The 144,179-nt window shown below is 41.8% G+C and overlaps 1 protein-coding gene across 1 annotated transcript; it reads left to right on the top strand.

Annotated features, from left to right (window-relative positions):
* The first annotated feature begins 30,231 nt into the window (after nucleotides 1–30,231).
* Nucleotides 30,232–140,941, top strand: LOC126268101 (proton-coupled amino acid transporter-like protein pathetic). The gene is made up of 11 exons (XM_049973613.1): nucleotides 30,232–30,357; nucleotides 94,807–94,815; nucleotides 126,645–126,730; nucleotides 127,836–127,970; nucleotides 128,659–128,809; nucleotides 129,157–129,278; nucleotides 129,556–129,640; nucleotides 132,273–132,554; nucleotides 133,643–133,821; nucleotides 134,269–134,435; nucleotides 137,947–140,941. Exons 1-11 carry the CDS (start codon nucleotides 30,301–30,303, stop codon nucleotides 138,186–138,188), a joined length of 1,515 nt encoding a protein of 504 aa, XP_049829570.1. The 5' UTR covers nucleotides 30,232–30,300; the 3' UTR covers nucleotides 138,189–140,941.
* Nucleotides 140,942–144,179: the final 3,238 nt, after the last annotated feature.

Raw genomic sequence — 144,179 nt, 5'->3', positions numbered from 1 at the left:
ACAAGATGAATTAACAAATCCTCTACCTGGAGAAAACGTTTATGAAGAAGGGTGGAAGTTCTACAGAAGCAGTACTGTAACTTACATCTAATGCGTTTGTCTTTCAGAAAACAAGATAGAAACTGTAGGCTATTGACATTGACCACATAGAATTGTTGGAATTACATTGATCCTCAAAACATGCTTATGCCTCGACTTCAGACTTGAATATTCTACAAAATGTTGGGTGGTTCAAAAACAGATCGATAAGTAATGACTTAAGTGTATGCATTCCACTCAAAATGTTTGTGGGGTCCTTAGGAGATTACAGACAAATCAACATGAATGCTAAAGAACTGATTCTCGTTCAAAGTGTTGTAGATAACAACCAATAAAAATGAGGAGTGCAAGAAGAGAATAAAACTGTGTTCAAGGAAATGGTGTGGGAAATACCACATACTTCCCTTCCATAACAGACAGGGAGCATTTAAAATTTCTACATGTTTTGAGTGATGCAGGTATTCAGCTGTCATTAACTTTTCATTCATGGTAGTTGTTTGAATATCCATTTCTACCATCAACATGCAGACACACATGGGCCATTGAAACAGCATTTCAACACAAAATGCCTTGATTCATTATTCTTTTGCTACAGACAGGAGGGGAAATGAAAATGGATTCCAGTATATTCAACGATTATTTACTTGAATTAGATATTTTACCTATATGATAATCTACCGCTTGACAGGGATAATAACGTTTTGCACTTCCTACCTTAAGGGTAATGAGTTTCGATCCTTGTTAAACCCACTGCATTTAAATGAATTAATGCCAAACATTGTGTCTGATCACTCAAAGCAAAATGCAAGTGTAAAGTTAGGATCAATAGACACCCTTATTGAAGTTGAGTCATCAAAGAATTTCGCTTCAAACACCATTGCATACACAATACATTCCTGTATCATCAATTATTGCCCATTGAGACTCTACAGCAACTTTTATAAATATAGAATAGATGATGCATTGTGTCTGAAGAATTTGACAATGACACCTCAAACATCATTGTGGACACTCAGTACTTTTAAGACATGTGCAAAAAGCTGCCTTTATAACATTCACCAACACTGGCCTGTAATAAAGTCCTTGATCACAGTCATCACTTTACCTAATAGGTACTAACAAGATTTAAAAAACCACAGCATGGTGAACATGTTTCCATCATTGAAAACACTGAGAGAATATTAGAATGGTGTCTGAAGATATGACAACATCGATGCAAAACCTTGATCACATTGACAGCATAGTCTTTGTCAAAGGTCTTGACAAGATAGGGTGGAGTCGTGAGTTCTACAAGAATGTGTCCATTAAGACTCTTGAATTGTACAAATGTTCACGTATTTGACAACTCAAGGAAATTTATGGTGAATTCAAAAAATGGTTTTATGTGTGCTTCCGATAATGTGCAAATACTTTTAAGTTTGGTTACCAATAAACAATATTTTCTTTCAAACACTGTATGTATTCTTATAGTCTATTACTTACAGGCTGCAACAACACTGCTTATGTAGTTTTTTGAGGTGTGGATATACAATTTTAGATTCCTCTTCTATATGATGTTAGAAAATTGTTGTTGCCTCTTGCCTGAACCACTCTGTATATGGGAAAATCCCAATCGTTTAATATGTCAACTGTTGTAAAAACCTCATCTGGAAAGTGCACATTGTTCATGTTCTAAATAAATTACCTCTGTATATGCTGGAAGAGGATTGCTGCTGAAGTGACTCCTTTCGTATAAATTGATTAATTTTCCAGATAATAGGTATTATAAAGTCTCAAACAAAAGGATACTTTTGTATAAACTGACTAATTTTCCAGGTAATAAGTCTTAAGCAAAAGAATCCACTCAGAAGCTGACATACAATTTATTGACGGCTTCTGTCATTTGTAACTGAAACTGTTGTGGATGCTGATTACTTTTACTTTGAATGAAACTATATTCATTGTCTTTAATAGACTGAATAAAAATGTGCTTGAGGTCAAAAACGCATTGTTGGTTAACAGCAAACTTGTTGAAGAATGACTTTGTACATAGTTCACATTCGATGAAAGAAATCATTTTGTAAAAAATTAATCAAACTTCGAATTAAGGTAATTAAGATGCAGGATCGACTTTGAAGATTAATTAAATAACTTATAGTAGATATCATCAATCACCAGAAAGTCCAATTCCAAGTTAATTTAAATGGCCAGAAATTAGCTGCATATCTCAGTTAAAACACAAGAATAGAAAGATTTATAGTTTTACAAAATGAAAATAAGTTTGAGATGGAATGGTCCAGTTATTACTGGCAAAAGATCCATCAAATATATTTATATCTATATCATGCTGATACCAGAAGAAGAAGAAGGAGACAATTTTGTGAGGTGTTTTTCAGAGCTAAAACAACTACATTTATAGAAGCACGAAGACTGGTAGTGATTTTCCAGGACCTTGCTTTTCCACAAGTAGAACCAAGGAAAATAATTTTTTACCATTCATTCAGTATAAATGATGTAATTTCATAAACTTTTCAACTTAAATGACATTAGGAATTGTTAGATGGCAGTCTGTAAGCACAAATATTATTTGATATTTGTATTATTATCATCTCTGTTCTGCTTTACTTAAACAGGCACCAATGTTTACCTTTGTGTCTTTATCAATAGGTAGGTTATGTAACGCCCTCAAATGGTGAGGGCATCGTTGTGCAGTGCAACCCAGCTTCCACCATTTAACTACTTGTTATTCACTTCAGTTGTTAGCAAAACTTCGGAAAGGTACCATAAATATTAATCATTTAGTTATTATAGTTGATTTATAGTGTTGATCATGAGAGAATTATTTGGCTGAACAATGCTGTTTGTCATTTGAATGTGGTTTTTGCAAAACAAATATTATTATTAGATTCTTTCCATGGCCTGATATTCCCTACATTAGTTACAGATTTGCTCAAGTCCACACTGGGTAATTAGAGATCATATGGTATTGTTAAAGACTGGATTACTATATCAGTGCTCGTGATCATATATAATATATTTGCCTCCGATTCAGGTGAAGTCAATGGGAAACTTGAACTAAAAGTTGGGTCACGGCTTCAGGCTTAACATCAGTCACAACAAGAAGTAGTATGGGTCAGGAGGTGTATGACAAATAAAGTTTGGAATTTATTTTATATAGAATTGATGATTAATTTCATGCTCTTGAGAACCACACTAAAAAGAATTGATGAATAATGTCATGTTCTTGAGAACCACACTAAGTATTTTGCTTTAAAATAAAATTCATATGTGTGAACTAAGATTAGTTAAAGTACAGAGAATTCGCCAAAGATGACATCCAACAAAGTATAAATTTTATCTGGGAGTAGCAAACATAAGGTTATGTTAAGCATGTTGTTTCCAAGCAAAAATAACTAAATTCTGTTAAGTTAATTATTTTGGAATAGTTTTTACAGAAACAACATACATACATGTAATGTAAAACGAAAAATGTATTGTTGTTTTTGGAAGAGATGAGTTCAGGTTCTACAAGAATCATGTATTTTAGATTGTTTCTTATTTCATAACTTTTTGTTAAGATACAGGAAGGAGAGACACATGTGTGTTAAGACAACTGCTTTCAGAAGTTTCAACATTTTGAATGGTAGTTGTTAATAAATTGTCTTCCATGTTGAGATCTGATAAAATGGATCACATACAAGAAGGAAGTGTCAATTGTCAGCGAAAGCATTCGTTGTCCAAGGGGGGAGAGCCGGACAGCCAGGCCAAACTACATTGGGCTGATGGTAGGTGGTCACAGGCTTTAGGATAAGTTAGTATCATTTCAGGGAGACGTCACACTCCTCGTCAGATATAGATTAAATAAAATGGTTGTACATTTGTATTAATAACAAATAACATAACACTTCATTAGGTTGTTCTAAAAGCAAAATTTCATTAACACATACATAAAATTTATGTATGTACATAAACTAGTTGTTTATCATTTGAATACGTTGATTAGATTCGTGGTTTATTTGGGTCTCTTTTTACCTTTTAAGCTTATAGGTCTTTTTATCTGTCGACTTATACATTTTTCGATATTGATTCAAATTAACATTTATTATTCACGACCAGTAATACACTTCATAGACAAGTCTTTTACATGTCAATGTCCACTGCATACACTGAGCGAATGTCTGTGTAGGGATAGGTTTAAACAGTGCCACTACACATTTTATGTCATTAATGCTTACATGCCCAGTGTTTCACTTCAACAACCAGGAGAAGCACAGAGAGTACTGCCGCTTATGGTGAGCATGGGTGCAATGGCCATTCACACTGTTTGCACTTGATTATCAAATCAGTTCATGAATCTCATCTGAAGTTGAGGTCCCCTACTGGACCATGGACGTGAATCGATCTTACTACAGTATTGAATAAGGTGAGTGAGAAACAGCAGTTTGTCCATTTATGCACTAGACTTTCTGTTCATGTCAACACTTGATAGTATCATTCAGAGAAGCGTTTGCGGAACTTCAGTACAAGAACTTCCACATAGAGTTCATAGCATAACTGTCTTAAATTTCTAATTTTTTGTGAGCAGGAGTTTTAATATTGCCCCCACAGGTCATAGTTTCTCGAGATACGATGTACAACCAATGATATTTATATTGTATTTACACATTTCATTGGAAAGAAGAACGTTAATTCACAACGATAAGATACATTAATAAGAGTGTGACATTTTGGCCTGAACGTTACAGACATGTGCACCATCACAACCTTATTATATTTACTGAACAATTAGGATATCGCAGTTCATTTTCAAAAGTATACGTATCTGCATAATTATACTGTATCTGCATCAGTATACATGAAGTGAACTTCATTTAACATGAAAAGAAAATCAACCATAAACTCATGAATTAGCGTAATAATCATTTCATGGCTAAAAACTATTATCAGTTCCACAGTAGTCAGTTCAGAGTCTGTATGGGTCTAATACTCCTAGACCTATGAACATCCACAATGTGAGCTTGGAAACCGTTTACACACTACAGTCCTGGAAATGGGCAGTCTGCATGGAATGCTGTACAGAGCTGCTTTGCATCCACACCACAATAAGTATTCCAAGAGGCCTCGATTGTATGCAGTGCACATATCGTATTGTGGATTATTGCATTCTTTCGCACATTTCAGCCTCTCTCTGAACAGCATCACAGGTGTCGTGAATACAGTGTCGAAGGGTCTATGCATCAGGAACTGGTTCAGCATACACAGTGCTTTTCAGATGCCCTCGGAGGTAAAAATCCAGAGGGTTTAAATCTGGTGCTCTGGCAGGTCATGTTACAGGGCCTCTGCATCCTATTCAACTTCTGGAGAAGATGTTGAGGTGTCAGGGAACTATATTACAGAAGGGAATTGGTGCTCCATCATGCAGAAATCACATGACCTGTCGTATTTCCAAAGGCACATTCGCAACCACACCCAGCGGAGCATTTCACAGGAAGTCCAGGTGTTGCGGAATAATAACAAGTCCAAGTATGTTGTCGCCAAGACTCCCTGCCCACACATCAATGCTGGTGAGACACTTCAACCATTCCCTGATAATTGTCTGTAGCCCACAGACGATGATTCTGCAGACTGATTATGCTAGTTCTAGTAAAAGTAAAAAAGACTGATGACGGAAATCTCATAACTGTAATTGGGGCAAATACCATCTACAAAGTTCTTCTCATAGAAAGAAATAAGCCGCTGACAATCCTTGCACTCGTTGCAGGTGATAGGGATAATCTTACTTTGGCTCACACCATGCTGACTGGCCACTTGTCCTTTTTCCGAAATTCATCTCAAAATCCTGTAGAGCCTGGTACTCCAAATATGTTGTATGGACAGTCCACTGCCTCATTGCATATTCATCTGTCTGAAAGGACCCGTGATAACACAAAAGCCCAAAAAGGACACGAAATGCTTGATGTGGTTGATGTCTGTGAGGGTACTTGTTTTGGTATAGATGTGCTGCCTCTGGACTGTTTCTATCTGCTTGGCTGTACAATAACACCATCTCGGCTTGTTCCTGACATAAATATCGGATCATTCTGCTGTTCACAGTACTCTGTGTCACACAGCCTGCAACACACAAGGAACACACAGCTCGTGCTGAGAGAAAATTTCACTCATCTGCACCACCCACCGAGGCGACGATGCTTTCTGGAAACATTTTCATAAGACCTTTTCTCCTTCATTTTCAGTCAGGAATCCGTCACTGCAGTGTGTAAGTTTTATTAATATTCACCCTATAATGAGGAATCTTCTAGTGTTTATTTATTCTACGTTAGCATTGTACATTATCTTCTCACAATTTATATTCATCATTATAGCAGAAATATTCCTTCTACTGTGTACCAACTACTACTACTCATGGTGCACATCCGTTATACTATGTACCCTATATACAATTAGTTTCTTGTCTTCAGTGCACTGACACCCGAGTAGTTGTCAACTATTAGCATATCACCCATACGTTCCAAAAAGCCACGAGCGAAAATGCGATTTTTCGAGGGTCATATCTGGGATTCTATTGACCACAGAGATAAGAGGTCAAGTGTTTTGGATAGCTCCAGGTCTAGCGACCATTTCTATACCTATCGGGAAAACAAGAGTACTGTAGCTATCCTGCAGCATAGGATCAAAATTCAAACGTCACACACGCCCTGAGGCAAATTTAGTGAATCATTTGGTTCCCTTGTATTAGGTGTGGTCTATGGTGGACTTTAGGCAGCTTGTAAAAGCATCATTCCTTACAAAATTTAGGAACTACTTGATTGAAAAACCGAGTCTTTGGTCAGGAACACTGACAACGGTCAGGAAAGTGGCGTGCTAACCACATGCCCCTCCATATCTACTTCCAGTGATGCCTCACGACAGTGGATGACATGGTGGTTGGTCAGTACCATTATGCAGATATGTATACTTTTTAAAATGAACTATGATGTCCTACTTGTTCAGTACATATAATAAGGGTTGTGATGGTGCACATGTCTGTAACGTTCAGGCCAAAATGTCACACTCTTATTAATGTATGTTATCGTTGTGAATTAACGTTGCCTCCACCCCGTATGACGTGCAGTTAGGTGACAGGCTACTATGATCGGCATCACCTTTATGTATAGTTTCAAATTGACTTGGTTTGTTATAAGCATCACTTGCCCTATAACAGGGAATTTGTGTCATGCACAAATCCTTTAACAATAGACAACTACCTCTTTATATCATTAATTTATGCAGCAACATTATTACACAACTTAGGGAGGTCCCTGATTGGTGCAGTTTTAATTTGACATAGACTGAATTACTTACCCTGAAGTATTTCCTTCTGCTAATGCCCAAAAACTAGACTGTTGTAATGTTGTATAGTATCTTTTAATTCAAAATCTAGCTTTTCATTAATCTCTGCACCTTCCTTAGATATCTATTTCATAAATGCATAAGAAATATTCCAACTCTGTTAATCAAATTGTTATTTTAATTTTCTCTCTTTTTCGGCAGCTAAGCTACTTTCACTTTCCGTTAGCTGTTGAAGAGTTCTTCCTAGTCAGGAGTGTTCCGATTGTATTGCACCCACTTCACCTGTTAAACTTTTATAGCTCCATGGTAAGCAATATTTAATTGCGAAATTCCTGAACTTAGAGCATACTGTGTGAACTGGAAAGCGTTGTGTTTAGAATGAATGACCTCCAGTTTAGACATGAAGGATTCCTAAGTGGACTGAAAGGCAATCTTAATGATAAGCTATCGTTATTTGTATTCATCATTGCTTCTGTTAGTTTATACAGCTTGATAAATGGGTCTAGAGTGTGACTAGTTTGCAGAACAAATTCCTCATATTTAGCTTGTAATTGATTCTGTCTACAATAGCCAGGTCTGCAAATTCGCTGCCATCTGCATGTGATTCATCATCACTGATTTATACAGGTTCTGTATTTACAATTTTACGCATTTTTACCACGCCACAGATGACTGAAATAGTTTTGACGAATTTCGTATATCTGTTTTAAAGACCAGTATACAAGTAATATTGTGTCAAAGCACGAATTATCAACAAGAAACTAGCGATCTGCAGAAATAAGATACTAGCACTATACCATATTGTTCATAATGTGCACATAGTCAACCATCTTGTTGAGATTAATTTCATGAATAACATAATTGACTAGTAAATTTCTGGAAATTGGCTCTGAACTGTCTACCTAATGGACAAAGTTTTATGAGATACAGAGCAAGAAGAGGAAACAGTTATATCTTTACTTTACATTTAGCAAGATATTTTAGATCATTTGTGAAAATACCCACATTAGGAAATATTATTTAGACTATTTTAGGATCTTTAAACTTCTTTCTTTATATTTATTGCTTATTTTCTTCATTCCTCTTAATAATGTAGTCTCACTCCCAAGTCTGAGAACATGAAGAAGAGAAATACAATTTTAGTTGCATTACATCAAAATTTGCATGCACAGGAAGCTCAACAACATTACATTTAAATCCTGATAAATGGTGACAACTTGAAGTAGTTCCTTTTGTATAAATTGATTAGTTTTCCAGGTCTTACACAAAAGGATTCACTCAAAAGATCGTATAAAAGGGGAATTATAACTACCTTCATTAACTTTAATAGAGTGGGTAAAAATGAGCTTGTAGCCTAAAAGTCATTATTGGTTAATGGTGCATTTTGTGGCAAATGACCATGTACATAGGTAATGTTCATACAAAAGAAATCATTTTGTAAAAAGTTAAATGGACTTCAGATTAAGGTGCTCAATCATTGTGTCACCAGATTAACTAGTTCCTACTTAATTTAAAAGGCCATAAATTAGTTGCATATTTCAGTCTAACAGGAGAACTGAGAGATTTACCGTTTTACAAATTGAAAACACTTTTGAAATATAACCGTGCAGTTACTATTGACAAAAAGATACATTGGGTACACTTACATCAGTGTCATGCTGATGCCAGAATAAGAAAAACAAAATAATATTGTTTAGTATCTTTTGCAGATAAAACACTTACAATCATTCTAGAACAAAGGTTCTTATAACACCAGTAGGTTACAGACATCAATTTCCCAAGTCTTTGTTTTTGCACAAATCCAACAAAAAGAATAGCTTCAATGGTGGCATATAACAGCCAACCAGTTGCAAAATCCAGGTTAACCGACTCTTCACCATGGTTTCTACAGTTTCCAGACTGTGTAATTCAAAAGGTACTGTATGTAGACACACATATTGTCAGTGTCCTCTGTTGGAGTTAGTTGTCTCTATCTAGAACTGTGTTTATTATCCACCTTATCACCATTCAAAATACATGATTTAAAAGCAGTAGCTCTCTATTCATAGCTATATCATAAAACTTCTTAAAATACCAAATATTTGACTATAGATCAAACAATTAATAGTGTGCCACATGAAATATACTGCATATACACATACACACACACACTCTCTCTCTCTCACACACACACATATACATATATACATATACATATATATATATATATATATATATATATATATATATATATATATTTCAAATGGAACACTATTAATTATTTGATGTATTGAAAAAGAAAATGAAGATGTATTGCATAAAATAAGGAGATCATAGATAATTTACTTTTGCAAAGTAACCAGGCATCATCCCAAACACATAGATTTGTTGCTGTTCTCTGTGTGTGAGACACAACACTATGTTTGGATCAAAACCATGTCCCACCTACTCTCCATCCAACTGTGAAAAAATAAAGAAGCATGGCCTTTTTGCCATTTTACTACAAGTGGACATCTAAACGACTGCTATAGCCATGAATAAATGCATGCAGAATTGCCTACTGAGGTAAACAAGTTCTTAAAGATTAAGAATATTGGCGACCTAGATCACAGTGTCTTTGTCCCACACAAGGATTTTCAGTACCTCTTAGCTTTCACTGCATGTTTCAAGGTGACACCACTGCATATAATAGTACCTTCAAAGAAAGACACGCATCACATATGACTGCGTACCCAGGGAGCATCCTGTGAGATGGTTGCTCGCTGAGCTCGACAAACTGCATGGCATGTTGTTGCCACAAGAACGTTTCCACTACTGAATCACAGGAGAATGATGACTTATACAAGTAGGCAGCTGATTCTCATATTTGTGAGTTGCCACTGAATTGAAAAGCTTCAAACTCTACAGAGAGACCACTGTCATCTGACAGGAAAGTTCCACAGTGTAGCACAATATGCATGCAACCTCAAATACCAACTGCCATGACATATACTCTTTTTCCTTCATAATTTGGGTGGGTATAATGCTCACTTCCTTGTTTAGACTACTTGGGTTATTTCCGATTCAGGGGTAATAAGTTTAGTGTCCTGCCTGATAATGTCAAAGCATACATCTTGTTCTCCAAACAATTCACCAAAAACATTACATTCCATTTCCTGGGGTCACTATGTGTTATGGATACACCTCTTCAGAAAGTTCCTGAGACAATGTGTGAGGAGGACATGTCTAGCATTATAACTACATATCCCAATGATGTAAAGTTTCGGCTTGTGATGAAGAAAGAGGTCTTTCGTTCAAACAACTGGATTCAAAGTAGGGACTCAATAGCATCACATGAATAGCTGCATTCACCAGTAGACTTACAGGTGTTGCCATACTGGATGCAGAGGATGGGCGTGTTCGGCAAGAATTGGCATCCCTAATTTTGGGGAAATGGTCGGCTATCTGCTCACAGGCATTTTGAGAAATTCTGGAGTGTTTGCATGGACACATATTCTCGATCCTCCCTTTTACTACACCACACCAGGGCTTTCACAGAATATGATGTTAAAAATAACTTTTGTTAGCATCAAATTACTGATTAATGTTGACATGCTGCTATATTTCGAATGCAGAATCCGCAGATGACTTTGTCAGCTTGTGCATACACCTTGGGGTGAATAGCCCAAGAATTAGTGAGGAGCAGTACATGTCGTCGCATGATTTGAGTTGCATTCTATGCTAGGATGCCAACAACACGTATAGGCATGCCATGCAGCAATCTCTGACAACTGGGGAGTTCTGAGGGCTGTCCTATTAGGAATTTGCCTAAATGCTGTGGATACTGGTGAATGATATGTCATTGAGGCAGAACTGGCATATCCCACCAATCTGCATGATAAACACAGTGACTTGTTGCTGTGCCCAGAGCGACTGGTCCCACTCAATGGTTCTGTATCCAGGTGGATGATAATGCTGGGGGATAAGAGGAGATACATGAAGCACTACCGAAACCTTCATTAATGCCTCAGTTTGGGTGCTATATCCCTCAATCAGTAATGCTGGCTGGAGGAGTATAAGGACCTCAGTACCGCAAAAGCAGGTCTCGTGAATGTGACATTGAAAAATATTGTTTTAAATTAATGAATAATTTCGTATTCAGGTAAAGCATAGAAAATTTGATAAAGTGTCACGAACTTCATTTAGTTTACACTGGGATGGACGTTCCAAGATGCTACACCAGGCGGGTGTAAAATGAATGTGCGCAACGGAAATTAATAAACGCTAAAATGTTGATTTGCCCCTGTCTGACTACCCCCTGAAGCAGATCTTAGGATCTCTTAATTACATAAATTACAATCTAAATATAAATGAATGAGGAAAGCAACTAAAACTACTAAATGACAAACTTTGTTTCTTAATATATGTTTATTGCACATTAGAAAAAAAAACACCCTTTCAGACAAATGTCTATATTTCCTAAGTAAAATTATTGCCCGACTCTGCCCCCTTTTATGGCCACGCGATCTAACATAAATAACGCGAAATGGCTGACATTATCTACGTAGCAGACACTAGAAGACAGTACTTTCGAAGATGATCTACAGTTTTGTGGAACCTCAGTGGAAATAAATTAACGGGATCACAGTTGTTTAGCTTTATAGCTCTAATAAGCCGAAGGAACTTGCAATATCACCGTATGTACTGCGTCTGGTGCGTCGGTGCGCTGGTTCTCGTGCTCGTCTGCATCGATGGAAGAACTCCAGCCACAAAATAAAACTCTTCCAAGCACTAGGACGGCAGAAGGCCATCCTCTAACTACTACACTCTAATACTGTCTTCTCCTCTCTGTGTTCTACAGACCTGAAACGCGAAAGCCCAGCCACAAGGGCGGAGTTCTAATAACGTGTCAACATAAGTATAGGCAGAGGAAGTGCTCTCAATTACTGCGTACTCAACGACGACTTCCAAAGCGGAGGCAAAGTCCAGAATCATATAAGATCGCAACAGTACAGTGCCTAACCATTTCTAACTATAAAATATTGCGAGAAGAAAGACAGCAAGTCTGTCCGTAGCAACAAGAAGCTGATTCTGAGCGACTGTCACACACGGGAGCTCAAAACGGAAAACTTCTTCTCTCCACCGCTGGCCTCCCAGCAAGGCTCGGCTCCCCACCATCGTAATTCCGAAAACGAATCATATTGCCGAAACCACGGAACATTCTCCATCTCTATAGATTCTATAGATTCTTTCAAACGCCGACCAACCATATTTTAGTCTTTTGTCGTCCAGCACGGAAATTTCACGAGGAAAAACCTATACTCGTACAATGGTACGCTTCTGAGTAAAATCCTTGGAAATAACCCAGACTGCATGGTTTCCGAAGTGCCACTTCTTCGTTCCTGTCACCAGCGTCCAAGGTTTTCGTAGTTTCCCGAAGTATAATCCATTCCGGTTTGGTTGCGACTCTATTGTGCTATTTTCTGTGTTTAAGCACGACCAACACACCTGTGTTGGCCTTTCACCCAGGGCTTGAGTTCCGCCTGCCGTTTTATTTCCACTGTCGTTCCAGACTCTGCTAGTATGATAATAAAGACACTCTGTCACTTTTTATGCAATAAGTGTTAACAATTATTTACAAGGTGTATGTGACAATGTCAGCCTCCTTTAAATATTCGTATTCATACCCAGCGTGGTTGTAGATCACGGCAAAGCATGTGGATGGGTGCTTGTAAGGTGCGAAATTATAGCCACCTTACAACGTTTTGGTGTAAAAGATTGCATTTCCTTGGCAAATTTTAAGCAGGCCACTATCTTCTATTGAGAATTAGTTACTTTGGCAATGGCTAAGATTTCAGTAGAGTTTACAGAACCTGTCTGTGATACTCTGGACCTTTCCAAACTCTACATGTACCAGCTCTACTATGAGTTTGTGGCTCTGTACTTTGCTGTTTCGAAGTTACTTTATGTGGGTACAAACAGTTTCATCTAATGGGTGAAAGGCTGCTGTCCATATGAAATAATAAGGTGGTGCCCTGATGCATCGAAAATGTACACGTACTGTACAGATATGGGTGCCATCCAAGGATGGCCTAAACGTGTGCTCCGTGCAGCCTCAATGCTTGCAATGATCAAACATTACAAGGAGTGTCTGCTCAGAGGTTTGGTGGCGCCTTGACACACCCTCAATACTTGGTGCACCAAGTAGTCTTTCGACCATGAGACCACATAGTATATACTTCGTCACAGCTGAAAGTTCATCTGTTGCAATATGACAATAAACAGTTCATCTATGAGGATAGGATCAAGAGTCTCCCATTCCTACACTGTACACATGGGTGATAATGAGAGCATGCATGTGCAAGTCAGTATTGAATTTTCTAATTTTGAGAAGACCCAAGGAGAAATCTGTTTCACTTACTAAAAACATTCAACAGCCTAGCTCGAATAAATATTACTTTGTTTCAGACAACCAGTTTTGAGAGAGTTTCCTGTCATCTTCAGCTCTCAAAAAAATCTTTTTACTGTGAAACATGCTTATTCTACGTTGGACTCACGTGAAATTGTCATCAGCGCCTTTTGTAATGTGCTGATTATTATACACATGACAGCTTGGCATGAGGTCCACGTAACATAAACAGATTTCATAACAAAATAATTTTTAAGATGTGAAGACAACAGCAAAGTCAGTTGAAACAAGCTGTCTTAAGGAATTTTTTGTGTGATGTAGGTTGCTGAATGTTTTTAGTAAGTAAAACAGATTGCTCCTTCTGTCTTCTCAGAAATGTTTCACAACAAAATCATTTTTAAGAGGTGGTTCATGGTGTGGGCTCCTGTAGTCATGTCCTAGTTCATGAACCACGGGCAACATATGAGTGGCCAAGTAAGTGGTCCCGACAGTCGGGATAGCAGTTACTTTGGAATAAGGTTGGGCATCTTAGACATATTCTGAGTAGTGGTCACCTTTGTGCTCATATGGCAAAGACTACCAAATCCACCGGTTAGTCCCTCAAGCGTTAGGGGTAAAACCCAATGGGACTCGGGGCAAGTAAGGCTAGCAACCTGCTTCCCTGGTACTTTAAATATGATGCTGGCAACAATCAGAGCAAAATGCCTCGGACCTTTGAAGGTGACGAGTCCCACCTCTAACTGACAAACCAGGGACTCCAAAGATACGACTTGACAAACAAATGGTAATGAGATGGGGAGCTATTAATATCGATGGGGGCTACTCAGGGAAGAAGGTAGAGCTGGCAGAGGCTGCAAGTAAGATGGGGCTGGACGTTTTAGCTTTTAGTAACATTTGGGTAAGGGGTGAGAAAGAAGAGGAAGTGGGAGAATACAAGGTCTACCTGTCAGGAGTCAAAGCAGGAATAGCACAATGGGGTGTAGGGCTTTACATCAGGAAATAAATGGAACCCAGCGTAGTTGCAATAAGGTATGTAAACGAACGACTGATGTGGATAGATTTGACAGTGTCTGGCAAGAAAATCAGGATTGTGTCAGTATATTCGCATTGTGAAGGGACAGATTAAGATAAGATGGATAGTTTTTATGAGGCACTCAGTGATGTAGTTGTTAGAGTAAAGGACAAGGACCGTGTTCTGCTCATGGGGGATTTTAATGCCAGGATTGGAAATCGAACAGAAGGGTATGAAAAGGTTATGGGTAAATTGGGAGAGGATATGGAGGCCAACAGGAACGGGAAACAACTCCTGGGTTTCTGTGCCAGTATGGGCTTAGCAATCACAAACTCCTTTTTTAAACATAAGAACATTCACCCGTATACTTGGGAAGGCAGGGGAACCAGATCTGTCATTGACTATATAATAACAGATCAGGAATTCAGGAAGGCTGTGAGGGACACACGTGTATTCAGGGGATTCTTTGATGACACTGATCATTATTTAATCTACAGTGAAATTGGGATTGTGAGACAGAAAGTGCAGGAGGTCAGGTCCATATGTAGGAGGATAAGAGTGGAGAAACTTCAAGATAAGGAAATCAGGCACAAGTACATGACAGTTATCTCAGAAATGTACCAATTAGTTGAATGTAGTCAATTAAAGTCATTGGAAAAGGAATGGACAAGTTACAGGGACACAGTACTAGAAGTGACTAAAGAATGTCTTGGAACAGTAGTGTGTAAAAGTAGGATGAAGCAAGCAGCATGGTGGAATGACACAGTCAAGGAAGCCTGTAAAAGGAAAAAGAAGGCATATCAAAAATGGCTACATACTAGAACTCAGGTAGAAAGAGAAAGTTATGTTGAAGAAAGAAACAAAGCCAAATAGATAATTGCAGCATCCAAGAAGAAATCTTGGGAAGACTTTGGAAACAGGCTGCAGAGTTTGGGTCAAGCTGCTGGAAAACCATTCTGGAGTGTAATTAGCAGTCTTCGAAAGGGAGGTAAGAAGGAAATGACAAGTATTTTGGACAGGTCAGGAAAACTGCTGGTGAATCCTATGGATGCCTTGGGCAGATGGAGGGAATATTTTGAAGAGTTGCTCAATGTAGGTGAAAATACGATCAGTAATGTTTCAGATTTCGAGGTAGAATGGGATAGGAATGATGATGGAAATAGGATCACATTTGAGGAAGTGGAGAAAATTATCAATAGATTGCAGTGCAATAAGGCACCTGGGGTGGGTGAAATTAAGTCAGAACTCATCAAATACAGTGGAATGGCAGGTCTTAAATGGCTACACAGGATAACTGAAATGGTCTGGGAGTCGGGACAGGTTCCATCAGACTGGACAAAAGCAGTAATCACACCAATCTTTAAACATGGAAACAGAAAAGGTTGTAACAACTACAGAGGTTTTTCTTTAATCAGCGTTGTGGGCAAAATCTTCTCAGGTATTGTTGAATGGAAAGTGCGAGTATTAGTTGAGGACCAATTGGATGAACATCAGAGTGGGTTTAGGCCTCTTAGAGGTTGTCAGGACCAGATCTTTAGCTTACAGCAAATAATGGAGAAGTGTAAGGAGTGGAACAGGGAATTGTATCTATGCTTTATAGATCTGGAAAAGGCATATGACTGGGTTCCTAGGAGGAAGTTATTGTCTGTTCTACGAGATTATGGAATAGGAGGCAAACTTTTGCAAGCAATTAACGGTCTTTACATGGATAGTCAGACAGCAGTTAGAGTTGATGGTAAATTTAGTTCATGGTTCAGAGTAGTTTCAGGGGTAAGACAAGGCTGCAACCTGTCTCCAGTATTGTTCATATTATTTATGGATCATGTGTTGAAAACAATAGGCTGGCTGGGTGAGATTAAGATATGTGAACACAAAATAAGCAGTCTTTCATATGTGGATGACTTAGTTGTGATGGCAGATTCGATTGAAAGTTTGCAAAGTAATATTTCAGAGCTAGATCAGAAATGTAAGGACTGTGGTATGAAGATTAGCATCTCCAAAACGAAAGTAATGTCAGTGGGAAAGAAATATAAACGGATTGAGTGCCAAATAGGAGGAACAAAGTTGAACAGGTGGACAGTTTCAAGTACTTAGGATGCATATTCTCACAGGATGGCAACATAGTGAAAGAACTGGAAGCAAGGTGAAGCAAAGCCAATGCAGTGAGCGCTCAGCTACGATCTCAGTACCAAGACTAAGTTATCTGTGCACCGTTCAATCTTTCGACGAACTTTGTTGTATGGGAGCGAAAGCTGGGTTGATTCAGGTTATCTTATCAACAAGGTTGAGGTTACGGATATGAAAGTAGCTAGGATGATTGCAGGTACTAGTAGATGGGAACAATGGCAGGAAGGTGTCCACAATGAGGAAATCAAAGAAAAACTGGGAGTGAACTTTATAGATGTAGCAGTCAGGGCGAACAGGCTTAGATGGTGGGGTCATGTTACACGCATGGGAGAAGCAAGGTTACCCAAGAGACTCATGGGTTCAGCAGTAGAGGGTAGGAGGAGTCTGGGCAGACCAAGGAGAAGGTACCTGGATTCGGTTAAGAATGATTTTGAAGTAATAGGTTTAACATCAGAAGAGGCACCAATGTTAGCACTGAACAGGGGAGCATGGAGGAATTTTATAAGGGGGCTATGCTCCAAACTGAACGCTGAAAGGCATAATCAGTCTTAAATGATGATGATGATGATGAAGAAGACAAAAGCAAAATCAGTTGAATCAAGCTGTCTTAAAGAATTATTTATGTGATCTAGGTTGTTGAATGTTTTTGGTAAGTAAAACAGATATCTTCTTTGCTCTTCCCAAAATGAGAAAATTCAAAGATACCTTTTAAAATGAGCTAATTTTTATTCCATAACAAAAATTTAATATTCAAGTAAGTAAAAAATACTGATTAAATAGAAAATGTAGTAGTATATATAAATTCTTTACTAGTAGTCTCTCTCTCTCTCTGTATATAGGATATATCTCTATTTGTACATAAGTGTATAATTTTTCTATTAAAGTACAAAAAATAATGTATTGTAAAATAAGTTTGGAAAATGTATTGCAAAAAATATTGTTAATGAAACAAAATTTTGTTGTATATCTGTTAGTATTTACAAAGAAGGGCCTGGATCCTTTCACTATGGAGTACAGAGTGCAAATTATAAGAAGGCTCATGAAGAGTTGCTCTAGAGAGAATTGAAAAGGAGAAGGGCATGTTTCCAGCCATTTTTTTGTGGCCCAGGGAGCAAAGTGGGGGAGGGTTCATGCCATCCTATGTCCTTGGCACATGTTATTCTAATTTTCCCACAAAGTTTAGGTGTGAACGTGACCTTGACGCTTGGAGCTTTGCTCTTCGCCTGAAGTCTTATCTGTGAGATTTATTTTTGGCTCATGACCCACACTGGTACCCTACTCTCATGCCACATTCGTTTCATCATCTGATAAAACAAAGAACAGATCAACTGGTAACCTACACTTCTCGTCTGAATATCAAATAAATTCATTTAAAATGTGTTGTACAGAAATCTGTGCCTTGCAAGCGCCACTTATTGGAGGGTACTTCCGTCAGCGTAGGGAGCGACACGTCACTGGGAAATACACTACTACACTTTCGAAAGTGAGTGGGACGTAGTTACCCTAGTGTCAGCGGCCAGATGGAGGTACCGTACGGTCGAGTAGCTTGTTTTACCAATCGCTACTTGTGGTCCGTCATTTCCAGTCGTATTTCTTTCCACGGACGCATGGCTTTGCACCCCAAGAGCGTTGGGCTTGGTGGGGGGGGGGGGGGGGGGCAACGCAGCACAGTAGGCCATATCACACACAGTACATATATTCTTGGCTGGAAGCACATCTTCTCACTGCAAGAAAGATATTTCAAAGGAAGAATGCAAAAAATTAAAAATTAGAGATTATTGACATGCAACAAGCATGAGTCGAGGTCGTTTGATTACAAACTGAATTGTCAAGACTAGGGAAGGAAATCGACTTGGTTGAAGGCATCACACTCGTATTCACATCGAGTAAGTTACAGAAACCAAAGAAAAGCTAAAACAGAATTTAGAAACTGAAATTTAACGTTTAACGCATCGTCGACGAAGGAGTCATTAGGCGGAAGGCGAGTTTGTATTAGGGAAAGAAGGGGAAAAAAAAGAGTCGGTCAGGTGCTCTTCAAAGGAACCATCCCGGTATTTTTCTCTGCACATTTAGAGATATCACGGCGAAACCCAAATCTGAATGTCTGGTCGGGGATATGATCAACTGTATTCCCAAATGCGAATCCGGCGTCTTAAAAAGCGACACATCGCTCCGTGGAATATGAACCCGCTCGCCCGAATGCAGAGCAGAGGTAAAAATACTGGTTCGTGTCCAGAAGGAGTCTAGACCAAACCTCCTCCTAGCCATAATGATTCAGATTATGAGTTCCTTTCTCTACATCACCTCAGTCGAATGCTGGCCCTATTCAGCATGGCCGTGGTGGATTCATTCCCAGACATTTTCTTGCATGAACTAGTTCTCCACTTACAACAGTCGATCTTTCCTCATTTATGTCTGTTTCGTTCAACGAATTACTAACAAAACTAGTATCGAAGGACTCTTTTGCTTTTGAATGACAACCGGAAATTAATGTTCACATACTGAAGAAATCAGTTTGCTGCTTCGTCGCTAACACTACGAAGTACCGTTTGCATATCGACCGATTCTACGAGTTAACTTCCCATTGCCGGTGGCGAGGATGGTGTAAATAAAAGTTGTAATGCGTTACACACAAACTCTAGCTAGTCATTTGTAGAAGCTACTTATGTAAGTTCTTTGACTTGGAGACATTACCAGAAAGCTGATTTCCTCAAGTTTAGTCCACTTACAGAACTGTCTTCCGAAAGTTAGTGAAAACAGTTAGCTGTAATTACTTGCCGAACTTGCCAGTTTCCGTAAATTTTTCCCAAACTTGCAACAGTTACGTGTGTTCAATTCGAATGCGAAAATTTCATTATCGAAAAAGAGAATGGCGCAAAGACAAATAACCTGAACGAGTTTTATCACTGGACGCGCGAAGTGCAAAATGAATTGACAGTTTGCTTTGTTTCACTAGAAAGGAAAGCAGTATGGCAATGTAAACGACTTTAAATATTAGTTGATATTTGGTGTCAACAGCCACATAAGAGAATTTATATTGTAATAAAAGTAATAAATACAGATTGTAGAAACCGAAGAATAGTTAAAAGTCGGTCTCTTGGTGCTATACCTTGCCACATATCTGATTCCTGCTTTCGAATACTTGATTATACAATAGACAATGAAATTTTCAGAACTTTTATACGACATTCTGAGAAAGATTTTAGTCAGGTCGGAGTCTTCTGGGTTTAGTTCGATCTGCAGTGTTTCTTAGAAATTTAAACACGTGCGCCTCTTTATCTGTTTCTTCCATCATAACACTTCTTTTTTTCTTAGCTCTCTGTGTTCGTCGAGGTTTTCCTTTGATAATAATAATGCAACAGCGATAGTACCTTATAACACTAGCGTCTGCTACTGCTGTACCATAACCTTAAAGCTTGAAGCATGTTATGAAATAAAACTATCTTGTCAAAGCATTATCGTATGAAGCAACACAGCAGTGTTACCCTCTGAGAGGAATTTTGTTATGTTGACTGTGTTGTACCTAACGGAGGTGGCTTATCGGAAATGAAAGTCAGAATTACGTAAATATTTGAACAGTAACAAACAAAATTTTGCCTATCTGCACTGTTCAACGGTTAAAGAAAACGGTCGCCAGCCTAACTAGGCAAGAGAATGATTAACATTCTCGTTCCAGAAAATAGTTATTAAGAACGTTAATGGATAAACACAACCTATACTTTGTCACACGTGAGTGCAGTGAACTCTTGACACATACATATCTTTACTATAAGATTGAAACTAACAGTTAGAGCAGCACAAACTATTTGCAAAATTAAAACAGATACCGAAACACACTATTATTTTCAGGGCTTACACAAACTGAATGGTCTTTATAACGTTATTATTAGTATTCACTGCAGAATCATTAACTGGATATAGGTTAAGTCTCTCTCAGTTAATTACTTTAATATTTAAAATGAAAGTTAATTGGGATCCACTAACAGGTTGCTTCTCACTATCATTTGAATAAAGAAATAATGTTTTTCATAATTAGTGGTCTTCCCATTACTTGTTACCTAGCATTAACACAATCGGCAAACTGTGGATCCTGTTATATTATTAATATGCACTTCCAATACACAAGAGAGACAAACACTTAGCAAACATGAGTATATAACGTTACACACTGCAGTTTTCCACTTTTACTACACTGAGAGACAAAATTAACATATATGTAAGATACTGACTCACCTTCTGCGATTTACTACAGGCAGTAATGTCATCATTTACTAAGCAAAACTTTATAAGCCTCAGTCTTAAGAACTCTTAATTTGAAGTTGGCAACAACACATTAATAAGCAGTTTTACTAGGAAAATTATTTTTAGCAAGCATCATTATCATTAACTTTAACTTTCTTTTTACTATGTTCAAGAGGCATAAATTAGCAAAAACACTGGTCTTTAATGTTATTTCAGTAGGAACATTCGGTAAACACTTTAGTTCAAACGGAGAGGAACCTGAGAGGTGTTATGATAAGGAGAAAAATCAAGGTAGGTACATAAATTCAGTTGTAAATTACCTTATATATGACCACACTAACACATCCATTTAGCTGATCCTTCACTGAACATTATTATAGTAATCCTTTACAATGATTGCGCAATGTGGTGGCAACTGCAAATCAGTAGGCGGATTTGCAGACAGAATTACTGGACTCTGGCCTTTCGTGGTGGCGATGATGAATACCAATTCCACAGTCGTTCCAGCTATTTATCCATCCATCCGAGGCATTGGAAAGTAGCAGAAAATATCCTCTCTCGGAACCAGCACAATGTGCATCTTTTACATGGCAGTGCACAGTTTGGTAGCTCGTCCCCAACTGGTGGCTCGTCCCCGACTGACTCTCAGTTCCACCTTTTCTACTTAGGCCAACCACAAATTGCGCGCTCTACCCAGTTTCGTTCCCGAGGGGAATCACAACAACTTTTACATACAGAATAACTAAGAATCCTAAGTGAGGATCAGCAGTTTACATAACAGCAAACAAATACGATAAATAAAACAGAACATTTGCACATATTGACATTTCTACCAAAAATTATTCACAGAAATTAAATTATATACAGTAAGTTTTGTTCCCTCCAAACGGGACAAAGAATTTAAATGACAGATACACTACTTTGCATAGAACCAAACCATGACATCAAAGTTTGTACAAAGAATGGAGTATACAATTCTGTGTTATCTATTCAATCAAACACATTTACAGAAGCTGAACAATGTAATATTAAATGAAACAAAAGCCAAAATAAATCAGTAAAGCACTAGAGTTATGGTGTTACAACCTGTTCTGATTTTTAAGCATGTCTTAGTAAACTTCCACTTCCTTATCTCACGATGCGACTTTGCTGCTCTAGTGCAAGCCGTTTTGCAAATACTCGTAACAAGCACCTCGAATGAACCTGACCAAGCGACTTGCAGAGGTAAAATTGCGCAAGTTTTTGTTATAATGTAAACTTCTCAGTAAATAATATAGGTGACATATGCCATTTGCAGCTATTGTAAAAGCCTTATTTAGACCGTAAGCGTTTCGAATTATTTCAAATATCTTCTGTAGTCTCTGTAAAGATGTGGTTTTCGTACAAATCTTTGTGGCAAGATCGTAAACAGTTTTAAAGTGCCACTATTAAATAGCATTAACTTGCCATTATTAAACAGTATTACACTGAAATTACTACTCTGGACATTCCGCTTCCTGCTTCGTTCCTAACGTTCTTATACACACAAGTGTTCGACTTCAGTACACTGCACTGTCGGTGACACTGAATATGAAGTGTTTTCCGAAACTGTTCTTTCTCATGAGGTAGAGAACGCCAAAAAAATATTTTTTATTACTGTACATATGGTGCCTGGCGGCAGTTTTTGCTGCTAGGGACGATCCACACAGAATATAGTTTAGCATACTAATTACTGCAGCTGTATTCACATGACCTCGGACGAGGTCTTCATCTGTTTTCACAACGATTTCATACACTAGCTGCTTCATATGGGCGCAGAGGTGGAAATCCAGACACGTGAGGCCACGTGACTTGAGTGGCCAGGCTACAGGGCCACCTGCAACCTCCGTCGATCCATAGATTCTCGAAGACGAAAGTGTCTCTCAGATGATCCCTCACAGGAATGCTGAAACGGGCTGGCGCCGCATTGTACTGTATGTCCATCTTTTGTCTAGCATTCAGAGGTTCATTGTCCAGCGGTTCTGTCAACACATGTTCCGTCCACAGAGCAGTTTTGAATGCCAGTACAGATTTCCCATCAGTGACGACACAACAGCTTATATCAGCGTCTTGCCCGGTTCGCGTGGCTCCACCTGTCGGAGGTTCGAGTCCTGCCTTGGGCATGGGCATATGTCATTTCCTTAGCGTAAGTTAGATTAAGTAGTGCGAAAGCCTAGGAACCGATGACCTCAGCAGTTTGGTCTCGTAGGAACCTACTACAGCTTTCCAACTTACGTCAGCACCACTAACAAAGTGTTCCCTACCATTACAAACTGACTTCAGAGACAATATGTTCCTCATCAAAATACATTTGTTTTCATGTTCGCTACCTCCTGTATTAATAGGAAGAAGTACTTTCCCTTTGATGTTGCGAGATGTGATCGTCTTTTGTTTTATTTTTGTCGTTGCGGAAGCCTTTGCTATTCCTGCGCACGTGCCTCTGTGAAGAACGGTAGGAATGAAGTTGGAAACTACGTATCATGAGTAATATGAGATTTTGGATCCGCCTTGGTGCAAAACACTTTTGTTTTTATTTATTTTATTTCTTTCCAAACTAGTTTAAGTGACAATATCGCCATTAACTATGCGTACTTTCTTTATTCTGAAACAATCAGAAATGGCAGCGTTACAAACATTATAATACATTATTATATGTGTACTGTTTGGTTCCGAATATCGTATTATGTGAATAGTTTCATAAGACCTTACTTAAGTCAGTGCTTTTACGTTTGTTGTCCTTATTATCGGCATATCTTATGCTTTTTTTTTCAGCATACAGCATGTCATCTGCAACTGTATGAGTGGCTGTTATTACCAAATACAAAAAAGTGAACTTATATGCGTCAGCGTTACGTACTGGGAATTGCTTAGTGTTCTGAATACAGTTGTAGTGTGCACTTGTTTGTTACGTAATTTGCCTCGTACTAACGTTCGTTGGTCAGCATGCAATTGCTTTTAAACACAGACAAACATTACATTTGCTCTTTGGCCGTACTTCAAAACATTATATCATCTTGCTGTTCGCGTGTGTCTCGAGAATGTATCTAATATTTCCAAGGTTTTGAAAATTGTAGCGAAAGTTCTAACGACTTCTGCTCCTTCTTTACGTTTTTGTTTGTGACTGGGAAATATGCCGGAAACAACTACAACAGACGTTAAAAACCATGCTGTTACTTGAAGCAAATAAGGTATTATGAAAAATCACAGAATACAACACTCTGAACCAAACAGTAACAGAATACAATACACTGAACCAAACAGTAACAGAACACAATACACTGAACCAAACTAATTTTTTTAATCGTGATTACAACGATGGTATCTTTGCATGTTTTAGAATAAAGGAAAAACCCACAGACGATGGCGATGCTGTCGTTGAAAATAGTACGCGAAAGAAAAGAAAATCAATAAAAACAGAAGTTTTCCTCATCAAGGCAGACCAACAATCCTATATTCTTATTTTAGTGCAGTCCGCCCCCGGTAGCTGAATAGTGCCGGCACGGTAGCTCAGCGTGTTCGGTCAGAGAGTTACGTGCCCTCTTTAATAAATAATAATAAAAACTGAGTTAACAGATCAACAACGAACTTCAACGGATGTCTTACTACGTCCGCCCCGAGCAGATGCAAAGAACAAAAGTGAACAAAAATGAGATTTATAAAAAATAAGATTTATTAAAAAAATGGTTAGCGCGACAGAATGTCAGTCCTAAGGGCCCGGGTTCGATTCCCGGCTGGGTCGGAGATTTTCTGCGCCCAGGAACTGGGTGTTGTACTGTCCTAATCATTATCATTTCATCCCCATCGACAGGCAAGTTACCGAAGTGGCGTCAAATCGAAAGATTTGCATCCGGCAAACGTCTACCCGACGGGAGGCGCTAGTCGCACGACATTTACATTTTATTTTTATGTAAACACGGACCAGTGGAAGAATTTCAAGATAAAATATTGGTGAGTAGTAATTGTTATTTAATGCCGTTTGACAGTAGTCATTTAAAACATGAGAACTGTTTACGATTTTAGCAAACAGTAAGAAAAATCACGTTGATATAGTGAGCGCTGAAAATGCTTTGTAATAAATCTAAACGCTTATAATCTGAAGAAGACTTTTATTTCAGTCCCAAAAGACGGTATATACCCTCGTGAGTCTCCGCCACGGAAAGGAGACCGAAAGTACACGAGTTCGCAAGTATAACAGCAGACTTGCGGCATCTCCATTTTGAAAGACATTTCCGCCATTAAGCTGTAAACTACTATTCACTTACTTCACATAGTCATGATTTCGTCTATTCAGCAATTCTCATCTCCAAGTTCAAGTGTCACAAAATATCCGACCTGCCTAAATGGCAGGAGTAAGTTATATACGGACATAATGTCTGGAATGTTAGCAGTTAATACTGTACCGTTTGTACATACATTTCCATAAATAAATCTATTTTGACGTTTAATATCTATTCAGAGCATCCCTAATAATTACGTTGACATATACACACTTTCGAGGCATTACTGAGTCTATAACGTCAGTACCAGTAAGCACGACGTGATAATGACGTGCAATAACTAAATGAAGATTAATTATTAAATTGAGCAACAGAAATGAAGAATAAGCTACTCAATTCGCTGTTTTTTCATAAACGCCATTTTCCATGACCAAATGAATACAGAAACTGTGCCCAGTTTCCATTTGAAACAACATATTTGTTTTGTCATGGTGGACGTAGAATAAACAAGAATACGACCATTTAGTTTGCATTGGAAAACAAAAAAGGGTTCAAATGGCTCTGAGTACTATGCGACTTAACTTCTGAGGTCATTAGTCGCCTAGAACTTGGAACTAATTAAACCTAACTTACCTAAGGACATCACACACATCCATGCCCGAGGCAGGATTCGAACCTGCGACCGGAGCGGTCGCTCGGCTCCAGACTGTAGCGCCTAGAACCGCACGGCCACTACGGCCGGCTGCATTGGAAGAACTTTGCCTGTTTATGGTCTAAAGCTTGGACTATAGCGTGAAAGTTAGTCCACATATCTCTCCTATATCTCTCCTCGTCTAATGTAACACAAACACAGTTGAGTACTTTACATCAATTAATTTTCCCCTGACGCCATCCACAGTCTCATAAAACATAGCTTCGGAAAAGCCATCTGATGCCGACGATCAGTCATTTCACCTTGTCAGTGCGACTCCACAGAAAAAAAAAAAAAAAAAAAAAACGTGAATTCTTTTTCCGTACTAACAATAAGTCACGACTAAGCTAACACTTCTGCGTGCTTCAGTAAAAGTGCATCCACACGATGCCTTTTTTCCGTTCAAAGTTGCCCATGCGCCAACATTTCCGGAAGCGCACCAACGCATGCGCATTTGTGCATGCGTCATTTCTTCGAAATGGAGACCGTGCGTAAGGGCGCATTGCTTCCCCGGTTCGGTGAGCTTCTCTTGCGCTGTTTTGCAGACGACAGGCAGCTTGGACTCCCTTGTGTTTGTCGTAGTGTGGTGTGTTGACGTTATGTTTTAATGTGATTTATTTGCAATAATGTCTGTTGACTCGAAAGAAAGAACACTGAAAATTATGAATGCATACATAAAAATACAAGTCATATGGAGCTCTGCTTTAAAGATTATGTGAATAAAAATTTTAGGTATGACGCCATGAACTTCAAATGAGAAGGGTATAACTTATGTGGTGTGTTGGGGCTTATGGGCGCTCAACATCGAGGTCATCAGCGCCCTATAACTTATGAATACTTTGGACGAATACCGATTTTATGGAGACTTAACAGCACAGCTTTTGAAGACGCTGAAATCTGAGCGAAAGAAAACGTGGAAAAAGTGGATCTCCTCAACAATTTACTCTCCCAGTACTATAGATAGATATGAAGGGCACTGATGAAGTAAGAAATACACAACTTTCGTCCTAGTGAATTCTGGTGTCTACAGCGTTATCGATTTTTAATGAGCACGAGAATGTTAACCCATCTACAATCTCTCTTGAATGAAGAAGTTGTAAAAATAACTTTTAATAAAATCAAATTACATACTAATAGTTAATTATCATTTACAGAATGACGAAGTAGGTGTGGTATTGCACCTCTCAGTTTCAGGAATAATGTGGAACCGCGCTCCTGCTGCGGTTGCAGGTTCGAATCCTGTCTAGGGGATGGATGTGTGTGATGTCCTTAGGTTAGTTAGGTTTAAGTAGTTCTAAGTCTAGGGGTCTAATGACCTCAGATGTTACGTCCCATAGTGCTCAGAGCCATTTGAACCACTTTCAGGAACAATGGCTGAAACGAGTAGCTCTGAAATGGTAAATAAGTTGTTCAAACTGGTATAAAGGTCGCCAGTTGCCAGCTAACGAAATTTTATTGCTAGCCCTATAGCTATATTTTCCTATGCAGGAATTCTTATATCTTGGTATGTCCAACTTTCATGGAAATATGGAAACAAAGCGTCAGAGTCACTTTGTATTTCTCGTGCCTCTGCTGTTGAGATATTATTTTACCCACAGTCGTCTTGTGTTCACGTTTTCTGTTGCCTTTCATCGTAAAAAGCGCTGCACAAATTGCAGAGCAAAGCAGTAGGTGCATAGCAGACAACTTGCACAATGAGACAACGCCTGGACACGAGTACGTCCATGCCGTCCTGCGTTCTTTCTACTAGTTTTTGTGTATGTCTTTTTCTTCCCGTACGTCACCGATTGCGCCTGAGGAAAGGCGCAGCGTGTGGACATACCTTACTCTTCGAGCGGGCAGGCTGGGGTATTAAGTACCCCACTGCGGAATTTCGTATTGCTGCAGCATAACTCAATGCCATGCGACGTGGCAGTTCTAGTTATTTGTTTACCTTAGCCACCTTCTCCCCTCCTTTCTTCTACCCCATTCCCATCCATCCCCACCCTCGGTCCACAACTCAGAGCCCTTGGTACTGTGTTTTTTCTCAAGGAAAACGGCAGTGGGGCACTCCGTACCCCGCACGTTACTCGTATTTCTTTCTGGTAGTTTTGAACGTATGCGCCATTTTCACTTTATCCAAGCAAGGGATTGAACTGTGAAAGTACCTTCCCAAGGCAGTATTGAATACAAGGGTCGAAAATTATGTGACTTTCTTCTATTTATTTGTAGGGGCAAAGATTTTATAAAGTTTGAGGACATACCTGCGTACCTTCAAGAACCCGACGAAACCGAGAGACTTGGAATAAGTCTTTCTGAGTTAACAGAAAGGGAAGGTGATCTGAGTGACGAAGAAGTCCATTTCAGAGAGCGAGACCATGAAACTAACTCCCAACAGGAAGAAGTCCGGAAACTGGAATTTACTTAGGAAATAACAGACTATGAAAATGGAGTAAGAAACCTGCCCCTAAAACGAAACTAGGCCAAAAAAGAAGTATTACAAACGTTTGAGCCGGTCTCACAAGCTCTTCAAACAAATTTCTAATGAAATTGATGAGTTTTTCAAGTTTTTTCGCAACTGTTACAATACATGTGGTAGTATCCCATACTAATAAATATATTAAAACCTTAAAACGAACTAAAAATGTACAAGAGCTTATAAAACTACGAATAGATATGAAATTATGACAATAGTCGGCGTTTTATTTTTGACAGGTGTAAAGGTGAACATCTAAATGTAAACAAGTTTGGGAGTCAGGCGGTACAGGAATGGATATCCTGTGGGCCGCAATGGGCTATAAGAAATCTCTGTTTGTAATGCGTTGTATTCTCTGTCGTACATAAATTAAGTAGTGTATTTCTCCCCTTTGCTGCGTATCTGTATCCTTAATTCCTTCTGTCACGTGCTGACTGGAACTTTTCAAACAAGTATATAACAATATTACTGCAAAACGTAAATATTTAACTGATTCCTAAATAAATTATAAGTTATCATAGAAGGTGGGTACTGAATATCCCACGCGGCTACGCATGCAAAAAAAAAAAAAAAAAAAAAAAATAGAAGATGCGGGCCCACTGGAAGGGTAAGAGAGAGCGAGTCGACGAGTGTGAAGCGACGGCATCGCCACACTTCTCAGACTCGTCATAGTCGTTGATATACCGGGTGATCAAAACATTTGAAAACTGAATAAATCACGGAATAATGTAGATACAGAGGTACAAATTGACACATGTGCTTGGAATGACATGGGGTCTTATTAGAAACAAAAGTTCGAAAAATGTCCGACACTTGGCGCTTCATCTGATTAGAATTGTAATAATTAGCATAACAAAGTAAGACAAATCAAAGATGACGTTCTTGACAGGAAATGCTTAATATGTCCACCATCATTCCTCAACAATAGCTGTAGTCGAGGAATAATGTTGTGAACAGCACTGTGAAGTATGTCCGAAGTTATGATGAGGCACTGGCGTCGGATGTTGTCTTTCAGCATCCCTAGAGATGTCTGTCGATCACGATACACTTGCGACTTCAGGTAACCCCAAAGCCAATAATCGCGCGGACTAATGCCTGGGGACCTGGGAGGCCAAACACGACGATCGTCATGGGCAGTCACTGACGTTTTGCTGTCCAGCGCCATCTGTCGGACATTTTGTGAACTTTTTTTTGTTCTACTAAAACCCCATGTCATTCCAAGCACGTGTCAATTTTTATCTCCCTACCTACATTATTCCGTGATTTATTCAGTTTTCTAATGTATACTGACTTTTTGATCACCCAGTACAGTGGGGAATGAAGGAAGCCCGTTATCACTCAAGTGACAGCGGCACGTTGATTTGTGGGTAGGCAACCTGAACATCAGACTCGTCCTCTCTCCGTTCATGATCTCTAGCGGACACACACGCTTTTTCGAGGAAGCACTGGCGAGCTCAGAGAAGGTGCGGACCAGTCAGGCAGCGCCCGACTGGAGTGCCAGAGGCACGGTGGCCACGGCGGCGGCGCTCCGCCGACCAGCTCCAGAGGACGCAGCGGCGCCAGGTCGGGGAGCTGTGACGTAGCGCGTCGGCGTCGCGTGGCTGGCGCAAGGCGGCGGCGTGCGAAGTGGGGGCGGTGTAAACCAGAGCGACGGCCCAGGGGTGGGGGCGGCGGCTGTGGTGGCGGTAGGGAGGGGAGGGGAGGGAGGCACGTGACGTAGCCCGCCGCCGCTGGAGAGAGAGTACGGCGCGCACACGCGTCGCCGGTTCATTCGCGGGCCAGCAGTCATCAAGAGCAGAGGACACCCAGAAGCTAACGGACACCATGCCGGGACACCAAGTGCCACAGCGCGTCGCGGCCAACTCCACCAAGGCTCCAGAGGTGAGTGGTTCCCAGCACTTCTTCACTAAACTACTACATCTTCACGACTTTTGCCTATTTTTCTTTCCTTCAAAATAGCACCCGCTTATTCCGGACGCGCGCTTTTTTTTACGAAGCACAGCAGTAGCGCAAATAATACGCACATTTGGTACCCTAAATAAGTAGACAGTATGCAGTTGTAACAGCGAACCCGAGGACATTTTCGTAGTGCTGTGCTTCGCAGGTCCTCGACCTCGTTCGGTATCTGGTGCCGTTCGTTGGGCGCTGTCTCGGCTTTTGGCAACTGTTGTCAGCCTCCAGGTACGGCCGTCTGGCACCGCAAGGTAGTTTGTGGGTCGATGCGATGCGGTCACTGACCACGGCAGACTCTCCCTGAGCGGGAAAAGAGAAGCGTTCACTCCACGTTCAGTCGAATATTTTCTACACTATGTAGTGAATAATCTTTTGTATTACAGTGTGAATCTGCCGAGACTGTGCTGGGGTTAGTGCGGTTATCTGCCCGCAAGGATCACGCCATAAAAATAGTGGAAACGTCCACTTGAAGTCTCGTAAAAAGACGTCGAACTGGTGCTAAGGTCGGCAAGTAGCTTTCAAGGAAGACAAAAGTTAAATTTTCCTGTGTAAATATCTGGTAGCCTTTCATTGTGCCAACTGTACTGCACCTCGAAAAACGAGGCAGAACTGCCTAAGGTGAGACAGCGAGCTTATACAAAGAAGAGAACCGCGATTTGTCACAGGCTTGTTTGTTGCGCAGGAGAGTGTGACGGAAATACGGAAATACTAAGAGCTCTCGACTGATAAACATTCGCTGAAAGACATCAACATTTAGCAGAAGTCTACTTCGAACATTCGTAGGAACCGGGATATTCTGCAGATGTTCTCAAATCGCCCCCGGATTGAACTCAACGGTAAAATTAGACAAATAAGACTCCACACTGAGGCATATAAACAGTGCGGCGTAGTCACTATTTCGATGAAGCATGAAAAAATCTTGATATGGGCTCCAACAAATACAGCTGCACACTTAAGAGGTGCTTTTCGGAGTTTAGATGTACAATGTTTTGGACAATCAACTGAGACAATTTTCAAAGCAAATGAAGTTAATAGTGATGTCATTGTACACCTTCCCAAACTTTTTCCGTTAATTTATATATTTGCGTTTGCATGTTTGTCTCTGAAATTTATGTGAAGCTTTATTCTGTGTCGTCGCACATTTTAGTCATTCCTCGAGTTGTCATGGTAATGTGCAGATGATAGGCTTATAATGCTGGAAAAAGTTCATTAATTGTACACCTCCTAAGAAATCCGAAAAGGGATACTACGCCACACTTGAAGATGTAGCGGCGCGGAGTTTTCTACGGAATAGAGGGGTAAAAAAATGGTCTTATGGCACTGCGAATGTGGCTTTCTATCTTAATAATTCTTGTGGAATGGTCTGGCGTCTTGACGTGCCGTGGTGATTACAGTCGGTCAGCTATGCTATCTCAGTGAGACTACAACGACGGAGCGCCATTTATCTGTCAGCAAATTTTGAGTTTCATTGGTCGCCTAATTGCATTTTCTGAACTACTTGTCTACCTGCGTAACACTGTGTGTGTCATGTACCGTTCCTTCACGCACCTGCAGAGCAACTTCGATCGGTTTGCCATCGCTTGCGCCAACATTAAATTGCTTTTTTTGTGTGTATTATTACAACTAAAGACAGACAGGTTTCCACTCTTCTGCCTGCCTTCTCACGAATCGCCCCGTAAATGCTGCTTGAATGGTTGTGGATTCCGATGTCCTGTGACTTGTTATGTAAACGGCGACGTAGTCAAATGAGGGCCATGGACTTTGCGAAATAGTCGCTCGACTCGCAGACTGTTTCCGCATTCATTCCCTCCTCGCTCCATTATTTCGCAAGGTTTTCTAACCATTCAAAGTGCCGTATCTGTCGGAGAATGAGTACTTGTTCGTGACTATTAACACGAAAATGACTGAAAATGAGAAACCACTTCGAGACTACATTAACGTTAATGGATGTAATGTGTGACGTGTTTTATTTTAATTTTTCGGAGATTTTCATTCTAAACGTTACATGAATAGTAGTAGACATCAGTGATACATCTTAAAATACCCGAGTATGGGTAACTATAATAGATGTAATGCTGAAAGTTTGGACAATCACTACGTCTTTGAAGCATATTGGTTCATGTGTCCTGTTGATTTTTTTTAAAAGCATTCAAAAGAAAAAGAAGTTTTAGTCAGTTAATCACGATCCTTATCACTGAAAGACTCAGTAGTTGCCGTCCGAGACGTAATATCATTAAGGTAGTGATGTTTGACAAGTTAGAGAGGCGAGATTAAAATCGTACAGTGATTTATTCCATATTTCACCCAATTGACTAATAAGTAGATTATTTTTACCGATTATGTAAGATGACGCTTCGCCTGTGGAGCAGCAGATGAACGAACGAGAGCTGCTAAATCTGCGATACACCGTTTCCCAACGTGGGCGTTACGTAATAGCCACTCAATGATCATATGTCACAGTTCGGACAATAATTCTTACCAACCGGCGCTCACGTGCAGTTGCAGCCAACCGATCCCCTTGCTTCAGTTTCGATGTCTCATGATGTGAAGAGCACGCAGCTGTAACTCACGATCAAACGTACATTTGACATTGGCGACTAACTCTTCTACTGCAAACTTGCAGATTGGTTAGCCTACATGCGCGGATTTTTTTTCACCCGAGAGAGACTTTCCGCGTAATAACTCTACATTTCCGTGGTGCAACATAGTCACTGCGTGTGAATGTGGATATATACAACTCCCTAAGCGGGTTCGTTGTACAGAAACCAGATGGCAGTTATAAGAGTCAAGGGACATGAAAGGGAAGCAGTAGTTGGGAAGGGAGTGAGACAGGGTTGTAGTCTCTCCCCAATGTTATTCAATCTGTATATTGAGCTAGCAGTAAAGGAAACAAAAGAATAATTTAGAGTAGGTATTAAAATCCATGGAGAAGAAATAAAAACTTTGAAGTTCGCCGATGACGTCGTAATTTTGTCAGAGACAGCAAAGGACTTGGAAGAGCAGTTGAACGGAATGGCTAGTGTCTTGAAAGGAGGATATAAGATGAACATCAACGACAGCAAAACGAGGATAATGGAATGTAATCGAATTAAGTCGGGTGATGCTGAGGGAAATAGATTAGGAAATGAGACACTTAAAGTAGTAAAGGAATTTTGCTATTTGGGGAGCAAAATAACTAATGATCGTCGAAGTAGAGAGGATATCAAATGTAGACTGGCAATAGCAAGGGAAGCTTTTCTGAAGAAGAGAAATTTGGTAACATCGAGTATAGATTTAAGTGTCAGGAAGTCTTTTCTGAAAGTATTTGTATGGAGTGTAGCCATGTATGGAAGTGAAACACGGACGATAAATAGTTTGGACAAGAAGAGAATAGAAGCTTTCGAAATGTGGTGCTACAGAAGAATGCTGAACAATGGGTAGATCACATAACTAATGAGAAAGTATTGAATAGGATTGGGGAGAAGAGAAGTTTGTGGCACAGCTTGACCAGAAGAAGGGATCGGTTGGTAGGACATGTTCTGAGGCATCAAGGGATCGCCAATTTGGTATTGGAGGGCAGCGTGGAGGGTAAAAATCGTATAGCGAGACCAAGAGATGAATACACTAAGCAGATTCAGAAGGATCTGGGTTGCAGTGGGTTCTGGGAGATGAAGAAGCTTGCACAGGATAGAGTAGCATGGAGAGGTGCATCAAACCAGTCTCAGGACTGAAAACCACAACAACAACAACAAGCGGGTTCGCTCGGATTACTCTGAGGGCGCGGGTGGACGGCTCTGTTTACTGTGTGTGTGTGTGTGTGTGTGTGTGTGTGTGTGTGTGTGCGTGTGTGTGTGTGTGTGTGTGTACGCGCGCAGCGCAACGTGCCGATAACCAACTTTTACGATCGATCCGCAGCCACCCATTGACTGGCGTACCTACTCGACCCGTTCAAGCAGCTGCGACTACCGAGCAAAGTTGGCATCGTTCGTTCGTTCGTTTTCCTCGACCAACAAATTAGACACATGTTCCAGAAAGGACTCTAACTTATTATCTAACTACTCCAAAGTTCTAATACACTGGTGCACAAAACTTAACGACAAAAGTAGCCTCCGCGAGATCTACAGCTACATCTACATCTACATTTATACTCCACCCAACGGTGTGTGGCGGAGGGCACTTTACGTGCCACTGTCATTACCTCCCTTTTCTGTTCCAGTCGAGTATGGTTCGCGGGAAGAACGACTGTCTGAAAGCCTCCGTGCGCGCTAGAATCTCTCTAATTTTACATTTGTGATGTATAAGTAGGGGAAAGCAATATATTCGATACCTCATCCAGAAACGCACCCTCTCGAAACCTTGCGAGCAAGCTACACCGCGATGCAGAGCGCCTTTCTTGAAGAGTCTGCCACTTGAGTTTGCTAAACATCTCCGTAACGCTATCACGGTTACCAAAAAACCCTGTGACGAAACGCGCCGCTCTTCTTTGGATCTTTTCTATCTCCTCCGTCAACCCGATCTGGTACGGATCCCACACTGATGAGCAATACTTAAGTATATGTCGAACGAGTGTTTTGTAAGCCACCTCCTTTGTTGATGGACTACATTTTCTAAGGACTCTCCCAATGAATCTGAACCTGGCACCCGCCTTACCAACAATTAATCTTATACGATCATTCCACTTCAAATCGTTCCGCACGCATACTCCCAGATATTTTACAGATGTAAGTGCTAGCAGTGTTTGTTCCGCTATCAGATAATCGTATAATAAAGGATCCTTCTTTCTATGTATTCGCAATACATTACATTTGTCTACGTTAAGCGTCAGTTGCCACTCCCTGCACCAAGTGCCTATCCGCTGCAGATCTTCCTGCATTTCGCTACAATTTTCTAATGCTGCAACTTCTCTGTATACTACAGCATCATCCGCGAAAATATTGTGAAAAGCAGTGGCCCCATAACATTCCCCTGTGGCACGCCAGAGGTTACTTTAACGTCTGTAGACGTCTCTCCATTGCTAAGTAGGTAACACTTGGTCCGTACATAAAAAAAACTGGTATAGTGCAGCACAGAAGCTAACTGAAACAAAAACGCAATGAGAGGAACTGAAATGACACATTCATTCAAAGAAACTAATTCCAATGAAGTCTTTGTAATTCATGTTGGTCTCCTGGACATTACAAAAAGCGGAATGCGGTTCTTAATAATGCGTGTGGTCACCACAGAGTACAAAGATTGCTCTGCAACGTGGCCCCACGAAGCCCACAAGACTGAGAAGGGGTTCTTGTGTAGGGCTTCCCATTCGTCCATCAGAGCGGTTGACAACTAAATGGCTCTAAGCACTATGGGACTTGACATCTGAGGTCATCAGTCCCCTAGACTTAGAACTACGTAACCCTAACTAACCTAAGGACATCACACACTCCCATGCCAGAGGCAGGATTCGAACCTGCGACCGTAGCAGGTTGACTACTGCTGGATGGTCGTTGATACATGTGGAAGTGCTACTATACATCTTCCCAACGCATCCGACACATTCTCGACGGGATTTAAGTCGGTATGACGGACAGACCATTGCATCCGCCCAATATCCTCTCGTTTCTCGAGCTCCTCCATCTGCGCTGTTTGATGCGGTTACGCATGAATTCTAGGCAGAATGCACCCCTGAAAAGGCACATGTGGGAAAGGAGTACCGTGAGACAATTACGTTGACCACGTAGTGTACCGTGTTCCAAAATTTGAAGGTCAGTACACCCATACAACATTATGCCTCTCCTCAGCGTGACACCTGGACAATCAAATCGATTATATTCAACGATGCTCGACTTACCCTCATAGGGCGAAAAGTAGGAACACGTAATGCACCCAGCAACATTGCTGAACATGATCGTTTTGGCTATCAAGGTGTTATGGTATGGGGAGGTATAATGTTGTATGGGCATAATGACCTTCAAAACTGTGAAAAAGGTATAACCACCATCAATGTTATTGTGACACTGTACTCTTTTACGAAGTGCATCTTTTTCAGGGGTGCATTCTGCCCAGACTTCGCTTTCATGGATGACAATGCGCGAGCAGGCCGGGGTGGCCAAGCGGTTCTAGTAGCTACAGTCAGGAACCGCGCGACCACTACGGTCGCAGGTTCGAATCTTGCCTCGGGCATGGATGTGTATGATGTCCTTAGGTTAGTTAGGTTTAAGTAGTTCTAAGTTCTATGGGACTGATGACCTCAGTAGTTACGTCCCATAGTGCTCAGAGCCATTTGAACCATTTGAACCAGACGAGTGTAACCGCTGTGTTTGCGTGGTAGAGTAATGGTGGTGTACGCGTAGTTGGGGAACTTGTTTGCGCAGCAATCGCCGACACAGCACAGCTGAGGCGAAATAAGGGGAACCAGTCCGCATTCGCCGAGGCAGATGGAAAACCGCCTGAAAACCATCCACAGACTGGCTAGCTCACCGGACCTCGACACAAGCCCTCCAGGGAAAATCCGTGCAGCTGACCTGGATCTCCTTCCCAGTCCGGAAAGCCGTGCGTTAGACCGCACGGCTAACTGGGCTGGCAGTTCTTACTGTACATTGTCCAAGTTTCATCGAGCTATGTTTCTTGGCAGTGACACATCATGCGCACTGCATATACGTAATATAAAAGGTAATACGAGGGCTTAATCCGTTTAACTTCTAATTTCCCATCCCGTGATGAAAGGAAGATACTTCTTTGTTATTGATAAGAGTCGTATCGAGTGTGAAGACATTAGAATAGCGTCTTTGTAGAGGAAAACATAATATGGAAACCATGTGTAGAGAATTGCGAGGCTATCATTTCCAGGTTATCATTGAACAGAGAAGACAAACGAAACTATGCAGACATATTTGAATTTTGTGGGGGTAATCTACTTCGTCATATTATTTACTGCTTCGTGTTCCGATCACCTCTAAGAAGTTATTCTGAGCATTTTTGAACACATAACAAGATCTTTATTTTATGAATAAAATAACATATATAAATTTGAAAAAAAAGACTGTTTTACAGCTGTACCGAACGTCCCGAATACATTAGGATCCGTGCTTCTAGATCCATATAAATATTCTTAGTACTAAATAGAGCGTCTTCATTCTAGATAGCACGTCTGCCTGCTTCTATTGCTCGTGCCTGAACAATATAGCCGGCCGCTATGGCCGATCGGTTCTAGGCGTTTCAGTCCGGAACGGCGCTGTTGCTACGGTTGCAGGTTCGAATCCTGCCTCGGGCATGGATGTGTGTGATGTTCTTAGGTTAGATAGGTTTAAGTAGTTCTAAGTCTAGCGAAGTGATGACATCAGATGTTAAGTTCCATAGTATTTGGAGCCAGTTTTTTGAAACAGTATCCGCGGTTCTGGGACCAGTTTATGTCTAATCTCATGGGTCACCATATTTCCGCTGTTTGTATAGCATAGAGTCGCGTATTACTCATGGCTAAATTTGCTACATAAAGCCTCAAGTCGAGGAACACCGATTGTTTACTTTTACAATATAACCCTGTACACTGATGTGTATACATTGTTCCTTACATGCAGAAAGATATTTGACCAGCGTGGCATTCGTTGACATGAATGAGCGACAAACATCCTAGAAACCTTGTCAAGATACATTGGCCGGCCTGTCCTGCGCAGATCTCACTGGAAAAACAAACTCGCGCAAAATTTCGTTGATGATTGATGTTGTCGTACGTGGCACTATGTTGTTACATGATATGCACGCAAATTCACGACTAAATCGCGTTGTGTTATGTACAATCGACAGCGTTCCGGGGCCGGCCGCGGTGGTCTCGCGGTTCTAGGCGCGCAGTCCAGAACCGTGCGACTGCTACGGTCGCAGATTCGAATCCTGCCTTGGGCATGGCTGTTTGTGATGTCCTTAGCTTAGTTAGGTTTAAGTAGTTCTAAGTTCTAGGGGACTGATGACCATAGCAGTTGAGTCCCATAGTGCTCAGAGCCATTTTTTTGAACACCGTTCCATTTGTCTTGAGTTTTTCCGCTGTTATTCTATTACGGGAATAAACTTGTTAATACTATGGGAATAAGCTTGTTAATAGTTTGTAAATGTCAACAACGTTAAAGAAACGCGGTGTCTTAAAAGTCATGTCATCGGAATTCTATTTAGTTTCCTTGTTGCGTCCCCTGTCCAGTAAATGACTCAGCACCATAAAGTGTAATGATAAGTAGTGACAATTAGCACCGACGTTGGCTGTTGTTGTCAGTCTGTACTTTTAATAGTACTTCATTTCATCGCAGAGTGCGCGTCTAGTAAGTTGCCTCTTTCGCTCGTTTCCGCCGGAATCATCGAGAAACTATGCGAGGCGTAAAAGTCTGAATAAAAAAAAAAAAACAATATTGCCTCAAGGGTGGAGTCAGGGCCGTCGTGTAATGTGGCTCGCTCTCGGGTGTCTGTTGCATCATACTCGCGGCTTCGAGTTGCGGAACCTGACACCCTCTGCAGCTTGTCTGCATGTGCTATCGCGTGACACGACTAACGGAGTCTCCTTCTTTACTCCGACACCACCGACTTCTTACTACTCATTGACGAGGTGCCTATCATAAAGACGTCGCAAAGTCGGACCAATTATGGACATGAGCTGTATGTGAAAATCCTGTCCATCAGGATGATTTTCTCGTCTCATTCTTATTCCGCAGGATTTCTTTACTTTCCGAGCATTGACAAAAAGTTAAATTGTTTGACTTATACGAAGGTGGTTTGGTAAGACTGGTAAAAAAGCAGTAAAAATGTTTGTTTCGTAAACAACGCACCTTAGTAAAAATGTTTGTTTCGTAAACAAGGCACCTTACTTCTCAACATAGCCTCCTTTCAGGGATTTACACTTGGTTCTGCTATCCTCCAAATTTTTCAGCCCACTGAAGAAATAGGTTCTAACAAACTCTGCAAAATACTCGTTGACTGCAACTATCACTTGCTCATTTGATGACACTTTCTTCCCAACAAGCCAAAGTTTTGGGTTAGGGGACAGGCTCTGAGCACTATGGGACTTAACATCTGAGGTCATCAGTCCCCTGGAACTTAGAAGACTGCCACGCAATAAGAACAAAGTTAACCACGGCACATACCAAAACTTTACCAGGTTTAAAAGAGCAATACAAATAGAGGTACTTCGACACATCGTAGGAAGTCTACCATGTCACAAGAACAAGGATGAGCACAGGACATACCGAGACTATACAGAAAGGAACTTATATATCTATTGTTCGACTGACTCTTGAGTATTATTTATCAATCTGGAACCCTTAATATGTAGGACTAATAGAGGAGATAAAGGAGATTCAACGAAGAGCGGCACGTTTCGTTACGAGGTCGTCTTTAATCGGCGCAGAGAGCGTTACAGAGACGCTCAACAAATTGCAATGGCAGACGCTATAAGAGAGGTGTTGTGGATTATGGAGAACTTAACTAACGATATTTCGACAGAGTACTTTCCGGGAAGAGTGGGACAGCTTATTACTTCCTTCCACGAGCATCTCGCGAATAACCAGGACGAGGAAATTCGAGAAATTAAGAGCTAATACAGAGGCTTACAAACAATCGTCCTTCCCACGCACCATTCGCAAGTGGAACTCTGAAACGGGTGGGGAGCTCAGTTAGTGGTACCAGAAGTACCCTCCTCCATACACCGTCAGGTGGTTTGCGGAGAACTGATGTAGATGTAGATGCGCAATTATATTAATTTTTTTTAATTTTATTTATTTACTCTTTTTTTTCTGCCACCGTAGTCTGATGATGTCTAATCCCGAAACGTGTTGCTAATTAAATAAATCGATCAACAAACGTTGTGACTGGTAGCGACATCAGTACAAACTTTTCATATTTACACAATATTATTGCACTTTTTTATGAAGAAGACAATCAAAATATTATTGTACAGTAATATCGACCGTCTGGGAGCCGCATAAGACAGTGTAGACAGCCGCAGTGCGGCGGAGTTAATAGAAGTCGTGCCCATTCAGGAATTCCTTGCCGGTAAATTGACTATCGGAAATCCCCTCCCACCACCCCCCCTCCACTATCCCTACACACACGCCAGTGGCGCTGGCGCCATTTATGGGCGGAAGGACAGGTCGCGTCTTGTCTGCGGCCGCCCGACCCGGCCCGCGTTCTTCCGGCTGGCTGCTATTGTGCGGTCGGCCGCCCTTTTTCCGCGCCGCCGCTACCTGCACCTGCATTCTGCAGTGAAAGCGGCCAGGCTGGGCTGGGCCGGCCATTGTCCGCCCGCGAGCCGCGCCCTGTCTGCTGACGCTGCTGTTCCTGGCGCCAAAATGCACACGTCGCAGGTGCCGCGCCAATACATTGCATCGTCGATCACTGAAAGAATGTAAATATGTACTCAACAAGAGACCGCACGGTGTCTGCTGATGGGTACATATTGTACTGTTGTCACCTTAACCCCTCTCTAATCCATTCGGGGATGCTGTTAACATACGTACCTCAGTGATCCTAGGCTTTAAATGTAAAGAAATTTTCAGATTTTCAGCCGAATTTCTGCTACTAATCACTTCGTCGTGGCTAGATTCTAACTCTACTGTTTCAGACTTGCGCTCATCGTCAGGTACATTTACTTTGAACAATCATGATTTTAAAACAATAAAACACTCACAGCTAAAAAGAAAGACATATGTTCGCCTGATAGCCAAATACTTCGTACTGCCGTCAAATTATAGAATTTGCCGTAAGAGAACAAAAATAAATATGTTCACTTTCGTTGTTAAGCCAGTTTGCGAGATATTTGTTTCAGTTGAGTATAGAGCGTGACAAGCTTAATTTTTTGCTTGGTACCATAGGCACTGAAATATTTATATTTTATGATTAAAAGTCCGCAGACTGACTGTTTTTCGCTTTATACACCGTGTCCAATTCTGACAGAGACAGCAAAGGACCTGGAACAGTAGCTGAATGGAATGGACAGTGTCTTGAAAGGAGGATATAAGATGAACATCAACAAAAGCAAAACGAGGATAATAGAATGTAGTCGAATTAAGTCGGGCGACGCTGAGGGAATTAGATTAGGAAATGAGACACTTAAAGTAGTAAAGGAGTTTTGCTATTTGGGGAGCAAAATAACTGATGATGGTCGAAGTAGAGAAGATATAAAATGTAGACTGGCAATGGCGAGGAAAGCGTTTCTGAAGATGACAAATTTGTTAACATCTAGTATAGATTCCAGTGTTAGGAAGTCGTTTCTGAAAGTATTTGTATGGAAGTGAAACATGGACGATAAATAGTTTGGACAAGAAGAGAACAGAAGCTTTCGAAATGTGGTGCTACAGAAGAATGCTGAAGATTACATGCGTAGCCACATAACTAATGAAGAGGTATTGAACAGAATTGGGGAGAAGAGGAATTTGTGGCACAACTTGTCTAGAAGAAGGGATCGGTTGGTAGGAAATGTTCTGAGGCATCAAGGGATCATCAATTTAGTGTTGGAGGGCAGCGCGGAGGATAAAAATCGTAGAGGGAGACCAAGAGATGAATACACTAAACAGATTCAGAAGGATTTAGGTTGCAGTAGGTACTGGGAAATGAAGAAGCTTGCACAGGATAGAGTAGCATGGAGAGCTACATCAAACCAGTCTCTGGACTGAAGACCACAACAACAACAACAATGTGTCCCAGAAGGAGTAGTCAGTATGCAGGAATATGACAGGAACGATCATTCGAAACAAAAAGCCTAATAAACATTGGTTCTAAAATACACAGGAATATGACAGGAACCATCATTCGAAACAAAAAGACTAATAAACATTGGTTCTAAAATACACATCTTAACAGCTGTCAGCCCTTCTTCGCTTTCGATAGTGTGAAACAAGTCCCTTTGTACAGCAAGCTCCTTGCTTTCCACATTTTAAAAAGGTGGTAGTATTCACCAAAACAAGAAAAAAGTCCAGTAAACATGGTCCCTTAAAGTGCATACCTTAAGAGTAATGAGCATATTTTCAACTTCACTACTGTTTAATACACCTCTTCTACTGAGCAAGTGTTCGTAGCTCCTAAGGTATGCGTTTTAAGCTCATGTTTACATGATAGTTTTCATTGTTTTGGCCCATAGTACATCCTCCCAAAATATGGAAAGCAAAAAACTTGTAGTAGAAGAGAATTGTTTCATAGTATCAAAGATAAAGACGTGCTCAAGCTCTTACTATGTCCATTCTAGAGGCCATATTTACCAGGCTTCTTTGTTTCGAATGATCGTTCCTGTCATATCCCTGAATATTGACCGCCGTATATTCTGGGACACACTGCATTGCTGTTACGTATTCCGGAGCAAGAGCTTTCACTCCGGAAATAGAACTGAAATACAGTCAGTCGACGGACATTTATCCATAAAATATGTACCCTTAACTGCCTCTGTGCGCCATTTGAAAACATTACGGATTCATTAATATTTGTGTCTCCTGGTCGGGTGATTAAGACAAAAGTTTGAGTTAGTAGTTACGCTGGAATTACCACTTCGAAATACGCATCGGAAGCAAAAAGTGAAAGCGGTCAACGGACATTTATTCATAAACAATGTGTATCAGTCAGTTTGTTCCCATCTCACCATGGCTGTTGTACGCTACGAAAAGGCCCAGTGTCCCCAGTTAAAGACGGATTAACAACTTTTATCGGGAACCAGCACAAAGAATTGTACGGCTTAATTTTAGCCCTGAAAGTCTCATGGAACACTATTCTCGAACGTCCTTTTTATTGCCTAAAATCCCACGTTCCTGAATTTGTGAGAAAAGTATCGCTTCTAAAGAAATTTTCTATAATTTTCAGCTTCCTTGTTCCTATTTACCTAATCAAACGTCGTGTTCCTCTGGTTCAAGTAGTGTTTCTAGATTCGTTTTCCTTTCCGTTCAGATCGTTGTGGGCATATCCATATTCCAACTGCCTTCACTCGGGTCTTCTCTTGTTTCTAAAGCGTCCAGCTTTCATACCGACAGAGATGGGTTTGCACATGAACAATTTGGAGAAGAATTTCTCCATTCCTACATAGATGTGTCTACTTATAAGAATAATTTTCATAAAGAAAAGCCTTTGATTTTGCTAGAGCAATCATTATCTCTGCTGATATCGAACATCTAGTATCTTCTCGTAATTATGCTGCCGAGATGGCACAACTGCTAAACCTGAGACTGATTTTAGTGACACCAGTCCTTATGTCCATGTAGGTCTTTTTAACTATTTCCCTATTCCCATTAATGCCACTTTTCATCTTATTTATTTTTAGATTACTGTTTACTAATACAATATTTTTTTGATATGTCTTTCTGAATCTGAAAAATTCATTGCGGTAATCCCAATGCGGTATGTATCTTTTCATTACTGAATTTAATTCGTTTTCTGTATGTCCAGCTTTTCAGAGGTGTTTCGGAACCTTGGCTGTTTAGTACAGAACGTCAAATCAAATACCTTTCAGGTGCCTAAATTTCCGAACTGTTATTTCATTGGGGCATGGAGAGCTGCATCAAACCAGTCTCCGGACTGAAGACCACAACAACAACAGCAACATTTTATTGGACTACCAGTTTCGGTGATGTATTCCGCCATCTTCAGGTCTCCTGGCTGACGTGTAGGAAGATTCCAACCTGGTTTCCGATCAAAATAGGGGCCAGCATTCAAAGGCTGATGTCTGTAGATTTTTGAGACAGCGATCACTTCAAACATTAGCTGCCGGTTCTTCATTTGGAGGAATCACAAGACGTGGTATTTCTCGAATAGGGCGCGATGGAAAGGGCCTTCTGCGGTCCACCAAGCCAATTAAAATGAGTGACATCAGACAGATTCTGAATGAAATCTTCCATATCCTATGGGCAAAACGCAACGCTCTTCCGTGTCTACAGGAATGTGTCGTTGTTGGAAGATCGCAAGGAAATGCAGAAAGACTAGGGCACAATTTCCACTAGGTATAATGAATGGCAGCTCTGTTCTAATGTGGGTAAATGAAAGATAATTCCTACGACAAGGAGAGAGAAACCGGTGTTATCCTATTACAGGGCTAGTGGCGAACATATTGAGCACGTCGCATCGTACAATTATTTAGAGATAATAGCAAGAAGCAACATGAAATGGGACGATACCGTAAAATCAGTTTCAGGGAATTTCGTTGGAAGACTCAGGTTTGTTGGAGGATACTGTAAAAACGCAATTTATCTGTAAAGTAAATCGCATAAGAGGCGTTAATGCGACTGTTTCTAGAGCAATGTTGTAGCATCTACAGTCCTTATTAAGTGGGCACGAGAACAGACATCGTACTAACGGGGATCCTAAGAAGAAGGACGACGTAGTTCTCGCGAAACCTGTATTGCAAAGAGCCTTTGTGAATATTGGGCTGTCACCATGGAACATGTCGTGAAAGGAACACGGGAATAAGGTAACAGAAATTAGGGCGTATACGGTAGCCATTTTACTCTCGCTCAATACGCGCACAGAATAGGGCAGAAAAAGGATACTCTGGTACGAAGTACTTGTCAGCGAGCACTGTTCAGTACCTTGCTGTCGATGCAATTGGATGTAGATGAACACGCCCAGCCAAAACTTTCAGTGTCTGTGGCCTCTGCACGAAATACCGTTACGGCAGGGTCAGCAGTGCGACACAGGTAGCAAGAAGCCGGTGTGGGAGGCCTAGTCTAACGGGAGCCGCAAGGGCGACCTTCTGCCACGGCTGCACAAGGACAGAGCACTGTGGCACCTCACAGTCCACAGTGCAGTTTTTGCCGCTGGCGCTACAAGCGAGATCCTGTACCGCCGGAGGGGCCGCACTGCACTGGCCGTAGCTGCGTCCACGACGCCGCTCACTTACTTATGAGTTACGGGGACGGCAGTGGAGATTATTAACGTGTCGCCAACGTGATCATAGAGCATTTGCTCATCTGAACAAAGATGCAGGAATAGTGGCCTGGAAATGATTAATGGGAACCACCGAAGACCTAAAAATGCCAGCCGGAGATTCAAACTCCGCTCCCTTCATATTCAATGCCACCTTCCAAATCCACGTGCCACTGAAATTATTGCATGAAGGTTTCTACACAGACAGTAGATTCCTGCAACAAATCATTGTGGTGTTACACCTCCACTGCGCAATCAAGATTTTCAAGGCAACAGAAAACTAACATGAAGCAGTGAACTTGGGAGGAAAGAGTGGACTAGTGTTCAGTATCAAGATCACGTGACATTAAGCACCAGTTAAAGTAAAAGGTGCAAAAAAGTAACAAATGAAGGATGAACGGGGCAGAGAAACGTTAACAATGAGCAGCAACACTAGGGTTTGACAGAGTGTTGCCTAGTGTGGATGACGTAGCATCTCGCTGTGCTGTGCCGACGGCGGATGGCAGTTGTCCACGAGGTCTCCAGTGATGGACACTGCATTGCGGATGAATCATGTTGATTGCACCGGGACACCAACGAAAGGGAGGCCGTGTGACAGGCTGTGTGCCCCTGCTAGGTCCTGTTTAAAAATATGGTACATGAAGGAAGCAACAGACTGGCAGGGTAGACACGATTTTCTATTGGACCTCAAACGGCCCTTCCTACAGAACGGTGCACCTCTAACCAGAGAGTTCTGATGGAACTATATAGATCTGTTGGGGAGTCGTTACCTTGCTGATCCCAACCAACAGCTACCTTCCAGAAACGTATGCCTACTCTCCTTGCGTCCTTCTTCAAACCAAGGACCTTCTCTGACGATCAACGACATTTGGTGACCACCAATAACTACTGTTTGGAAGGCGTTGCCTTAAAATCAGCGAGGCCCAAAATTACTCCTGTACGGAGGGAATACTGTTCAGCACTTTCCGTCTCGCTCTAGTCTCGGGGACACACAGAAAACCGAGAAACAAGGCTCTTATTTTAATTTATGGCTTCACTCCCTTGCAAAATAAATGTAGTATCACTTAATCATTACTATATCTTCAATAGCGTTGATGTAGACGCCAAACATCCTCTCAATCCCATAAAGTGGAGGGTTCGCTCGTCTGTTATGCTGAGATCGAGTATTTTTGGATCGTGTTTTATTCGGCCAGTAAGCTGGTCCAGCATTCTTGTTGCACTATATGGGCCGTAGTGGTCGTACAGCAAGATCACGCGGAAAATTGTACAGTTTTCACGAAGGCTCTCGAAACGCCTACACTATAGAGCTTTGGAGCCAGTTCTTTCACTGTAGATATGCTAAGTCCCTTTCACTCCCTTGACTCGGAAACCAATGGTCATCCACTTTTTTATTTACACGACGTTACCTCTTCTGACCTGTACCTAGAGATATACTCGCAAGAGACTTCTTTTTTAACAAATCATTTGCAGCTGCCAGTCACGTGGATACAAAAAAAAAAAAAAATACCACAGACATACCAGACCTTGACATACCGTGTTCGGTACTTGCTAGCAGTGAAGACAAAATTTTAAAAAATTAAGTATATGAGCACAAACTTACGTCATACAGGTGGTGTCATTACCGGTTCGGGTTTGAATTATTAGCAACTCGTCGTCAGATGCTCTGTTTAAAAAGAAAGAAAAAGGAGAGTTAGCAAAACGATATTAAACCATATTACGTGCCCATAATTGTGCAATAATTTGGTTTGATACGTGATCTAGTTTTCTAGTATGTTAACATCTTCCATTTTCTTTCTTTTTAAGCAGATCATGTGACGATGGCTTGGTAATACGTCGAAAACGGTAACAGTAAAGATAGCATTTGAGTGACATACGTGACAAACTGAAACACATGAGAAAAAAATTAAATGTATAAGAATCGAAACGCAGCAGCAAGTCCTGTCACTGTTTTAAATACGAACATTTTGGGTTAGGCTTTACGTGAATGTTTTTGACGTTAAATGAAACAACAAATTTGCTGTTACGAATCGCTGTTTATTTATGTACACGATGCGTTTCAAAAGTTTAAGCCTCCCTCATCCGGTGGATTTACATTTGTTAGTATGAAATGTGTATGTGTTGTGTTACGATATTTTGGAAGACCTTACGGCTCTGCCTATAGATACGTTTGGTTTTTTGTCAAAATAATCCAAAACCATGTTCTAAAATAGTGGTTTGTTTATTCACTAGAAAGTGTCATAAGTTCTTCAAAAAAAAAAAAAAAAAAAAAAAAAAAAAAAAAACGTAACACACACATGTCAAACTAACAAATGTAAATCCACCTCATGATAGTGGTTTGAACCTTTGAAACGCGTCGATGAGATAAATAAACAGTAACTGGTAACAGTAAACTTGCTGTTTCATTAAGTCCCGTTAGAGATTAGTGACATTTGTCAAGAGTTACGTTCTGTGAAGGTAGCCTCTAATATTGCGACTCAGTAGCGCAACGGACGCGGATGGGTGAATGTGAGGAGGCTACCTGCGTTGTAGACAGTCCGCTTCACCGTGAGCGAAACGAACACACAGTGGAGCGTGCCGCGCCGGAAGCAGCGACCGCGGGAGGGCTGTACAGTACGGCGCCGACCTGCCCGTTCCGCTGCTAGCTGCCTGCTGGCTGCCGACGTTCCAGAGGAGGCGCCTCCGTCTCCTGCAGCCGCACAGTTCGCGAAAGCTAATTCCGTCACGCCGCTTTGAAAATAACTCGGCTGCCGGCCTTTTCGGCGCCGGCGCCGGGGCCGCCGTCGTCACCGGAGGCTCGTTCCGCAAGTTCGCGGAGCTGCTATGTCCGCTAGCCGCTAACAGCAGTAACAACAGTGCAACCGTGTCTGCTAGAGGCCTGGCTCTTCTGGAGCCGCGACTGCGTTTGACGCCATGTTGTTACCCATTGGGAAGGAGCGAAGCGGCACATAAGTTGACTGGTTGAATTCTCAACCTCTTCTGAGATAACAAGTGGGTGGTTACTGGAAGCTGATTTATAACTGCGGTTGCCTACCTTCCACGGTTTCCTCGATGATGTATTGTTGTGAATTCGATGTAAGGACGCTGTTCGATGGGTAACACAAACGAGATTCGTCGATGATCAAACGCTGCTCGACTACGGTGCATTTTCAATGGTTCAAATGGCTCTGAGCACTACGGGACTTAACTACTGAGGTCATCAGTCCCCTAGAACTTAGACCTACTTAAACCTAACTAACATAAGGACATAACACACATCCATGCCCGAGGCAGGATTCGAACCTGCGGCCGTAGCGGTCGCACGGTTCCACACTGTAGCGCCTAGAACCGCTCGGCCACTTCGCCCGGCGGTGCATTTTAATCCACTGACAAGATACACCTTCTACTTTTGTCTACCTTATTTTCCGTGGAACGGTGCGTTCTCAAATCTGATTATTTCCTCTTGTTTCGAAAACGGAAGGAGGTAGATTGCGGTTTAGCAGCTCATCGATGACGACATAGTTAGAGACGGAGCACAAGGTCGGAAACGGGATGAGAACCGGCCGTGCCCTCTCAGAGGAACCACACCGGCATTTGCATGTAGGGAACTATGAAAAGGAAAATTGGAGGGCCGGGAGGGGTTTGAACAGCCATCCACCCGAATACAGCCCTTTTTTGAGATAGTGCACCGGACTAACCTTTTAACTTCTGGTTACTCCTTACTGTCAATGAAAATTCTGTAGTACCAAACTGGAGAAACTCACACGGGATATGTAGCTCATTGGTAAACAAGCTATAGATCGGCAAACTTCCGATGAGTAATTTGTTCTGGCACAGTAAAATGCCTCACAAAAACTTTCAATTGCCTTTTATATTTGTGCTTTTAGTTCCTTTAGGGCCGGCCGGAGTGGCCTAGCGCTTCTAGGCGCTTCAGTCTGGAACCGCGCGACCGCTACGGTCGCAGGTTCGAATCCTGCCTCGGGAATGGATGTTTGTGATGTCCTTAAGTTAGCTAGGCTTAAGTAGTTCTAACTTCTAGGGGACTGATGACCTCAGAAGCTAAGTCCCATAGTGCTCAGAGCCATTTTTGTTTCTGTAGGTCTTGAAAATAGTTTTCCACACCTAAATTCGATATAGGCTATCACTGCCACTGTAAGTAGTTGACATAATATTCGTACACAATCTACGTATCTTACAGCGAAATCACAGAACTAAGCCGATTGTCATGGAAACAGCTTTTTAAACTAATTTCCTACTATTTCAAAAGTAACCGTTGCATGTGTACACTTTTCTAGGCAATAAGTAACTAATCGCTGAATACAGAAGAGTAGGTGTTGAAACCTGACAGAAAAAAAAAAACACAGAAGGGAATAATTGTGTCATAGTGTGTCTTTCCTCTTGTAGAATTAAAAAATAGAAAAAATCTATAATTTAAAAATGAAAGTGAAGCATAAAACAGAATGGAACTGAGGATCATTTAATGATAGCGTTTGGCGTGAGTCAAAAATCGGACAAAATTTGTCCATGAAATACATTGTATGTCGTAGATTCTTACTTTAGCAAACTATGTGCCTCCGTTCTCTCTTTACATTAGTTTTTGAAGTGCGATACAGTCTAAAATTTCATCACAAGCTTCTAACAGAAGTTTTGAGCCATGTGAGGAAACCCTAAAAAAGAAAACCTCATACATAGATTCTGATCTGACAGAATGGTTTCCAATATGACACAGAGCTGATTTAAGCGAGCTGGACGTGTACTGAGGTTGCCATGAGATTGGCACCAGTCAGAGGTTATGTAGCCGACTGTACGAGACGAGTGAGGCCTCAAATGAAATGAAAATATAAAATCGGTGGAGATACTGCTGAGCTGTATATCTGCCCAAACAGCCGTGCGCGTTAACGCGTCGATTCCAGGATTCGCGGTGGAGAGCCTGTCGCAGATCAAATTGCCCTCGCGGATTAACAGCGAGGGCTGGTGATCCTGCCAACTTGCATGTGTTTTTTAGGCAATTTCCCACATCCATCCAGGTAAACGCCGGGCTGCTACCTACGCCCTCTCCAGATACGTGCTACACAAACATTTCGAAAAACTTTCTCACGCTTGAACACGATATTTATTCCAGTCGCATACAGAGGTGGTACACAGATTCCGACCCCAGGGAAATCGATTGTCATTAACATTGTTACAACCAATATAATTATGCCGACACCGTAGAGAAACGAGAAAAGGCAACGAAGGAAGGCGAAAACTGACTAGGCACGAACAGCCATTGACAGGGAAACATGGCAGGGGATCTGGAGCAAGCATGTAGTTCACTCGGGCCGAAGTGGTGACTAAGCAGCAGAGTTGCTTTTAAGTCAGGACAGCTGAAAGTCACTGCCAGAACCGACGTACCAGGGAAGATTTTCGTTTTCAGAACAAAGCAGATCGTCAGTGTACAGTATTGTAGTGCACCAAACCGCAAGTATCACGGAAACATTGCGATTTCCGAAACCTAGATATTGTGCGTCGTAGGCGGGAATGCCTCAACGTGCCCTCATCTGTCTAGGAGGCGACAGGTGCTGACGAAACCGAACGTGAGGTTCACTGCATATAGCAGAGTGCAGGAAGGCGGTTTCGAAAGCGCCCTTGCCAGCAAACCGGTTCCATCAGCAGCGGCAGGCGTTGCCGCAGGTCGAGGAGAAAGGACCGCACCGCCTGCGGTCGTGACCGCCCGCCACACTCCTTCCGGGGGTTGTCGTTCTCCTCCTCCTGTAATGGTAGGTCAGGACCGTCTCCCAGACTAGCTATTCTTAGCCGCACAGCCAGGTGGTCTCCATAGCCCCAACTGTGAAAACGTCCGTAACTGTGGACGACGTGCTCTTCCGGAGAGTGCAGCTGACGAACATTACATGGTAGGCACAGAAGCAGTAACATTAGTGACAGTGGAAAAGCAGTATTAGAGATCGGAGTAGTGATACTAATGCAGTAATGTGGCCCTCGAAACACTTGTTCCCTGCTTGAACTGTTCGCGTTTTTTGCTTTACAATGACTTATTGGTACTCCCTCTCTGACGAAGGTATTGATGTGATTTTCAGTCCGAAGACTGGTTTGATGCAGCTCTCCCCTCCTGTCTGTCTTGTGCATAGCCCGCCCTGCTTAGTGTACTCAACCACTGTACTCCCTCTACAATTTTCGCCTGCCCCCCTTCCCTCCCTCCCTCCCCCCCCCACTTCACTCTAAGATCAAACTGACCATTCTGCAATACCTCAAGATGTGTCCTATCAACCGGTCCGTTCCTTTAGTCAGGCTGTGCCATAAATTTCTTTTCTCCTCAGTTCGACTTAGTACTCTTTCATTAGTTATCCGACACATCCAGCTAATCTTCAGCATTCTCATGTAGCACCACATTTCAAAAGATTTTTTTCTGAACTCGCCTGAGCAGTTTGCCACCCACGTTTCACTTCCGTACAAGGCTGCAAGTTCTGCAGCGTCCTTGAAGAAACCCATCCCAATATAGTTACTGTATTTTGTAATAACGTTCTCAGTACCGTGATCCAGCAATCTGGGTGACTGACGTAAGCGGTAGGTGGGCATACAAGACATTAAAAGCAAAAAAGGCCGCTTTGAAACGCACAGTTTTTACCTCATTTTGGAGATGGAATGCATTTCGTTTCTTCAGAGGTGACTTACCCAGCAAGTTATAAACGGGACTACCAGCTACGGTACCACTTGGCACTTTTCACCTTAACAATTTACATTCAGAGCTGAAAGACACAATAGCCTTCATTTTTTCACTGTTTTCCTACCTTTCGGTGTACACTTGATAATAGTGTAGTGCTACATGTACAGCGCCGAATTTTTTTCGCTAACTCTGCTTAAGAAAATTATCTCGTATGTGGGAAGAAGAGGATTTTTCTAAACCACTTCTTGCGTATGTTAGGATGGAATCAAGCCCACTGTCACCTCCTTTCTAACCGCTAATCCTGGTTCAGTCGAGCATGAGCTTAGTCTATAACGGCCACTCTATAGACGGCGCCTCAATACCTCATGTCTCCTAAAAAAGTTTCACGTTAATAGTTTTCAACGTGTAGGCATAGGTAGTATAAGCGCATGAAACCTGCGAGTGCGTGGATTGTTTGTTGCTGTTGGAGAACAGAGTGCAAACCACACCTGTTTCCAGAATTCTGGTACGCATAAACCCAGCTTGTTTATTGTACTATCAATACACGGCCTATGGGAGGAATTGCTGACTCTCAGTTCCAGTTTGGTTGACATAAACTTCCGATTACGTAGGTCGCAATCATCTCCATAAGCACGCACGACCTTAATAGATTACGGTGCCACGGCCATTCCTAAAGCTATTTAGATTGCGATTACAGTTTGCACTGAATCAGACTACTGTAGACTTCGGCTTGACTCGAGGGCAGGAAGTGTATTGTTCGTCATCCCTCCAATGCTCCCATGCACCTGGTATTACGTCCACTGTTTCCTGAGATTCGACGACGAGAGAGACGATGGTGTCGCAACAGAAAGTTGCTGCTGTATGCACTCCAGCCGGAAGTCGTAAAGGCACGAACAGATCACGTGTCGTACGTCCGAAGGGAAATAAACGCGTGTATCAGTGGCAGGATGCCAGTTGCATAAGAAACGCCCGACGTTTACGATGCAAACTGTGAAAGTGAATTGAGCCCATTTCTTGACATTTATTTCCTGGAAACGATCGAGTTGCATCAGAAAATGCTATTTCTGTGCCTTTTTCTAACGAAGGAGCAATTTGAGAGTCTACTTTCCCTCTTCTTACAAACATACAACTGTCTTAATACGACTCCTGTCGGTCTACGTAGTAATATACACTCTCTGTAGCACTAAAAGGTGCACGAAAGAGGATACTTTTTGTAAAGTGCAACATCGTTTCACATAACTTATTTACGGAGGTTCAAAAAATGGTTCAAATGGCACTGAGCACTGTGGGACTTAACATCTATGGTCATCAGTCTCCTAGAACTTAGAACTAACTAAACATAACTAACCTAAGGACATCACACACATCCATGCCCGAGGCAGGATTTGAACCTGCGACCGTAGCGGTAGCGCTGTTCCAGACTGTAGCACCTAGAACCGCTCGGCCACAACGGCCTCTTTACGGAGGAAATTTATGGAGAATTACTGCTTATCTGGCGCTGTGCGTGTTATTATTAGTCCGATTTTATCACCACTGTCTCTACTGGAACAATGTTGGAAGTCTAGAAGATATTTGCTGAGTCCGCCCCAAAATCTGAATTGGATTCTCGTGAAATATTGGGTATTCTTAAGAGTATCTGCCAGTTAAGATTATTCAGTATTTCCATTACTGTCCTTCGACGAGTATACAGTGACGTAAATTACTGTGAGACAAGACGGTGAATGCCTTTATGGAAATATGGTTGAGGCTGACGATGGAACCATGATTTTACCCGGGCGTACATCTCTTCGTTTGCATCAAATCGACGACCACGAATGTCCTCCCCGCAGGGCTCCAAACGTATGGAAAACGTATGGAGACAAATCTGGACTGTACGGAGAACGTGTAAGGACTTCCCATCGAAATTTCTGCAGCTTAACTAAACAACTCACCAGTAAAATGAGCACTCACACGTTGCCAAATTTGTTTCGCTTATGCCGCGGAAATTTCGATGGGAAGCCCTTACACGCCTTCATACAGTCCCAATCTCTCCCCATACGTTTCCCATATGTTTGGAGCACTGGGTCGGACGTTGCACGCTTCAGTACAATAATTGTTCCGCAGGCAACGGTAAATATTTTTTCGTGAAGACACTGACCGTCTCGTCTCACATTGGAATAAAAATATTAACACTCATACGATTATTTTTGAGACAGTAAACGGTTTACTTATTTTTTTCATTTGTCTCGCTCTCATTTGAGTTTCCCTTCCTGCATCTGAGCATGCAGTACAGCTGACAGCTAGTCCCGCCGGTCCTGTCACGTCCTCAAGGCTGCGGCAAGTTGGGACAAGCTCGCACGAGACTCCGCCGGCATTCCATCTGCCGCAGGGTGTGGTCTTTGCCGACACGCACGCGTGCCTTTGCGTGGGCGTGCCAACACGCAGACGTCGCGCGTCTGTGGCCCCGCTCACGACCAGGAAACGAAATCTCTCAATGCCTTACTGTGCGAGTCTTTACGCACCGTAGTTTCCACAGTGTTTCGAGTCTCTACATCGACATCTACATCTACATTTATACTCCGCTAGTCACCTGACGGTGTGTGGCGGAAGGGTGGTATCATCACCTAGGGCCTCTCACGTCAGGTGCACAGCCTAAGCGTAGCACATTCTCCACTTTGTGACGAACACACGAATCACACTTTTTTTCCGGATTCATCAACCGGTGGGGCCTCACTTCAAAGTTGCTGAGAAATTTTATGGGTCTTGCTGTGTACATTGTTCCGCGTAGTCAGAACGTACACAACTTTCCCACTAGAGCGCGCCCCGCTAAGTACAACAGCGCAGGCGCAGCGCTCGTCCGTCTCGGCACTACGAGATGGCGCTGCCATAGAGACGGACCAAATTCTGCTTCCGCCGATCCGCGTATTAATATGTAACGCAGCCAGTGAGATTGTTGCCAATGTAGAACCTTTTCTCCTCGCGCATCACACTCGCGCAGTGATACATGAACGCGCGAGGTATTATAACGAGTGTACAGACCTCCAATTAGTCAGTCTGCATTTGTCTGTACCAGTCTGCATTAGTCTGGTACCAGTTCTACATTTGTCTGTACCAGTCTGTAGTCAAGTTTCAGTCTGCGCCTAAAAAGATTACCATATTCCTGAACATAGCCATGACGATAAATGTATAGAAACTTTAGTCCAGTATCAGAGATACATGTGAGAATAAGATTAACGTACCAGTACCAAAGGAACTTCAGATTGTCAATTGTAAATAACATCCAGAACCAAGTTAAGTAATTTTTATGCTTGTTATTATTTTAATAAATGTGTGTGACAATTAATCAAGTTCTGTTTAAAGTTGGTCACTGTCAATCTGCTACTCTAAGCGTGCAAGTGACATTTTTATCGTCTGACCGAACGGCAGAAGATAAACACGCCACGATAAGACCACGAGACATATTGCTGACACTGGCCTACTTCGTTACAGCGACAAGTCAAATAACCTGATGGTGTGTGTACTGAAAGTCTTACAGTATGCACACCATAGGTCTTGAATACCAGTTACCAACATATGTGCCAACGTTATCAACAACCACATACCTTGCAGTGTATAAGGAACTTCACTCCTTTCTGTCAGAATCGAATAGAGAAATATGAACTGACTGACTAAATTGAATAACTTTGTGTGATTTCAGAATGCCGTTTTAGTTGTTTTCAACGTTGCTTTATACCATCATTAATGTCTGTTTTATCAATTTGATTTGTTATCTACACGCGTTATATGTAATTCTAATTTATTTGTGAGAGTGGGTGTGAGGGATGTACTCAAAGGAGAATAAATAAATTAAAATATGTGGCAATTATATGAGCTGGTATAGATTTCATCTAGGATTGGTAGACGACGTACCGTTGTAGGATTTGGAGGCAGTGAAAACTGACCTCTGGACATATTTTCATGGGTAAACGCGAGTCAGATCGAGTATTGAAGAGGATACTGGCTTGAAGCAAGTACTACAAATGCAGCTGCTACCCAAGCCTGCAGGTTGTGCTGTTGTGTTTGACCACGAACAGCACCTGAGCCACATCCTCAGTATTGTGTCAATCGAGGTTAGAACAGTGTTCTGCGTAGTTGTGAATGCGTTACGTCGGAGCCTAGTGAATTCTAACACGGGAAAACTGTTATTTCTAATGTGGGGGATGCTTCCGTAACCAAGAAAGTCGAAGTGTTTGGTGTTTCAAGAAGCACCGTACCGAAGATATATACCTCATGCAGGGAAAGCAGAAAACGTCATCCGATAGGTCCCAGCGCGGACGAAGGTGCGTCACTGAAGATGACTGAGACGAAAAATGAGGACGACAGATGTAAGAGTCACTTTAGGACTGAATGTCGCACTAGCGAAGCGTGGCAACTTCAAAACAAGACGAGAGGTGTTCCATAATTAGGAAATTACAGGGCGAGCTGGGGAAATAACATTGTATGATCAACCAAGATGGTCACGTTGTCCTAGCCAATAACGAGACCTAATAGAATAACCATGGGACAGCATCACGAAATCCCCACCATGTTTCACTCTTGGGACGTAAACTAGCCCAGAAGTTGGTAACAGTGTGAAACAACATTCATCCGACCGAATGACTTCCTTCCATGCTTCCATAGCCAAACGGGAGTGCCTCTCCAGCGAGGTTCCGATTGATCGTATTCGCATCACAGCGCCTCTGTGCTCGTTTGAGACTCATCACCGATCTTTTCCATTACCTCACATGAATCCAGGCATTGAAAAACCACTAATCAGTGATGCAAATGCCCATAACAGGAAAAACGTGCTCTATAAGGCAGGGCTATTGAAGCATTGAAGGATGTCATTTGGTCGGATGAATGTTGTTTCACACTGCTACCAGATTCTGACCAAGTTTATGTCCCAAGAGTGAAACATGGTGGGGATTTTGTGATGCTTTTGACTGCTATATTATGGTATCCCATGGGCCCCAGGGTTATTCTATAAGGTCTCGTTATTGCCTAGGACTACGTGACCATTTTGGCTGATCATACAATGTTTGCTCCCCAATGGTCATGCTGTGTTCGAAGACGACAGGTCCTCTGTTCACACAACTCGCATCGCCCAGGAATGGTTTTGTGAGCACGAGGATAAATCTTCACACCTCCTCTGGCTACCAGTCACCAGATCTCAGTATTATTGAGCCTTTGTGGTGTAGTTTGGAGAGAAGGGTGCGTGATTGTTATCCACCTCCACCACCTTTACGTGAACTTACCACTATTCTGCAGGAAGAATGACCTAAGGTTCCCTTGAAAGCCATCCAGGAGCTTTATTTATCGATTACCAGGTAACTGTAAGCTGTTTTGAATACAACAGCTTTCCTACACCGTATTAGGCATGTGCTTTTGCTCTCTCCCTATTTTTGTGCAACCCCTGTATGTTCGGCCGATGTGTAGCTTGAGTCTGCTGTGGATCTCCTATAGGATCGTCAGTAGGAGGGTCTCGAAGCTAACCTACAGTGCCACTGGTAGACTGCTTTTGGCGAGAGAGCCTCTTCGCCTACAACTCGACACTGCTGCTTGGCGTCCACGGCACTACGTGGCCGTGAAAACACAGCCGCGTCAGCCAGCGGCAAGTAGGCCAGGAGCCGGTATGAGCCGCCAGCAGGGCTGCAGGGGCCGGGAACACGCGGGTGCTGCGGTCTCCGCTGCAGGCGCCTCCCTCCCGCCGATGGACGCCGACGCCCGTCGTGGACGCCGCGTATAAATAGCGAGCATTGTGCCACCGCCGTCGGCCTACATACTTCCCGCGCAACTCACGGCCTCGCCCCCAGCTCTATCTGCACCGAACGGGAGTGCCTCTCCGGCGAGGCTCCGATTGGTCGTATTCGCGTCACTGCGCCTCTGTGCTCGTTTGAGGCTCGTCGCCGATCTTTTCCGTTACCTCACATGAATCCAGGATAGCAGCCGGTACCACTCACTCGTGCCACATTGCTAATGCTTGCTACCTTTGCTCTGGTAGATCGATAAGGCGGGTAAGTTTGGCTGCCCATCCCTCTGTGTTGGCAGGCGTGGAAGGGGCACTGAAACTAACAACAGAAATGTTTGCCAAAACAGCAAAGTTTCTTGTCCTTTCGGGTGAGGCTTCGTCAAAAATTTCTCATAAACAGCCAAACTGCACTGTTTCGATAACGACCGTCCACTGAATCCCTTTCAAGTGAGAGGTCAACGATGGACACGGAGGCCCAACTGACACACTACATTATGGTCTTTGCTCTGAAAATGAAGCACTTGGCGAGAAAGGACAGCTTTCCTCACAGGATTAATACACGGAAGAAGAGTGGTTCAGAACTCCTTCGGAAGGAACAGACCGACGACGACGAGATGGTTAGAGCTAGGATTGGGGAACGATGTAGATTTAGATGGTGAAGGAAATTGGTGACGGTCGTTTAGAGGAAACAGCTTTAAACGATTTAGAGATGTCGTGCAAAACTTAAATCTGGGTGGCAGAACTAGTATTTGTGGTTAGTTCCTATGGACCAAACTGCTGAGGTCATCGGTCCCTAGGCTTTTATACACTACTTCATCTATCTTTAACTTACGCCAAGCACAACTCACACGCCCATGCCCGAGGGAGGGAAGCCGCGCGAACCGTCGAAAGGTGCCTCGGAACACGCAGGTACTACTCACGTCCCGGACGAGTATTTGAACCACTGTTGTCTGGAATAAAAGTCCATTGTCTTATCAGTGTGCCAGTTAGTTCGGTATGTCCCTCGGTCATCTAAATTTAGATTTTACTGCATTTTTCCTAAACTGCCGAGGCCATCCTCCTACCTTATCTTTGCGCCATTCGAGCTTATGCCTCGTTCCTAACAACTGAATGTCAACGCCAGCCTCTCTTCCTTTTAGAAATGAAGAAGACCGATACATGTAAGTCTCAAATGATAGTTTAATGAGTCACGCCGTTCATGGGCCTCTACAACAAATAAGTGGACACAACTATGCTACCGAAAACACTTTGGGAAGGAAGTTGATGACATGAAGAGATTAGTAAAATTGGACATCTGTTTGTTGATGAAGCATCCCCGTCTACTTTAAATTTCGTTTTGTGGCCTTAAGTGGAAAAAAAAACAGCACCGAATAACTGCTTTATTGAATTGCGCCTGCTTTTTTTTTTTTTTTTAATGCAATTTTATTGGACCAGCCAACAATACGGCAGACACATCGATAACGTGGTTAAGAACGTATTGGTCCCTATTATCTACTACTATTGACGCTGATCTAATATTATGGTGCGTAACATGACAGAGGCATCCAGCAGTGGCTGGAACAACAGGTCTGAGATATCCACAACTTTTGTGGTCCTGTTGACTGGAGCTGAAATGTTATATGCCGTATTGGCTGTCATGATTGTACACTGCTCTTCCACAATAAAGTTGATCTATAGTAACTATAGCTTCAGCTCCAACTGCTGCAGTTTTATTCTAAGGCAGTTTCCATATCCTTACGCACATTCCTCTCTTCCTCCTGTTTTGGCTATACTCTATGGGCTAATACCGAGCGAGGTGGCGCAGTGGTTAGACACTGGACTCGCATTCGGGATGACGACGGTTCAATCCCGCGTCCGACCATCCTGATTTAAGTTTTCTGTTATTTCCGTAAATCGCTCCAGGCAAATTCCGGGATGGTTCCTTTCAAAGGGCACGGCCGACTTCCTTCCCCGTCCTTCCCTAATCCGATGAAACCGATGACCTCGCTGTCTGGTCTCCTTCCCCAAGACAAGCCAACCCTCTATGAGTTACTGCGATGTAAGCAAGTGTTGCTGCGTGGCCCAAAATGTAAATTTGTGCCTTCTGCTGTATCCTTTGCTTGAGGGTGCCCATTTAGCCTAGTTTTGAGCAGTTCTGTGGCATTTGCTGGGTCGTACGTGGTTCTGCCTACTGTTGCAAAGCGTTGCTTTAGCACTTTTATTGTATGAATGGCGTTGGTACGGTTGTGGATTACGATATCTATGTATCCACATTGTTCACAAATTTTTATATGTATCGTATTGATACGACATAGTGAGTGTGACGCTATATTGTTGTATACTGTTCGTTACCACCGTTTATCGAAAATTCGAAATTTGTTTCCAGTGTTTAAGCAGCTACTTCCCGTATGTGACTGTATCTGTTGACGCACCTAAACTACGGTGCAACAGTGAAGTCATCATCGCGACGTGACTGTGGTAGCATACAGTTTTATTGAGAAGCTGAGTTTTCTGGTATAGTTACGAGAATGCAAAAAAAGAAAAAAAAAGAAAAAAAGAAAGACGAGTTTTTATAAATGTTCAAACTAACAAGTTTAGTTCTAATAAAGTTATAGTATTTCTGTTCTTCATAGGCTGTCTTCTCATATTATTGGAACTACAGCATAGTTTGGGGGTGTAGTTGTTTTCCTGTATTGTATTTGTGTTCCATCACTAGTTGATTTCTTCACATCCATTTATAACGAAATTGGGAAAATTATACTCCAAAGGCTGGGAAATGAACGTTCAGGCGTCATATGCACATATTTCTTAGCTGCTTTATATTATAGATCTGGTATAAATTATAGGCGTTGGTCACATATTTGGTGGAGGTGGCGGCAGAAAACAGGGCAGAGAATGCCGTCATTCTTGCTGGGAGGATACCTCAGTTGTACCCGCAGCGACTATAAATACGGAAGTTTGGTGCCCTTGGCTTGGCCCGCAGATCAATACTGCTGCCCTGTCGGAGGGGGGGCCAGTCGGGCCACGAACACGCTACCGCCGCGCCGCGCAACTAGGGCAGGTCAGGGTGTCTTGGCTGGCTCAAGGGTCGCCCCTCTCCGTAGGCCCATTTCACACTTGTCCGTAAGCCGAGTACAGGGCACTGTGTAAGCGGCCGCGTCACGGACATTCCCCTAGACTGCTGCCTTGCCGGCTGCAGTGTGTGGTAGTGGGGACTTGCTGAACTCTGGACCCATCACACCGTTCTGGCTCGAGACAGCAGTACTCGAGGCAACAACAGCGTGTATATAAATTCATTCGTTCGGCTGTTATTTGCCTTCCGTTGTTTTTTTTTTCATAAGTTTTTCTTGTAGTCCTACACATGGCACAGGAAACAGAAACTGTAGGATTAAGTTCTTTTGTGGAAGAATGGCCAGCTTTGTGGGACAAAATTCCATCTGTTGCCGATAGCCAACGTTTGTATAGGCTGAACAGATTCGCTCACGAGTGTATTCTTGCAGTGTAACGAATTCCTTAGTCGGCCATGCAGGTTATCGAAATTCGATATAGTTATTCGAAAGTATCAGAAGAATTTTTCGCGATAGCTCTTGCAATAGGACGTGAAACCGTCCGCATTCACAGCTTTTTAAATAAACTAGATGAATCTGTTTCTCTTTACCCTTTTGGAACAATGATGAACTAAAACCAATCCAGCAACTGTTCACGTTCCATTATGCCGGGACTGTGCTGAGAGACTGGGAAGAAATTAAAACAAGAGGAACTCGTGTGCCACGTACAACAGCAGGCGGATATGTGTGAAACCGCAGAGGCAGCGTTCAGTGCACACGGCTGCCGGATGAGTGTGGAATGAGCCGAGGAGTCCAGATACGCTCCTCTTACATCTAAGGTGCTATAGGCAGACAACGGATCGTCATCTCAGACTCCGAAAGATCGGATCTTCAGTTTAATGTTACACCTCCGAGTCTGCCGTCGATAGTTTTGAAACGGGAATTTTACTGAAATTGACCTCCAAACATTAGAACTCCAAATAGCTGACAACATTGCCATCCGTATATTCAGGCCGGACGAAGGACTTTGATGTCTCGCGAGCTGCCTCAGTTCACAATTAAGCGATGCCTCTCTTTACAGTTCGCTGCAGTTACGTCGCCCTTTGCGAAAGATTAGTGAAATGTCTCTAGAACCCTTCGTAAAAGAGAAGAGTATTCGACATGTATAAACTGGAAACTGCCCATAATGATCTGCCTTCAGAACATAAAGTACATGCTTAGAAGTCACTAGTAATTTTAGTATCTTATAATAAATTAAATAATTCTGAAGCCCGTAAAAAATTGCTTCGTATTCTTATATGCCACCATGATATCAGAAAGTAGTGAAGAACCTAAATGTAACTAAATGCAACTGGGCAGAGAACTCCACCACCACATGCAGGAAAACTTACGCTTGTTTGTGTCCCCCACGGAAATTTCGGGATATATATCCACGGGACGCGAAACAGACAACTGTGCAATCACTCGTTGTAAAGTAACTCCGCTAATGCGATATAATCCAATATGACGCGAGTTTTGGAAACTCTAGACGATTTCAACTAACCCTGAATACTCGTGGGCGTCACATCTGCGAGACCCGTGTATCTGGTCACGACAGTGGTTCATATGATCAGCTGGAATGATTGTAGCGAGACAAGATCCGCAACTGTGTTAGCTTTAGCACCTCCTCAGTGTGCCTGCACACCAATGCATCATATTAGAAAGAAAAGAAAAACATTGGCAAAACCTATCTCGGTTGCTGTTTTGCGCCTTTGGAACAAGCAATTAGGCGCTCTACGCACAATACATTTTCCTGTTTCGTTTACGAAAGTACCTGTTACAAATCCTTTTGTCAACCTCAAAACTTTTCCCTGATAAACAAATGTGAATTGCTACTCTCTGCCAAACAGTGAAGCAAATTCTTTCATTATTCTCCCAGTTATGCTTCTTCTTCTTTTCACTTGACATCACTTTCTTTCTCTCTCTCTTCGTTATTTGTTTTCCATCACATTTCTCTTTCTGTCCCTCGCCCCCCAATTTTCTCAAGTCTGTTATTGCCAGTGACCTCACTTTACATCTACATCTACATTTATACTCTGCAAGCCACCCAACGGTGTGTGGCGGAGGTCACTTTACGTGCCACTGTCATTACCTCGCTTTCCTGTTCCAGTCGCGAATGGTTCGTGGAAAGAACGACTGCCGGAAAGCCTCCGTGCGCGCTCGAATCTCTCTAATTTTACATTCGTAATCTCCTCGGGAGGTATAAGTAGGGTGAAGCAACATATTCAATACCTCATCCAGAAACGCACCCTCTCGAAACCTGGACAGCAAACTACACCGCGGTGCAGAGCGCCTCTCTAGCAGAGTCTGCCACTTGAGTTTGCTAAACATCCCCGTAACGCCATCACGCTTACCAAATAACCCTGTGACGAAACGCACCGCTCTTCTTTGGATGTTCTCTATCTCCTCTATCAACCCGACTTGGCACGGATACCACACTGATGAGCAATACCCAAGTATAGGTCGCACGAGTGTTTTGTAAGCCACCTCCTTTGTTGATGGACTACATTTTCTAAGGACTCTCCCAATGAATCTCAACCTGGTACTCGCCTTACCAACAATTACTTTTATATGATCATTCCACTTCAAATCGTTCCGCACGCATACTTCCAGATATTTTACAGAAGTAACTGCTTCCAGTGTTTGTCCCGCTATCATATAATCATACAATAAAGGATCCTTCTTTCTATGTATTCGCAATACATTACATTTGTCTATGTTAAGGGTCAGTTGCCACTCCCTGCACCAAGTGCCTATCCACTGCAGATCTTCCTGCATTTCACTGCAATTTTCTAATGCTGCAACTTCTCTGTATACTACAGCATCATCCGCGAAAAGCCGCATGGAACTTCCGACACTATCTACTTCCCTGCCTTTTTTGTTTTACTTCTCATAAACTATATTAAACTCTGTTCTTTTGTACTACAGCTATGACTTTTTCCAATGCTTATGGTCCAAATGGCTCTGAGCACTATGCGACTTAACTTCTGAGGTCATCAGTCGCCTAGAACTTAGAACTACTTAAACCTAACTAACCTAAGGACATCACACACATCCATGCCCGAGGCAGGATTCGAACCTGCGACCGTAGCGGTCGCTCGGCTCCAGACTGTAGCGCCTACAACCGCACGGCCACTCCGGCCGGCCAATACTTATGTTACAGTTCTTGAGCGTGAAAAGTGATCACAATGAAATCCAAGAGACGTGACATTTCCAACTATTTCAGTGAAGTCGAAGCAAATAGTGGGAAGCATCAAATTTTCAAAAATAGCTGTTCAAGAAAAAAATGACAGTTCAATATTTTCGCTCACTGCGGATTATGAAAAATGCGCCAAACTGGAATATGAAAGAAGTGTTGTTACTTAGGATCTCGAGGCAGCCAGTAGCATATGTAACAGGATTGCACCATCGACGTGAGCCACCTTTTGCGATATTGTATTGCCGCAAAACAAATGAGGAAAAGAAAAACATAATGTTGTCATCCGAACAAGTGGTCTCGAGTGTTAATCAAATACACGTGGCGGCGGATGGTGCGCCGGGAGTGGTCAGACGTCGAGCCCCTGAATTACCGGCGACCTAGACGAAGCAGTTGTTCGTGTGGAGCGGTCCGGTAGACGAGGGACGCGGTTAAGTACTGGCGCCGGCAGATAAGGTCCGCTGGGAGCCACCCGGCGTTTGCGCAACTCACCTTCCAGGCCCGCGCCGCGCGCCTGAGTAAATTTGTTCAGGTAATCGCCTTCCGCGAAACCAGCAGACTGGAGGAGGCAACGCTGGCGGGGAAGGATAAGCTATCTGCGCTAGGAAGAACCCACGGTACGGCACTGCGACGCACTTCACTAACTTGATGTCAGCAGCGCCCGGAGGTGCATAACTCTCGCACTCCTTGGCGCGTCGTTAACGATTGAATAGGCAACCAACGTGCGCAGTAGAGACAGGAGAGAATGCACACTCACGAAACTAGGGCACAATGGTGACGATGACAGTGAGGCAACTGTCAGCCACTGCCTCCGATTTTGACCTGAGGGGCAACAGATCGAAGTGATAAAATTTTTTGTAGGATAAAAGACCAAAAGGAAATGTGGCGTGCAGCTGAGTAGGCGTATTGTGCAATAACTAATGTGCGTACGAACAAACTAAAGGCAGTAGCAATCACTGGTAGCATGAAAGAGGATGAAATCAACTAACTAAAAATCGAAACTGGTAGTGACCCATCGGATCGGATTACCTACCCATCTAATCTTCAGCATTCTTATGCAGAACCACATTTTAAAAACTTGCATTCTCTTCTTAACTCAGCAATTTACTGTTCGCATTTCATTTCCGTACCAGGCTGCACTCGAGACATATACCTCCTGAGAGTGTGGTGTCACTGCCAGACACCAAACTTGCTAGGTGGTAGCCTTTAAATCAGCCGCGATCCGTTAGTATACGTCGGACCCGAGTGTCTCCACTATCAGTGATTGCAGACCGAGCGCCGCCACACGGCAGGTCTAGTCTAGAGAGACTCCCTAGCACTCGCCCCAGTTGGACAGCCGACTTTGCTAGCGATGTTTCATTGTCTACATACGCTCTCATTTGCAGAGACGACAGTTTTGCATAACCTTCAGCTACGTCATTTGCTACGACCTAGCAAGGCGCCATATTCAGTTACTATGTCTTCTGAACAGATAATATTGAGACTCATGTACCGTCACGGGCGACGTTCATCATTAATGGATTAAAGTTAAGTATCAAACTAATTACGTCCGCTTTCTGAATTCTAATTCCTTGTCATGTTCCAGACCTCACGTCAGTATATTCCTTCCCTCCTCACGCCATCCTGCGTGAACTAAAACCCGTGCATTTCGGCCTCCACGAGTAACACCGTGTTGGCTCTTCTGCCAACACAACAGAGAGGACTTCGTCAAACTCTTCAAGTTTTTTAAAATAAAAATCTAAATCTTCACTCTGCATGTCTACATATTTAGTTCTCAACATAGTCACCCTGGCGCTGTTGTTGATGCCGCCAATGTAGAATGTTTGACTATGCTGACGGAGTCACAACCTCACCTCTGCTTACACCGCCCTATCACTGTCAAAGCGAAGTCCTTGGAAGTGTTCCGTAAGGTTTTGAAAGAGACAAGAATCGGATGGGACCAAGTCGGGATTGAATAGAGAATGATCGATGAGAACGAATCCCAGGTGGCGGATTCTTACAGACGTCGCAGGGCTCGTGTGTGGATTGGCATTGTCATGATGAAGGAGACGTTGCTCCATGTATTTACGAATTCTTCGAATTCGTACTTTCAGTTTAGCGAGGGTCTCGCAGTACCTAGCAGAGTTTATCGCGTTGCATTTAGGCATAAATTCCAAATGCACCTCACCTTGAACATCTCAGAACACTGTAAGGTTGTCTGTTCCCGCTGGTGGCATGATCTTGAACTACTTTGGCGTCTGTGATCCTTTGTGGTGAAACTCCATTGATGCTCTCTTGTTTTCGGGGCCAAACCTGTGGACCCATGTTTCATCAACTGTCACAATGTTACGTCACGCTCAAAACGCAAAAGACATTATTGAAAAATGTCCAATCTCCTCTGTTTCACACAGTTTTCTGTGACGCAGTTCTGCAGTGATGGTCTGTAGACGCTCCCATGTTATGCCATGCTTACCTGAGATCTGATTCTGTATTATCCAACGATTTCCTCTGATGAGTTTACCAACCTTATTCCGATGAGTCTTGTCGGTTGCCATACGCGTTCGCCCACACTGAGCTCTGTCACACACGCCGAAGTTGGCACCACCGATTCCTTGATTACGAGCACATAGAACCCACCTCATATTACTGATGTCCATACAACCATCACCGTACACAGCTCCGATTCTTCTGTCGACTGTGGATTTCAAGTGGAGGCACGTTTCCTGCGATTACGAACTCTATTACAGCACGTCGCTCACGCACCAACATAGTTACGTTAAATACCGATATGTTACTCTCTACAATTCGGAGCCCTCTAGCGGCAGTGGGTTGTCACTTGCGTCGACCGAGTAATATGCATGACGTGTAATACCTCAAGCGATATTGAGAACAGAATAAAAAAATCAGAGGCGTCCCTTTTTAGTGTGCACTCGTTCATCAGACTGGCAACCCGCCCCATCCTCGCACGGGTAGAGCTGCCTCCGACGTGATGACTTGTTTATAATGTGCAGTGATGCAGATCTTTCTAGTGAATCAGTCTATTAGAGAAAACCGTATCAAAATCCCTACAATAGTTCCTGAGATTAGCCATGACTTACAGGCATAAAAATGCAGTACCAGTGGACTTTAATTTATAATATTCATAGATCCTGAAACATGAGTATTTCTCTTTCACAGAAATGCAGAAATGCAAAACGAGTCTACTACTTGTAATACCTCATTTCCTAAATCTAGTTATCTCAGCGTCGCCTCGTTGTACTCGATTTCACTCTATTACCCTTGTTTTACTTTTATTTATATTGATTTCATAAACTCTTGGCAAAACACTATCTGTTTCTTTCAACTGATCTCCCAAGCCCATTGTCGTCTCTGACAGTATTACACTGCCATAGCGAACTTCAATGTTTTTATTTGCTCTTTCGAGCTTCAATTCTCTTTCCAAATTTCTCCTAGGTTTACTTTACTACTTATTCAATCTACAGACTGAAAAATATCATGGGATAGGCTAAACCCTGTCAAGAGTCCCTTCTCAACTGCTTGGTCCAAATGGCTCTGAGCACTATGGGACTCAACATCTGAGGTCATCAGTCCCCTAGAACTGAGAAGTACTTAAACCTAACTAACCTAAGGACATCACACATGTCCGTGCCCGAGGCAGGATTCGAACCTGCGACGGTAGCGGTCGCGCGGTTCCAGACTGAAGCGCCTAGAACCTCTCGGCCACAGCGGCCGGCTTCTCCACTACTGTTTCCCCTTTTATTTCCTTCAAATCTTATAACTACAATCTGGTTTTTGTACAGTTTATAGATAACTTTTTCCTCCCTGTATTTTACCCTCGCACATTTTTATTCCAAGAGTGTATTCCAGTCACATTGTCAAAAACTCCTTCTAAATCTACAAACGCTGTGTACATATGTTTTCCTTGCCTAGTCTATCTTCTATAATAAGTCGTAGGGACAGTATGGCCTCGCTTATTGCTACAGGTCTCCGGAAAGTAGGTGGATATAGTACTGCAAAAAGGAAATAGACTATGGTCTAACATACAGTCTACTAGGAGGTCATCATTGACGGACAGCTTACTGCACGGTAGAGGAGCGTCCATTCCGCAGGTGGTCTGTGTGTCAACAAGCTGACCTCAAGCGCGAGAACAACGTGCCTCAGTAAGCGGTGGCACAGTAACTAGGGGGCCGAGACGGCGGCGCTGAGAGCCTTGTTGAGACAACGCCAGCAGCGCCGCCGCCTCCGCCCTTGATCCAAATACTGGCGGCGAGACGGGCTCACAGGTGACCTATTCTCTGAAAGGTGGCTGCAGAAAGAGAAACGCGAGGTCGCCGCAGCTACTGGCAAGATGATGCACCGGCGGCGTCACAACACTCTGCCGTCCATTTATAATCCGTCCTCCGTCAGACAGCTCTAACCAACGCGCCTTAGAGAGTTCCAATGATAGATTTCCCTTGTGAACATTCATCAGTCACGTCTCCGTTAAAGGGCTTGAATAACTGTTGCCTGGAGTCGATTTGAGAACGTCTATCAATAGTTACGAAGTGAATCGTTGAAATGCCTTCACCTGAAGAAACACAGATATTTGGAAGAGTGACATTTTCAAATTGTAGCACTCACTCTATTTTCAAAAATGCTCCCTTATCCACAATTTTCTTGATGGTAAGTGGTGGGCTTATGGCTGTTACAATTACGGGTTTCGAATCATATGTCATCGTCAGCACCAGTAACTTGCTACCAAAGTTACACGAAAGTGATCTAGATGGGCGCTAGATGTCTGTTTCAAGTTTTACTTTAGTAACAAGGATCTGGTGGAAACCAGTAAAGCGTCCTAAGTTCGTCAAATGCAATCAAAGCAATTATTTATACACTAATGGCCATTAAAATTGCTACACCACGAAGATGACGTGCTACAGACGCGAAATTTAACCAACAGGAAAATGATGCTGTGATATGCAAATGATTAGCTTTTCAGAGCATTCACACAAGGTTGGCGCCGGTCGCGACACCTTCAACGCGCTGACGTGAGGAGAGTTTCCAACCGATTTCTCATACGCAAACAGCAGTTGACCGGCGTTGCCTGGTGAAACGTTGTTGTGATGCTTCGTATAAGGAGGAGAAATGCGTACCATCACGTTTCCGACTTTGATAAAGGTCGGATTATAGCATATCGTGATTGCGGTTTATCGTATCGCGACATTGCTGCTCACGTTGGTCTAGATCCAATGACTGTTAGCAGAATATGGGATCGGTGGGTTCAGGAGGGTAATACGGAACGCCGTGCTGGATCCCAACGGCCTCGTATCACTAGCAGTCGAGATGACAGGCATCGTACCCGCATAGCTGTAACGGATTGTGCAGCCACGTCTCGATCTCTGAGTCAACAGATGGGGACGTTTGCAAGACATCAACCATATGTACGAACAGTTCTACGACGTTTGCAACAGCATGGACTATCAGCTCGGAGACCATGGCTGCGGTTACCCTTGACGCTGCATCACAGACAGGAGCGCCTGTGATGGTGTACTCAACGACGAACCTGGGTGCACGAATGGCAAAACGTCTTTTTTTCGGATGAATCCAGGTTCTGTTTACGGCATCATGATGGTCGCATCAGTGTTTGGCGACATCGCGGTGAACGCACATTGGAAGCGTGTATTCGTCATCGCCATACTGGCGTATCACCCGGCGTGATGGTATGGGGTGCCACTGGTTAGACGTCTGGGTCACCTCTTGATAGCATTGACAGCACTTTGAACACCAGACGTTACATGTATTACGACCCGTGGCTCAAGTACCCTTCATTCGATCCTTGCGAAACCCTACATTTCAGCAGGACAATGCACGACCGCATGTTGCAGGTCATGTAAGGACGTAAGTGGATACAGAAAACGTTCTACTGCTGCCCTGGTCAGCACATTCTCCAGATCTCTCACCAATTGAAAACGGCTGGTCAATGGTGGCCAAGCAACTGGCTCGTCACAATACGCCTCTTGATGAACTGTGGTATCGTGTTGAAGCTGCATGGGCAGCTGTACCTGTACACGCCATCCAAGCTCTGTGTGACTCAATGCCCAGGCGTATCAAGGCCGTTATTATTGCGAGAGGTGGTTGTTCTGGGTATTGATTTCTCAGGATCTATGCACCCAAACTGCGTGAAAATATAATCACATTTCAGTTCTAGTATAATATATTTGTCCAATTAATACCCGTTCATCGTCTGCGTTTCTTCTTGGTGTAGCAATCTTAATGACCAGTAGTGTATATTTTTAGGGGGCAGAGCTACATATCACTCCGATAGGCTACTCTGTTTTCATACATGTAAACCGATTCATTGTAGTCTTGTATTAACACTACCGGAGCGGTATCGCATCGCATTGGATAATGCAAGAAAGAAAAAAGAGTACTCTAGCGATGCGGTGTGCAACACTGCCCACTAACGATGAGGGTAGAAAGGACAAGCCCAGCTGCTGCAAGTGACATCACATGCTTAACATTCGTCGTCCAGTTTTTGGTATGTGCTTTAAATTGCTTGTCTCAGCTTATCGACATTATTTCAGGGGTTTTCAACCGTTAGTAAGACTCGTCTTTGCTCTGCTTCTAACACTTCCCGCAAACACGTCACGCATCTTACTACCAGATGTTTTCTGCACGGTCGTTACTACGCCACTAAGTGGACCAGGACTGTCAGGATAGACTAACCGTTTTGGGCCCACGCGTCCACATCTCAACGCCTGGCCAGCTGCCAAGGGGATAATAAGGATTAATGGCTTGCTCTTGCCACATGTACTTGGAGATACTAACCAACCTAAAAACATAACTTGTAATAGCTATAATTATTAGCCTTCAAATGACGTAAACATCGGCGTCCTCAGTCAGTAATAGAAATATCTGCAGTTATACCTGATGCACTATATAAATATTCAATAAGCAGAATAATATTTCTTGTTTTATTGGATCATTTACCTTGGTGCAAAAATCAGCCGAAGGACTTACATGTATTCGAAGGCACTACATGCTCATTTTCACAAACGTACATACATGGAATTGATTGTAGCACCTATCTGGATGCAAGTAAGCGTTGCTGCGTAAATTTTCTTCGTTGGTCGAAAGTGCATTAGAGCTTTCGAGAATATTTTTTTGTGCCGTTGCCTTTTATTGCAAAACTGACCTTTTAAATATTAATCAAATAAAGTATGTTGACTAACGGTGAGAGTTTGCCACTTATCCAATAAAGATATCTGCCTATTTTCCCTAATTTAGGAACACTGTGCAAGCGACACGAAACGAAAGAAACACGTTGGATTCATGCAACACAGCAAAACATACTATTTGTAATTGCCATCGTTACCTTCATTACCTTCAAGAATCGTTTAGTGAGGACAGCAACAAGTAATCATGCATTTTGTCACAATAAGCTAAATAGGTGTCTTTTTCTTTCTTTCCAAAGTGATCACTTTTTCAATATAGACGATATTATTGTTAAAATAACAATAAGACATGATTTTTCGTCACATACCAGCCTTCTCATGTACCCAAGCCTCTGAAAATGTATGTCGTGTAATTACTACGTAAGTGTCCCCTCGCACGAGAAAATTGTAGCTGAAAAACTGAATTGTCACATTTTCCGTTCATTTTTCAGTAGTTTCCATTGTGGATTGTCAAGTAGGTGAGCAAGCTTTTAGTTGGAGCAAGAGTCCGCGATCGTCTTTTTAACTAGTGGTGTTGGAGAGCAAATTCCGCACAAGATTGCCCCTCGAAAACCAAAAACCGTAAGCTTGGAAGCGGTCTGTCTTTTCTTTTTCTCTTCCTTGAAGCAGATTACCAAATTACTCTCCTTCAAAGGATGAATGTTACGTATATGAAAATTGCCCTCGACCATTTCTTTGGAGCTTATGACAGGAGAGCCAAATTTTAACCGTGGAAGTGTTACCTCTATTACACAGATTTCCTTTATCACCATTGTTTGTAAGATACTAGTACTCCCAGTATATAGAAACCTGTCATATGAAATCGCTCGTGTTGAATAACTGCCGTATTCACACTGACGAGGAGCTGAACGGAAGGACATCTAAAACGGCCCAGGGTTTCTTTTTCTCTTCTGGTGGCCTTGGTACTGTGAACAGTGCTGCCTGCAGATAGAAATCACTTGATTTCCGTTCTAGTTTGTAACGAATTCAGGCCATGCATTTTGCGGCCGTCGCAGGAAAGTTTTTCTAGAGTCGTAAAGCTACTTGGAAGAACGCTGGCTGCCCGAACCAATAGCGCCCCACAAACTCTCTTACTGGATAGACTCTTCAATCTAAAACGCAAAATAAACAAACGCGACGAAACAGGCACAGTAAATAAACACTGAAAAAACACTCGTTGATAGCAAAGATAGCTTTCCGATATAGAAGTCTGTCTAGGCCAATAGCAGTCTTTCCGCTAACTTCTTTTGCAACTGGGTCAACGATTTGTGACACGGTGAAGCTTATACTGCCGACCGTGGCTCACTTTACACGAAGAAGCCGGATCTGCTATTCGTCACTGTTGTTGATACATCTAGGATTACTAAGATTCGGGATACACCACTAATGTTACTAGTCCCATCGGATCCCAATGCTTAACACATCCATCTCTCACCCGCAAATCCAGCTGACAGCGTCCCCGTTTTCGTCTTTCTCTGTGAATCACTTACAAGTTCTTTAAGTGGTGCTTTTGGAAAAGGGTCAGGGTTGATGTCGTTTATCTCGTCTGCATGGAGTTCCGAGATTTTTTATTGCACATCTATTTTCTCAGATAATTGCATAAAGACTCCCTCAGGTAATTTATGGGCTCTTGTTCGAAGCATGACAGGTGTGCGTTTCGGTATCGATTTGAAATGACAACAATCCTTCTTCACAGTTCTCTTTCTCACAAACTATTATCAACATTCCAACTTCTAATCTTTATCAACCATATACTGAGTCCTTTACTTGCAATCTTAGTAGACAACCAGAATTTACATGGGTCCGAGAATATATCAGCTTAGATTTCACAGTCCTCTGGCGATGGTCAGTTACTCTACACGTATGCAAGGATTGTAACCTAATCATCATAAGGTACGGTCAGCCGTTTTCCAGTATCCTGTGAAAACCTCATACATTTCTTAAGATCTGATTGCCCTTTCTCTGTCGGAAGAAAGAATCTGGATCTGTTCTTTGGCGTATTAAGTGTCGTGGATCACAAAGTATTTTGGAAGTTACATAACATAACCACACGTCTTCGTCATCCCTTCCGTTAACTTGGTACATGATTTTCTCTCATTCACAACAGTTCACCGTCATTTAGTTTCCATAGAAGCCTGGCCAATTAACCAAAAATGAAATTCATTTATTTGGCTGGAGATTGGTTGTCAACTGACGTTTTAAGCGTAGCTTTTTTCCAATACATCGATACTGGACAGAAATGCCACTTACTGGTGTCGTTACATTATCTTCGTCTTATCACACCTATTTCACTACAAGTGGCGTGAGGCATATTTGAATTGCTTATCTATCGTAAAGCATTTCGACTTGCCAGTAATTATCGTTGAAATAATTGAAGGTTACCAACTTGGCACAAATACCACTTATTCATGCATCGTATCTACAAGTCCATCAAAAAAATTTAAAATGTTTGTGTCGAATAGATGGACGACGCAAAACGAGCAGGTATAATACGTCAAGTGTAGTTGGAACACCACTTAGGTGTTATCAGGGGAATAGAGTAGTTTCGTTAAATGTTTTTTCCACTCTTAAGGAACAAATGGGAGTGGCGTCGCCTACAAGTTCCAAAGATCTGAGACGTGGCAGAGAGAAGATATGTGCTGGAAGCTGGGGCGGGTTCAGCGAGTTTCAGTCGAGCTCACTGTCTTTCTTCAGCGTTACATTATGCAAGAAAAAGGACATTTACGTGATTTTTTGAGACAGCTCTGAACTTTGTTGCTTCGTTCCTTAGCAAAGTGTGTGCAGTTCCCTATCTCTTCAACATTCAGAAACTGATTAATAGCGATCTCCTTTTACTGAAGCGCTTTTTTCTTTGCTGAACAGTCGGGAAGCGAACACACTGATGGTCCCATTACTTGCTTCCAAACATTGAGCGAAAGAAAGAACGATAAAGTCGATTCAGACAACAAAAGACATTTTCGCATCTTAATTTTGGTACTTCGACTATGATTTGCAGTTATGATTTGAAGTTCAGGTATGCATCCTGGAGTCACATAAACTGATACGCAGTTTCTATGGGCAGGGACTAGTTAAATAATGCCTGATCTACAAGCCAGTGATATATATAGCAAATAGAAAATGTTCAAGTAGATGTAGTGTCTAGTGACTACGGGAATTCGAAGAGCGCGTAATACACTACAGATTTACAAAGTTTTTTCAAGAATATAGAATAAATATTTTTATTTTGAAACACAAGTGCAGAGCTCACAAAAAGAAAAGTATAGATATATTTCTGGAGCTTGGTATTACCAGCGTATTACAGGAATAATTACTTTCTGCAACAACCTAAGATGTACCTGATGCGCCTGTAAAGTACTACTGGATGCCAAGACTCGAGATAAAGTCGTCTAAACGTTTTACTCAAGGACTACACATATTTACATATATTTATTTCTTTTTTGTTTCAGTCAGGCTTAGAATACATTTCGTAGGAGCCAGACATAAATGAAGCAGAATGAACGTAAAGAAAGCGACAAACAAACAAACAATGTAGCTGGAAGGGCGACAGGCTGAGAAGCAATGTTTCCAATAAGAAAATTCCTGAAGCATCTACGTGAAAAATGAACGCCTGAAGACAGAAGGGAGTGAAACAAAAGGTTGAAATGTGTGTGTCATCAGGTCGTTAAATACGGAGAGGTGATTTATTAGCAAAAGGAAAGGTGAAGGGATGGGGGCGCGGGAAATTAAATCCGCCGTGGCATTTGTGAAGAAATCATTTGGACGCTCGTTTGACGTGACTTAGGCAAACCGCAACAATCATCAGGCGAGCTCGCAGGACAGTGATTTCAGTCACGAATACGTGTCTGCCGGTTGATAACGGAAAGCGGCTGTTATAAAGCCGTTACAACAAAATAGCAAGGGGGCTGGTAACAGGACAGAAAGAATCCCAATTCCGAAGGTTTGGTTGGAGATTTCCGGTTCAAGTATTTGCTTTACTGCGATGTGAAACCTCCCGAGATCTTTCGTCAGATTCCGGAGATGGGAACTATTTTTAATTTAATTCTGAGCCGATATGTCACAGACCAAAAAAAAAAAAAAATGGAAGATTAGTGTATGTGAACGTGTATTCGTACATAAGTACGCTATTTCGATGGCTTGCTCGAGATGTAAAGTGTACCTGGCCCGAGGAGCTGGGTGAGCAGCGCTATATTCAGTAACATCTTCTTACGTTATTTTCTGCCACTTAATCGACTGTGTGCTAACGTGCTGAATATCGTGTTAGCTTTCTCCAGTGACGCTCACCCCCCATCCCTCTCTCTCTCTCTCCCGCCATCAAGCGCCCATCGCAAAAGTGCCAGGGCAAAGAATAATATCGTACTTTATTTCGCCCGTCGTAATCTGTGGTGCAATAAAAGCGCCCCAATGCACGCAGTAAGTCGACGTCGATAGGTCTTTATGGCTGAGCTTAATGTACGTTTCTGACCTTTAGAAACGCCGAAGTGACAGGAACGGCAAGTTTGCAAGTTCTTGCACTTAGATATGAACTATTTCCACCAGGTTCCTTCTAGTGACTTCTTTGGGCTTCCTTGTCTTGAAGGATAATCGTTTACACATCTGACTCCGGCAGTCTATTCTATTGTAAGTAAGCTGTTTAGGTTTTTTTATTGGTAACGCCGCCGCCACGTAGCGCTCTGTATGAAAATCACTGGCTGTGCCGTGTGCAGTCTGTGGCTGGTTGGCATTGTTGTAATACTCGCCATTGTAGTGTTGGGCAGCGGCAGCTGGATGCTAACAGCTCGTAGCGTTGCGCAGTTGGAGGTGAGCCGCCAGCAGTGGTGGACGTGGGTAGATGGCGGAGTTTTGAAATTTGTAAGAATTGGTGTCACGAACTGATTTATATATTATGAATATTAAGGTAAATACATTGTCTGTTCTGTATTAAAATCTTTCATTTGCTAACTATGCCTGTCAGTAGTTAGTGCCTTCAGTAGTTTGAATATTTTATTTAGCTGGCAGTAATGGTACTCGCTGTATTGCAGTAGCTTGAGTAACGAAGATTTTTGTGAGGTAAGTGATTTGTGAAACGTATAGGTTAATGTTACTCAGGGCCATTCTTTCGTAGGGATTTTTGAAAGTCAGATTGCGTTGCGCTAAAAAATATTGTGTTTCAGTTTAAACACAGTCGTGTATAAATTGTACAAAGTGGACGTTTCACTATTACTGTGCATCGTGGTCTGTCGGGTTGCGGTATACGTTTCTGACTGTCAGAACCTTAGTTCTTTTTCCGCTGATGACCTAAGTTTTCCTTCAGCGGAAAATACCGAGCAAGGTGGTACACTATTCGGGAGGGTGCGGTTTTCAAAACACCATCCAGTTTCAACTGAAGTTTGTTGAGAGTGACTGCAGCCAGCCACGAATCCTTTTATTTCATCGCTGTTACAGATTTTGCATCATCAGTCTCATCTTCAGATAGCTATAATTGCTTTGCCATATTTTCACAGTCTTTGCCAACATGTGATCTTCACCTGCAAGCTATCAGAATATTTAAGCAGACGCAGTGCAGGAGTAGACAACATGTTACTTAAGACATTGACGGTGTGATAGAACAGTTGTATTCGTCTGAAGATTGGAATAGTTACCCGAAACCGATAATGGCGATGAAATAAAAGTTTTTTAATGGTATCTGCGGCAGGCCAGGGTCTGCCTGAGCAATCATTTCAAACTACAAATTACTGTAACCAGTCACATTTTATATACTTTCCTTCAAGCACGTCAGAAGATTATAGCCCCATTGTCGGGTGGATTTATGTCACTTAACAGGGTAAGATACAGTGTGTGTATGGCTTCTTGGTAATCTATAGCGCTGTCTTTTAGCGGACAATACTGCTTTTTCGCTCGTGTATTACTTACTCTGTGTATACTTTTCATAAACTGAACCAAAAAGAAAGAAAAATAGATGGCGCTGTGGTTAACACACTGGAATCGCATTCGGGAGCACGACGGTTCAAATCTGCGTCCGGCCATCCAGATTTAGATTCTCTGTGATTTCGCTAAATCGCTCCAGGCAAATACCGGGATGGTTCCTTTGAAAGGGAACAGCTGAATTCCTTCCCCGTCGAAGAAACAGTCCGAAGTTTTACTCTGTTCCTCATAATACCCATGTCGACGGGACGTTAAATCCTAATCTTCCTTATTTCTTTAAAAAGAAAGTGTACATGATGTAAATATGACTGGAAGAGCAGCCCCGGGCTACCCAAAAGTCGTACACACGATACTTTCGTGTTTATTTACTGACATAAATCCATCTGATGATGGAGGGTCGCAAAAGCCAACGCCAGAATACGGCATATCGTTTTAAATTTCACGCCTGTGGAGGTGGTAGCACCGATGCAGAAAATTCCGTGGCCAATGATTAATGATCTGCAGTCAGACCAAGATGGTGGGTGTGCTATGAGAAGGTACACGACTGGAGTTACGCGATTCCAGTAAGGTGAGGAACTGTCGGCAGAGCACGGCCACGGCGAAATTCGTCCCACGCATTGTTATAACCGTATTTAATGGAAATTTTTGTTCAACTGGATAGAAGAATTTAGTAAAGAAAAAAAATCACACATAAGAAACGTCGTTGTCATCCGTGGTATGCGGTGACTGCAAATTGTTACCCGGTCTAGGGGTATTTCGCTATCCGCGGGACACATCATTGTTGTGGGTTGCACCAATTTAAGGAACCAAATAAACTTGTTATATCCTGAAATGTCACTTCGAGAGGAGTATGCAAAAAAGGAAAATAAATTTCATACTAGTACAGGCGGCTCTGGTATTTCTATTCCTGTTTGCAACTTACTGGATGATCAAAAAGTCAGTATAAATTTGAAAACTTAATAAACCACGTAATAATGTAGACAGAAAGGTAAAAACTGACACACATGCTTGGAATGACATGGGATTTTATTAGAACCAAAATGCAGGATGGCACTCCACCCCATATTGCTAGACACGTGAAAGATCTCTTGTGCGCGTCGTTTGACGATGATCGTGTGCTAAGCCGCCACTTTCGTCATGCTTGGCCTCCCAGGTTCCCAGACCTCAGTCCGTGCGATTATTGGCTTTGGGGTTACCTGAAGTCGCAAGTGTATCGTGATCGACCGTCATCTCTAGGGATGCTGAAAGACAACATCCGACGTCAATGCCTCACCATAACTCCGGACATGCCTTACATGCCGAAAGACAACATCCGACGCCAATGCCTCACCTTAACTACGGACATGCTTTACAGTGCTGTTCACAACATTATTCCTCGACTACAGCTGTTGTTGAGGAATGATGGTGGACATACTGAGCATTTCCTGTAAAGAACATCTTCTTTGCTTTGTCTTATTCTAATTATTGCTATTCTGATCCGATGAAGCGCCATCTGTCGGACATGCCTTTTGGTTCTAATAAAACCCCATGTCATTCCAAGCATGTGTGTCAATTTGTACCTCTCTATCTACGTTATTCCGTGATTTATTCAGTTTTCAAATTTATACTGACTTTTTTATCACCCGGTATATATTGACTCACTCTCGCGTAATGTTCCGAAACGCCTAGCGGAAAGTATAACAAATGTGATTACTTACAGAATGTTGCACTTTCAAATGAAACTCATAAAGGTAACGGTCAAGCCCAAGCTAAAATCTTCTCATATCTGGACAACCTTTATCTGAACAATGGCCACGGACTTCAACGAGATCCATCATGATATCATCCATTTTTAATTTTTCCTTGTTTTTCATTCATTAGTTCCTGATAATTCCGCTGTGGTTCCTTGAACAAACACGCAAGCAACCACTCTTTCCCAAATTCTGTTTAATGTTTCGTCTGAAATCAATTCGTTGTCGAAAGCATGTATACATTACTGAATAAGAAATGCAAATGTCATCTTTCTTGGGCTCGATGTTTAAGAACCGGCAGCGACGAAGGGACAGAATGCCAACGGGAGAGTTCGCACAGGCGAGTCGAGCTGTGCGTGGCACGCCGGCGCGCCGGCTGGAACAGTTCCACAGGCCTCGTCGCAGCTTCTGCTTAAAATACAGCGTCCGGCAGGCGTTGCCTCACAGCTTCTGCCGCCTGTCCAAAGGCCGCGCTGCAGAAACAACGCGGGCCCTGCTCTCTGCTCTTCCCCTCGCTCCGAATGTCAATAGCTGAATGTGTTGTCGTTGTTGTTGTTGTTGAGGTCTCCACTCGAACAACTATTTCGCTGCAGCTCTCTACCTTGCTCAAAGTCTGTACACACCGGGTCGTTATAATTAAAGAGCAGTGTGGGTTGTGTTTATCGTATGGCAGCAAACCTTGATACATATTCTAATGCGTTAATGCGGAACCGATTTACGCTGCAAAAAAATTAGTTCCAATTTTTGCCACCAGGTGCAAATCTAGGCCTGTGAATGCAAGAAAGACGTATAGAAAAGTTTCCATATATAATGGATTAGGAAAGGCACGTGGCAAAAAAGGTCAAACAAGTGAGAAATGCATAATTTTGATGTTATTATTAACAGCCGTTTACACAAGTGGTTCAATATGAGCACAAGGGATGTCGACGATATTCTGTACAGCGTCAGATTTTGAACTGGTGGCCAAAATTCGAACTAATTTTTTTTACAGCGTAAATCGGTTCCGCATTCATGCATTAGAATGTCTATCAAGTTTCGCTGCCATAAGGTAATTACAGCCCACAGTGTAACTCTGTTATTAGCTACACTTAAACTATAGCCGCCTGACATTTGCGTAACTCTCTGTCTCTGACTTCTTTTAGTAAAACTGCTTTCTCCTTGCCCTCTCTGACAGACCTACTGTGAAGTTTTATTTCTTCTACCTCAGCTGTTATTTCTTTTCCAGATTTCTCTTTACTTCCTTTTATTGCTTTCTTTAGGTACATGTTGGACGACGTGGGAGCGCTATCTTAATCGTGTCTCAACTGCTGCCTCCCTTTCATGTATTTCGGCTTTTACAAGAGAGTATAGTGGAATAGTACGTAAGGAAAACCGTTTCCAAGTGCAGATGGAATCTTTATGCTACGTTAGGGCTGTTCCACCCTGTTATTCACTTCATTATACTGCTCCCATCCTTAACATATTACGTTGTCCTCAATGGATTAGCACAATACCACAGGCTGATTTCTCATCTGTTCTGATGAACGAATCAGCTTTTCACATTTCACACATTACTTTTTAACACCAGTCCACTTCGTCACTTTTAGAAGCTTCCAATTTCTATTATTCAATTTTCTCTACGTCACTACAACAGAATTTCTTTGTTTTCCTAGATTACCTACGTTACAAGAATCCTTCGAAGTGAACGCAGAGCGTCTTTTCATAGTTCGCAAAAATAATACTTGAGCTTGTAACTGAGAGCCTTAAACTCGTTAGTGATGACGCGCCTAACTGATTCCTGATTTACTTGTAGGAAGAGTGCAGTTATCAACTTTAAATGTAGTCTTGGAAACAAAATTATTATCATGACGTCTCACAATCCTACGTAAATATCCCAAAAAGGATAACGAGTTTAACAAAAACATCTGCTGTTTGCTTAGTCCTATTAGCGATTTGGTTACGATAACTGAATTGCGTTCCGAAACAGCGGCCTTCACATTCATATACAGCCATCCATAGTGAGGACTTTTATGGAGTTTTCATAGACTTTGTGACGAATTCTAGGATGGTTCGTTCAATAATGTGAATGCCTTTACTTCTTCTGCAGCTGTGTCCCGCGCAAGTATCCTGCTCTGACAACCACAACTTAGTTATGATGTCAAATCGTTCTTTTCGTCTTCTGACTGCGACACTCAGCTTCACTAACGTGTCTAGTGCCCACCATGAACCTACAGTGTGCAAAAGAATGTTGAGTCACACACTTATGTTCTTTCCTCATGTTTCCGATATTCTCGGACGAGTTAGTCTCCACTTCATTATTAAATAGTACTATCTTGTTGCTTTCTCCAAATCTTGCTGTTATCCAGGGACCACAAGTTAACATCGCCATGTAAAGATAACAGCTAGTAATCCATTCACCTATATTACATTATCTTTAAGACTCTGTGTTTATGCCATTGCAAGAGACCGGAAAAACGGGTTACTAAAGGAGGCACGTGATTCACAGTAATCTCTCCACGAGGAAACAGAATAGTTGTCCCAATTAGTGGTTTCTTTAGCTTTGTTGCGGATTCTGAAATATTATTTGGAGACATTTCTCGTGTGGAGAGCACCTTTTTATCGATCGGAATAGAGCCTGTATTGCCAATGCCGTAGACCACACCCAAAACACGGACAGAAAGCGTGTTATTTCCTGGAACATGACTGAAAGGCTGTTATCAAGAGCAGCCGGATGCAACCAATTCGTTTCGTATTTTCCACCGTACGTTATCACAAATTTTATTTTCCGGTAGTCATAATGCCAATTTATCCTTCAAATTTCGAACAAACGTGCGACAGATAAATGGAATGATAAAAATGGAATGGATAGACAGTGTATATTTACGATTCCAGAGACTTTTCCTCTAAAATCCCTACCCGAAGGTTGATTTCACTACAGTAGCGCCTTCTTGTCCATAGTCCTCTTAGAGGTTGTATGCCGTTTGCTTCCTTCCGTCACAGAACTGACTTAACACCGTAACGTGGACTCCTTACCATAGTGCTACTTGGTATTTTTCGCATTAGCAAACACTACGAGACGTGAAAGAAGCCTCAAGTGACAGGAAAAATGGAAGGTCCTACTAGGAAGCAAATCGGGGGCCTTTCTGTTTGTAGTCTGCATTTATTGTTAGGCACTGAGCTATACTATTTTGAAGGCAAAAATATCCTCATCAGCGTACTGAGGGGGAAATTCCAGCATATTTTTCAAAAAGGAACTTAGTCTGCTACTTACGAGAAAAAACGCTAGAAAGACGTACTGCAATGCTGCATCTCGAATCTATAAGATGATATAAAAATTCTTTGAAGTGAGATATGCTACTCAACAAAACCTCATAACAGTTTTTTTCTGTTCGTTATGAAGTGCAAACTTTTTTGGCGAAAATAACGTGTTAGTAGTTAGAGATGGAGCAAAGTTCATGTGAGCAGAAGAAGAACGAAAACTACTATAGTTCATGAAGTTATTTCGGCAGTCGTTTCAACTGATTTACGAAAATGATTGATAACAGACAAAAATTGTCCGAAATATGAAGCTAAGTCCTTCCAAATACGAGAATAGTTCACTACGACACTACGACCTGGAGGAAGAATAGACTGAGAAATCTAGGGGCCAACAGAAGCGGATATCGATAAATGAAGGAGATAGAGCTAAGTACTTCGACATGACGAAGAGACCATGAAAGACGGACTGAGAAACACCACCGACATGACGAATCTCGTGCGCTGTCCAACCTCTCGTTTGCCTTACGGTGCAGCTGAACTCACGGCGTGCCTGCAACCCAAACGAAGGCTGTCCGCGGTCACGTGAAAGCTCTAGAGAAAATAAAGCTATGACGCCATAGCTCTTCTAGAGGCGGAGCCGCGCAAACACATGTTGGCTCATGGTCAAGAACCTCCCTGTCTGTTTACGCGGCTGCCAGTAAACAAACAGTCGCAGCTTCTGTAAACGTAGCAGTTACCCGCTGCACATAGCAGTTACCCGCGGGTAACTGCAAACGCAAAGTCTCCGACCTGGATTCCAGCCGCTGCGTGGGTGGGATTGCGCCGACCGACGGTCTGTTCAGGGCTTCAGGCAAAGTGTGCCATTTAAACAATGTAGCAATCGTGTGTACGCAGTACCTCTTGGATGACGTAACACCATTCGGCTATTAACGTCTATTCTACTATACCCAGACAATTCAATCACATGGACTTGCAAAGCAAATTAAGTATTTCTGATGGCGCATTCTAAACATCGTCTAAATTCTGAGCTTTAAATATTGTAGTTTTATAGAGTAAAAATGCAGTTACTTTCAACAGTGCTATAAACTGAATACGAAACTGAGCGTCAGTGTTGTTGAGGGAATGCATTAGCTTAAAGTTATCTAACTAAATAGCGTAAATACTTCCCAATCTGGCAGGAACTGAATTTGGACCCCACTTCACTCATCAACGCGTACGATGTGTTACAACAGTTTCATTTCACCCTGCATTAGTTATAATGGATTAGTTAGCACTTAAGAATCTGTCAACCAGTGGAAGCTTGCGTCCTGTCAGACAGCTATATGCTGCCCGAATGGTGAAAATTTATACTCATCCCAGTTTTGTGCTCAGTGATAAGACTGATTCTCCAAGCCAAACGAATGTTGCTGTTACCAACAAAAATTGACACGGATGTGGGGTAGTGTTCCGCCATTACTTGCTCTCCATTGCTCATTTTGGCTTTTACCTAGAAGAAGTTGCAATTGAAAAAAGTAGGGGCCTATTTGCAATCGACATATTCTTAAAGAAGTTTTTGAAATACCCATTTGTGATCTTCCAAACATTAATCGATCAAAACATAATACACAAAGAAATTTGCATTGAAATATCTAATGTATCTTAGGTACCCCAGATCGAATCAGCGAGTAGCTTACCTCAATCACCCTTGCCATGGTCCAACATGGTCCTCACTAGTTGGCAAGATAGTTGTCTTTCTCTCTCGTGCACGAATATCAATCAAAACCTCAACATTGAACGAATGTATTCAGTGATGAACAGTAAAGAGTGTTATTTCTTTATTTACATATTTTAATGGACGAGGTTTTTGTACCCCTAATACCATCCAAACCATAAACTGCGGTGACATTTTTACACATGTAAGTATTATTATTTATATTATTTACATATTTTAATGGACAGAGTTTTTTGCCCTCCTGACACCATCCAAACCGTAAACTGCGTGATATTTTTACGCATGTAAATATCCTAAATACCAAATACAGTATACTAGTTCGCTACTTGTCACTGCTCCCATCGTTATGTAAACGACTAAATTAAACTGCTATTAAACGTGACTTGCCTGCCAAATCACTGGGTAAGAGAATCACACTGTCTGTCACCGATTTCAAAGTCATCTGTCTTCGGGAAGAGTTTGCGGATGGCTGTCGTCAGAGATCGAACTGCACCTCTCCACTGTGAGTCACTTGGGAGTGCGAAGGCGGGTGTTGGGCCGAGGAGCAATAGCACTTACATGGAGCGATGTACCACGTGACACTTCGGCCAACGGCGTCATTACGCTGCATCTGACAGTAGTGTGTCCTTCGTCGTCAGCGTAGAACATTTAGTAGGGATATTTATGTTAGTTTAGGTAATGTGAAAGTACTTAGGCATAATGGAGTTCATTAAGCGAAACTCGGCTTGTCCTTTTCTCGCATGATATCCTACAAACCATGGATGACGGGCAGCAGGCATTTTCTAGATTTACGGAAAGCATTTAACACAGTACTCCACTGCAGACTTCAACCACAGTACTAGCAGACTGAGTAGATTCCCAGATATGTGAGCGACTGGGACGCAAAACATTGTCCTTGACGACGAGCGTTCATCATAGACAAGGATAACGTCAGGATTGCCCCAGGAAGTACGATAGCGTCGCTCCTGTAATTTAAGTACCTAAATGACCTGAAGGATAGAGCGGGCAGCGGTCTACAACTGTTCGCTGACGACGGAGTGGTGTACAGGAAAGTCGTCTACGAGTGAGTGTAGGAATGTACCGGATGACATAGACAAAAATTTCTGTTTGATGTGGTGAATGTCACCTTGCTTTAAACGTAGAAAAACGCAAGGTAATGAAAATGAATAGGGAAAAAATCCGCAATGTTCTAATAAAGCATTACTGGTGTAATGTCAGACACAATCTCGTCGATTAAGTACCTAGTTGTAACGTTGCAAAACGATATAACGTGGAATGGGCACGGAAGATCGGTAGTAGGGAAGGCAGATCGGCCTCGATGTATTGGGAGACTTTTAGGGAAGTGTGGCTCACCTATAAAGCAGATCGCGTTTAGAACACTATTGCGACCCATTCTTGAGTACTGCTCGAGTATTTGGGATCCGTAACGAGTCGGATTAAATTCAGAGACCTTGAAGCAATTCAGAGACGTGTTGCTAGATTTCTTAGTGGTATGTTCGAACCACACGCAGATGCTTCGTAAACTCAAGTGGGAAGTCGTGGAGCGATCTTTTTCGCGAAACAATATTGAGAAAATTTAGAGAACTGGCTTTGGCGGGTGAGTGCAGAACGGTTCTCTTGCCGAGAATGTACTTTTAGTGTAAGGGATGCGAAGACAATCGATTTTCCCTAGCTTCATTTGCGGGTGGAACAGCAAAGAGAATGACTAGCAGTGGTAAAGGGTGCCCTCGACCGCGCTCCGTATGGTGCTTTGACCGAGTTTGTGTGTAGATGTGGAAGCGACAGCGATAGTTTTTTGTGCATTTAATTGTTCTAGGAAGAGTCATTTGTGGAAATAGTTACTCAATGTGCACCCACCCCATCGTAGCCGGTTAACGAGATTATGCAAGGGCTGGAGCGCGTGGTATGAAAAAGCGAGCGCTGAGTACTCTCCGTCTCTCTCTCTCTCTCGCTCTGTCTGCGCAGACCGCGTCACACATCCGCCTTCCGCCTTGCACGGCACTTGTAATACTGGGTCTGCACTCTCGCAGCCTGATGAGAGCCAGAAGTGTTAGCGGGTTGCCTATCAGGCGAGTGCGAGGATACGTGTTTACCGCGCCTTGAGCGTGCACGCTAGGCGGCTAGTGCCAGCCTGTATGACGCGGCTTTGCGTAAGAGGGTGACTCAGCCACGTCCCATTCAGAAACTCCGCACCCAGTTCCCAGAAGCAAAGGTCGCCGACTTGGCTCCGAGCAGTCGCTCCGGCGCACAGGGTTCGACTTCGCCGGGAACACTGTGCGAACTCGTTCCCTTTCATATCACGCGGCACTCTCTAAGCGAGCCCACAAACATGAGTATACGAGAATCACTAGTCCATTGCGTATCAAATTTAGTCCCAGTCGTGAATGCAGACAGCCTCTTCTTCAATGATCAGCTTCAGCTCCTAGTTAGTCTTCATACCCACGCTCGCACTCTGCGAAGAGCAGTTTACAGTGACGCCAGTTACTGGGGCGGGACCGATGATGTGAATAACAGTGGCTCAGAGTTCAGAAACTGATGGCTGTGACAATACCGTTGACAATGAACATAATGGCGAATTTAATCGAAATAGCATTTTAACCACGTGTTCCAATTTTCCTCTGCAGTGGGCAGCTGCTGGTGTTGCTTCTTTGGCGTTTTTAATCAGTTTTGAGACTGCAAATGCACGCAGTCCACTCCAGTGCGGACTCCTTAGTGGTGCTGTGCCCAGCGAGCGTTTTCTGCATCTGGACTGACCAAAGACGCCACAGAAGCTACATTAACAACTGTCCACTGCGGTCGACAACTGCACCATAGGATTAATAAGGGCTCTCAACACTTTTGGTCAGTAAAACTACATCATAATAGAAAATTACAAGCCCTAATAAGCACAAAAAGTGGATTCAATTAAAAAAGACATAAAAAGTTACTCAACACTGTTATGGCACTTAACATTTTGAGCCAAACACTTGGCTGCTGCAAACAGACGCCAGTAACCCAAGAAAAAGGAAAAAAAAAACTATCAGAAATGGAAGGAAACATTTATGGTCCTATATCTTTGCTATCGAGCGGTGTTGCTGTTGTGATCTTCATTCCGAAGAATGGTTTCATGCACCTCTCTCCACTAGTTTGTCCATCTCTCCATAAATACTGCAACCTACATCCACACGAACCTGGTTACTGTAGCCAAGAGTACTCTGTATCTACCACATTTTTACTTCCCGAATTTCATTTTATTCCGAAATTTTCTATTCTGTGATGCCTCAGGGTGTAGTGGCTGAGTGGTTCTAGGCGCTTCAGTCTCGAACAGCGTGACCGCTACCGTCGCAGGTTCGAATCTTGCCTCGGGCATGGATGTATGTGATGTCCTTAGGTTAGTTAGGCTTAAGTAGTTCTATGTTCTGGGGGACAGATGACTTCAGACGTTAAGTCCCATAGTGCTCAGAACCATTTGAACCATTCGATGTATGCCATCAACCGATCGCTTCTTCTAGACGAGTTGTGTCTTAAAGAAAACCTGTACAACATACGAAATGAAAATTATTTTATTAAGAAGTTGTTAAGACACAGAAACATTCATCCAGGAAAAAAATGCAGTTCTGCGAGTGCTTAAATAATAAGAATACAACAAGCAAGCCGGCCGCGGTGGTCTCGCGGTTCTAGGCGCGCAGTCCGGAACCGTGCGATTGCTACGGTCGCAGGTTCGAATCCTGCCTCGGGCATGGATGTGTGTGATGTCCTTAGGTTAGTTAGGTTTAAGTAGTTCTAAGTTCTAGGGGACTGATAACCACAGCAGTTGAGTCCCATAGTGCTCAGAGCCATTTGAACAACAAGCAAAATGGAAACATATTTAGACACTAGCCGAAATGGTCTTTTTTCTGCCAGTTAATTAGTTGACAGGGCTGGATGCGTGAAGAGTATAGTGCTGTGTTTGAGTTAGTGAAGCATATGGCCGATACTCGAAGTTTGCTACTTCCTTGCTTCTTTCGAAAAGCTTCATCATGTCTCTGAGCTTGAACTTCTCGTCCGACGAACGGATCACAAAGAATACTACCTTACACCGAGGTGACAAAAGTCACGGGACAGCTGCTAATATCGTGTTGGATCTCCTTTTGTCCGGCATACTGCAGCATCTCGACGTGACATGGACTCAACAAGTCGCTGGTAGCCCTCTGCAGAAATGGTGAGCAATGCCGCCTCTATACCGTCCGTAATTGGGAAAATGTTACCAGTGCAGGTTTTTGTTCGCGGATTGAGCTCTCGACTGAGTGGTCTGCGTGAACAAACCATTCGATTGAACTGTCCAGAAGATCTTCAAATCAACTGCTTACAACTGTGGTCCAGTGACATGGCGCATTGTCATCCATAAAAGTTCCTTCGTTGAATGGTTGCAAACGGTATCCAGGTAGCCGAATATAACGATTTCCAGTCAACGATCGGTTCAGTTGGACCATGTAAAAGCTCACACCATTATGGAGCCACGACCACCTTGCACAGTGGCTTCTTGAAGCTTGGGTCCAAAACTTCGTGCAGTCTGTACCACATTCGACCTTTACCATCCAAGTTGATATCTGGACTCATCTGACCAGCCCACGGTTTTCCAGTCGTCTTAGAGTTCAACCGGTATGATCACGAGCCTAGGAGAGATGCTGCAGACGATGCCGCGCTGTTAGCAAAGGCTCTAGCGACGGTCGTCTGCTGCGACAGTCTGTTAATGCAGTATTTTGCCGCACCGTCAGAAATGGTTCAAATAGCTCTGAGCGCTATGGGACTTAACATCTGAGGTCATCAGTCCCCTAGAACGTAGAATTACTTAAACCTAACTAACCTAAGTACATCACACACATCCATGCCCGAGGCAGGATTCGAACCTGCAACCGTAGCGGTCGCGCGGTTCCAGACTGAAGCGCCTAGAATTGCTCGGCCACCACGGCCGGCTGCCCCACTGTCCTAACGGACATGTTCGAAACACGACCCACATTGCTTTCTGCTGTTATTTCAACAGTTTTGTTTGTTTATTAGAACTGATACTGCTACGCGAACGCCGCTGCTCTCGGTCGTTAAGTGAAGGCCGTCGGCCACTGTGTTCTCCGTGGTCAGAGGTAGTGCCTCAGGTTTGGTATTCTGGATACACTCTTGACGCTGTACATCTCGGATATTGCCTAACGATCTCCGAAATGGAAGTCCCCACACATCTAGCTCCAACGTTCAGAGTCTATTAGTGTACTTCCAATCGCGCGGGCATAATCTCGTTGGAAACCTTTTCACATGAATCACCTGAGTACAAATGTCACCTCTGTCAGTAATGTCCTTTTATACCTTCTGTACGCTATACTACCGCCATCTTTATATGCTGATGTCACTATCCAATGAGTTCCTCAGTGTATATCATCATCTCTTAAGAAACTAAAGACATAGGCACAAACTCATTGACCAGAAAGTGTGCTCCACAATTGCTGGTCTCCTTCAGGCATAAACTGTGGCAATGAAATTATTTTCGCCGTCACCGATGAGTCCGAGATGACAGCGCCCCGAGAAATTAGTTCCGACTGCACCACTACCGAGGAAAAGAGAGATCGAATTGTTTGAACGTTGTGCCACCTTTTGAGATGAGATAGGCTATCCTTCGCTAGGTGAGAAACACCGGCTGTTCACGAGGGAACGAAGCGTCGGAACGGATTTCACACGCGCTGCACGGAGAAGTTGCGGAGTGGTGGGTGCTGCTGTGGACGTCAGCGTCACGGCCGACGGAATCTGCAGACGGCGAGCGGCGGCGGCGTGACGGCACGTGGAGACGGCCTGATCCGTGTCCTTGAGGAGTCGCGTCTCCAGCCCGCCATCACGCCGCTCCGCTGGAGACTGCGTCTGGAGTCGAACTGTCCCACGCGTTCTCCGTACCGTCTGCGGCCCCTACTTCAGAATCGCAACTAAATATCCGTAAGACAAATATCGTCCCGTTAAACGCAGCTGCAGCAACTATTTGAAGACATTGTTGGACTGTACTAAGAACAACTGTGGAATTCAATTTCGTCTACCGCGTGAGTCATAAGATTCCATACAAAGAGTAGAAGTGGTGACTATATTTTATTCATCCTCACCTACATTTACATGATTATTCTGCAATTCACAATAACTGCCTGGCAAAGCATTTTTCGAACCACCTTCAAACTTGAATGAGATTTTTTCTCTCCAGCGCAGTGTGCGCTGATTTGAAATTTCCTGGCAGATTAAAACTGTGTGCCGGACCGAGACTCGAACACGGGACCTTTGCCTTTCGCGGGCAAATGCGCTACCAACTGAGCTACCCAAGCAAGACTCACGCCCCATCCTCACAGCTTTACTTCTGCCAGTATGTCGCAGGAGAGCTTCTGTAAAGTTTGAAAGGTAGGAGACGAGATACTGTCAGAAGTGAAGCTGTGAGGATGGGGCGTGAGTCGTGCTTGGGTAGCTCAGTTGGTAGAGCACTTGCCCACGAAAGGCAAAGGTCCCGAGTTCGAGTCTCGGTCTGGCACACAGTTTTAATCTGCCAGGAAGTTTCACCTTCTAGCTATTCATCTACCGTTCTGTTCTCGAACGGCGTGAGGGAAAAACGAGCACTTAAATCTTTCTGTGCGAGCTCCGATTTCTCTTATTTTATCATGATGATCATCCCTCCCTATGTAGATGGGAGCCAACAGGACATTTTCGCAATAGGGTGAAGAAGTTGGTGATTGAAATTTCTCGAGGAGATCCTGCCACTCCGAAAAATCGTTTGCTTTAATGATCGCCACCCGAATTCACGTATCATATCCATGGCACTCTTTCGACTGTTTCGCGATAGTACAGAACTAGCCGCCCTTCCTTGAACTTTTTCGATCTCCTCCGTCAGTCCCACCTGATGCGGATGTCACACCGCACAGCAATAATTCAGAAGAGGGCGGACATGATTGGCGTAAGCAGCCTCTTTAGTAGAGCTGTTGCACTTTCTACGCGTTCTGCCAATAAATCGCTGTCTTTGGTTTGCTTTACCCGAACATTACCTCTATGATCTTTCCAGTTTTAGTTATTCGTAATTGTAATCCGTAAGTATGTAGGCGAAATCACAGTCCTTAGATTTGTGTAATTTATCGTGTAACCGAAATTTAGCGGATTTCTTTTAGTACTCATGTTGACGAAAATTCACAGTTTTCATTATTTGGAGTCAATTGCCACTTATTAGTGCAAATGGTGTCATATGGTGTTGCACTTGCGTTTATATTCCATGTGTCCCTCTTCCATGACGACACACAGTGATAGTTTTACGAAAGAGGCCTATTACATCACGGAGAGGTTTTCTATTGAAATTTCTAGAGAGCGCTTTCCGTAATGTCAGATAACGTATTACTTCCCCCCACATACATCTCGCGAAACCACCACGACGAGAAAACTAAGGAAACCTCGGAAAACATAAATATGGATGGCCACATGTTGAACTGTCGTTCTCCTGAATGTGAGTCGAGTCGGCAACGGAACCTGCTCTTTTTAATTTCTTGATAAGTTTTGCCACGGTGTCATGGGTTATTTGATTTCTGTGCGCTGCCCTGAGAGTCTGTCCTACATGGCATATCGTTCCCAGCCAACAGAATAATATCAATCCGTTCTTCCTTGGTTGGTGACATTTCTTTTCAATTGATCCACCTTCTTGAAAACTATAAAGAACTTCCTCACCGCTTTCACAATTTGTATGGAGATAGGTGATTTTCCTGTACAATTCAGACTCGTGAGCTACCGAATTTGATTCAGCTACAGTATCGCAGACAGAAATCTTCTGTCGGCACAGTAGAATGGAACAGTTAAGCATTTCACCAACTGGGATGTCCTCAGGCCTAGTACTGCCTGTCGGCGTGGCAGTCGAGTGTAGCATGGACAATACGCACGATGTGTGATCACGACCAAATCGTGGATGCTCAGCACACAGCTCACTTCATCAATATGATCGTGCAGGCACTGAGATTTTCACGTCTTGCTGCCTCAATAGAGTAACGTGGGTACCTCCATTCGGACAACACTGGTTGAAGAATGTGATCGCCGCCTTCTACCGAAGGTTCTAGGAAAGCTTACACAATTCACTCACCAGTTCATCGCGGTCAACAACGGTGAGTAGCTATACAACGCCGCAGCAACCCGTTTCTGAAGACTACGGAACTCGTCGTCTTACACGTTTTCCTCTGCTCACGGAATATCACACGGCAGAGGAACTGCCACAGTTATTGGACACTCGGAAAGTGGAAAAAGGTCTCTTGAATGGACGACTACAGACCAGTGGTTGAGGCGAATTCGTGGAAAGCCACATGAGACGACACGTTCGAGTTTCCACGGGACACAGATCAGTCAAATGGAGAAGGTATGTGTATGAAGTAGGGAAGGGGGAGGGAGTGGGGATTCACGAGGGATGAAACGGCTCCCCTGATAGTCTGCCATTGTTTCTCATCAGTAGACGATGTAGAATCCTACAGTCCGAAGACAGTTCGGCTACAGCACCTCACAAGCAACAAGACAGTACACTACCTTACCGTACCCATCAGAACATGCCAGAAGAGTTTGAGGATCACTCCAGGAACATGAATTGTTCAAGAGTGTATAGACGTAATGGGAGGCCTCTAATAAAAAAGACTGCCATTTTCGAAGCGTTTGTCGATTTCGAGTCGCCTGAACAAATGTTCATGCTTCAGAATCATAAGTAATTCTTTGTCTTCACAAATCTTCGTCCTGGAGGGATAGTTTGGGTGCTATCATCAGTATCCTACATTCGAGATATGTTAGAAAACAGGATCAGATTTCTGCAATGCCCCAGTAGCAGAACAGGAATTTATTCTTTTTTTACTTGACCATCTTTATTGCCACGTCAACTCCGAATATAAAACTAAATTCAGTTTAAAATGTATTTCTGATGTCGTATTTTACCAATTTTTATAGTACATCGTAAATCTTAATAACATGCATAAGGCCGTTAACGGAGTGTCTAAAAAATAAAAAACTCGAGAACTTTACAAACCTTTTGCCTTTGGAAGTTCCTTTCAGACTGGTTTCGTTGTCGATCAATTTACGAACGCAACACAACAAAAGTATATTTTTAGATGATCTTGGAGCAGTTACGTAATATGAAGAAACAGCGGAATCTGTGACTCGTTTACATGTGTTAGATATCTTAGATTTTTAGATGCTCTTCCCGTACCGTACTGAAATAATATAAAAAACTTTCTTGGAAAATAGTTAAGTATTAGCTGTCAATGACCACTGTTCCCGTTTCTTGTCCTGTGTGTTAACGCCAAAGCAAAAGGAAGGGGGTAGAGGGAGACAAAAACTGGAACATACTCTAACCGGTTTTAGGTTGTCGGTTATCGTCTTGCGACTGATAACCACTGCGGTTAACGTTCACGACACCTACTCTGCGGTGAAAAGTCACACGCTTCTAACAACTACGTGGTGAAGTTCATATAGCAGTAATGGAAAACGTTCATGTAAAACGAAGAGATATGACCACCCAGAGGAATTAAAAAACTATTTCTTTGATATTAGACAGTGAACTGCAAAATCCGGTGGCTTCCGAAAAAGAAACCGTTTCTCTAGGGCCCAGAACTGGCGATGATCTCTTCGACAATAGTCTTAGGCCATATGGAAGTTATTTGAGCAATTGAAACTTCAATTCAGTACGAAGCAGTTTCTCGACTGATAATTATATTATTTTAGTTCGTTTCTCTTCGATGAAGTCTTTACATCAGAAAGGCTAATGCGGCTATCCTTGAACCTTGATTTACTTTAACGAAATGAAATCATTCACGTTTTCCAGAAACTATTTTTAAATGATAATATACTCCATAAACTCGCGTCGACGTCAGCAGTGGGCAGTGGAAAATTTCCTGTCTTTTCCTTCCAGTGCCGCTCCAGGAATACTGATCACAATAAGTAGATGAATGTCGCAACCAATATGAAAGTAAAATTTGGCGACGCGCGCAGACACGTTTGGTATTCCGAACAGCTGCTCCGTGCACACCTGTCACGAGCCGTATCTCGCTGGAGAACAATACAGTGTTGCGAATGACCTTGTGTTTTTTTTACTTCTGCTGCATGCGCAATGAATTTCAGATGCGTATCCGCCAGTTGCAACGCCGTGTATGGTGTCTTCACTGGAGAAGAGAGAGAGAGAGAGAGAGAGACAGATGCTCCGAAGTCATCTCGTAGCAAATCTTGGCACACAAATGAAGTTGTGAGGGCTTTCCGCCCGCTCTAGGTTTCGATCGTGCTACAGTATCCTGCGCGAGGTACTACATCGCAGTCTCAAAATACGGTTGAAACTATCAGTGATACACGCACGAACCCTAAAGCTTTGTCCCTCAGAAAGTATCTCAGTAAAGCACACTGCACTTCAGAGTGAAAGGGTCATTAGGGAAATGGGCTATAGGCTGCGTGTAAGGCGCTTCTCGAAGATGCCGCTGGGAAGCCTGGTCGCATAGTTCGGCAGGTAAGAGTATTTCTTGCCAAAGGCATGGGTCTGGGTTCGAAACACAGTTTAACACACAGATCAGTTTGCTGAGAAGTTCAGGCTAAAAATTACCTACTCCGGGAAAAATATTCATCTTTAATCAGCCACACCGTTAGAACTTGAGAGATCACAACACTCTAGTCACTTACAATTTCGAAGAATGAACTACTTACTAATTTGTAATTAGTTTCACGGTTAATCTTCGGACGGCTGCACACAATTCGTTTGATAGTCACATATTATTTTTTTTCTGTTATGCATACCAGCCAGTGTTGAGTGATACTGTTCCCCTGCCCCCACCTTACGGATACTATTACGTTAAACGTAAAAGATACAATTCAAGCACTGTACTTGTCTGTCATTTGTGTCAGGCATTTCGTGTCCATTTATTTTAAAATATTTGTGAATAATGAAGTGTACTGAAGGTGAGGGCGACAGGAGTTTCAGAGAAGTAACTGACGAAACTAAGAGATGAAAGTTTTCGTTGTGTAGCTCACACAAATCTGGATCACTTGGAGATCTTAAGATTTCCTGTGATTTTCGGTTGCGTAACAATTGAAATATGCCCGTACGTTTTACATTTCTTTATTATATCTCTTTCGTTCCAATATTGCTCAGTTTCACTTACAGTATTTTTCTCTTTGTTTCATTTCAGGTCTTCCAGGTGAGTGTGTCTCCCTGCTCTGCAGAAACAAAACAAACGAGGCACGTAAGTTATCCAAATTTCCATTTTGTTCAACTTTCAGGCATATGCCGTAAAAAGATTTCCTGTGCGTTTCTTGCCATTTTCCCACATAATTCGAAGTTCTTGCGGTTTTCTGGCGCACATCGAGGACATAATTATAAGGGGCACTCTAATAAAAACGAGACAAATGGATAAAAATAAGTAAATTGTTTATTATTCCAAAAGTGTTCACCATAATTATTAATACAATTATTCCGCTGTGGGACAAGACAGTCAACGACTTACGGGTCAAGTGCTTGCTGTTGCATGAGGAACCTTGGTTGCACCCGGGCGTGCACTTTTCGTCCGAACCAAATCGACGGACACGAAGAAAGACATCCGTGGCCGTCGATTTGCTTCGGACTATGAGGGCAGGCGTGGGTACAATCACAGTTCTGCAGGCAACCGCAAACAGTTTTTCCTTAAGGCATTGACTAATTGTATTGATAGGTATGGTGACTACTTTCGAAATAATAAAGAGGTTACTTAAATGTTTTTTCCATGTATCTCGTTTTCATTCGGCTACCTCTTATACTTCTCCTTCCAGTTCCTCGGCTAAAAACTTGTCTTCACAATATCTGGAAGATTTTTGGCGTAAATATCGTAACAATAAATAATTATGTTCCACCGAATACTCAAAAACTGATGGGAACGAAAATCAAATATTGTACAGTATTTTCAGGCACGGGAAGTTTTCCGTGTTCCAAAACTTTGCAGTGATCGGACATTGCTGAAGCGTATGGCAGCTCTAAGTAATATAAAGTCAGTGAGAAAACGTCGAAAGTGTCATAAAGAAAAGATGAAAATAATAAAAAGGAGATGAAGCGTAAAATAATTAGTTTTTCTGCCGTGAGGGTACAGTCGGTTTATTTTTGTTTCAATTTATTTACTTATTTGCAATATTTTTTAAGCATTTAGCTTTCTCATTACAACTAATAGTAGTGAAATGAAACGTGTCCTAAGGCACGAAGAATCTTTTAATGTGAAGTATACCTCGTGAATGGTAATCTTCCAAAAAATTTTGAAACGTGCTGGTTAAGTATCCAAACGTAACTTTACCTGTGTCGTCAACACTAAATTTTATTTGGGGAGGGGTAAAAGTACTGTGTTATCACAACCTCTTGGGGGTGCACTTTTTATTGGTTTTGTTCGTTTCAGTTGATTATGTATATGTACTGTTTTGTTAGTGTAACCGACTCATGTTAGAGATCATAAAAGATTTTCGATCTTAACTGATGTAAAGAAACAAGAAAAGATTCTCTTCTATTCTAATTGTGCTACTGCACTCGTACAGAAAAGATAAAAAAGGACTATTTCTGTGCTTGGAAAAATAAAATAATTTTGATTAGTTGTGCAACTGACGCGACTGTTATTCATATAACATTAATTGCTACGTGAATTTGAGGCAATTTCTGTTTGGCCGTCGCTATCAGGAGGGTACTTTTATATTGGTTTGCAGTACGAGGATGAGTCAATAAGTAAGTCGCAAAAGCCAGAATAAGGTACCTCATTTTAATTTTCGCGCCCATGGGTATGTTAGAGGTGGCAGCACATGTCACGCGGGAGGTAGCCGATACACAGTATTCCGCAGCCAATGGTTAATGATTTACAGTCAGACCAAGATGTGCTGTGCGCGATGTTTGTGAGCCGAGGAACTGATTGCAGAGCACCTCCATAGAGAAATTCATTCATTATACTGTGTTACCGGTCATTAAAACGCAAAGTACTTCACATTAGTATGTTCCTTTTCTTTCTCGCGCGTTATATTTGTTAGTAAGTGTAGTGTCTCCCTGGTCATTTTAGACGGTATTGTAAGTCCCTCGCAGAGCCTTTCTTCCACTCTGGCACTGCTTCTCCTCTCATGAGCGTGCCATGTAGGGCGGCGAGCGGAGCTTTGCTTTGCTTTGCTGTGCTGTGACTCAGACGTCCCTAGATGGGAACACAGTCTGTGTGTGGGTCGGTACCGCGGCGTGTCCTATTCCGTGCACAGCGGGCCTTTCGTAGTCCCCAGCAGCGTTCCCCTGGCCGGTAGGCCATCCACACGGCACCGCCGCTCCACGGCACGCTTGTCTGCCGACAATGAGACCGCGCGAAAAGTGCGGGGCTCGTATTTCGCGTGGCGGCTGGTTGTGTGACGTGAGCACCGGCCGGCACTGTGTGCGGCGCAAAAGAAGGTATCTCCTAACACGCCGAAAAAGTTGGTGCCTACTTGCTGGTTTCCACCAGCGGTCGCAATAGGTATACAAGCTAACAATTCTACGAGGACAAAGGGAAGATAGTACGGCATGCCAGCGCGTAATGTCATGTGTAATAGGCTATAAATTCACGAACGCACGGTTAGTTCAACGACCATATGTGATCTAATTGCGTGTGGACTTTCGCGGCCAGAGTCAGATGACATAAAAATTTTCTGAGTATCGTGTCGCGTCTTAAAATCACGACTACAGTGGTCTGCTAATCAGTAGACCCGGAACCAGGACCGTGGCCGAAGCGTTGGTTTCCCCAGCGTAGATTTTACACTATGACGCGGCACGATACTCGGAAATCTTTTATATCGACATATGTGATCTGTTACATCTAATATCAATTCATGTGCATATGTGATCTCTTACAACACTCTTCCAGAAACTTAGTTGCTGAGAATTTTAATACAGTTTCGGCAAGGTGCAGGGAAAGCAAATTTACACAATGGGACGTAAAATGCTCGGCTAGAACAATCTACTCGTATTAATGGACGTACAATTCAGCTATGAATACTTGTCTCATTACATCAGGCTAATTAGTGCGGATGTCTCGTGTGCACCGCCTGGACTTTAATTGTGTAAGTTCTATTCCGTAAGTTTCTGAACTCCACGTGTACTATACCTACATCTAATGCCGTGAGTAGCTTGTGGCAGCTAGGGCGCGTGCCCATTGCACCATTTTGGAATGGGCGAAAAAAAGAAAACGAGACAGGGTGGCCGGCCGGTGTGGCCGTGCGGTTCTAGGCGCTTCAGTCTGGAACCACAAGACCGTTACGGTCGCAGGTTCGAATCCTGGCTCGGGCATGGATGTGGGTGATGTCCTTAGGTGAGTTAGGTTTAAGTAGTTCTAAGTTCTATGCGACTGATGACCTCCGATGTTAAGTGCCATAGAGCTCGGAGCCATATGAACCATTTTTGTAAATGTAGTATACCGTTAACAACCTGTCAACAGAAGTTGTCAGTTTTAGAAACGAATTAAACATCTCAAAATCAGTGCTGGTGCAGTTTAATAAAAGTCCATTAACTTATCAACGTATAATAAATTTCGACAGCACCATTGATAAGGACTTTAGGAAACTGTAAAGTAAAAAATTTAACGTAATTTATAGCCAATGAAAACTTACAAAAACTATGTATCAGCATCTTCTGCAGTATCGCAGAAGGAACATTCAACTTCTCGTAGACCTATTACAGTACCTCGTTCGATCTCAGTGAGATGCTGATAATGGAGACTTTATCGCCTTAAAGGCATTCTCGGCCAACATCAACTCACCAGGTCCAATCTCAAAGCTAACAAATGCTCAGGGCCGTTACAGCGTGTATTGATTGGCATACTTATGGTGGAGCAACTAGCGCCTGTGTGATGCGACCTGCGTGAAATTTGAACAGGCATGATCTTTTAGATGTAGAAACACGCTTACAAACTTTCGTTTGTGTTACACAACTCCTTTTTGGTGCTGCGAATTTTTTCGTCAGTGTGTTTAGCTCGGGTTAGCATTAGGTTGGGTCACCGTCCGGTCTGCCGAGCACTGTTGGTAAGCGGGGTGCACTCAGCCTTTGTGAGGCAAACTTGGGAGTTACTTGCATGAGAGGTAGCGGCTCCGGTCTTGTAAACTGACGTACGGTTTGGAGAGTAGAGTGTTGACCACATGCCCCTCCAGGCTCGCATCCAGCGACGCGAGTGCGCCTTCATGGCGTGTTGACCAATTCGGGTGGAGTTCAGCTTTAGTGTGAAATTACATTGAAGTGAACACCCTTAGCCGCTTACAGGCGTTGACATACGTCAACGGGGACAGTTGAAAGTGTGTGCCCCGACGTGGACTCGAACCCGGGAACTCCTGCTTACATGGAAGACGCTCTAACCATCTGAGCCACCGAGGACACAGAGGATAGCGCGACTGCAGGGACTTACCTCTGGCACGCCTCCAGCGAAACCCACATTCTCAACGTATTGTCCCGCACTACACTCGTAGTGTATACTCATTAGTCGCGGCGCGTTGCCGATTCCCGTAACAGTTCGGGCACTGTTTGTGCATTCGCACAGAAGAAGAAGATGGTCAAGTGGCCGGTGAACCTTAACTATATGTATACTAAGAAGGTATCTGTTCTTTCGGACATGTCCGAAAGAACAGATACCATCTTAGTATATATTCAGCTTTAGTGTATTTAGCTGCCGAGATTTGCGAGGATTTTTGCACACACTTGAGCACTTCCGTAAAATTCGTTGTGCCTACGTAATTCGATAGCAGTCGATTAACGTAATAGACAAGTACACGCCATTTTGACGTTCCTTCCTAGCAAGGTTCGAGTGAAACTAGTTTCCCCCGCTCCGATGCCGTCTCGCGCTCGCCACGTGGCTGCGACCTGCCGCGGTGGTGAGGCCGCTCGTTCAGCCGGCCGCGGCATCTGGTGAGACGGCGTCGGCCCACCCGGTTGCGCAACGCGCGCGGCTCGTGGGCGGCAGCGGCACACGAAGGCGCCGCCAGCAGGCGGCCGCTGGAACCGGACCCGCCGTCTGTGCGCCGCCGCGCGGTTCAAGGACGCGCCGCCGCCGCCGGCGACCACACGCAAGGACGCCGACACTCGCCGCGGCCGACCGCGTGCTAAGCGCACCCTGCAAAAACTTGGTCGTCACCACGAGACACCCTATCAGGCTTCCATAATGGTCTCAAGTCGTCGACGAAGAAGAAGATGATGGTGGTGATGTTACGGTCGTTGGGCGCTCAGCTGCGCTGTCATCGGCGCCCGTACACGTTCCCAATCTGTACACAGTCCAATCTAGCCACTTTCGTGAATGATGATGGAATAATGAGAAAACACAAACACCCAGTCCCCGGGCAGAAATCGTCGACGAAGGGGGACCACGTATTTCTTCACGTGTATGCCATATTCTAGGACTACCAAATTGAAAGAATGTTGATTGCTGCGTTGCACCTGCTGTACCAAACCATTTCAGACATTTTCTTTGGGACTATAATCGGGTCATTCAGCGGCCCATCCGAGCTGTAATAGAGCGCCTAGGAAGACACTAGGTCACGGAGGCTATTGAAATGATCGTTGTTGTTGTTGTGTTGTTGTTGTGGTCTTCAGTCCTGAGACTGGTTTGACGCGGCTCTCCATGCTACCCTATCCTGTGCAAGCTTCTTCGTCTCCCAGTACTTACTGCAACCTACATCCTTCTGAATCTGCTTAATGTATTCATCTCTTGGTCTCCGTGTACGATTTTTACCCTCCCCCCAATACTAAACTGGTGATCCCTTGATGCCCCAGAACATGTCTGACCAACCTATCCCTTCTTCTAGTCAAGTTGTGCCACAAACTCCTCTTCTCCCCAATTCTGTTTAATACCTACACATTAGTTATGTGATCTACCCATCTAATCTTTAGCATTCTTCTGTAGCACCACATTTCGAAACCTTGTATTTTCTTCTTGTCCAAACTATTTATCGTCCATGTTTCACTTCCATACATGGCTACACTCCATACGAATACTTTCAGAAACGACTTTCTGACGCTTAAATCTATACTCGATGTTAACAAATTTCTCTTCTTCAGAAACGCTTTCCTTGCCGTTGCCAGTCTACATTTTATATCCTCTCTTCTTCGACCATCATCAGTTATTTTGCTCCCCAAATAGCAAAACTCCTTTACAACTTTAAGCCCCTCATTTCCTAATCTAATTCCCTCAGCATCACCCGACTTAATTCGAGTACATTCCATTATCCGCGTTTTGCTTTTGTTGATGTTCATCTTATATCCTGCTTTCAAGATACTGTCCATTCCGTTCAGCTGCTCTTCCAAGTCCTTTGATGTCTCTGATGATCACCATACCCTAAATGAGTGGACTCAATTCGCGGTACTGAAAACCGTTACAGAACCACCTCCGGTGTTCACCCCGGTAGCTGCGCGATCAGGGCAGGGGATTTCTAAACGAAGGGGGTCGGATTCGACTCCGGGCCAGGTTGCAGATTTTCTCCGCTCGGGGACTGGGTGTTGTCCTTATCTTCGTATCGTCATAAGTGACATTACTATTGAGTGGATGAATGAGCTCGGACCGAAAGCCAAAAAGTAAAAAAAAGAATGGACACCTTCGGCTTGAACGACACTCACCACACCCTGCGGGTAAACGCCCAATTGGGTCATCGGTTCGTTTCACACCTCGCTTCATTTGTAAAAGAGACACAATCTTCGTACCACACTACACACCCCCAGCCAGAATCTATTCAGTTTCCTTGTTGTTTGGCTCAAAAACGTGCGGATATATGCCGCTGTGGACAACGCTCTTTCATGAGGTACCCAATTCCCAGTGTCCATTGCATGCAGTTCCTTCCGTAATGTTCGCTTGGAGACTGGATGAGAAAGGCACTGCATTCATTGAAGCAGCAGTTCATGTCGGCTCTGAAACCGATTCTCGTTGATGAGGCCTGAACTAGTCTCTTTCCTGCGGCCACTGCCGTTGTACTATGTTAAACAGTCGCGAATGATACACAGTTTTTTGAAGACCGTCCTCTACACCAAGAGCCAGCTTTTTTCACGGACTCGTTGTGAGCACGTTCCGAACAAGACAGCGCCTTCCTACCATTCTATCACGTCTGCCCGTCGACCTGTCTTGCTACACTAATTTCATACAACAGACTGCCGCATATCTACCACTTACCTCAGCAGTGGAGTCACGTGGTACTAGTGCAAAAGTCAGTAATACTCAATCTGCTCCCTAATGTCTACTAGTAGACAGAAGGCGGTAGGCGTTTTAAAAAACATTTTATTACGTTTTCATAAAATTTTGATCTAAAATGTTTCGTTGGTAACTATTTTTATATGTTTTAACTTGCTGTAACTCTGCTTTTTAAACTTCACAAAGCGAAGTTAGTTCCCTACTTTGTAAATTACCAATACTGTGGAACCAGCGGGCGATTAGAAAAATTTAGTAGCAACAGAGATGTATAAGTGTACTTCAGGTAAAAATGGTTGGTTACTCCTGTGCTAAACCGTCTACAGAACTCCAAGGGCAACAGTGAGAATGTGGCCTGTGTTTTGTACCGTGAATTTACGTTCTGCTGATTCTCTGTAACTCCAGTAAAACAGCTGGAGTGAATGGCGTCGGGCAGTGGTACCGGCGAGCAGCCAGCCACGCCTGACAGGGTTCGAGGGGGAAAAAAGAATAAAAAACCGGTGGCCTCGTGGCTGATCCGTACCACTCGACTCGCTGAAATGCCAATTGTAAAGTTAATTTTAACACAAACAGAACAAAATGCATCGCCAACGTCGCTTTTTATTCGACTGGGCGGCTTCTACACTCATATGATGATAATCTTTACTTCCCTTTGTGCTTATAATAATAAGGTGATCTTTCCACACATGCTAACACCAACCACTTTCGGTAAATATGTCACGCATGTAAGAGTTTCAACGAATTTCGCTCTCCATACTTTGCGACGGAATTAGCTCGTTCTGTACGTCGGTTTGTGACCTTGACACTTGGCACACCACCGTACGGTGTTTGGTGGTAATAGTAGTTTCATTTCCATCGATTTCCATCCAGCACATCGTTAAGAACAATACCGCTGTATTTTGTTGATGTCGAAAGGCTAGCTATTTTACTTCAGAGAAAATTAATCAGGTTACCGAACACACGTTCATAGTCGAATTATATGACATCCGAGGCAGCTGAAAACACAAAAATGTTTTCTTCAAAGGTTACATCTGCAGAAAAGGAAAGCTCATACCCCCACTTTCTTTGCATATGTACAGTGACACCACTGACAATTTAATTTTAACAGAAAACTCACAATAAAACGTGATATCAATCTGCATACGCTAAGAGCTATCTCAGTTGACAATAAAACATGGTTCTCACCGTAACATTGACTCCATGTTTATACAGACGACTTGGTAATTCAAAGTGCTGGAAATGCTGGTGCATGAGTAAATAGACCACTCTTTTCTTTTGCTTGTAAAAACAACTTCGATAGTAAAGCTGAGGCCACTAACTATTCAACCAACGAGTTTAAGAAAACAGTGATAAAGAATGACTCAGAGTAAGGCACTGAAGCTATATCATCATAAAAGCAACAACAAAAATTAGCCCTTGCCCAAATTACGTCTGGTGTAAACAATGAAAGGTAGGAACAGAAGTAATCTTAATTCATATTGCTAAGGATCTCGCCGTGATGAGCTATACTCAAGAACAGGTCGGACGAGACTTTCGTAACTGACCTCCCACTACAGACGAATTTCACTTCCTTAGGATTCTTCCAATGAATCTCAGTGCTTTATCTGGCTTCCCCATAAATAGTCTTACGTGGTCTTCCAGACTTAAATTACTCCAGACATTCACCACTGTACACCCAGCATTCGTGAATAATTTGTCACCGATAATGACATTAAACAATATCCAGGTCTTTTTGCTTATTTATTAACTGTAAATTACATTCGGTCATAATGAGGATGTTTTTCGTGAATTGCTCAGTCCGATAGGGAATCAATGTTGAAATGTAACTCAAAATTCCTCTTATATCTCACTACTGACTACCACTAAAATATTCTGTGAATGCCGAAGATATATTTTTTTCGTTTTTAATAACCAGCACGGTTTCAAGGTTCAAAGTACCTGCAGTGAATATACGTAGCTTGAAGGCTAATACAGGCGCATTCCTTTGCGCATTTGTGTGGCACTTGTGACGGTGTCACTTCTGTACAGGAGGTACTAACTTATTGCGCAATAGAATATCGCCGAAGGTCGCCGAGCGTATTATCTTTCCCCTACTGCGCACGAAAATGTTACGTAACTAGGGAGATTCTTCATTCGTAGGAGTCGATTACGTGCGATCCACCTCCCAGGTAACGTCAATTCTTGACACTCAGAAACGGTAGTGCAGATTGCCGGATTACTCGCATTCCCCTTTGTGCTGTTCTCCTTCTGTATTTCTATATGAGACACATACTGATATTCCTTGCATCCCCCTCACAGTTGTTTCAACGAAGGCGTTGGTTGTATGAATGCATACAGACACACTTCCTGCTTTAAGGCTAGTTAAAATAATGTAAAAATCTAAAATATTTCTATCAGCTACTGGTCGGAGACTAGGCACATGGAGAATTGAAGCTGTGAGGGCCGTTCGTTAATCGTGCTTTGGTAGTTTAGTTGGCAGAGCACTTGCGCGAGAAAGGCAAAGGTCCCTAGTTCGATTATCGGTCTGGTACACAATTTCAATCTCCCAGGAAGTTTCACACCATCACACACTCTGCTGCAGAGTGCTGCTCCGCAGCCCAAAGATGGGACACTAGTGCTTCCTTCTTTCCTTTCTAAACTCCGTGCTGTGTGTGAAACGTCGCAGCTGCCAGCCTGGGTTCAGACGTAATATTTTTAGAGCATGTCAGGCGGACGACGTGAGTCCGAGATGAGAGATGAGACGGCTGTCGACGCTCTTTCATCTCGCAGACGCCCAAGCCGCGCATGCAGTCAAGTGGATGGCCATTATTCCATTGAAACAATTGCTAAACCGGTCATCTAACAGGAATAGCGACACCAAGCAGTCGACGGGAGCTGTAAATCTCACTCCAGCTACCGTTCGACGTACTCCATCACCATTAAGCAACCTGACAAGCTCAATAAAGAGTTCGCTGGCTCCTGCACTGCGTGACATTGCGAAAACTCTGACGTGGTCAGGGCTGGAAATCACCAAACGAGAGGGGGGGGGGGGGGGCAACTACAAAATATGGAGTCTAGAAACCTCACTGTGTCTTCCTTATTTCCATATTACAGAATTTAATACGTCTCTAAACTTTTTGCAAAAGGAGAGGATTTTCGCTTTGGTCCCTTCATCTAGATTGCAATTTGAAGGCTAGGATAGCCATCAATTTAAGGGTTAGCTTTACTAGGACTCTTCCTAGGGAATATGAGCTACTCTTTCTCTCACTGGAACTGTAAATAAGCCACCCGCACACCTGTTTGTGTCATTCTATCATCGGAATCACGTCGCACCTTCGAATAATTCAAAGGCGAAAGTGAAAATACGTGCTAAAAGGGCTCGTGGAACAACAGAGATTCGTATATCGGCAAGTGGATATTAACTTCAAAGTAAACGAAATGAGCTGCCACATTCTGATGCTAACTGATTTAAAGCTAGCGGCTACAGTTGTTACGGATGCGATTTCTGTAGTTTTTTCCTCATAATTGAATGGTAGAGTGCTTTCCTGTTTCTTGCGAAGCCGCCGATTCCGCTTTCCGCGCACAGTATTTCGACGGTTTACCTTGCAAGTAGGCTGTTTAGGTTTTCTTATTGGTAATGCCATGTAGCGCTCTATATGAAAGTCAGTGACTGTGCTGTGTGAAGGTTGTGATTGGTTTGCATTGTTGGAGTAATATTCGCCATTGTAGTGTTGGGCAGTTGGCTGTTAACAGCGCGTAGCGTTGCGCAGTTGGAGGTAAGCCGCCAGCAGTGGTGGATGTGGGGAGTGACATGGCGGAATTTTGTGAGCGGATGATCTGGACAGAGACAGTAAATTTGTAAGAGTGGATGTCATGAACTGATATACATAATATGACTTTTGAACAATATTGAGGTAAATACATTGTTTTTTCTCTATCAAAATCTTTCATTTGCTAACTATGCCTATCGGTAGTTAGTGCCTTCAGTAGTTAGAATCTTTTATTTAGCTGGCAGTAGTGGCGCTCGCTGTATTGCAGTAGCTTGAGTAACGAAGATTTTTGTGAGGTAAGTGATTTGTGAAACGTATAGGTTAATTTAGGCAGGGCCATTCTCTTGTAGGGATTACTGAAAGTCAGATTGCGTTGCGCTAAAAATATTGTGTGTCATTTTAGTGTTGATCAGAATAGGTAAAGAGCGAAATGCGAAATGTCTGAGTACGTTCAGTTCTGCTCAGCTGTTTGAAAATCAAATAACGTAGGGGCTTACCGGCACAGTAACTCATTAATTTTTCTAAGGGTCGTTACAACCTGATCGCCATCTTCAAATAGTGTGTGCGGTGGTCTTATGTGTATTTGCTGCCTGCTTGAAGTAAAGGCCGCCTATTACACACAAGACCACAGCTCTCGGCCTTACCAACGAACCACTTCATCACAGAACAGATGACTGTGTCAGTTAACAAGTTGTTCCCCTTGGTCCTCCTGTAATTATCTCGACGTCAACGGGACGTTAAACCCCTATCTTTTTCATTTCTTCTCCGTTTTGGTCATCTTTACAAGTTGGACCATACTTGTGTGGTTACGGCAAATATATTGTGGAGCATACGTCACATCTATATATTATCAACCGCGATCAGTGATACCGCAGTGTGTGTGTAACACCCTCATGTAATCTAGTGAAGTAACATTTGAATGAATGATTTCCCTACAACTCTCAATTTTTCTCCAACCATTTATAACTGTTTTATTGTTCTCCTGTTAATGATGCACTACATATAGGACGCCAAACTTTAACAAAACAAATTTGACTCGAGCAAAACTATTGGGAATGTGTCTTATACTGAAGTGACGTAGCTCATTGTCTTCACCAGCTGCTTTTATTGCTCCTGAGATGCCAATCAAATCTTCGATGCTTACAACAGACCTGACCTAGATATATAAGCATGGAGTATATTTTTGACTCCTCAGTTACATTCCTGATACCTCAGCGGCCTCATTAGCACATGATGATGGTGATGCATGTCACCGAAATGTTGTGCTAACTAGACACTCTCACTCGGCCACACCTAGGTTTGAATATCAACATAATGTAAATCACACTTCTTCAACATGTTAGTGACTGAGGTTGCACACTTGTAAAACACTGGCCTTCTTCTCCGTGGATGCAGATTTCGGACCCAGATAGTCTATCTACCTTGGATCTATTTCTGGTTTTATCCCCATTTGCTCAGATAGTACTCCATCCATGACGTTTCATTGCAAACACACTAAGGAAAGAAAAAGCCTCAATTTGTCTTTGAATTCCTATTGAGAAACGAGCATCATCTTAGACTGCAATTCTAAAAGACTAGCAGATTTATGTCATATGGGGTGCGCTTGTACGAAAAATCGTGGTGCATGCACCACATCTCTTTACCATCAAAAGTGGTCATTCAAATGGCAGCGTGTGCATGTGCCTATGGAGTGCTTGTCCTCTTAGCACATCTGTGGCTACTGCGTTAGTGGCTAAACTCGATTTAATTCTTTAACGATACGTTCGCTATCAGCACGCCCTTTTACAGTGCAGCAGTACCGACAGGGCTCCCGTTCGCCCGCAGCAACAAATTCAAACGTTCAGTAGTTACATTCATTGTGTCACACTCGCCGTCACATTCTTCGGCGCAGTGTAGGGCCCACGCTTTCATTCAGCATTCCTCAGCAAGAGAACGGAATGACGCATGCGCAGATCACTCGTGGAGCGACGAGCGCTCACTGGCGTGGGAGTTGAGGCACAGCCGCCAGCGTAGGTCGGTGCCATTCGCTGGAACGCTTCCAGTTTCTCCAGGGCGCGGGGGACCGCCTGTTGGCCGTGTTCCACGCGCGTGGTCGTTGCCTCGTCAGCTGCGAGGCACGCGGAATCCAGCTGTCCAGGCGCGCCGACGGGGCACCAGGCCCGTACATGGAACCGCTGCCAAGCGAGGTCGGGTCCACCGTGCCACGGCGAGGACCGGTTTGTTGAGCTCTCCAGCCGGTCAGTATATTTCCGGCAGACAACAGACCTTCTGGGCTTTTTCCTCAAGCGTGTGAGCAACGGCCTTGCTACACGAGACACAGCCAGCTGTCGCTGTTAATTTCGTAACTACTAAAAAGACCCCTTTGACAGAGGAATGCTATGTAAAGTTTTCCAAACGTTTCTAATGAACAACTTTAGAAACAGAAAAGCAAAAAAGAATGTTATTCGTACATCCAGTTGGACAAAACGAAGGGATCGGTCGACAGGATACGCCCTGAGGCACGAAGAAATCGCCAGTTTGGTAATTAACGGAAATGCGGTGGGTAAAGGTTCTAGATGGAGATCGAGACTTGACTGGTGGGAAGGTTAAAATACTTTTAGCTTGCGATGGTTATGCAGAGATAAACAGGTTTGCACAGGACAGAGTATAGTGGCGATGTGCATCAAACCAGTATTCCGACTTAAGATTTACAGGTATACCTCGTGCTCGCTGAAACATCTACACCACAGTACCTTAGCACACCGCTGGGGGAGCCAAAAAATGGCGCGGCCTTCTCCATTTTGTCAGTTGGCGGGACCATTTTGTTTTCGCCTAGGGGCGTGCTACGTTACTGTGATGCGGGTATTTCAATGCGAACCAGGACTGTTGTTGTGTACCTCTAAACAAAAAATTAATTATGCAGTTTTACTTTTTCGAGTTGGTAATTAAAACTTTATAACTATGTCTCGTAGGACGCCTTGAAGAAGTATTCTTACACCCATTCCCTGTATGGTTGTATTGTATTTTGCCATATGAAGAAGAAGTGTTCGTATATGTGACAATACGATGATTCCAATATTTCCTTTCCGACTGCTAATCGTTCAAGTTACAGATTGTAGTTGTTCAGTTGGATAACAATGTGATACGTAATCTGCCATAATGTTGCTTCAAGATTTGTCAACTCAGATTTCCGAGTCGAATATCTTCAGGAAGCCAGGGGCAACATAATTTTGCACAGTATGACAGCTCTCCTTAACACGAACTCACAGTTCTGTGACTGCAGTGTGTCACTGAAGCTAAGCACTTCAAAACAGCATTTTTACGTGCATACTAGATCAGGTTTCATTTCTTACTGAAATACTTCAGTGAAGCTGTTACTTCTCTGGTTTCTTAATCCGTGATATGTTGAAGCTACCACATTTTGCAGTCTTCTTCTGCTCACAAAAGAACTTTCAGGAGGAGAATGTTTTCGTTGCTATGCTAGCGCCAGTTACTTCTTGCGTACGTATATAGCTGGTTGAATTGTAGAAGCAAAATATGTCACATGAAGTCTTGTATTTTCGTTACATGCAGTATTTCGGACAATATGTGTGTACAAATAATTAATTCAAAACAAAAATAAAAAATATCTGTACGCCAGAGACCGGAAATCGAAGGTTTATCGTTCCACAGGCAACGCACTATACCAATACGCTTCACAATCGCTGCTAATACGCCTCTATTACTCGTCGGGATTCCAACGTCTGGGTTCGAATCCCGCACCGGCAAACAGTTTTAGTGTGTAAGGCAAATACGCTGTCGCTTACAGTCCACTATAGAGTGAGAGTTCCGTTCTGTACACCACCCATGGTTAACGTCCTTCATTAAAATGTTCCAGTTATGAAAACTAACCCTCAAAAATCGTTGTCAACGCCCTTTTCTATGTACAGTACGTAAAAGTAAGTTTTAACAAAAAGTAAAAAAAAAGGGAGCTCACATGTGTCTCCGTTACGAGATGTTTTCTCAAAAATCAACAGAGGAAGATACTTCAACGCTGAATTGTAACAATGCGTTCGTGGCAAAAATACCGAACACTCAGCCATGCGAGTGTTCGCTTCGCCATCCCGTCTCTCTTTTGCTCCGCTCAGCTCCAACAAGGTCTTTTCTGGAATGCTAGAGAAAGACTTCCACCACTCCACCTCCCAGAGGAGTCAACGGCTCGGAAAAAATTTTATCGGCGAAGCGTCCCCGTTTTTCTGACCTCCTTCTGGCTGCGCGTGCATATTACAGAACACTTTTGCCCTCTTGTTCAACACAGCCGCTCCCATTCGTATCTGACTTACTATAAGAACTGCGCATGTTATGTCTTAAAATAGCATTTTCTATGCAGAATAAAAATCGTCTGACATAGGCGTTGAATTTCATGCAAATAACTAAGTATTAACTGTTCTTCGGACTCGTCGGCGGTTTAACGTAGAGTAACTGAAATGAATCTGTTGGCATTCGATTTGGCATCACTGTCTCCACTGGTATTAGAAGATATTTTCTGTGACAGAGCGAGGCTAACACAAGGCTGCGTGTGAGTGCTGAGGCAATTCCACTAAGTGTCTATCCAATTTAAGCTGTCCAGATTCACTTATGATGAACTGGGCGACAACTGTATGAGAAGTGGGTGATCCAGCCACGGATTTGTCGCTTGCAATAAGATTTATGTTACTGTAACTCATCTGAAAGGCAAACAGTTCCAACATATCTTCCATCTTTGCTTAGACTGTTGCAACCGGGAATAGAGGGTTCTGACTGGTATCGAGATTCTCGGTCCAGTTGGCTCCATCTTTCAGTCACATTCATTTAGGACATAGCAAACCACCAACGTCAAGTACTGTACATATAATACGGACCTAATTCAAAAACACAAAATAGCTATTCCTTTTTGACGTTCGTTTTTAATAAAGTCTATCCACTACAGTCGTTAATTCCAATAGACAACAGTAAGCCAATTGCAAAACTGAAGTAGAAGTCTGCAGGAGTAACTACTTGGCTGAAAATCTGCGCTTGTGGTGAGAAAGACGAAACTGAGGAGGAGATAATATGATAATTCGAATCTCTACAACAAGTATAGTGTACACAGGGTATAGAAATGTTTTTCTTTCTTCCCCCGGAGATCGAACCCACGTTATGCAATATAATTTGGTTTGTTTTCAGTCAAACACGTGGTGTCACTGCTATGGCGTCATCAGTTAGTATACCGTTTATCCCGAAATTAATGTTAATGTTGTTTCGCTCTGACTCTCCTTTAGTTGGCACACTAATAGCTCTACCCAATAATTACATTAATTGCACTATAAAAACAATGTAACCACTAACGATTCTGCAGCAGTGGCGAAACGTGTATGGCTGAAGAGAAACGAATTTGTGCTTTAGATGAGAAGGACCCAGTCTCCAAAATTATTTAGGTGCACATGCGGGAGGAACAGTAAAAAGCTTAGAGTTACAACTACTCAAGACCATTGTTCGATAAGACGAGCCGAATATTCTCGGTCTGTTTCACAAAGCGGAAACGCCATGTGTCTAGGGAAAGTGTCTAACAAAGGGCAACGTCCGGAGGAAACACCTGCTGTTCTTTTCCTTGTTGCCTTTGCTGTTCTGTTTTACTTTATTTGAAGACGGATAAAGAGTTATCATGTAGAAGTGATACATAGTAACTGAAGACTCTTCGTGCAGTATAAGTCTCTGTAGCAGAGATCCCACTATTATCATAGATTTGGACCCTGAGCGTAACAGCACATGTAGTATGACAGTATGTCGCATTATTGCACGCCTCCATTCCGCTGATACTCAGGAACAAAGCGAGAAGGGTCATAGAGAAGGCAGCAGACTATTATTTAGGAAGAGCGGTTTTTGTCAACCACGTTACACAACTTCTGCGATGGTTCATTCACCGAGGTCACGGCCTGTTACTTCCTTAATCTTTTTTCAATTGATCTCCGCCTCGATCTCTGTTAACTTCGAGAATGACAAACGATGTATTCTAGGAGCTTTATAGTAAGCAAAATGTCAGTATCGGTTGCATAGTAGAACTTATTTAAAATAGACAGTTTATTACACAGAACTGGTGTTGGGCCTCATGCTCATGTTTAGAGGCACAATACAAAAGACAAATAATAATTTAATAAGGTACATAGTTATGTACCTAATTAACTTGGTCAACAGTTCTGTGCAGTTTCTTGATGGAGAAAGCATACACGGGTTAAGGTTATTTTAATGCATACCTGTATTGTTCCTACCAGAACATTTTTGGCATTCATGTCTAAGACAAGATATACATAAAATTATTAAACGAGTCATAAACACAAGCATTACAACAGCAAAATAATGTGTAGAACAACTGTGGTTGACCAGACAGCACGTAGCCTGGTCCAGTGTATAGCATATTGCAGTTACGATCAGCTGAGCAGTATCGTTACATTACAGGATGCCTACAATTTATCTGTACAACTTTTTACTTTAACATCTTGAAAACTATGCTAGATATGAAGAAATAATTTTCATATTTGTGATAGCTCATAAAGTTTTGTTTCCTCATTCATTTACATCAGTGCGAGCACCATTAGTGACGCGGATTCCTCTCAAGATCTCAACGGTGGCATATTCAAATGCATTTCGAATGTGTGCCTTCAAGTCCTGTAGGTTCCTAACCTTGATTCGTTTCACCACGTCCTTTACAAAACCCCACAGGAAGAAGTTTAATCGTGTGAGGTCAGGAAATCGTGGTGGCCATCGAAGTAGACCATCTCGTCCAGTCCACCCTTCCAGAAATATTTTACCAGGTTCCCGGGTCCAATTTGGCGTCAATATTGTGTCATCTGGAGGCTAAAAAAAATGCGTTGTCACTTCTTATTATTTCGTATAGTTTTAAGGTTATTGAAGTCTTGAACTGTAAGAATAATTGACCTTCCCCGTACTATCCTGGATTTCGCTGTACTGGAAGATACCCTGAGGCACTAATGAGTGACGAAAAATTGACGGACACCCCGTATCTTCGCGTGAACATGAAGATACCAATACAATCAAAACTTTCTCGTAGAGATGGGAATGAGTCGCGTTCTACATTATACACGCAACAGTGAGTACCCCATATATTGCAGGTTTTCCTGCTTCCTCGTTTTCGCAACCACAGTTCAAAACTAGCCCTGTTTGCAACTGACGAACCGAAAATAACATGTGACTGTGTTTCGATCTGTCTTTTACTGGTTCTCCAACCGTGCACTGAGTGGGAGTGACATGGCAACAGTGTCTCCCCAACTGCCCTTGACCTTCCCCGTACTGACCTGGCTTTCGCTGTTCTGGAAGATACCCTGAGGCACTAAAGAGTGACGAAAAATACTGCTTCACTAGAGTAATGTTAGGTTTACTTCTTTTGTACGTATAATTCTGCTCAAGCCGAGCTGCTTTACGCCCAATAACTATATAATTTTTCTATCTAGTCCTCTGTATTTACGAGTACTCAAGTCTTAAACGCGAGAAGCAATACTGCTTCGAGAAAGAGACTGATCAACAGTACACGTTCTCTCCCAGATTGTTCATTCTTGTATTTAGTGCTGGTTCTGGAAATAGGTGGTTTCAGAGACTAGGTCAGTGTGAGAAAGAGATAAGAATAAATCCAGTTGTTATTGGAAGGCACCAAGAGAAAGCTGAAGCGGATGTAATCACAGACGACGAACATTGGCAACGCCATTAATTTATCAGTTACAAAGAGAGTAGTGTCTTGGTTGTGCATTGGCCCGTCAGCCGTACAGAGTGCTGGGATCAGCACCTCCCGTGAGATGAGCGTCTCCAGCGCCTCTAAATATAGCGCCCTATTACGCCAAGTCTGGCCACCGTCGCCAAAGTGGAAGATTGCGGGCCAGCCATTGTGTGGACGAGGCGCGCTGGCGAATGCGGAGCTCGCGCGCGCTCTTCCTTTGTGGTCGCCGGAAGCAACGACAATGCGATCGCCAATGTAAATGGCCACGTGCCGCCACCAGACTGCCACGGGGCGGCCCTCTCGTGACCTCGACTCTGAAGCGAAGCATGCTCGAGCCATGCGACAGTGATCCCTGCTCGAGCCACTTTCTCATCTCTCCAATTCATTCCTTATTTCGTAACATCGGTTGCCGTCCCCACTTTTTAAGAACATACACTGTACACAGTACGACTGCGCAAGTTGTGTCGAAATGAAGAGCGTTAACGAGCACTTGCAGGGGGTGGACAAAAACATGTAAAAATGGAAAAACCATGCCCAAAACGGCGTAGGGAAAACCTTTGGCATTCGAAACACTTCCAGTCATCTTGGAATGGATAAAAACAGTTCATGTGTAGTTTCAGAGGAGTCTTATACCACTATTCCTGCAAAGTAGTGGCAAGTGTTCAGGTAACGATGATGGAGATGGATAGCGATCGCGCACCCTTCTCTCCAGAGTCTACCACAAAGTCTCAAAGACTGAATAACATTGAGATCTGGTGACTGTGGTGACCATGGGAGACGCGACATTTCATCCACTTGTTCACATGACCAGCTGTGAACAACGGTTATGTCACCTTGAAACACAGCACTGCCATGGGGAACTGTACCATGGGATGGACCTGATCAGCCGAAATGGTCACACAATGCTTGGCAGTAATGGGTCCTCACAGAGTACGCATGGGGCCAGATGACTACCACAATATGCCTTCCCAAATCATCACTGAACCCCCACCTTCCTTCACTCTTGGGACGTAAACTCGGACAGAAGTTAGAAACAGTGTCCAACAAGACTCATATGACGAAATGACTTTCTTCAGTTTCTCCATAGTCCAGATTTTATGGCTTCTCCACCATGTTTTTATGTTACGGGATTTGCATCACTGATGTGTGCTTTTGAAATGCCGCGTTCCCTGGAATTCGCTGCTTATGGAACTCCCTTCCTGTTGTATTGGTTCTGCCATGGTTTAATTCTCCAATGAATTTTGTAGCTGTTATTCTTTTATGTTCCGTAACAATCCTCTTCAATGACAGCCTGTTACGCTCACTCAACACATACTTCCTCGTCCGTGTTGTGACTTAGCGGATGATGTTTTTGGTTCAAATGGCTCTGAGCAATATGGGACTTAACATCTGAGGTCATCAGTCCCCTATAACTTAGAACTACTTAAACCTAACTAACCTAAGGACATCACTCACATCCATGCCTGAGGCAGGATTCGAACCTGCGACCGTAGCGGTCGCGCGGTTCCAGACTGTAGTGCCTAGAACCGCTCGGCCGATGATGTTTTCCCGCTTTCCTTATATGCGGTATAAATCTTCTAGATTGTGCCTTTTGAAACACCGAACATCTCGGTTTCCTCCGTTACGAAAGCACTCACCATATGAGCACGAGCAATTTATTCATGTTCGAATTCACTTAGCTCTGATCTAATGCACTCGCAGTTACGTAGAACACTGGTCTGACCCCGAGTGACACTTGCAACGTACTCAGAACATTGCATAGGGACCGTTCGCAGTAAAATACAACAATGTCACCTGGAAAATAACCTCCGTTAGTCAAGAAATAACGTATTGGAATGGTTGAAGGGAATGTCTTAAAGCTGCACTTTTGTATTACTGCTCGGCATTGTTACTGTTCATGTTTAAACATTTATCGCATTTCTTAACAAGAGGTCGCAGGTAGCCTGCCACAGCGTCTTGATGTTATATGTCGGATGCAAACCGTTGGGATTTGGGAGCCATGTTACTTTGTCATGATCTTCAGCAGGTGGATGTCTCCTGGAGCCAGTTGGACGACGAGGCGTATGTTCAGACACGTCCCATTTGAATGACACTACAATTCCGGTGTTCACCGAGCTGTTTCTGACCAACAGTCAACTTTTAATAACAATATGAGCATTTTTGTTTCAACTCTTAAAACAAACACCAACCTTCTTTCAATAGATTCCATTCGTAAAAAACAGAACATCCGTGACACATGTCAACAATTACTACCGGTTTTCCTGGTTGCTGCGGAAGATGGGTGAGTAAACTAACGTAAATGTCAACAGTTTGGACATTTTTTGTCACTAGAATCAGTATTACCGAAAGGGTTTGACATTTGCAGGTGTTCAGTTGTAATGGCCACTGTAGACGAATTATTAGCAGTGTGAGTTTTTCTCTCCCACGACTCTAAGAACACTGACTCGTCCTCGTACGAAGTTTGTGAACCGCAGAAGTCATCTCCGGCATCCCGTTACACACCCTTTTCCTGGAATGACGCAGACTTCGATTTTTACGGTGACGGCGTTCGGATTGACGTCGCTATCTGGCAGCTGATACCGCTATGGCCGTAATCACTGGCTGTCAATCAGGACACCAGATCGAAGCAATCTACAACTAATTTGCCTACACTTTACCCATGAGACATCGTGTTTCGTGTCTTGTAGCGATACAGCTTCAACCATTGATTAATAACACAAAACAACCCGTGGTAGATTTTTGTGAAGCGGGAGGTAAATGCCGCGAGCGCCTCCAAAAGTGATTTCGCTTGTCAGATGCATATTATAGCACAGTTTACGAAGGATTTTTGTGATGACCTACCGCATTATTTCTCATAACGCTGATGTGGTCGAATAAGTTCTTTATCACATAATTAACTCTTACCGACAATTAAAATATAGGCTGTCTGCGCTCTATTTTTCCACTAAACTGAACATTGCTTGGATTTAATACCAAATAATACAATATCGTAATACGAGTTCCTAGCTGCATTATTTTTATACCGCTTGATTACTCAGCTTAGCTGTATCTTCAGTTTTATTAGTAACAACATTTTCTTTTTTATAAGGGACAAAAGTAGACTCCTAACAGAAAACGAAATAAGATTTTCATAAATCTGTCCCGTAAAAAAATTATCTAGAATTATTTAAAAATTCAACACAGGTTTTTGTAGCACCAAAGTGAACAAGCGAAAGTTCGATAAAAGTTTTAGCAGTGCCAGTTTAGACGTACTTACAGATTTACGTAACACTATCTAGAGAACCACGTAATTATGGATTGTACATGAGGGACTACCCACCCTCTGCCTTTAGGATCTCTTTACCTGCTCTACCGACTGATTACTTAGACGTCGTTAGCATACCTGCGCTTTAACACAAGGGCAGTGGAAAAATTTTTCAAACAACTTACGGCGCATTGATCGACGCGTATATCATGAAATAACAAGGAGTAGGGTATGTTATAGGACGATCAGATCCACATATTATATTGAGATCGGTGTGTCAGAGGAGAGATTGGTCTCTGAAGTATGATCCATGATAGTAGTGTAACAATAATGGCTGCAGCTACAGGACGGCCATATGCTTGCCATGTCTATATCCGACCAGAGATAGATTTATCCACAAGGAATTAGAAAAAGGTCCGGCTACCACTTTCAAAAAGCAGTTAAAATTGTTAACAACTAACCCAAAGTTAGGCTTCACACTGTGCGAGTCAACGCACCCGAGAGCGACGGCGCTGGATCGGCGTCCATGACGTAGCTGGTAGCAATCAGAGCAGCGGGAGCTAAAAATAAAATGCGATCGCGACCTCGCTGTCACCCCCCCCCCCCTCCCACCAGACAGGTGACAAGGGAACGCAGCTCGCGATCCGCAATTGGCCGTCCTTGGCGGGTACTTGAGCCACTTGAAGCCGTCGCGGGGGATGTTGACCATTACCGCAATGGGCCACATCCACGCGATCCCTGCCTGACGCCGTGGTCAGCCTTCGGGACTCGTTTGCAGCTTCGTGGGAAGAGCCGCGCGGCATTGCGCAAGTCTATCACGCACTCATCTCATCAAAGCGTCCCGTAACATACGCTGTCATAACAGCTGAATAAGTGCCGTGTCTCCGAGAAGTTCTTGTACCACTAGGTCAAACCAGTATATTCTACCAGTTGGTTATCGAGCGCAGTCACACGCAGAGTTCCAATTTGGGCTGTAATTATTGTATGCCAGCGAAACTTGGTAGATATTTTAATGCGTTAACGCGGATCCAACTTACGCTGGGAAAACATTAGTCCCAATTACAATGTTTCTATTGACCTGGGAAGAAAAGGTCAAACAAGTGAGAAAGGCTTGATGTTGATTTTATTATTAATCGGCGCTTGCATAGTTAGCTCAATACGAGCACCAAAGACGTTTACTAGATCGTGTACAGCGCCAGATTTGCACTTGGTGGCTAAAATTGGAACTAATTTTTCTCCTGCGTAAATCGGTCTCCCATTAACACACTAGCACATCTACCAAGTTTGGCTCCCACACGATAATTACAGCTTACTCTGGACCTCCGTGAGGAGTTCAATTTTAACTACCCAGCATAATGGAGTAATAAAAACCATGCACTATACCCCGCGATTTTGTATATACACTACCATGCTTTCCACAGAGATCCATGTTCTTTTCGACATCTTGTGGATGATGTTATGAGTTTCGATTCGAAAGGTTTCCACAACACTTTTGCTCAGTTCTTCACAAATCTAGCCAACGGTGAGCCACATGGCACTTGATTCTTCTCCATAATGAGTCGGCCGGCGTGGTGAGGTCAAGGCTTCATGGTGGTCGTTTCACTGGAGCTGGAGGGCTGCTAAACTACGCTCGATCCAGTAGTCTGGAAATTGTTCATCAAGAAGCTCACGCAACTAAATAGCAAAGTGTGCTGGACCTCCATCCTGCTGTAAACACACATCATTAGTGATTCCCACGTCTTCGAGCTGAAGTAATAAACTACGTTGGCGACTTGTCCAAATACAAATTTCTGTTGAAGTGTCCTTAAAAAAAATGGTCCGAACAGGCATTGTGTTGACATGGGGCGTTTTGTTTTCCAACTTTTGCACATAATAGGGATTTTCCGTATATCAGAAAACCACACCCCTCCCAAGCAAACAGTGATACATCCCAAATTCATCAGAAAATAACACTCTTGAGCGAGACTCGACATTTCGAAATTTGCGACCAAAGTTTGGCCCGCACTGCCTTCCATTTTTAAATTTTTATCTAACGTAATCGTGCCTTGCTGGCCGCGATACTTGAAGTTCTGCTGCTCTTATGTGGGTGGATTCCATAGGAAACTACTCAACAGATTGAGCGAAGGAGGCAAGTCGGGAGAGTGACATCTAGAACATCCTGTAGATTGTAACAGGCGTTAACAGCGACATGGGAAAAGAAACTTCAGTTCATCAGTAATTTTTGAGAACATTTATCGTGGAGAAACAGCGGACTGCAGTAACACGGATACACCAAAATCGCCGGAATTTGACAAGAAGAAACCCGATTTATAGCCAAGCTTGCTAACGTGCGCTGCTTCGAATCATGGTGTTGGAACAAATGTTCATTGCCGCTACTTAGCCAGCAAGTTGAGGAGAGATGGTGTCTTGCAGTTCCTGATCATCAGACTGCCCGTTAAAATCTCGATGTTATTTTCACATATACTAAAAGGCTACACTCACCGGGACATAACACTCGGACTGCCTGAAGGCAGAAATCCACTACGCGTGGCAAGGTTTCCGATTTGGAGGCTAAACTTGCCTGGGGGTCTGCCAGACAACAATGTGATACAACAGGAATATTCATAGCTTTTTGAATGTCGTAATAAGTACTAAGACAGACAAATTCTGTTCACTAAACTCGAAAGAGAACTTCCTGGGCATTCATTCCAAGAGTTGATGTACAGAGGAAGAACTGAACATATCTGTGACTAAGCTTTCTGCACGCAAAGCTCTTACAAGGCTCGAAAGACTGTTACAGTCATACAAACCTCTACTGATGTTATGTATACACATGAATATTTGCGCCCGCTACTTGTTTAGCTCCGTCAAAACCTCTGCAAAGCTAAACACTGTGAGTAAAGTTCAGTTGTAATGCTTACCAAGTCAGTGCGAATAATGATGGCAACAAAGTGAAACCTAGCAAACACTGTTACGAAATACATGGCAGTGGCTCTTTAGTGTGAAGCTGTTTGTTTTTTGTCGTGCTTAATATCTCGTCGACAGCAACATCGCTGCAGATGGAACACTGGCTGAACTGGAGAATCACATGCGGAAATAATTAAAACCTTAAGTTACCAAGTTGCAGTATCTACTCCGATCGTTTCGAGCATGAATCAACTGGCTTAACCAAGTCTTTCAAGTACACCAATATACTGGCACATTTAGACCCAACCGACAGATATTAAAGATAAGTCCACAGTATAGATATATAACTGCTCTGAATTATCCGATGCCTCATTAAAAAAAAAAAAAAATGTTGGCCAGTCTACAGACGTTTACCGTAACCTAGAGCGATCGATTGTCTGACGAATGTCTTTTCTAATGCTCGAACGCTCAGATTACGAAATTATGATAAGTAAATGGTTTGCGCCTTGCACCATCCCAACTTAAACAACACCGCTCTCGTGTCGTCCAGCTGTCTTACCAAACACGGTAGTGGGCTAGGGAGATTGCAAAATTCAGAATGCCGCTGCACACTTGTTTACATCTTGTTCTGGCAACGTAGCAGGTGTGGGTTGGCAAACAATGCAGGGTAAGGTTTGCCGACCGAACGTGACGCCATAATGGTTCTTAGTTAACCGAGCACTAAGCGCTCCTAGGAATGACGCTAATGTTTTAATGTAAGAAGTTTTTAAAAAACTGGCACGGTCTTTCTGTCTCCCGTTCCACGAGGGGCTGGCGAAACAGGCTCCCGCCAACAATGCAGCCACAGAGGAAGCGCAAAAACTGATTTAAAAAAAAGAGCGGTTTTCAGATTTAAGTTACGGTTGAGAGACGCTGATCCAAAACTGAAATGACTTTGAAGATATTTAATACAATGCCAATAACAGCTGAAAGGTCTCTGTTGGATTCCTTTCATGTTAATTTCTTAAATCTGTTGTCATTTACGGCATAAATTCCTCTTCTAAATTTACTGTGGTGTTTCTGACTATCTGGGAGGAGACTGAGCAGTCAAACGTGTTACTTTTACACCTAAATAAGAACGATCTGTCACACTACTACACTTTAAAACACAGTTTATATGTAATTCATGTCACACAGTCTCATACGGAACCTACATCTGCTTTCTTTTATTTACTGTATATGATAAGATACTGTCATCCCCCTTCCCTTCTGTGTGAGAGGATGAATGGGCAAATGTATTTCTAGTTGCATGCTTGAGGGTAGCAGACAAGCCTGTCTGCTAGAGAACAGTAGGACCAATGTCGGAAGAGATAGCTACGCTTTCTAGAAGCAGAGACGTTTTCCATTCTTAGTATGTTCCTGTCCGTTCCTTGTCATGTTGGTATAGGGAGCTGCCTCTCTGGTCACTTCCGTTTGTATTTCGGAAGCGCGCTCGGTAGGAGCCCAGGTCAGTCTGCCCGCGGCGAGCGTCTGAAGTGGTAAGATCTCCGGCTAATCGCGTGTCTGCTAAGTCCGCAGGACAATGGATTTCTTAAGTTCAGCCTAACTGAAAATTTAATAACCTTTGTTTCAGGTTTAGCTCTAAAATATCTAATGTTATCTTAAATTGCAACGCAGTGTATTTCGAGTGTGAACTTCAGAATATTTTCCAGTAGTTGCTTTTTCACTACTTTGTGAGTAAAGTGGAACCACGTGTTGATCAGTAACTCTAACTAAGATCATCAATCTTAAATGCGAATGTGCGTGAGATTATAACGCCTCCCCTTAACAATATTTTTCAATATAGCAACTTTTCTTTATGTTCAACCCACGTGGGGTGTACTTTGTGAGACCAGTACCACGTGCTTATACAATTGTTTGATCCATCAGGTTAATAGTAAGACGATAGTAACCAGTTCGAGGTTTTTCTTTTGTAAATTGCTTTTCGATCTAATTTATTTTAATTATCAAAATTATTGTGGAGTTACACTATTTGTGTAAACCAAGTTGACCACGTGAAGCATGCAGTGTAATAATCAAAGTAGCCCTCAGCTATTCTTTTCGGGAAGATTTCACAGAGAGTTAGTATGAATTTAGTATACCAGTGTGTGGTAATTACATGACGGACAGGATTGCGCTACAAACGTAACTTCTTTGGGTGAAAGTTGAATCGGTTGGTTGTGGTTAATTTCCTCTCGCATACGTTTCAACGTTTTTCGTGTGTTAATTTATGAATGCAGTGTTGTATGCAGTCTTCCAATCTTGGCTCCATATTTGATGTGCTCCGTAAGATTACAGACTCACATTTTTACAATCCTAAATAAGGCACCAGCTTAGTTATGACTCATGTTTAATATGCTGAAATTTCAATGATCAATAAATTTCCGAATATAAACTGATTTATTTCTTTTTATTTAAATTCTCTTTTTTATATATATCACCGGTTGTCATATGACTATTAAAAGATTATAGTTAATGTTAGTCTGGTTGAGAATTTGGTAAGCTAGACTGGATACCTGGTAAACAGTTGCACAGTAATGCAAGGTTAAGTACCCCCGACAGCTCAAATCTTTTAAACTGCTCTTATTGTCTATCAGCACCGCCTTCATAACAAATTAATGCAACAATATTACACAGCATCATCTTGTGGATACAATAAGTATTCGTTGAAGCAGACTGTCAGATTTAGCTGCATTGTCGACTGAATACGAGTATGCGACACACAACTCCTAAGCTTAAGTCAGTGACTTAATCGGCGAGTTTGCTTCGCTTGAAGCAAGGAAACGCAAAATAAAATTATAAACACACACACACACACACACACACACACACACACATATATATATATATATATATATATATATATATATATATATATATATATATATATATATATATACACACAGTTCCGGGAATGTGATATTTTCTCAACAGCTAATTTCAGCACCGCTCTTTTATAACTAAACAATATTGATAATTTATGAGGAGCAAATAAAATTGTTCTTTATTATACGTCTTACTAAAACGGATGTACATTAGCAGCCGTAAACAGTAAGATTTTTTTGAGGAAGTTTATACAATTTGTTATTTCTTTACTACAACGATACATGTAATTTGGTGTGTGCAATATTTTTATCTGCATTCTTAATTTAAGTAATATTTTTCAGTAATGCATCATTTCTAATTAATTTGCTTACAAAATTACTAAATTTGCTAAATCTGAGCAGAATATTGTTCCCGTGCCTAAGTTATGGACTACGTACAATGTGTTGCGCTGAAGCCCGAAACATTTGACTGTACCGTCTCAAATACAAGGATGAAATATTTTGGATAAATAAAAGAATTTTTTTTTACCATCTGAACTGTCGCTGACGAACTTTTTGACAATTTGCTAGAGGAGACTGAAAAGGACACAAGTCGCCCGTCGTGTCATGGCGGCTAGACAGGGCAGATTTCGCAACAGGCAGTGCGAGTCCCGAAAACCGTTATTGTTGGAACACGCTTCGTCTAATGGAGAAACGTAACGCCGTTCTTGCCAAGACATCAGCGCAAGTCCCAAACTTGGCTACACTTCACGCAAAGTGTGGAAATCACCAGCGTGACGGAATGGCGCATCTGGACATGTTCTGGAATCAGTGCCACGACACATTTACCACACGGTTTGAGATAACTCGCAATTCATTTAACAGCTTAGTACTGATGACACATCGAGTGCCCAACCCAAGCGGCAGCTTGGCACCCAAGTAGATAAGAGGCGTTCAAGTCCAAGATTCGTATACAGGCAATATCATAATTAGCAGGAAAGGTCAGAAGAAGTCTTAAATACCGTGTCAACAGTTGCAAATGTAATTGGTAACACGAAAGTCGATCTCACACAGACTTGGAAATAAGTTAATTAGTCCCACGAGAATGGAGAATATTTTACCTAGAAGTCTAACAATGAACCTGTTGATGAACGGGAAGCAGAAAGTTCCTTCAAGATAATTTTTTCTGCATTGTCGTCCAGAAATAGGTTTTACGTTATTTACACTTACAGTAAGAGCTTCTGCTTTCTGTACGTTATTTATGATCTTCAGACGAGGGATGGTAGAAAAATAAAAGTCGTATGTACAGCTCTTGAGAATGCATTAAACAATGGTGATGAATCTGGCACCAGTGGGAAGGAACTGGAAGATGATGTTTTAATCTTTGCGCCCAATATTCCTGCTGGAAGTGCTCCTCATGCCTCGTCAGACCTACCTTATTTCCCGTAAAGCAATATGACATTTTTCTCGCGACTTTTGTAACCTTACAAAACCTCTTGACTTTACCTTTACCTGCAGCCAGTAGTGAGAGGAGATTTTTAAAACTCTAGTTGACAAAAACATGCCTTAGGTCAAGAATGTTTAGATATGATTGTGTAGAATGTCAACTGTAGCCATTGAAAATGGTACTTAGAAGTCAATAGATTCATATTCTGTTTTGAGAGAATTTGTTAAGTTAAAGGCTACCAAAAAGGTCAGTATAATGCGGCTGTCGCAACGAGCACCACCTCGGTACCAGGAAGTGCACGTGATGACCACATACTGTGGAGCAGTGAACCATTCACACAGGCAGAACGCTTCTTGGAATAAAGTGAGCTGGTCAAGACTACATGGGTGGCCGACTTCAACAGTTGCTGGCAGAGAGGTATGACTTTACTTCTGCCAACTCTTGGAAACCTACCAGGGCCTGACTGCACGGCATGTCAACAGGGCTCCTGAGGCATCTGTTAGCAACTGAGGAAGAACCTGAAAAGACTACATTTGCCTTCTAATCAGGTGCTGAAGGAAATGTCCAAGCTTGTAACTGTACAAATCCGAATTCAGCCTTTGACGATTCAGATTGTTGGTGCTAGATACTGTATCTCAAGTCCTTGGTGGCTAGGTACTGTATCTCATTATACTGCTAGCTACTGTATGTCAAGTCCTTTGGTGGCTTGTGTGCCTGCTTCACTAAATTCCAAACTTCCATTATTTTTGGGTAAATTGGCAGTTGAATCTAATTACTGAATGATATGTCACTTGTGGTGAAAAACGTCCTTGATTCATCTCTGTCAAGATCTCCACAAAAACACAATGTAGCTTGAATTTATTACATATGATAGTGGGAACTAGATCCTTGAAAGATATTGTCAATACTAACATACTGCATAAGCTATGACTGAATGGTAATTTAGGTGTTAGTAAAAATTAATGTTTGATGCATTCAGAACCTTCATAACTTGTACACTATTATGCAAGTTAGAGGAAAGATACACATTTATCGTGCATGAATTAGCACCATGTGGTCTGGCACAAGCATATAATTGCTATTTCACTTTTCATTTAAAGGAATAATTACAGTGTCCACCTCAGAAGCAATCAATATGTCTGATTATCATGTAGAGGACCTTGTTTTCATTTTTAACCTCTATAGAAGGATAGGAATGGACTGGATACAGTCATGATGGTGAGAATCCACTTAAACAGGAAATAATAACATCTCTAAATGTCAGAATGCTGACAGTAGTTGAGAGACTAGTATACTGACCCCATACTTCTCCATACTGCATCCATTGAAGTCGTTGGCAGACAATGGTGGTGGTGAGTCTCCATTGTGTAGCCTTCAGGATTCAGTGATGGAGTCACTCAGGTAGTACACTGCCAGAAGTATGTGGCAGCCACATAGTCTTGCCTAGTTATGCAATGGAAACTGGCTGGAGAAGAATCTGAGGAGAGTCGTAGTCAAAGTTAGCCCCATACTGATCAGCAAGTATTGAAGATGCTGTGGGAGTCTTAATTCATTGTCCTGATTGAGCTCCTTCTTGGGATGGTTTGTCATTACATTCCTCGGATCTTACATGATATCAAATGCACGTCTGTTTGAAACTGATACTTTGAAATACGCTTGTGCACTTTATTGTGGTGTTTGTATCATTACTGATGACCATAGTATGGAACTACTAGCACATGTCTATCCCTCTCAAATAGTACAAGGAGGGCTACCAACCATCCCTATACAAGGGATGGATCTTAATTTACAGTGTTACATGTCCTCATTCTATTAGACCCTGTGGAAAGGTTTGATTTTCAACATGGGACATTGTTGCAAAATGTGATGATCAGGCACTACCACTTTTCCCTTGCAGTCCAAATTCTGCAATAGGAACTTTCTTTCACCTTCTGGAATGGGTTGAACTACCTCCAACTGAATGCCACCTAGTTATCATCGCTTGACAACTTCAGCTAAAGAGGGATCATATTTCAAGAGTAGTTCTTCTGCACCATGAGGCTATTTGTCAAATTTTGGACTGTTTATGAGATGCAGATATGAATGAAGGCAACAAACAGAGAATGGCCACTCCTCTAATAAGAGGATGAGTTAAAAGGGGTTTCATCAGAGATTCACTGGAAATGTGCCTTTTAATCAGTGTACTAGGCCTTATAAGCAGTTGAGCACTCGCAGTACATATTAATGGACTGAGATCCGCCTCGATTGCGGAAAAGCACCTAGTGTTTACCTAGGTTTCGGTGTAGATAACTACACCTTCTTCAGAACAATAAACTCAAAAGTGTCTATAAAGACATTTGTCAATAATTAAAAGCTCAGCATAGCTATATATATTTATAAAAGAAAAAGATGACACATAAAAGTACATGTGAACCAAGTCAAAAGAATAACTTAACTTAATGGTGTACACTCCACCTCACATCAGCATGTGTTCGATGGGCCGTGTCCCATCGCAAAACGGGACACGGCCCATCGAACACATGCTGATGTGAGGTGGAGTGTACACCATTAAGTTAAGTTATTCTTTTGACTTGGTTCACATGTACTTTTATGTGTCATCTTTTTCTTTTATAAATATATAGCTATGCTGAGCTTTTAATTATTGACAAAGGTCTTTATAGACACTTTTGAGTTTATTGTTCTGAAGAAGGTGTAGTTATCTACACCGAAACCTAGGTAAACACTAGGTGTTTTTTTGCAATTGAGGCAGATCTCAGTCCATTAATATATTAACAAACGATTGCTGACGCGCTGCAATGTTGAAGGTTCTTAAACTCGCAGTACATTCACTGTTTCCTCCAAAAGCAATATGTGGCCATTGTCTGAGGAGTTTGGCAATAAGGTATCAGTTAAGTAAGATACCTGAGACACATAATGCAGTAGGGGACATTAATTGCTATCAACATAATTTTTGTCAGTACATGCAGCACTTTCTAATCATATCCAACTTCTCTCTTTACAGGCAGGCAACCTGCGACCTATAATCACTGAATATGATTCCAAGAAGAGAGGCTGTCGAACAGAACTTGCAGACCTTGTTCTTAACAAGTAAGTAATGCACTCATATGAAGTAAACTTACAGAAACAGTCTTCATGTTTCAGAGTATAAAAAAAAGTAGTATGTTTGATTAAATGCAAAAATGTAAGTAAATATCACCATAGGATCTGGTAAAATACAGACGGTGTAAAATACATCTCAAACTAATTGGTAGTGGTTGATCTATTAGTTTGGCTGATTCATAGGGAATGTAAAATGAATATACTAAAGAATTAAAGGAAAAATGTGGTTTTGAGTCAAATAGAGTCACCTGAAGAGGGAGATGCTAGATACAGCATTGATAAGCTAGAATTTAAAAAAAGCAATCAATGATATTTCAGTCACTCTAACTGAAACACGCACTATAAAAAAATGAAAACAATGACACTAGTTACATACAGGCAACACATGGCAGGAGAACTGACAACAAAATTAACTATGTTACTGACAAAATATAACAAATGTACTGAATTCCACTTTGTGTCATACGTGTGTCTGACCATATATGTAATTTACACATCTATCTTTATAAGCAATCAGTGTCTGCCACAACATGTTCTGAACTTGTTTCCATCAAGAACTCACACTCTATTAAGTGGCTGATTTTTTCTCTCCTTTTAATACATGTGTCTGATGTAACTCATCAAACTTCAACTAACTTGATGTGGCACAAATTCATGTTTTATCTGTTTCTAACTTCATTAAGATGCTGGAAACTGGCTAAAAATAGACATCCATTGCCCAAAGGATTAGAAAAGAAATCTCATCAGTAAGATTTTAATTCAGATAGTTGATGATCTGTGTTTCCACTGGCACCAATTGTACAACATCCATCGTAGCTATTGTCCACTAACACTACTTTACATATTATTTGTTACAGCAATGTCACACAACTTGCTTGTAAAATTTTAACTGTTTGTCCTTCAGTAATCCAGATAACACTCTCATAAGTGGGTGTCTCAATCCAAGACTGCAATACACAGTATGGCTTACATTATACACACAAATGTCATCAAAGACATGGTTGCATTTATTTATAACCATCAGTAAATACTAAATTCATGTTATCTGTTTCAAAGTCCCCTTGAGTGAGCTAACTATCCACTTTTTTCACAGATATAAATGTGATAAAAATGATGTTCCCATCACTGTTGCTGCTGGATCAACTACTCCACTTGTTGAAAAGCCTGCCAATGATGAGGAGCTTGGTTATAACCCCTTTGAGCATCGTGACCATCCACATCCTACCACGTAAGTATTGCTATGCAGTTTCCTTTATTTCTTGCCATATTAATAATATTATAAAAAATTACATTATGTGTGTAATGAAGATTCTTCTAAGGTTTATTATGAATAGTGATTATCATGAGCTCTCTGCTTCATCATCCACTGCACGTGCATATTTTATCTCATGATATCTCTAGCAAGCACTGTTTAACTGTTTCTATTATTTTAGTTATACACTCTGCTGACATGTCTTCTAGGGTTGACATAATTTTTTGCAGTAGACCTGCATCTATAAATTTTGAAATAATATTAACATGAAAGAAAATTACATAAACCTCAGGCTTTCATTTGATAGTGATTTCCTTTACCCTCCAGCCCTCTTTATGAGATCAAACTGAAAGAACATGTCACTGCAGAAATATGTACATAATAATTTTGTTTCTCTCAGTCAGTTCTGACATTATTATTGACTACAGCAACAAGACTTAATTTACATACTTATAAAATGCTTTAAAAGTCAAAGCCATATGCATATCTGAGTACTCTGAGGAAACTTTATTGTAGTTTTGTTCCATGTTATTCATATCTACTGGATTAGTAGATCTCCACAAGTTGGGAACATAATTTACATTCAATTTTATTAAATGTTAATATTTTTCACTTATTTCTGTTGTATACCACTGATAGATTCTGTGATTTTGAACTTTTTCAGTGACTGTGAGACACTAATACATTTGCTAAAGGGAAGTCTTGGATCAGGAATCTTGGCAATGCCTCTGGCATTCTACAATTCTGGTCTCCTGTTTGGCCTTGTTGCAATTTTCATTGTTGGTTTTGTCTGCACATACTGTGTACACATACTGGTGAGTATTTCATGTGACTTCTTGCACAAGTATTCATTTGTATATAAACAATCAATAGCTAATTTTCTAATATTAAGATTGTAAATTAGACATATATTTTGTAGCATATTTTGATGACAAATTCAGTCTCAATGACATAAGTAGAACTAGTTATATATCCCTAAAAGAAGAATTACTTTGATAATCATGTTGTTATAAGACAAAAAGCAATTTCCTGTCTTTATTACCTTCAGTTTACATAAATTTCTGAACAGGTTGTGAAATGGTTGAGCAGTTCATTAGAACTGACTGGATACTTCTGTACACTCTATTTTCTGCAGCAAGTATAACAAAAGTCTCTTTTTCAGGTGAAATGTGCACATATCCTATGTCGTAGATCCAAAGTTCCTACACTCGGCTTTTCTGAAGTAGCTGAAGCAGCATTTTTAACAGGACCACCAGTTTTGCAGAAGTTTTCGGGAATTGCAGCGTGAGTGCACATATTTATCATGAAAAATGAAATAACTTTTTTGTCAAAAAATGCAATATTAAAAAAATACTATATTCAGTTTGGATACTGAAATACTGAAAACAGACATGCTACATTCACAATTTTTTCAAAGTATTGTTCTGTATTTTCACATTTTAACTACACAATTATTGGCTACCAAATTAAAAATATTATTTGCACTGAAGTATGGTTTACAACAATAATGTAACACAAGGTATCTATTTCCTGAAAATGTATGAAATCGTTTCTGTTTCAGGGGCTGCATAAACACATTCCTGGTGATTGATTTAATAGGATGCTGCTGTGTCTACATTGTTTTTGTAGCAAAAAATATTAAACAGGTAAGAAATTAGTTAAATTTATCAAATTTTATATAACAGGCTGGCACTGTGTAACTGTTGTGTGTGTCTGTTGGCCACATTACTTACATGTAAAATCTGTGGCCTACAAATTTCTTATGTGATCTCAGTGCCAGATATGTCCAATTTATCTCTGTTAAACAGTAAAGCAAGTGCTTCCATCTTCTCCTGGCTATCTGTATTTCCATTTTCATGTTTTATTCAGTCCTGCTTCTTTCTCCAACCCCCACCCCTCATTCTGGATGTTCCTTTTTATCTCCCTGCCCTACCTCTCCCCCAAAATTAATTTCTACCAGTATCCAGAGTTTTCAGTTTACATCTACCTCCTTATAATTTGTCTTTGTTGTTTTACTTTCCATGAAATCATATAAAATCTCTTTTTACTATTTATGGTAGTTACTACTGTTACCACTATTTATGTTATACACCTAAATGTGTTACATGAAAAATCTTAATGCTTTTTTTAATAAAACAAATGTTATTAAAATTCTAGATCATATTTACATACTTATTTCTTAATATAGTCATCTTTGCAATATACATGTTTCTCCCAATGAGAGACCTGTTCATTGATACCTTTGTTGTGGAGTATTTAACTTCATTGACAGAGGTGCAGCCTTACCCTGGCTTGCACCTCTTCATCAGGTCAGAGTGAAGTCCTAAAGGTGCCCTTTCTTTAAGTTTTGGAAACAGACAAAAATCGGATGAGACCAATTCTGGACTGTTTGGAGGGCAATTGATGAGAATGAACCTGAGGCATCAGACTGTTATGGATGTCACAGTGCTTGTGCCTGGCCAGGCATTGTCATGCTGATGGAGTGAGTGCTCTATGTATGAATGAACTACATGAATTCAAAACTCAATTACGACATGCTGTTTTTCTTGCACTGACATGGTTACATTACACACCACCTTGTTACACACTACCATTCAGAGCCCTCTAGTGGCAGAGGACTGCAGAAAATAGATATAGAATGAGAATGTTAATAATGTTTGTTTTATTTAAAAAGCTTTAAGGTTTTTCACATAAAAATTTGGAAGTATTACTCTTCAACACACCCTCATAATTATTTCTAAGTGGTGCAAGACTTGTTATAACATGTGCTGTAATTAACTTAATGTAAACTATGTAAAGTACTTGGCTGGATGAGAGGATAAATAAATTAATATATGAATAAAAATAAATAGATATATGTTTTGGGTGAGGTGTACAGAATAAATGAAACTGATGCAGTATGATTTGATTGTTAATAACTGAACAGTGACTAAGCAAATCTGCAACAGTTACATGAAGGGCAGAAATATTTAAATAGGCACCTTTGACCTTTTTTTAAACAGATGATGTGTAGAAAGCATAATAATAAACAAAATAATTTTGTTTCCTCTACAGAATTTTGTATGATTCTTGCTTGCGTGTACACAATTAACAATTATACCAGTTTCAAAGTGAAAATACAGAAACATTGTGATATGAGGAAACATTTTGTTGACCTTTTTGTGTAATTCATTGTGACTTATATCACCTATAGTAATTTACTCTGTACACTTGATTTACATCTTCAGGCAAATCCTAACATATTTAAAAGATAACTCTGAATCAAAAATTTATTTGGCTTCCTACTAACATGTTGTCCAAGACCATTTATTTAGTTTGGTTGGCAATTTACTACTACAGTTTTCATGAGCCCAGATCAGATTAATATCTTTAGTATGCAATTAATAAATCCTCTCAAGCCACAAAATACATTTTTTAAATGTGTTTCACAGGTGATGTCATTCAGATTAAGTACAATGCAGTTTCACATCAATCACTGAATCCAACAATTTAGTGCTTGTTATGTAGCAAAAATACTTGTTATGCTGATATTCTATTTGGATGATGTCATTGGTGTGGCTGAATACTAGTTATATACATAAACTTTGCTGTAAAGTTCTTGTAGAGTGTAAATACCTTAGGATTAGATAACACCACTCACCAAAAAGCAGGAGCATTTAGTTCTTGATAGGCAAACACAAAACAAGGAAAACTTGCTAGCTTTCAGTGTTATCCTCTAATGAGTAAAACACAGATATACACTCACTCACACGCACAAATATCTATGGCTATGCCCCTCCATGGTGCCGGGCATAGGGCATGTATCCATGCTTGTGAGTGTGTGTGTTTGTGTATTTTACTCTAGGCCATTAAAAGATAATTCTGAAAGCTAGCAAGTTTTCCTTCTGTTGTGTATGCCTATCAACAATTCAATGCTTCTGCTTCTTGGTGAGTGGTCTCCTTTAATGTTAAATTAGTTAGATATGTAGCTGTTGTTATCTGAAGAAAAACTGAAGACACAGAGGGTATTCACAGAAATAATGAACTGTTTGAACAGTTTATTTGTGCCGGCCGTGGTGGCCGAGCAGTTCTAGGTGCTTCAGTCTGGTACTGTGCGACCGCTACTGCCGCAGGTTCGAATCCTTCCTCGGGCATGGATGTGTGTGATGTCCTTAGGTTAGTTAGGTTTAAGTAGCTCTAAGTTCTAGGGGACTGATGACCTCAGCTGTTAAGTCCCATAGTGCTCAGAGCCAGTTTTTGTTTATTTGTTGGTTGTAACTGCTTCTCTTTCTCTCATAGGTTGTTGATTTCTATTCAGAGACTGAGTGGCCTATTCAGTACTACATGCTGATAATGGCTCCTGTACTGATCCTAATCAACTGGGTTCGAAATCTGAAATACCTCTCTCCTTTCTCAATGCTGGCAAACATACTGATCAGTATTGGATTAGGAATTACCTTCTACTACATCTTCAGTGATCTGCCTTCCATCACCAACAGTGGCCTTCCTAATTTCTCCTCATGGGGACAACTACCATTGTTTTTTGGAACTGCCATTTTTGCCTTGGAAGGAATTGGAGTGGTATGTGGAAACAATCAACAATTTATGTGTGGTTTTAATGTTAAATGGTAACTCTTATTGTCAACTAATGAAAAATACTAACAGTTAAAAATGGAAACCTTCTGCATTAACCTCTTTTGTAGGATACATTCAGTTTGATTTAAATATAGAGCAGTATTCAAATTAATGAGACATTTTAAGATTTTAAGCTCAATCAGGATATACATTATTTGCACAGTTGTTTTTATGATTCTGGCAAATGAGTCATTGACTTTCACAGTAACTTGGTTTTTGCACACCAGGCTTAGTGTTAATGTTTTAATGTTTGACTAACTCACCTTCATTCTGAATGATTCTCTAAAGTACTCAACTAATATCTTATTTCAGACATTCATACACAAGTATAGCAAATGCTTTCTATCACTGTAGTAGTTGCAATATTTTTTGCTTATCTACAATACTCAGCAAAGTAATGAGACAGCATTGATGGATGATCCATGAACATATTCATATTACACAAACAGCTTCTGGTATTTTATATAAACCTCAGTGGACCAGTTTCTTAATGACTGTTGCAGTCTCTTCTCATAGTTCAAAGTACTTGTACTTTTATTCATTATATATATGCAGCCATATATATGGCACAAATGATGTACTGTCCCCATGCCTCAGTTTTTTTGAGTCTACACTTACACTCATTTCTCTGCAGCTTCAATCTTCCTCTGTTCTACCTCCCTGTCTAAGTCACAATCCATTAAACCACTTCACCATGTGCCACACAACACATCTGGTACCTGGACCAAAGGAAACTCTCTACTTCCACATCCCTATCATGTTCTTTCATTACCTCTCCCTCCCAACATGCAGCACCTGTACTTCCACTGCTCCCTGCCTGCTTTCCCTTCCTCCCACTAGACCTGACACAACTCAACACCCCTTTTAAGCAGCAGAGTTGGGATAATGTAGCCACATTTACTGTATTAGTTATCTCTGAAGGAGGAAACTGTCGAAAAGCTTAGCAACATTGCCCATAATATTTGTACTATATTACTTTTTATCTTAAGATCAATTCTTAATTTTGTTTGTTTAATTTGAATATCTTTTTGCAGGTAATGCCACTTGAAAACAGTATGAAGACACCAACACATTTTATTGGCTGCCCAGGTGTGCTCAATATTGGTATGACAGTTGTAGTGTCCCTTTACACAGCTGTCGGCTTCTTTGGCTACCTTAAATATGGTGATAAGACTGAAGGCAGCATAACACTGAACTTGCCAACAGAAGAAGTGTGAGTATTAATTCAGAGTCAGTATGGTCTTATATTATTGTTCTACATTATTTTTAATACCATCTAATGTCAAAATGTCTATTATTTGTCCAAAGTGCTTAAATATTATCTAACGCTAACTTTCTTAGCTTTAAAACAATATTAAATTTACAGCACTTCCTCAGGACACTTGCCAGCAACATATAGTGTAAACAATTATATATATATATATATATATATATATATATATATATATATATATATATATATATATATATATATATATATATAAATTCAAATAGTACACAGAAATTAGTGATCTGATTGCAAAAATAAATTTGTACTGAATACAAATACAAATCATTGTTGGATGTCACTGTATCACATTTTACAACAAGATACAATGAAGTGACAAAATGCCAATGGAACCAACTATGGAGGTCCATCTTTAGTGCGGTTTTGTTACAGTCTGGCCCAGTCAGTTAAGGTCATGATAGCGGTGGCAATTTTCTTCACATACTCACTGCAGTTCTATGTGCCCTTCGAGATCATCTGGAAGGCAACAAAACATCGTTTTGGTTCCCGCAAAACCATTGCTGAGTACATACTGAGAACGATCCTCGTTATCTGCACAGGTATGTTTGTTACAGATTTAAGTGGTTATGCAATATTAATGGCAAACACTGTAACAGCATTAATGACAATGAAACATAGTAATTTACATAAAATGCAACACAAGTTTATATTCACAAACATGTGGAATTTTACTGAGTAGCTCATTCTAACATTAAAAGTCTCCATTGCCAAATATTTACTCCATTCTTTTTTTCTAGTAATGTCGTGTCCTGCCTTTTAGTTTCTGTTCTGCTTGTGTCTCAAATTTTTCTGGCCTGCCTCTTTTCCTCTTGATATTACCACTTTTATGTATGTTTGGTCACTCAAAGGAGAAATGTTACTGTTGAACTCACCACCATTGATGAAATTATTGAAGATGGATCACAGACTTAATCCTATGGCTGCTGCAGATGTGATTGCTACATGCCAAGCTGAGAGCTGTGGTGTTAGCCCCTGATCACATCTACCCACACTAAATCCCATGTTACCAAACAGCCTGCTTTACACTGTGCTGAATATGTTTGTATGTCTCCTCCTGTTACTCTAGGATTTGCCACCACCCTCCTCCTGTTACTCTAGGATTTGCCACCACCAAGATGGACATAATTGAAGGTGTAAAAATTAGGTCCACCCCCATTAATGAGGGACATTTCCAAGGTCGGGTTTCTGTCTGCCTCAGTGGCATGGATAGCTCTACCATAGTTGCAGTCACAGAGAGAGAGGGGGGTGGAGGTGGGGTGGGGGTAATAATCAATCTGTGGAGAGGCCAGACAAATATGTAGCTCCTGAAGAGGATCAGCACCATTTTCAGTAGTTGCAGAGGCAACAGGCTGGATGATTGCCCGATCTGGCCTTGTAATATTAAACAACATAGCCTTGCTATGCTGGTACTGCAAAGAGGAGAAAGCTAGGAAAAACAACAGTCATTATATTTCCTGAAGGCATGCAACTCTACTGTATGGTTGAGTCTGGGAAAATATTACTTCATTCAGATCTCTATCTGGGAACTACTGAGGAAGACGTCATCACTAGGTAAACTGAAAGTGGCTTTCTATGGGTTTCAGTGTGCAGCATTAGATGCCTTAATTAGATAGGATGAAGTTTGACATAGTTGGAATTAGTGAAGTGTGGTGGCAGAAGAACATGACTTCTGGTCAGACGAGTTATAAAAACAAAATCAAAGATAGTGATATTGTAAAAGTAGGTCTAATAATTAGTAAGAGGATAATAAAGCAAGTAAGCATCTATGAACAGCATAATGAATGCATTATCATAGTCAACATAGACATGAAGGCAACACCTACAAGAATAATACAAGTTTATATGCCAATCAACTCCATTCATGATGAAGAAATTAAAGAATGTATGATGGGACAAATTATTCAAATAGTTAAAGAAGGCAACAATTTAATTGTGACGGGGGATTGGATTTCAGCAGTGGAAAAAAGAAGAGAAGGAAAACTAGTGAGGAGTATGGACTGGGGGAAAGAAATTATAGGGGAAGCCACCTGATGGAATTTTGTGCAGAACATAGTTTATCACTACTAATCCTTGGTTTAAACTCATGAAAGAAGATTGTACATGTGGAATAGAGCAGGAGACACTGGAATCTTTCATACTGATTACATAACAGCAAGGCAACTTCAAAACTGGATTTAAAGCTGCAAAATATTTCTAGACACTGATGTGGGTTCTGACCATAATTTGTTGGTTACAACCAGCAGTTTAAAACTGATGACATTTCAAAAAGGCAGGAAATTAAGGAAATGGGCATGAACAGCTTTAAAGAAACAGAGGCAGTTGAGAGTTTGAGAAAGAGAATTAGACAATGATTGATTGAAATAAATGGAAGATAATTGGTTAATTTTGAAAAATGAAGTAGTGAAAGCAGTATGGGATCAAACAGGCAAAGCCCAGTTGAGCTCTATTAATAACCCATGAGATAAGGTATCTAACTGACAAAAGCAGAAAATATAAAATTTCAGCAAAGGAAGAAGGCAAAATAAAATATAGATATCTAGTAAATGAGATTGACAGGAAGTGCAAAATGGCAAAGCAGAGATGGCAAGACGAGAAATGTAAGGCTGTAGAAGAATGCATAACTTGAGGAAAGACATAGGTCACCTATAGAAATATTAAAGAAACTTTGGATAAAAGCAAAGCAGCTCTATGAATATCAAGAGTTCAGATAGGAAATCAGTACCCATGTGAAAGTTACTACCACTTTCAGCTTTTCATATTTGGAAGGACTATCAATTACATCTCTTGTTGAAAGTATAATTCTACATTTGCTGTTTAGGAACATGGCTTTCAGGATATGAGGAGCAGTTATCACTTACATCAACAGCAAATAATTCATCTTCAGTGCTGCTTCCTGAGTATCTCCATGAACTCTTCCTCAGTGCAACCACAATGCCATGTCATTTTGTTTGTAGAAACGATGATGGGAAAAACATTGTGATGCCAATCCTGATTACAGTAAGATATAAAGCAAAGCTGAATGCAGCAAAAGAAGGTCACAACAAACAAAAGAATCCCAACACAATTTAATGGCAGTAACTGCAAAAAGCTACTAAGATATGGGACAGAAATTCTGCTGTGTACTTAAACATGTCTGTACCAGTGAAGAGTGCTCAGTAGTCAGAGAGGAGGTACACGTTGATCAGTAATGCTGAAGGAAAATGCAGATGTCACAATTAAGCTCTTCAGCAGCTTAGTGGGAACAGTGGGGTTTGATGAATTAATCTATCAACAGCAGTCAATGCGTTAAATTGGATAAGCCTATGGTGGAAAATTAGCTGTGTCTTTTTGGAGGCTAAATTCTAACATCAAATTTACGTAATTTATGAAAACTATAAGAAACAGATGGGTATTTGTATCCTGCTCTTTCCAAATGCAAGTCCATTGTTTTAATCATCTATGTGTTTAACTCTCTCACAACTACTATGCTCTCACTTCAAGCTTTGGAACATTTCCTCTGATAATGGGGATAATGTTTAAAAGTAACAAAACTATATATGTTGCTCCAAACATCTTTACTCTTTGTATTTATCATGTACTTCTTGTAGTATAACCACAATGTAATTTTTCACATGCCAGTAATGCAATAACAGTTGTGTCACAAATAATTTCTTGTCTATGCAATGAAACTATATGATTCATTTGACACAACACTATTCAAATTTTGAACTTAAAAGTTTCTATGCTAAGACATTATTTCATGGAATTGACTGTAAACTGAAAACTAGCACTTTAGATACATAATAAATATGGAAATCTGGAGTTACAATTATTAATGGCACATTTCTGTTGGAATATATAGCAGAGAACAATCAGTCACTCACAAATCTTGCATTATTTTTTACTGATTTTTACAAGCAATATAACTATTGTGAATCATTTCTATAAAATCACAAATTGTTTCTGAATTTCCATCCATTGCTTGCAGAATACATAAAAACTCCTATGCCATAATGTTTACAATGTTTGCCATGCCAATTGTGTGTATAAAATGGAACACTTTCTTTACAGTGGGTGTTGCAGCTGCTGTGCCAAATCTAGGACCAATAATTTCATTGGTGGGTGCTGTGTGTTTATCAACCCTTGGCCTGATGTTCCCTGCCATCATTGAATTGGCCACCTACTGGGAATCTCCTGGACTGGGGAGTTATTACTGGCGTCTCTGGAAAAACATGTTGATCATACTGTTTGGAGTACTTGGGTTTGTCACTGGAACCTGGACAAGCATACAAGAAATTGTTGAAGAGATGTAAGGATGTGAGATATTAAGGGAGAATTACTGTGGGAACTGCCTCACACATCCTACATCCGTCCGCATGCAAAGGTTGTGGGAGGCTAATCTCAGTAATCAGTAAACAGAGGCGGATTCAGAGCTTTGTCTACCTAGGTGCAGGCACCACAGGGTAGTTACAGAGTTGGTATGTGATTTATTAAAACCAACTGTGGCACTGGCATTCCCTGCCATAAGCCCTTTTGGGTGTGCCATTTCCAGTAATTTGGAAGAGATAGACTGTTAACATAGATATACATGCCTATTAGACTGCAGAGCTTGCCATATGGTGCTAATGTTTTAGTTAGTGTTATAACCATGTGGCAAGCGAAAACGGAGCTTTATTAGTGATAATGAGTTAGCAAAGAGTGCCTACAGGAAGAACTAGCTGTTTGCTGTAATGTGTTGAACACGTTTAAGCAAATTTATCTAGTCATAGCCCACAAGCATATTTAATTTATATAATGTAAAACTGCATTACATGCATTAGAAAACTGCAACATCCATTTCTTTTTGCATTGCAGTTAAAGGGCTATGCAGTAATAGGAAGAGAACCGAGTAATCCAATACCATTTTGGAGCTCAGTTAATGCAGCAACAGCTTTGTACCAAACATGACAAACTTTTAAAACCATTGGTTGTCATGCACTATAGTCTGTTCCAATGCAGTCTTTCACTGAGCCGCATTCTGTTAATGTTATTAATGGTTTCTGTAAATAAGATACGAGTTATTGTGTAAGGTGCTATCTCAATTGTTTTTTATTGTTATTTAACAAATGTGAATGTAATAATATGTAGATATAGCATGTAAAAGTTGTAAATTTTATTGGATTGAAGAGTAACCTATTTTACTCTTCTTAAATGCAGTATTTGTATACATAAATGGAAAGATAATTTTTAAGTGTTTTTGCACAGGTGGGTGGGTTGGAAATGCTGAATAGTGCCACACAACTAACACAGAGTTTGATATCAGCTTTCTCAGTGTGCTTTCTTAGAGAACTGGCATGATGTACAACTGCAGTGTGTGAAATATTTCCAATATTGTTCCTGCTTTTGTTTCTATTCATGTATAATGTGTATGCTGCTATTGCAGTTCAGAGATTAATTTACTTTGATTTCATACAATGACATAAGAACAATTTATTCACATTTTACAAAGAAACTGACATAATAAGAAACATATGTCTTTAAAATTGAAATTAACTCATTTCACCTGTTACAACAAGTTTGCAAAAAATGTCAAGAAATTTAAGAAAGGTTAAGCTCAGCAGTTAATAGAAGCCAACTGTGATAAATTGTACAATCTAAGTGAGGAATATTATCTGATATTTTCGACAAACACTGTAATGTACAAAGCAGTTATATTTTAGTAGATATATTTTTGTAATGCTGATGCTTTAAACAAAGTTCCAAAATTTAATGATGGACATGAGAAACTATATTTAAACTGTTTCACAGCTTTATACATTTTTTTAATTTCAATGATGCTCAACATACTATTTTCGAAAAAGCATTTATGTATTGAATAAAATACTGTTTGAAATCAGAATCAGCAAGAGTGATAAAACTTTTCAGTGATGTTCGCTGGTTTCTGTGGATTATTATTGCTCACTAAAATTCTTAATTATACAAATCTCTGCTGTATAAAAGCACAAGCAACTTCTGTTATGTAGCACTATTTTTCAATTTACTCTGAATACTGGTATCATGAGATTCAGAGCAGATTGTTGAATCAATTTACCAGTGGACTTAAGTGGTTCTAGTAAAACAGAAGTGAAAATAAAACACATTTTTCAAGTTAGATTTCCATGAAGCTTTTACATTTTTAATACTTTCAAGTTTTTGAACCATTACATGCATACTGCATGATAAAATCTCATAACACCAAGTTATGTTATGCTGTTGCATACAAAATAATAGTATTTTCTGCACATGTAGTTTTTTTTTACCATGAACAACACATTTCAGATATTTATTTTTAATACTTGCACCACATGGAAACCAGCTTCCTGAGTTTTAGTTGAAATAGGGTACCATATTAGCCAATAGATAATCTTTGTACTTTTGAAGCAAAGTTCCATTGTTTGATTGATACTATTGTTAAGTTTTCATGTATGAGTGAAAGAGGCTGTTGCTTCTTTATGCCATATATTTAGTGTAGATCTTTTTCTTGGTAGTCTAGTCCCATTTATTGTGTTATTTTGCATCCGGTGTGTATACTGAATGTTCCTGGCAAAGTATTTTGCTCAGAGCTCAGGAATGTTTTTTAGGTGTATTAAGTGGTACAGTGGCAGTCATGCCAAATGTTTGACATTGAACGTTATTGATAGTTGCAGGGTGTAAATTATTGGAATGCTGTGTGATTGTAAGGTGGTGCTATGAGTGAAAGAAATATGAAAAACATTTTAGTCTGCAAAAAAATATCTGCAGCTTACCAAAAAGAATGTAATTTATTGTTAAAAGCTTCATAATATTGTGCCTGTCAGCTGTGCTTGTAACTTATTGAACAGATATTCAGTGGGGATTACATGACAGAATGTGTAACATTCAATTGATCATGTATTTGTGTTACACTTACTAGCAGTTCAGATCTGACTGAATATTTATCAGGGACAACATACTTTTTTCTTTTCTTCAAAACTTAAAATTGTCTTTGTGAGTTTTTAATTTCTCTATTCATTTTTTTAAAAATCTGCAGATGTACTGATGTGACATAATACATATTATTTTACAAAACTGTGAGTGTTTTATTTGTGGTATCATCTCTTTATTGTCCTTCCTGTCTCAGAAATGCAGTTAATATAATTGATCATAACATGAAACCAGAAAGATTGTGTGTGTGATGGGGGAGCAACAAAATTGGGCCTGGAGTTGAAAACATAAAAGGTTTGGTTAATTAAATCACATATTTAAAACTGGTCTGACAATGTATGCACTTAACTCATTTACATTTAACTTCATGGTAAGTCTGGGTTACATGTTTTCTTTACAACGAGAAATTCAAGGACTCTGTATTCCTTTCAGTAATTGTGAAATATGAACTAATCGAGTCATCTGCAAAGTGACCTAACCAGTAATGTTAACTGGTTCAGGTAGTGAGGTCAGTGGAAATAAATTAAATAATTATTTTTTTTATTTCAAAAGATTGCACAGGCATTGCACCATCAGTAACTGCTACACCAAATGCAACTGATTAAACTTACTTCCTCTTACTCTCCTGTCCCCACAAACTTCACAGTTCACAACTTCATCAAGTAGCCTCTTCCACAGTGTTCTATCTTTGGCAACTACTTTCCTTGTGCCAAGTGTATGATGTTCCTCGGCCATCTGCTCTCCATCCTATTTTTGGTCTGCCTAAAGATGCCAGCATGGTAGCTCAGTGCGTTCAGTCAGACAGGTGGTGGCCCTCTGTAATAAAAAAAACCAATAAAGGAATCATCGATCAACTTGGATGGATGTCATGTGACATCCACTGAGACCAAATGCAATGAACAACACTTGGGTGGGGGGAATATAAAAAAATGGCGGTAGTGTCTCTCACTGGCAATCAAACTGTCCTCAGTACTGGGTTCAAAACCCACCACCACTTAAATAAATTTTGATTAATATTCAGCATTGGTGGCTGAAGACATCCACCATAAAGAATCACACTCAATCTGCCAACAGCCTTTCAAAGAGGACAGAGTAGTGGACAGAGGTTCAGGGCATTCTCTTATCCTTGGGATAGGAAACTGCCACTAAAACTGGAAGAATCAGCAATGATCAATGGCTGAGGATGCAGAATGCAATGGAAACCACAGCATTAAAGACAAATAATTTGTATCCACATGACATGTGGCCTGTAATTGGAGAGTGTCAGGATGATCCCTCCACTGGCAAAATATTCTGGAGTAGACCCCCATTCAGATCCCCAGGAGAGGACTCCCAAGGGGGAAGTGACCATGAGAAAAAGACTGAATAAACCACAAAAAGATAACATTCTTCCAGTTGGGGTATGGAATCTCAGCAGCTTGGAATGTGGTAGGGAAGCTAGAAAATCTGAAAAGAAAAACACAAAGACTCAATCTGGATATAGTAGTGGTCAGCAAAGTGAAATGGAAATAAAACGAGGACTTCTGGTCAGATGAGTATAGGGAAGTACCAACAGCAGCAGAAAATGGTATAATAGGAATAGGATTTATTATGAATAGGAAGGGCAAAGAGTGTGTTACTGTGAACAGTTCAGTGACAGGGTTGTTCTTATCAGACTCGAGAGCAAACCAACTCCAACAATGATAGTTCAGGTATAAATAGCAACACTGCAAGCTGAAGATGAAGAGATAGAGAAGCTATATGAGGACATTGAAAGGTTAATATGGTATGTAAATGAAGATGAAAATCTAATAGTCATGGGGGACTGGACTGCAGTTGTAGGGGAAAGAGTAGAAGAAAAGGTTACAGGAGATTATTTGCTGTGGACAAGGAATGAGAGAGAAGATAGTCTAATTGAGTTCTGTAATAATTTTCAGCTAGTAATAGCAAATACTCTATTCAAGAATCACAAGAGGAAGAGGTATACTTGAAAAAGGCTGGGTGATGTGGGAAGATTCAAGTTAGATTACATCATTGTCAGACAGATTCCAAAATCAGATACTGGATTGTAAGCATATCCAAGAGCAGCAGACTACTCAGGAAGAATCAGTATGCAAAGAAGTGGGATATGGAAGTACTAAGGCATGGTGAGATACATTCAAGTTCTCTAAGGTTACAGATATAGCAATAAGGTATATTGCAGTAGGCAGTTCCATTCAAGAGGAATGAACATCTCTAAAAATGGCAATCATAGAAGTTGGAAAGGAAAACATGGATACAAAGAAGGTACCATGAAGAAACCAATGGGTAACAGAAGAAATACTTCACCTGACTGATGAAAGGAGGAAGAACAAAAATGTTCAGGGAAATTCAGGAACATTGAAATTCAGGTCATTGAGGAATGAAATAAATAGGAAGTGCAGGGAAGCTAAGATAGAATGGCTGCATGAAAAATATGAAGAAATGGAGAAAGATATGATTGTGGAAGTACTGAGCATATAGGAAAGTCAAAAGAACTTATGTTGAAATTTCAAAAAGCTAGGGTGGTAACATTAAGAGTACAATGGGAATTCCACTGTTGAAGGTAGAGGACAGAGCAGATAGGTGAAACGAGTACATTGAAGGTCTCTACGAGGGGGAAGAGTTGTCTGATGTGGTATAAGAAGAAACAGGACTCAATTTAGAATAGCTTTGGAGGACTTAGAATCAAATATGGCAGAAGGGATAGATAACATTCCATCAGAATTTCTAAAATCACTGGGGCAAGTGGCAACAAAGTGACTATTCATGTTGATTTGTAGAATGTATGATCTGGTTACATACCATCTGACTTTTGGAAAAAGTTCATCCACAAGACTGCAAGAGCTGACAAGTGCAAGAATTATCACACAATATTTAACAGCTAATGCATCCAAGTTGCCAACAAGAATGATATACAGAAAAATGGAAAAGAAAGTTGAGGATGTATTATAGGATGATCAGTTTGGCTTTAGGAGAGGTAAAGGCATCAGAGAGGCAATTCTGACATTGCAGTTGATAATGGGAGCAAAACAAAAGAAAAATGAAGACTCGTTCATCAGATTTGTCACCCTGGAGAAAATTTTGACAATGTAAAATGGTGCAAGATGTTCAGAATTCTGAGAAAAATAGAATAAAATAGTGAAAGGTGTTCAAAAACTTGAGAAAAATATGAGTAAGCTATAGGGAGATGGGTAATATAAAATATGTACAAGAAACAAGAGGGAATAATGAAGTGGATGAAAAAATGTGTAAATGTGTTTGAAATCTTATGGGACTTAACTGTGAAGGTCATCAGTCCCTAAGATTACACACTATTTAACCTAAATTATCCTCAGGACAAACACCCACACCCATGCCCAAGGGAGGACTCGAACCTCCGCTGG

This window comes from Schistocerca gregaria, chromosome 4 (assembly GCF_023897955.1).
Source record: "Schistocerca gregaria isolate iqSchGreg1 chromosome 4, iqSchGreg1.2, whole genome shotgun sequence".
NCBI classification, from domain to species: Eukaryota; Metazoa; Arthropoda; class Insecta; order Orthoptera; family Acrididae; genus Schistocerca; species Schistocerca gregaria.
The sequence above is the reverse complement of the archived record's forward strand: the minus strand, read 5'-3'. Positions and strand labels throughout refer to the sequence as shown.

Bases quoted from the DNA above. Each gene is read 5' to 3' on its own strand.
- LOC126268101 (XM_049973613.1), top strand. From the start codon at position 30,301: ATGCCGGGACACCAAGTGCCACAGCGCGTCGCGGCCAACTCCACCAAG. The intron at 129,279-129,555 runs GTGAGTGCACAT...TTTCTGTTTCAG, and splicing joins AAGTTTTCGGGAATTGCAGC to GGGCTGCATAAACACATTCC. The intron at 134,436-137,946 runs GTATGTTTGTTA...CTTTCTTTACAG, and splicing joins GATCCTCGTTATCTGCACAG to TGGGTGTTGCAGCTGCTGTG.